At 40.3% G+C, this 144,179-nt stretch overlaps 3 protein-coding genes and 1 pseudogene across 3 annotated transcripts; 1 reads left to right on the plus strand and 3 right to left on the minus strand.

The window, feature by feature from the left end:
* Positions 1–6,862: 6,862 nt before the first annotated feature.
* Positions 6,863–41,744, minus strand: shtn1 (shootin 1). Its single transcript, XM_069659099.1, has 16 exons — positions 41,690–41,744; positions 40,071–40,123; positions 38,809–38,869; positions 31,527–31,621; positions 25,073–25,283; positions 22,244–22,341; positions 21,051–21,132; positions 20,850–20,944; positions 20,601–20,747; positions 18,443–18,596; positions 18,038–18,158; positions 16,528–16,610; positions 13,773–13,876; positions 10,511–10,561; positions 9,991–10,111; positions 6,863–6,939 (listed from the first exon to the last, which is right to left on the minus strand). The coding sequence occupies exons 1-16, from the start codon at positions 41,742–41,744 to the stop codon at positions 6,863–6,865; spliced, it is 1,608 nt and encodes a 535-aa protein (XP_069515200.1).
* A 1,340-nt stretch (positions 41,745–43,084) lies between these two features.
* Positions 43,085–80,003, minus strand: atp6v1ba (ATPase, H+ transporting, lysosomal, V1 subunit B, member a). The gene is made up of 14 exons (XM_069658787.1): positions 79,799–80,003; positions 65,312–65,367; positions 64,991–65,089; positions 63,637–63,730; positions 62,949–63,026; positions 61,724–61,863; positions 55,500–55,601; positions 54,284–54,381; positions 53,999–54,122; positions 50,541–50,691; positions 49,822–49,904; positions 48,646–48,750; positions 48,339–48,468; positions 43,085–43,753 (listed from the first exon to the last, which is right to left on the minus strand). The coding sequence occupies exons 1-14, from the start codon at positions 79,905–79,907 to the stop codon at positions 43,611–43,613; spliced, it is 1,512 nt and encodes a 503-aa protein (XP_069514888.1). The 5' UTR covers positions 79,908–80,003; the 3' UTR covers positions 43,085–43,610.
* A 13,010-nt stretch (positions 80,004–93,013) lies between these two features.
* Positions 93,014–98,937, minus strand: vax1 (ventral anterior homeobox 1). Its single transcript, XM_069659270.1, has 3 exons — positions 98,724–98,937; positions 96,941–97,128; positions 93,014–93,556 (listed from the first exon to the last, which is right to left on the minus strand). The coding sequence occupies exons 1-3, from the start codon at positions 98,935–98,937 to the stop codon at positions 93,014–93,016; spliced, it is 945 nt and encodes a 314-aa protein (XP_069515371.1).
* Positions 98,938–118,524: 19,587 nt separating this feature from the next.
* LOC138588854 (putative nuclease HARBI1) lies at positions 118,525–119,711 on the plus strand (annotated as a pseudogene).
* Positions 119,712–144,179: the final 24,468 nt, after the last annotated feature.

Raw genomic sequence — 144,179 nt, forward strand, 5'->3', positions numbered from 1 at the left:
AAGCCCATACACACATGTTCACACACACATAGACACAGGGAGCAACATGTAACTGTATCTAAGGCTCCAACACAGTTTCACATCCCTCTAACCTTGCTTAACTTAGAAGAATTAATCCTGATCCCCGAGGGAGACAATGAGTTGAACGAGTTCACTTCAGCCACATGTGTTGTCTGTGTTGTTATATGTTCAAACTATGTTTTGCCAACTTCGTCTTGGAGCTGGCAGATGCTATAGACGCGTTCACTGTGCCTTACCATTACTGTTCTTTGTGCACATTCCTTTGCTTGCTTTGTTGTTGCTATGATGTGGTACATTATTGGTAATTGGCCCCGCGGTTTTTCTATATTCTACTTTGACTATAGCGTTAATTGAACCCACTGAACTGTGAACTTCTTCAACAGATCATCACAATGACAACTCGAGTTCCAGAAGATGATGAGAATGATAAACACTTCAACAACAGCCGGGGTGAGGGACATTGCTATTTATTCTCTGTAAGAATAGGAACTGAGTTCACACAGGCTTTATATGAACAGAATGTAAAAGGTTGAGGCAGGATTGAAGGCTTTCTCTGATATGAGACTTTCCTAAAAGACACACAAAAAGGGTGATTTCTCTTCTATTTTCATGGCTCATCTTCAAATTAACTCAGGCATGCAGGCCTGGAGGTATGTTGAAATGCTTATTAAAGCATTCATTGCTTCCCCTATTTACACGTTCCTCCATGTACTGTGTACTGAGTTATCTCCTGCATTGTTCGATGACCCCTAACACTTACATTTGTGCACAGTGGAGAGGTTGAGCAGAACACACTCGTCTGCTAATAATCCTGCAATAACAACCATTTCATTCAATCCTATGAATAAATACTCATGTATTGTCATTCACATTCTGACTCTTTTCAGCATGTATCCAAAGAGAAGGGATGTAAAGAACATTAGAGGTTAATGTATTTATCGTGGTTCGATGTGTTAAAGCACAATACAGAGATGTTGCTGACAAGGTGAACCGTGTCTTTGCTCCAAGGCCACCCAGGCAGCTCTGTGCAACAGTGGAACAACCGAGCAGCCTCTGGATCTGATCACTGAAGCCTGCACTAACTGTGGACTGGCAACGCAGACAGAGATCCATTTAGCAATAAAATGTAGCCCCTGAGCTAATGGACAGTTGTAGTCGCTGGTTTTAAATGACCCAAGGTGTTGGGAGTCCTTGCGTAGGAGTCTTTGTATAAATAATTTCTAAAGGCATACAGCTGAAGAAGTCAGTACACATGCACACACAGTACAGCCACAGCTGATAGACACTATATGCGTAAAAGAGAATTTAATTTGTCTTCTTTCTTCCTTCAGACAATCTCAGGAAAGTATAAATGAGCAGCAGGTGATGGAAAGTAGATAGTGGTGGCCTGCATCAGTTCATTTAGGACAGGTGAGTAAAAAAAAAATCAGCGTTCATCATCATGTCCAATATAATTCAAATATGATGAAGTATACAATGCATATGTGGTACGAGATTATAACAGATAATGACTTACATCCATTAACAAAAAAATAAAATACCCAAATATTCATGGGGAAATGCGAGGCTTTGTTTTGTAAACATGTCCATCAGCCTTCCACAAACTAGAGTCCAGGTGGGGGTATTGTACCAGGCAGGATTACTCAGATGGCAAGGTTACTCCTACAAAACATTCATCCAATGTCATTCATCCAACATCCAATTTTTAGAGAAGTTCTGAAAAATTGGATGTTGAAATTTAATTTTTGTGTTCAAAAAGAGCAAAGAAGCAATGATTAGATAAGAATGAAAGGTGTTCCTTCCTGTTTCCTGCCCAGAACTGCTGGTATGTTATAGGTAACTACACAAAAATGGCACAAAAGTTATTAAACTTCTTCTTTAACTATGCAAATATGTATGTAGTCAAACACTAGCAAGCTACTGCAAAATATAGATAAACTACTGGTTAAAGGGGGGTGTTTCAAGCATCATATTTCACTCTATGATACCTGTGGAGTAGCTTAGCATAATTTACAGTTAATAAAAACTCTCACACTGGTGCTCTGTGCAGGCCCTCATACAGTCTCTGCCTGAAACGACTCAGTCAGTTCTGTCCCTAAACCCCGCCCCTACAGGCCCACTTTCTTCTGATTGGCACTTTCTTCTGATCTTAAGCCTGCTGAGGCTGCACTTTGTGACATCACAAAGTGCAGCGTCTAGAAATAACTGTGTGAAACCTGACGTTTATAAAAACTGGGTCAGAAATAAATATTTGTATTTGTTCATTAGTTGCATTTGCAAAAAACAAAAGGAAAGTCAAGCAAAGGATGTCCTTATAGATGCTGCTGCAAAACAAGTTATTTATTGAAACATTTAACATCAGCAATATTTGGTATCCATTCACCTGTCTTCATCATGTAAAAAATGATGTTGTGCTGTAATGTAATGTAATGAATAAATCTTTTTTGGGGAGCATCGACTCAGTGTGCTTACAGGCCACAAGAATACAGACTAAAAGTTGGCCTTGAACAGATACAGCAGAATTTATGTGATGATCTTTTAGTGTGGAAAAAGGACCAGAGGAAATTTCATCTCTAACATAATCTAACTAATATATCAATAATAATAATAATGTATTTGGAATAATATGAGGGAAGTTGCAAAGTCAAAACAAGGTTTTATATATATATATATATATATGTATATATACACACACACACACACACATTCAGATCATATCAAACAGACTATTCATTCATTCTGTAGATACAAGGTTATAATTGTCTGCAGCTTTGACCTTTCACAGTTCTCCCTCACCTCAGACATGGTGCAGAAAGCTGTCAGCTGATTGCCCCACGTCTGCCAGAGTTTGGATGGAACACTCGATGGTTGCCATGACATTTAAAGAAGCATCTCTTGCCGGACTTTACAGCGAAGTTTAATTTTTTTACCTGACCAAAGGTCTGTGTGAAGTGCTCTGTAGAAGTCGCTGCTCTGTTTTTTTAAAATGTATTTTCTTGTTTTTTGGGTGTCCTTCTTTGGGCAGTGGGTGTGTGGACCAGAGCTGCGTCCATGGATGGATATGGATGAAATTAGCAAAAATATATAGACACAATGACACAATGTAGACACTGATGGGTAATCTTGTCCTGCTAACTGATGAACCATTGTTCAGTCCTGACCTACCCAGCTCACAGTGACATTTGAAATTCGCATTTTTGACTCCAAGGTTTGGTCAGCAATGACGCAACTTCTTCACTAAAGTAAAAGTGAAAATACACTTTGAAATGTTCTGACAATATAAATGTAAATGTAGCTCTTTTACGTTTCTGCTGGATGTTTCCGTGCAAAGCAAACTGAACTTTATGTCATAGCTTTAAATCTAAATTCATTGTATGATGTGCACTGATAGGAGGGCAAATATCCTCTTTTTCAGGTGACATTGTCCCTTTCATTTAGGTTAAAACATGTCTTGCTGTTAGGAAGGTAGAGCGGATTATACAAAATAATATCAATCAATATTTGACCTGAAATGCGTTATGGCTTTAATAACCAGCTTTTGTTTAATGTAAGGACTATAAATTACAGTAATTAGTGTTTAAATGAAGGAACAACAAGTGAAACGTTGTTGAACAAATATATAGGTAGGTAAAGCACAGACATCTTAACACCTTTATATAAGGAACAGTCTCTTTAGGGTGGTTTTATCTTTTAACCAGAATCCTCTATAACAACATCTGTCAATACAAACAGCTTGTGTGGACTTGAACACAGTGTCACCAAAACAGCTGAAACTCTAACTGGTTGACATCAAATAAATTGGGACAATAATGCTCTTGAACTGTTGAGCACAAATCACCGGAATCATCGGACCCAACTACCTGCCCTCAGTTTCATCACATGACCAAAAACAATAATAAACCCCCTCAGTGTTACGACAGAGACAGTGTCCTGGTTTCTGTCCCCCTCCCCTTGGTTGCATCACATACTCTCTGCAGCTCCTCTCCTCCTCCCTCAGGCTGAGGGTCTGGGCCTGGACTCTGTCAAACTGGGAGGTCTGAGCAGCCCTGAGAGGATGACTAAATACAACCGGCTGTTTTCTATAGAGGAAGAACCGGCCCAACAGGGAATCCTGGGTATTTTTCTTTTTTTATACTCATCCCTTGTCTTTTTTTTAAGAGGAAAAAGGAGGCCAGACAAAGCCAGAGAGAGAGAGAGAGAGAGAGAGGTAAGAATGCATGAGAACACATCTCTCTCTCTGTGTTGGATGTGAAAGGAAACTGTGTGTGAGGAATCATACAAATGTGTATTTGTGTGTGTGTGAGTGGAAGAATGGAAACCCGTCCTTTGGATCTGTTAATTGGCCTCCTAATTACACGCAGAGACCGATTCGTTCCCATCTGTCATTTCCTCAAAAAGCCGGCAGGGACACAGGAGGGTTAATGAGAGATGAGTTCATGTCTGTGTGTAATCAATTCCTTTCTTAAAAACTTGATCAAACATGGTTATTGGTAATTTGTGTTGGTGTTGATACGACATGCAGAACCTCATGGTGAAAGGCTCAGCATTGTTTTTTACCCAGTTATCTGAGGCATCTGTGCACCAGCTTTTGTCCACTCACTTCTTTATTTCATTATTTTGTCTCGTCCACAGTCTCCAAGGAGAAGCTCCCCCCTCCACTGTTCACTGAAAAAGCACAGCAGCAGTCCACTAACTGCTGAGCACTCGGCCTGACACGGCCGGCTCGCGGCTCAGAGCTTCTGTTTCTACCAGACACGTCTCCAAATCTGTTTGTGCTGCCACATCATATTTCACATCTGCTGTTGCGTCTCGCTCGCAGGTCGGGCTTTCACTCATGAAACCTGCTGAGTCGAATCTAAACTGAGTGCATTAATCAAGTCTTTCTGTCCTATTTGATTTAAAAACTGAGGTAAAAAATCAATATGAGCCTATTTAGCAAGAGGCTAAGTGGAGAAACATGACCTTCAATAAAACAGTTTATAAAACCCTCAAACGCCTCGTCGCCACTTCAGCTGTAAACATATCATCAGGTGCTGTACACTGCAGCTCCTCCTTACACAAACACAGCTCTGCTTTTAGGTCACAATCAATCATCTGCACACATAGCAGCACTCGTGAGAACCATAACACAAGACACACATTAGCCTTCAGTATCTGCTACAATGGGAACAGATCAACTGGTGGAGGTCTTTATTGCACGTTACAACCGCTATTTAAATCATGTTTTTTATTAACAAAGTCGGGTCCTTCTTTTATTATTATTTCGGGCTTATTTGCCTAAAAAGTCAAGGTGGAAAAACAAAAATAATTTTACACAAAGATTTATTTTGCATCAACATGTTTGCCCTTGGCTTTCTTTGGTTTTACTTTGAAAAGTCGTCTGAAACAACATTGAGTCCATTCATTCAGAGTACTTTTCACTCGACATCCTCTAAAACAAAGCTTCACACCCCTCTGGGACCCCTGGTTGTGAAGGATAAATTAAGTACAAAAGAAAGTCTCAGCTGAGTTAGATAAAAAGTTAGATCATTCATTAACCTTAATATTCACTTCTCTGAAAGGAAACCATCACTCATGAACATCATGAAAGAAAGAAATGATCAAATAGAATCTGAACAGCTGGACGGCTGTGGCTTCATAACATACACCTCAAGGTAAACGCTCAAACAATTCACAAGTAAATTGAGTCAAATATAAAAATTCTAATAAATTACAAAGGGTTGTTGATTGTGTAGATTCTGTTAAATCTCTGCGCTTTAACAAAACTGGATAATAAAAGGCTGTAAGCTGTGGGAGGATAAATGCCAGAGAACACACACACACACACACACACACACAGCTGTGTCAGTGTTGTCCAACAAAGCCTGCCTCCCGTCTCTTCAGGACGTGGTGAGGTAAAGGCCTCTCCGTCACCGGTCAGCCCCCGCACTGACCCCTCTCATGGCTCCTCAGTTCCTGGAGGAAGTGATGCTGTCAGCGTGTAAAGACAGGAGATGAGCGGCTGGAGGAGCATCTCTCCGCCCGGCCCGCAGCTCTAGAAAAAAAAAAAAAAAAAAAAAAGGCTGCTTGTATATAGTGAGACGTGGAGGAGCTTCACAAGTGCTTTGTGTACCAGCCACATACAGCTGCATCAATGGGCCTGTCAAGTGAGTTATCCCTCATTCACCGCTCCTTTCTGTTAAAACACACAGAATGTGGCTGACACGGCCCCGCTGACACTCCTACACAACCCCGCTTCACTTCTTAAAGGCTGTGAATACACATTTAGACTAAAGATGTTAACATGAAACTGACGTCAGTTTCACTTAAATGATACACGTCCTTTAAATGTACATTACCTCTAGACAAAATTATAGTTTTTGTCTGATTTCATGTTCAGTTTATTGGCAAATAAATTAAATATCAAATGTTCTCCAGCTGCTTCTTCTTCAAGTTTCGTTCCTTGTGGCTTCTTGGTTTAGTTGGAGCTCACTCTCAGTGTTGCTGTAAGTGTCGGGGAGTGAAGACAACCTCTAATCAATGAAACGTGCAGGCCGGACACACAGCAGCATCTCAGCCGAGCCTCCCCAGCAGGCAATTACTGTGTTTGGGGAAAATAAATGAAATGACTAACAAAATAGGTCAAATTAAGTGTTTCCCAGACACACTAAAAGAACCTCCCTAATTGCTGGTCCCTGAAGGGAAAAAATACAAAAACAACAAAACATTATATTGTATCGGCCGATGACGAGGGAGAAGACGGAGAGCGGAGAATGGAGGACAGGCTGAGGGGAAGAAAAGGACACAGCATGGTCGGTGTAATTACATGTTTTGCCTCCATCGGCGATGTGTGCACCGTCCGTCAATCAACATCAGCGAGTCCGGCGCTGGAGCAGATGGCGGAGGAAGGAATTGAGCTGGTCATTGACTTTGCTTCTGCTGAAGGAAGGAAGAGGGAGACAACAGATCCAAGACGCTCCTCCTCTGAATCAAAGACTTTATTGTATGTAGGCAAACTATTGAGCTGTGCCAGGGCGGCCTCAACGAGAAGAACCTCGTTAGATATGGAGGATATGAGCAGGCAGAGACATAAATCAATACAAAGGCCTTCTCTCTCTTTCATTTACTCTTACAGTAGAACTCTCACTCTACTCTCCAAGATCCACGTCCTCATACTACTTTGTCATGAGAAAATAGAGGAGAAGGAGCCAAATCTGCTTTCTGCACAGCTGATATTGAATCTCCTCACAGACCACTTCCTGTGTCAGCGCAGCCTCTGTTGAGACTTAATCTGCTGTTAAATAAAATTAGAGTGTGACTTCCTCTGCGACATTTCAGTGCAGCGAGGAGTGAATGAACGTGTGGAAGATGGAGAGGAGTCTTTGAAGCTGCTGCTGATGAATCGGGTTAGAGAGGGGAGACTTTGAGCCATAATGACATTTCCTCCACACTCTGTAAGGGGGGGGGGGATTGGGAGCTGGAAATTGCACCTCAGTGCTAAACGAAGCCTGAGCTTTAATTAACAGCAGCTACACAATAGGTGACGGACATCACCCACAGTTCTCAGCTCTCGTGTTTCAATCCCTCCTCACTCAAGGAAGTGTCTGGGAAATTTGGGCAGGTGTCGAGGGAAAACAAAACAACACGCGAGCAGCCCTCCATTGTGGTGAAATCACCGGCACAGTCATTGTGATGTTTCAAAGGGCACAGGCTGATCCTCCGCTCCATACCTGGCTAACACCACCTCTGACTGAGGCTTAAAGGCAAAATCCACCCTAAGACACTTTAACACTGTTAAAAATCGGACAGGGCTCAAGGGCTTTGCATTTTTGGACTCACTGAAATTCTTGTTTTTTATTCAGTCTCGTCATTTAAAACAAAATATGATGACTAAAAATGTTACATTCAAAATTGTAAAAAGTTTTTTTATTTAATGTGGGTTTATCAGTCACAAAGAGAGATGTATTGTAGGGATGTGAAACATTTCTTTAGTAGGAAGGAGGTCAGAGTGGATGGTGGAAATACACAGTTCAGGACTTGGACAGCAGAGTTGCCTACTTCCTGCCTACCTTTGTAGATAACTATTGTGATATTGTTTTTCTTTAGGCACTGTCTCTTTTGCATTAACCCACAGACTTTATATTTTCACTTACATTTGAGTTGTTTTTTGTATTCCTCCAACTTTGTATTGTATTTTTGGAGCTATCTGGCACTATCATTTACTTCAGGATTAATAAAGTTCTATCTTTTCTGATCTAAACGACAGAAGCCCTGGGAATCAAGTGAGAACAAAAAGTTATGGTGATCCATTTGATTGAGTCTGAAAAAAACCAAAACGTTTTCTATCTTGTCTTTACAAAAAAAACAACAACTAAAACCAAAAAATACAAGACCACGAGTATTTTTTTCACCAATTTTCAAAAATAGAAAAAAGATTGTGGCAAATTCCATTTTTATTTACAGGCTAAAACTTTATCATACGTTTTCACAGATGAAGCAATCTTTCAAGTAACTTATAAAGATTCTGCTGGCACAAACAATTCAGACACAAAAACTGACCAGCAGAGTTTTTCTTTCTTTCGTGGCTCTCAGGGGCTTCTGTCACTTTGTTGTTAAAATTGTAATCTGGGCTGTTTTAAGTTCTTCTTCTAGTCGACTTACTATTGCAAATTCCTGGCATATAAACATAATTAAAAGGAGACAGTGTTGTTGATTCTCAGGAGAAAAAAAGACCAATCAGAAAGTGAAATCATGAGGTATGAAAGTTCTTTCTGTTTTTACGAGCGAGAATGCAAGGCTTAAAAAGGGAAATGAATCATTTCTGTGACTGTTTCACACATTAAGTCCCAGATTGACATAGATTAAAAATAACTATAAAACATATGGCCATGTTCAAACCAACAATACAACTCTCAATTGAAAAAAAAAACAACCAAACATGTTTTGGAAATCATTAAATCCAGAGAATTTATATTCAAACTGGTTTCTCACTGTCTCAACACACCGTCACTAATCCTGCCTTCTTTTTGAAGCTGGTCCGTGTTCGGTCTGAATGTTTACTATAATTAAAGAGCATCAAAAAGTGTCTCCTAAATTGTCCCATACCCTTAACGTGACGTGTCCAAAGGCTAGGAGGCAGTGCCCTGTATAAAATGGTGTCCTGAGAATGAAGGGGGGTGTTAGTGGAGCAGTGGAAACAAAGTGTGCCACAGCGGCCTGTAATTGCTCACTGGGGGGCTACAAGGTTAACGCTGGTTCAGACAGAACAATTCAGAGACATACTTTGCTTTGGCAGAAGCTCAAGGCTGCACAACCCGCTGCACTGTTCCTCGCCGTGCAAACAATAAATTGGGCTTCACCTTCGGTATTATAAAAAGAGCTGAATGAACCCTGAAAAGGCGGTGTGGGATGCATGTCTTTCATTTCACTGAAATTAAATGGCCTCAATATAAACCACTGATACATTCATGCTGTGTAACCTCCGGCTGGATGCACAACCAGGATGTCTGCTCGGGTTTTTCTTTTCCCCTCACATAGGAACCATGTGACAGTGAAATGATTATTAAAATAATGTGTGTAAAATTAATGCTAAATGTTGATTTTGCATCATGTGATCTTCCGTTTGGCCAAATCCAGTCTGAGCAGGTGGAATGTCAGCGTGGTGGCAGCGCTCACGGTGCAGGGGAGAGGACGGGATTACGACCTTAAGAAAAGGACAAACACTTGCTGAGACAAACGATCACTGTTGCCACTTTCTCCTCAAACTACAGCAGCTAAAAGTAAGTCTGCTTAAACCACAATGAAGTGACATGACAGTTACATATCCATCACCCTCTCAAAGGCCAAACATTTGATAAACAAACAGTCCACACGATTATAACTGATGTTTTAAATTTCCTGAGTTACAAGAGATCACTTTAATACTACAGAAAGACTGTGTGGTTGGTTACAGCCCACACAAAGTTTGACATGAAGGAGATTAAAACTTACTGTCGTGTGGGGACTCCAGTTTACCCCGCCGTCTCAGGAGGATCCTCTGCAGCTCCTCATGTTGGCTGTTTTCTGACGGAGACACTGTCTTCGGTTGGGGGGCGGTTCTATTGAAACTCTCCTGGACAGTTTCAACAAAAACACACAAACATTTAGACGGACAGCCTGTTCAGAAGCAACAGAGCTGCAAAGTCACACCACAGCTCAAAATCAGTAACTTTTAAACTATCTGGACTTTACTCATATTAGTGTATAAATGCTAATGTAATCTGCTTTTCTCCATCGTGAACGCCAAGTATGTTCATATTAATGTTAGCTCTTTAAATGCTGCACTCTCTCTTCAGTAAAATACTTTCCAACCTTAGTAGAATTGTATTATATTTTAACATTACATTTCGGTGTGAGCACATCTATATACAGTGTAGAAAACAAAGGCTCTCCCCCCAGTGTAAACACACAGAAAGTTCAACTGGTAAAAGACGGTTTGTAAGGACATTTGATTGTTTTAAAGTCCCATTACCATGATTCCTTTAAGTTCCTGATAGGCAGAATTAGAGGGCAGCCTCTCCATCTGATAAAAGGAAAATAGCAGGAAAGAGATGGCTTTGGTAAATAAACAGCAGTCTGACACATTATACTTATTTTTCCTCATTCAGCACTTAGAGGCTAAACTGCACCTCTTACCACAGAGACGAGACACTGTAGGCAAGCACGCAGACGTATGCTTTCTACAAGAAGCAAATGTGTAAACACACAATCATTTTGAGTCACGTCAATTTTCCCATCCTCATTATTTATAATTACCTCGTAGAGCAGGTCCTAATGCTATCTAATTTGGCTGAGTTGTTGTGGCGGAGGAACACACAGACTAAAAGATGTCTTGGCCATATGTCATGTTTTATCAAAACAAGCAGCTCCCAGATAATCCCACACACTGATGGATTTAAGAGCACTGAACAATACACGCTGACGTCTGCAGCCAGTGGTTTAGTTTGGTGATTTCAACAGAGATGACAACACATTTTCTGTCACAATCACGGCCAAAATCACACACATGCACTTTCTTTAATGACTCCCCAGTTTCATGTTTTCATGCCTTTCACTTTCCTGCTTACTTTCTGCAGGTGGCGCCCTTTATTTTGTCAGTCTGAAGCAGTGAATGTTTTCACGTCTCCCCCTGTGCTCCATGAGCCACACACAGAGGTCCACAACAAAAAGGCCTCTAGTGTCTCAGTGGTGTACACTGTTGGAAAGACCAGCAGCCACATGCGCTTCTGACATCAGGATACTCATCACAGTTAACTCACACAATTTTGCTCACCACTGACATCCATCAGCCTAACAAGACTATATTTACCTCACCAGCTGCTGGCAGACGTCTCACTACATCTTTGTCTTAGTGTTTCACTTCTTTGAGCGGCTTCTTTAAACAACTCCAATTCTGTGTGCATGAAACAAAATGCTTTGATCTAAAATGTGATTTTGCTCAATATATTCCCAGAGATATGTAACCCTAGCCCTAGTTCTTTATGTCACTATTTATGGCCTGCTGTGTGTCTATAATATCTCTTTTACTTTAAAGTGTGGCTAACATAATTCACATACTTTATTATACCCTAATTTCTAATTTCACTAAAATACTTAGCATCAGTGTTGTCACTTCATGGCACAGACGTAGCCAATGTGACGGTTACCTGCTATAGTACTTTATGGACTACTGTTCTGTGGCCTTGAGTTTAGTTATTTTTGGGAGCCATAAGAGACTGTATTTGAACCAGAGGGTCGAGCTGGAGAGTAGAGAGCAGTTACCAATGCTAAGTTATTAGCTAAAGCTAGCGCTGGGTTGGTATTCAAGTTGCATCCATAATAATAAGCATTCACTGTAAGTGTGTTTTCAATTTGGATGCAAACTTTGGTTACAGAAAATCTGTTTTACAAAATGAACATCATGCTGAGATGAACCATGAACTGCTTACTGAGGTAATAAGTACAGTTAGAAGCAAGGTCATTTTTTCATGCTCTGCTTTGAAACTTTGAAACATTTTTAACCCGGTGGAGTCGCCCCCTGCAATGACCAACGATGCAGGTTTATGCCACTTATGGATTGGCTTTGCTTTTCAGACCCCGTGGCTATATACAGTACTGATATACAGTTTATGTGTTGTTGACATTAATCTTAGTTTACATTAATATTGTAACACAATGGGCCTCATCAAAGAAGCGATATACGAACACATTTTCTTATCCTTCTTATTTTGTTGGTACCCATTGATTTAGATTGGATTCAACAATATTTTCTTTTTTTTTTGCTCTTCTCTTAGATAAGAGAAAATTATAATTGGGCTAAAGAGATACTTTTGGTCAATTGATCAAAATTTTGACTATAAAAACCCTTGGATGCGTGTGTGCTTTCTGCTACTGAATGGCTTACATACTGCTGTTAGATGCTTTGGTCATCCAAGCCTTACGCAGAGAGCGCACTGACAGAGATCAATACAATTAAAAAAGATACAAATTAACCTCCGTAAAATATCCTCCAGGCTCTGCTTAGATATCTGTTAATTAGATTGGTGGGGATGTAAGGTCACAGTGACCTTGACCTTTGACCACCATCAGTTCATCCCAAGCGGCAACCTCCGGTGTTGAAAAATGAAGCCAATGCGGAAGTGCAAAAAACTGCAGCTCCTCGAGTGGCCACTTGAGGCTGGCTCCAGAAAACATGAGATAACATTACAGCAGGTGGGAAAATGTTTACAGCAGAAATAAACATGTTTACAGCCTGGTACAAAAAACGGTTTTGTTATAAATAGCTAATTTTATTGTTCAAGATAACTGTACGGGGGGTGAATTTTTTTATAACACACTCTTTAATTATATTAAGCCTTAAATCATAGGGGACGGCTCACTTGATTGACAGGTGGATCCTGCTGGCTGTCTGCTAGACGTCAACACAGACACAGACACTGAGCTTAACTTCACCTGTTTGTGTTGTTGGAGACTTTTGGGGATTTTTTCATTCAAAGTTTGGACAAATAATCTCTGTGTGGGATTTATGGAACTTTATGGCCGTGCAAGAAGTCTGAGCTCCAGCCCTTCAGTGAGTTAAATGCTAATGTTATGTATTGAAATATTTTTAGCACTATGTAAAAGGTATACTGTGCTCGCTTTAGCTGCTTGTTAGCCTGTTCAGTGTTTATCAAACATTTATTTATCCGTCGGCCAGTAAATAGGAGTCAGGAGTTGTTGGCTTTTCCCCGGAGAGATTACAGCGGACTGCAGTGATGAGAAGATCGGTTATTTTAAGTTTCCCGTTACGTGTCGGCTCGCCGAATCTCCTCCTGGCAAAGTCAAACTAGCTCATTCATGATTTATACAGTCTATGGCTTATAACCACTAGCTACGCTGAGGAGCATATAGCCTAGCTTCATAGTCATAGCTGGCTGATTCATGCGGCCCGCCCATAGTCCTCAGCCATAGGCTTTAGCTCGGTCGCGCTCCGCCTCTTTGCCTGCCTCTGGAATAGCCGGATCTGGCATTTCCAATATGGCGACCCCCAGCGCCGGCGCAATTCGGGATTCAAAACGCTTCTTCAGAAACCAATGGGTGACGTCACTGAGACTACGTCCATTATTTATACAGTCTATAGTTCATCCTTGAGTCAAAGTGGATGTTTTGTGGAATCTGCAGATATTCCCTCCATGACAGGGAGAGGACGGATAACCTGATAACCCAATAAAAACACAAACGTTCACGGATACATTTAAGGGGAATATTAAAGTTACCCGTCTCCTGGTCCTGGTGGGAGACTGGCTGACAGGTCGAAGCTGAACGCCTCTTTTGATCCTTTGCATCATTTCGTCCACAGCCTGCTGCCTGACGTCCACGTCTGTGAGAGACACATCAAGCAAAAAGATTTCACCAACAAGCTCGAGGCTTTAATTGTCCTTTTAACAGACACGACACATATTTAGCGGTTTCACAAATTCTAAATGGGAGTCTGCCTGGGAAACAGTGCCAAGAACCAAAGTGAGTTTAAATGATTTTGAGAGGTACCAGGCACTGCGTAATCCACAGGCGTCATTAGCCCTGCACTTGAAATATAGCTCATTTGAATTTAAAAGCCCCCAGGACCAATCAATAAAGTTTAGTTGGAGAAACTCCAGATTTTCCCTCCTAATTATACCAGAAGTATTGACTTGAATTGTATTAATGTCAATCCTGATTTATAACAGGAGCAGCAGAGCTTCAAAGTCACATCCGCGTGTTACCAGAAGAGAACAGTAAAAAGCATTTAGACAGCTGATGCAAACAGAGACGTGCTGAAAATCGGCTTCAGTCATGAAACCATTAATAATCACTGCCATGGCAGCTTATTTTGCGGCATTCAAAGTACACCTCCAGGGTTCAGAGCATTTGAAGAATGTAAGGTCACCAAAGACATTCTGTAATAAATTTGGTCTCTGTGTATAAAAAACACAAACAATATTTAGCAATTTGTCATCCGAAAGTTTTGCGAGGATAAGAGAGTTTCTCAAGTTCACAAGATGGGAACAAATGAATCTAATTCTGCAGTAATGCAGCCCATTGACAAAGAAATGTGAATACTTAATTTTCTAACATAGAACATTCAGCGGACCACACAATGGATCCATTGTCACTAAAATGTCTTTAAAATGTCACACAAAAACTATTCGTGTACAAGAAATAGTGAAATATTTTCCTCCAAAGTGCTTGGAAAGAGACTATTATTCTGGTGTCAGAGTCGAAGATCCTTGGGTGGCACCCATTCAGCACTGTATGTTATTTCAACAAATACCCCGCGCATAGTGCTCAATTCAGGCCTCATATATTCATAAAACTATTTAACAAAATGAGAACTCAGTGTATCCTGCTCAGTCAACACGGACGCCCCACCTGATCCAACAAGTCAAGGCTTCCCTTTTGTTTGCACAAATTGAAGAATTTAACACGTTGGCCGAATAGGCCAACGATAAAGATCGGAGTTTTAATTTCAAATGCACCACTTCCTACATCATTTGTCCTTCTACACAAAAGCAGCTTCCATTTGCAAAAGACAAGGAAAAAGGATTAAATCTGAAAGGCACAAACGAATTCAGAGCCTGATCCCCTGCAGTGACAGGATGAGAAACAGCAGCTTGAAAACAACAAAAACAAGAAAAGACAGGCTTAATGTTTGAATTTTAAGATGGGATGAGTTACAGGATGGGGACATTAATACAGCAGTCCCGTCATTCTCATCACTCAGAAGACAAAAGATAATTTATTCACACAAAGAAGTGAACATGAATATTTGCATACTGAAGCAAGTGGTGTCAGTTCAAACAGTAAAGATTGCAAATCCACCTTCTTTCCATCAAGACAGAAACAACTGCTTTTATCACGTGTTGGAAAAAGCTGATGAAGTCGGTACAGCTGGGACACGTTTTCTTAACAAGGATTTTATGGCCATTTTTAATTTATATGTACTTATTTATTGTAGTGACTCAAATGTTGTGTCACTAACATACTGTGATGCAACATTTGAGTCACTTTTTATTTTGCGTCCCTGAGAAAGAAGAAGTCAATTTAAAATAAGCCAAGATTTTATTTATATACAGCCAAATAATAACAGAAGTTACCCCATGGCACTTCACTTTAAACTGACCAAACAATTGCACCGTGAAAAAGCTCTGTGCAACATTGGCAGGGAAAAACCTCCCTTTGTAGAGACAGAGATACAAAGTGCACACAGATCAGCTTTTAGTTTCTACGCTCCTCTGCTGTGGAACAAGCTACCTGAGGCTTTCTCAATCAGTATTTTATTTACTCCTACATTCACTTAACTTCTCATCTAATTGTACTTAATTATTTTAATTGATATTTAATTGATTTTATGTTTTAATCTATTACCTAATTCTTTTTGCTTGATCAATATTAAATAACTTCCATACAATTTTAAAATGGGGAAGGTTGAATATTATAATAATATAATATATATATATATATATATATATATATATATATATATAATATAAAAAGGCGATTCTAATACTTAATGTGTTAGAAATTGTCCTTGGGGAAGTAAGCATATACAAGTGTAGCGTTCTGACCGGACCTGCACTTATATCTTAATATATTTTGTTATCTATGTTTTGCTTTGTGTCACATTTCTTTTAATGTTCTTAATGCTCTGTTCTTTCATCTGTGTAAAGCACTTTGAATTGCTTTATGTATGAATGGTGCTCTATAGATAATCTTGCCTTGCCTTACAGAGAAAGGACAGAGGGGGATAGATATTCCACTTGTTGCTATACATACAACAGTCACATTTAAACAGGTTGAAAAATAAAACTACAATAAATCTCTTAACTGCTCGCACTGTGTATACTTTCATAATGGTGCATGACTTTAGCACAAAAAATAAAGACCTGCATCAGATGACAAAGTTTACCTTCCAGTCAATCCAAGTGGAAAGTTCTTCCATAACATGATATTAACAGATTAATCAGACTACATGTTTACTACAATGTTTTTTACCTGGTGTCTTGACAGAGTCCTGGTCCACCAGTGGGATGTCAGTAGTGATGTTTCTTCTCTTTCGGATCAACGACAACAGCGAACTACAGGGTAAGAACAAGACGAGATTAGCTGGTCATAATTCAGGCAGCTGCCTCACCTTGACCATCCGACAGTCATGTAAAGGTTTAGAAAAAATAAAGGTTTTAATAATAATTATGCAGAAGCTTTTTCTCGTAATTTGCTTTTAAGTTCTCATCATTGTTTTATACAAAGTTTTATCTCCGGTATTTAAACTTTTTACTGTTTTTATTTTTTGTATTACTTTCTACCGTCCTTGTCTTTTAAAATTGTATTTGTTGTTGTCAATTTCTGTTCTATTTTTCTGTCCGTTTGTTCCTTTGTGAAGCACGTTGGGTTGTATGCTTGTATGTATGAAAGGTAAATAAAGTTGAGTTAAGTTAAGTTGGTATTGCATGCATGGCAAGATGTCATCATTTCAAAGTTTTTTATTTATTTTATATTTTACTTTATCGACCAGATAGCAGCCAGTCACACTACCGCCGATGCCGGAACGACTTCACCCCACCATTCCGCCTCTGTAGGTTTTACATAAAAGACGGAACATAACAGAGGCGTAATAATCCCACCTTGAACTGGCAGTGCAAAAGGGGCTAATGATTACTTGTACTTAGTGAGTGGTAACGGGGACGTTTCCCTTGCGGATTACTGTGATTTTAACATGAGTTTCACGACAAATCTAGTTCACTATGTTTCGTTCTGTATGGGAAAAATGAGGCGAGTCACTGGGATAGATAGTGAGTTTACTGCGTCCTTTTAAATTTTACTGTCTACTTACTTTACTTACTAACGTCACTGGAGTTAGAGAGTCACTGATTTACACACATTTCATCACTGTCTCACAGCAGTCTATGAATTATTCAAGTATTTTTCTTGCCTTCAACACAAACGAGTATGTGTATCATTACGCATGACTGCATTACATGGTCTTAGCGCAAATAACATGCCTTAAGGAAGACCCCTGTTGTGTCCTGTCTGAAACTAAAAATTCATTTTCATGTTTAGCCCCAAACTCTGATCCTTTCCTGAATTTAACCAAGTAGTTTAGATCCCTTAACCTCACAAAAAGCACAGCTTAGTTATGTTTAGTCACCAAAACTACTCGGTTAGAAATGGTTTCTGTTAAAACACAAATCAAGAAAATTATAAAAGACGGAAGTGAAGTCACATAATGATTGTCTGCAGAAATTATAGTATTATTCCACCAACCAAGCGGACTTTGTGCCTCTAAATGGTGCGTCAAGTAAGTAAAGACTTGTCATGCAAGGCAAAAAATATACTTTGATTTGATTGTTTTAAAATCTGTGCTGACTGACATGATAATAAGAGTGAAAAGAGCCATAAGACCAGGTCGCACAATTTCTGTATTCTAGTCTTTGAATTGTAAAAAGTTTCAAGCGAAATTGCAGAAGAGTATAATATCTCTGCGTACTATTGGATGTGATCAAACCTGAGTGGGTTGGAGGGCGGGGGGGCCGGAGCCGGAGGAGGTGGAGGTGGTGGGGGAGGTGGAGGAGCTGGAGCTGGGGGCGGGTTGGTAGCTGCCTGCAGTTTCTTCTGGAGCTCCTCAACTGGCCAATGCAACAAACACAGTTAGAGTACACAAACAGCAACACAACAGAAAGGGAGACTATTGTAGTCCAGACTCTGACAGAACAGCTAATGGACTTCTAGTACAACAAAAGACCTGAAGAGAATCTCATGGTCATTCTTTAAAGCAGATGGGGCCTGTTTGGATTGTTGTAGCCTACACACACAGTGCTCCATCTACAGTGCTGATTCTGCATTGTCCTCTATAGGAAATAGTGTAAAGCCCCACAATGAGTCCAAGAAATATACCTCTAACTGTCTTCACCTGTAAAGCGCAGATCTTTGACCTCCACTTCAGTCTTGGAGCATTTGTCGCGGTAATCCGTCTTCTCCTCCTCCACAAGCTCAAGTTTACGCCTCAGTGCAGTCAGCTCCTTCTGAGTCTCACTGCTCCTCAGCGTCTCCTCCATCTGCTTAATCTGAGGACGAACGAACCAGAACATTCACTCATAGTTTTTACCAAAAAGCGCCTGTACAGTATGGAGCATGAACCTCCTGCTTAGCATGAACAAACTATTAGATTCAGATTATCGATTCAGTTTTATAATATTTACATGTTCCATTAAAAGACATTTCCCTTTTTACACAAGAAAAATGTAAAACTATACAATGATAATATGAATGTTTCGATTCTACTGTCTAGCCGACAAAAAAACGTAGCTCTGCAGCATTTTGTTGGCTGCAGGTCCTGTAGTGATGATCTCACATAAGTAGCATTGGGTAGCTGCCAGGTGACATTCAGTCATCTGCTCCCCAACCCCAGTTCCTTAACCAGTGTTTTAATTGTTCCTCAAATGAAGGGTATGGTTCACCTCCACCCCAGCACCAGCAGAGATCAGTGATCCCACTCAGCTCTAATTGTTTTCCATCAGTGCCCGAGAAGGTGGGAGGGAGCTAGAGGCAACGCTGCTGCTTTTAATTATTAATCTGGCAGGTCACAGCCCGAGGTTTTACGGGCATGACCTGTGATTATTCACCAGGCATTCCCCCTCTATGTAATTAACCACATCAATAATTCTTGTTTTGATGCATATTTATTATAAGCATTGCAGATGCACAGGGATGGGTTACATATGTAACCATTTTTATATTTTTTAGGTTTTTAATGAGTAAATGTGAATTAAAAGTGTCACAGCGTGATGTGTTACATACATGCATGCATGGACTTAAAGTAATAATCTCGAAGGTTTTCATCTAAATAAATGTCTGTTATGTCACTATTTATCGCCAAATGTCACAATTGAGCCTGTGGTCCACTGATGAAAGCCTTTGCATTTGCAGTATCATGGATGGGGTGTCTGTGGCGACTTTGTGGTAAAAATCACAAGCGGCGCCCAGTTAGTGACACGTTTTCTATCAGCCAGCAGTGGTTGGTCTGCCAGAGAGGGTAGGTGGAGCTAAGGGGCTGCTTTTCCAGTCTCTGCAAGTGTTGCGAGTAAACAGTAATCTGCTATGGCTGAACAAACAAAGAACAGATCGATGACTACAGATACAACTTCAAAAATAAGCGAAAATGACGCTCGGATGAAGGCAAACAGTCTAAAAAGGAAGGCGACCGTCAGCGAGGAAAATAAAGAGTTACAACCGGAGCCAAGCGTGGACGTCACACATGCAACACTGTCTGGAAAGTGTGCTCCCGCAATTACAGCTTATTGCCATAGGTGCCACCAAAGAGAACGAAACTAAGACTCGAGATTATAACTTTAATGAGCACATCAGAATTCATCAGTTTGTGTAACTCCGAGTCTCAAAAACCTTTTCACACAAAGATTGAGCTTTTTTTTTTAAACTAAACTCCTTTAACAAAAAACCATGGTTGAGCTGATAAAAGGATCATGGTGGTCATGTTTACTACAGACTGAAGTCTGGCCTTTTACTTAATCTGCAATTACTAACAAAACACTATTATTGTTAGTATCAGTGTTCTAGCATGCTCTCAAATTCTCAGTTCCTTTTCTATTTTAAGTGTTTCTATTTCAAGGTTGTTTCAGGAAACTCATCAGGTATATTTCTTCTCCCAAGACTACAAGAGGGTTATTTCAGATATTATGCCCAGTTCTTGTAACCAGAGGCCTTTCTATGATTGATTACTTCAATAACAATATAGTGATTGGCACTCGTGTAGCAGTTACTGTCCAATAAGTGAGCAGGCTGACATTTTAGCCGATTAAAAAATTGCCTTCAACTTGGGCCGGGTTTTGCCTTTTAAAAGAACTGCACATTGAGAATGATATTAAACGAATAAGAACAAATACCAAGTGCTCATGAGTTATGAATGGGAACACAAACATCTCAGAGGCAGGCTTAACTTTTATATGCGTGCATTCTGTACAGTCTTTACATCCAAAAATGAAAGGTGACCTTCATGTGTGATGCTACAACTATGAATGAATCCAGTTTGTGCATCAGCTGTGTACACAGACCTGCTCCTGGTGCTCCAGCTTCTGAGACTCCAGATCTGTGGTCAGTCTGGTGACCTGGCTGAGGGCTTCATGCAGAGCTTGACTGGGCGAGGAGCTCTGCATCAGGATCTGACTCTGTCTCTTCAGCTGCTTTTGCTCGACGACCATCTGAAGAAATGAACAAGACAAAGAAAATGTAGATTCCAACAAATAGTCAAATCATCACACACAGAACAAAGAGAAATGTAAAGAGCTGCTGTGAAAAGTTACCGATCGGGCAAACTTCTCTGCCTCTGTCCTCAGGTCACGCTCCAGGTTCAAGGTGTCCTGTAAGGCCTCAAATTCCTCCACAGCAAACTGAGACACTGAGACAAGATTTCCACATTAGATTATTTGTGCCTTAAACCTTAAAGAGCAGCACGTGCTTTACAATACATTGGAGACATTGGATTACTTGTGAGCCCCTCATACCTCTGTTATATTTGCCCAGGAGCTTCTTTTGCTTCAATGTCTCAGATATCAAAACTGTGTTATCATGCTTCTCTTTCATCAGCTGCAAATGTAAAAGGAGATGAAGTAGAGAAACATTACAGAGAATACAAAAAAGTTTGTTTTAGGAGTTATATTTCATAGTAAATACTGTCTGTATCAAAATGCAGATGACAAGCCAGCACTTTTTTCAGACCAGATTCCCGTGGCAACTGGACCAAAACAGTGATTTTCTTCATCTTCAGACATCTTTCTAAATGAAAGTGTTGTTCTTCATGCAACAACTGGTTTTTAATGTATTTCACAAGTGAACAACATACTTTTTAAAATCAAAATATACTCTGCACTTAACTTGAAACTTTGATTTAGTTTCTGTCCGCCTCTATTTGTAAACCCACATGAATTAAAATCACCTCTAAGCTTTGAGCCAGGCCAGCCAAGTAGCTTGAGCAACACACAGGCCACACAGCTCGCCCCAGCCTGCTGGGTCCACAGAGGCAGCCTTTCAGCTCCAGTGCTTCTGTATAGCCGCTTCGGGGTTGCTGTTGCCAACCCTCTCTCTTTACATTGAGTTTATAGTGACCATATATAATGTTTCACTTTGCTTCGATATACATTTTTTATCGTTACTTTGTTGAATCAGAAATCTGAAACGGATACAGGAATTTTTTTTGTGGAATATTCTACGTATGCAAATTGAAACTGATTAAAAGGTGAAATCTTTCTGTCATGATGTCACAGTTTTTCTCAATTGCTTTGGCACATTTCTCAAAACGTTTTCAAAGTTCTCAGTACTATAGATTCATTTCCCAAAACAGCTCATACGTGCAGCAAAAGAAGTAAGATATAATGTACATTGAGTGGGTTGTTATAGCGGATTATTACACTGCTGTGTTGAATACTTGATTCTGATTGGTCACTTACAGCATTCTAAGGTCTGCTGTTTCTCTATAGCAGACTGCTGCCATGATGTACAGACTGCTACTACGGACACAGCTCTGATCACTGTCTGGAGAAGTAAACTTGTGTGCAGATTTCATTGTGAGGACAGTTTCACCTCTACTCACCTCGTCTTTGTATCTCATAGCTTTCAACAATTTGGTTTACATGGATGCATGATCATTAAAAATGTGTTTCATGTGGAATCTGAGTGCAAATAAAACAAAGAAACATACTGCTTCTCTGGTTTCCTCCAGTTGCTCTCTCGCTGCCTCTAGATCAGCAACTGCCTGATCTTTCTCCTTTAGTGTGAATTCCAACTTACTTTGAAGCTCTGAAACAAAATCAAAGCAGTGTTTAACTTGAGCACATTTCATACTGAATCTATTTGCATTACAGTTGACACATATAAATCTGCAGTACAACCAAGGTTAGTGTGATCAACCTTAAACAATCGTTGAGGAAATAGTTATATCGCAATTACAGAGTATCAGGGGGTATCAAAACACATCATGTGGTCAAGTTCAAGATTCTGGATTGTTTTTAGATTGTGAATATTCAATAAACGGTGCAGTACAGTGGTGAGAAAACAGGTGAATATACGGTATTAGCAATTCATTTTATATGTGATATATGAGGTAAATATAATGGGTATGAATATTAACAGATGTATTATTGTTATTCAAAGAAGTATTGTCAGCCACCACTTCATGTGTTAATTGCATTAAAATTTAGGAATTCCTGCACCCAGGAAACTTGAAAAAACACTTTTGTTGTGAATTTTTTGAAATTACACAGACATTAAATCTGCTAATAAAAAGCAGCTCACAGCAGGACCACACGGAGACATTTAGGAGGGTACTTAACAGAAAAAGGTCGCTGACATGTAAAATTGTTTCTCTGGTGAGATGGAATGCCCTTTGTTAAGTAGGAGAAGTATTCAGATGGATAAAACTCTCACATAAAATGCTACAAATTTTAAAAAGCAGATAAAGACTTCTGATAATGGCACAACCTTCTCTGACTTTCTGTGATCTAATTCATTGTAAACCTTATTATGTTGTAAATTAAAACATATAGAGTGAAAGTATCAAGCACCACGTGTTCCCCGACAGGAAGGGCTTTGACTAGCTGTCCATTAACATACAATTATGAATTTTCCCCACAATAAGCCCAAAATCTGAGCAAGTCAACTTATTTCAGTATCCAATCATCTTCTGCCTCGGAGCATATCATTTGCAAATGACATGATTATCTCTCCCTTTTAATGCCAACAGTCTTGAACAACATGATGAGAAAAGCATCAGAGAGCATAAATCCATCACTGAGGTATTATCACTGAGCGACTAAAGGAACTGACTGTGACATTTCCCAGGGACAGCTTGAAAACACTAGTACTTCACTGTCTCAGTACTAGAGTAACACACAGCACTTACTGTAGTAGTTACTAGTTTAGCAGTTTAAATATTAATCATTTTTCTGCCCACTGTTGTAGCATATACTTTCACTAAAATAATTACCAGCTAAGGCCACTACATAATAGACCATAGGGACAGTTAAAGTATGGCACTAAATGTAATGTAAATGACCAAATAAATTCCAAAATAACAAAGAATCCATCTAACTGAAGGTCACTGAGACATGTTTACTAAGTATTAGACCTTCATCATAAAACTTTCATCTAAGGCCCATTATTAAAACAAAAACTTAAGTATGTATTGTAAGAGGTTGAGGGGCAATTCATTTCTGCTTTTATAAAATTACAAAAACAGTGTTAACTTCAATCATACAGCCTGATACTGGCACAACTACTGCACTGTCTACGTTGCAACACATGTAGGTAGTCTTCACCACACCACTTTAATTATAATGATATACAATATGTATTTCTATTTTCCTCTGTTTTTTTTCTATTCCATATTTTTCTTATTTGAAATTGTATAGTACTCTCCAGAGTGTTGTAACTTTAAATTAATTTAATGTAAATAAATATAAATAAATAAAATATATATATGGCTGGACAGGTACCAGAAGCACTTTACTACGCATCGTACTATGTATTACTGCATACATGACCAATAAAAAAGAGACATTTTAATGTGTTTTAGTTGCTTGATCTTAGCTTGTTTTAGTTTATTCACCACAACCAAATTTTTCATTGGAAGAAATTTAAAAAAAAATGTTTTTGTGAATGTACACCTCTGTTTTTTGTCCCTCAATTCCTATCATTGATCTAGCTCCAAAAACAACCCTTCGGGACTTAAAAAAGGCCAATGCCAAGGTGCCTAAAAAGATCCAAGTTTGCTGGATGAATGTTTTTAACTGTGGTTTAAATTGCATTTGTTATGTAAACTTTGGGGCATGACCACTTTGAGTAACAAAAGGGTCCCACTAAATGTCTGTGAGGTGTTACCTCAGCTAATTAGCTAGTTTAGCCAATAAATAAACAACTCTAAGCAGCTACCGCCACAGAAAAATATAATTGAGTGGGAAACACTGTCGTTATCTTATTAGTTTATTTTTTGGCAGAGACTGTACGACTGTGAAATGTAGCCAATCCTTGGCTTCTCTCTCCTCTCCATCCTCCAAATTTGGTCAGTGGTAAGTCTTCCAGTTCTATATTGCACCAATAGCATTAGACCATATCTGCATGGTAAATGCCCACATCTTTCTGCATGTGACCACTTTGTTACTCAAGGTTTCTATTACAAATGTGTACTTTCAAGATTCAATTCAATGCATTTTTTTTAATTAAAAGTATACAGTATGTAGCACAAGGCATGATGCAACTGTTCTGTAGTGGCACTCCCTTTTGACATAAAATCTTTGTAACGAGATATTACATTTCCAGTTACCAGTGACTGGAACAGGTAGTAATAAAAGGTAGCAATTATGTTGTAAAACTCGGGCTGTTGCCTTCCAAAACCAGAGCCATCAAGGCATAAGTCGGAAGTGAACAGAGAAGATGCCACCAACAGTTTTGCCATTTCTATATGGCTAACTGCTCACGTGATGGTAATTATATGACATCCCTCACAATTGGACGAGATTGAGATGTCTTGTACCTGAGATGATGTTCTGGCACTGGGGGGAGAGGCAGACATTGCTGGATCCATGTAGCTCTTCACCTTCCTCCTCCTCCTCCTCCTCCTCCTCCTCATCCTCCTCCTCATCCTTCTCCTCATCCTCAAGGCTGATCTTGGTGATTGTCTCTGGGCTGAGGTGGGACAGCAACATCATGCTTTTCCTCTTCAAAGAACGGTTCTGACGGTTCAACTACAGTGAGGAGGCACAGAGAGAAACACATGTACTTGAAAGTGAATGTCAATGGCACTTTAAGTCAATCTATTTAAAGGTGCTGCATGTGATATTTTATATTCAGGAATTAAGTCATTTTTTCAATAAGGGCTGTTATGAACTGTAAATATTACCTGCAAAATAAAAACGTTTAGCAGCTGTGCTAACATTTATTTCTGTGTCAATTTTGGTGGCTCTATTGGTGGTGGATCAAGCAGTACATCTTCTCTAGAGAAAAAAACTCCCCGTTTTCTTGTAAATGGCAAAGCTAAAACTCACTGTGAAACTCTGCAGGGTAAATGTAAACATAGACTCTTTAATCTGCTTGCTGTAAATCGCTCCATGGGAATCCAACCAAGAATAGGGGATCAGGTCATTGGATCAATAATTAGAATACATTTTAGCTTAGAATTTTTCTAGTCCCATTGACAATGTACCCACTTAAAAAAGTAATGGATTCTATTGTTCCATGTGTGTGTCTATTATAAATAAATGGTTGACATCTGGCACCTATAAGACTCTTTTTAGAATATGTGTTTTGTGGTGTTCCCCAAGGTTCTGTCCTGGGCCAAATGTTTTTTGTCTTGCACTCACTCTCAGATTTTAATTCATTTTAAAGGTATGTAATGCCATTGTCTGACAAAAAATAAGTGAATAATTCTGGCCCAGATAGCGATGTCCCAAAGGTGATTAAAAGTCTCTCACCTGTCGTGGCAAGATATCTCTATACCCCTTACATATGAACCACAAAGGTGGATGCCAAGCTTTGGACTAAATCCTCCAATATATCTAATGTAACCTAATCCTGATGTCTTAACACCGGAATGTAGTTTAAGATTTAGTAATCACATTTAGAGGCTAGCACGCAACCAGAGAGAGCCTCTGCAGCCATATCATACAGGTATCTCTGATCAGGGTTAGTTGGTTGTACCTGGTCTCCTCCCAGTTGGACGTGCCCATAAAACCTCCAAAGGGAGGCACCTAGGGGGCATCCTAATCTGATGCCCGAACCACCTCAGCTGGCTCCTTTCGATGTTAAGGAGTAGCAGCTCTGCTCCGAGCTCCCTCCTGATGTCTGAGCTCCTTACCCTATCTCTAAGGCTGAGCCCAGCCGTCTTCAGAGGCAACTAATTTCGGCGGCTTGTATCTGCGATCTAAGTTTTTTTGGTCACTACCCAAAGCTCTTAACCACAGGTGAGGGTTGGAACAATAATTGACTGGTAAATCAAGAGCTTTGCCTTCAGGCTCAATTCCCTCTTCACCACGACAGTTGGGCACAATGCCCGCATTACTGCTGATGCTGCACCAACCTGTCAATCTCACCATCAATTTTACCCTAACTTGTGAACAAGACCCCATGATACTTGAAGTCCTTCACTTGAGGCAGAGACTCACTCCTCCCCCCTGGAGGGAGAAATCCACCGTTTCCCGGCAAAGAACCATGGCTTCAGACTTGGAGTCAATGAGCTTCATCCCAACCGCTTTGCACTCAGCTGGAAAGCCAACAGAACCACATCATCCGCAAAAAGCAGAAATTAATTCTTCTGAATTCCTCCCCCCGGCTGCACCTTGAGATTCTTTACATTAAATCACAAACAGAATTGGTGACAAGGGGTAACCCTGGCCAATACGCACCAGGAATGTGTCTGACTTTGTGCCGAGGATGCAGACACAGCTCTCACTTCAGTTATACAGGGACCGGATGGCTCTTGGCAACTGCCTCAGTATCCCGTATTCCCCCATGACCCCTGAGGGACACAATCGTAGGCCTTCTCCAAGTCCATAAAACACATGCAGACTGTGCAAACTCCCATGCTCCCCCAAGAAGCCCTGCACGAGTAAAGAGTTGGTCCACTGTTCTACGGCCAGGACAGAATCTGCATTGTCCTTTTGTATCCAGGGTTTGACCGTTGGCCAGAGCCTCCTTTCCAGCACTCTGGAATAAGCTCTTCTTAGGAGGCTGAGTTGTGTGATAGCACGATGGTTGGAGCACACCCTCCTGTCCCCCTTTTTGAAAATGGGAACCACTACCCCGGTCTGCCATTCCACAGGCACTGTCTCGGACCTCCAATGTCCAGAGCCTTCAGCATCTCAGGGTGAATCTCATCTACACCTCCTGGCCCTGCCAGGGAGGAGCTTCTTGACTCCCTCAGGGACCTCTGCCAAGGATATAGATAAGGCCACCCCTGGATCTTTACACCCTGCCTTCTCATCAGAGTACGTGTTGGATGGGTTGAGGAGTTTCTCAAAGTGTTCTTTCCATTGCCCGACAACATCTCCAGTCTCAGTCAGCAGTTCTCCACCCCTGCTGAAAACAGCCTGAGCAATTCCCTGCTTCCCCTTCCTGAGTTGTCTAACAGTTTGCCAGAAATTCCTAGAGGCCAACCAAAAGTCCTTCTCAATAGCCTAACTGAACTCTTCCAACACCTGGGTTTTTGCTTCTGAAGCCACGGCCCTCCCAGCCACCCGGTATCCATCTGCTGCTTCAAGAAACCCCTGGGCTAACCTAGCCTGAAAGGCCTCCTTCTTCAGCCTGATAGCTTCCTTCAACACTGGTCTTCACCAACGGGTTGTTAGGTTGCCAACACGACAGGCACCGATGGCCTTCCAGCCACAACTACAACTGCTTCCACAGTGGAGTCTTTTAACATGGCCTACTCTTCTACTAAGTCTACTATTTTATTTTTCAATAAATAGAACATAAAAGTGATTCTATCACTATTTTTAGTTAATTGTATTGACTTTTTTAATTGAATCAGGGACAAAGAAATGAATAGCCAAACTGATTTAAACACAATTATGGGAATGGGAATTGACAACAGGAACTGCAATACCTCTAAGTAATATCTTTTATATTTCAATTTTCAAAAAGTAGACTCCTTTGAATGGAAAAAACTTCAGAATTAATTTAGTACACGTGTTTAAAAATGCAGCCGTGACAATAACACTTAAGTGTAAATTATTTAACTTCAGAAGATAATTAGCATAGCTCAATACCAGAGAACATGACACAGCCACAGAAACAACTTCTGAATGCTCAATTTGAAGCATATTCAGCAAGTATTTCCTAAATAAAGGATATGTATCCCACAAAAACTGACATTGTCTGCATTTTCAGCGCCTTCATTTTTTAAATCAGCAGAGTGACAAGCATGCTTTGTATTAAACGAGTGGAAAAACAGGCAAAGAAATGAGGTAGCAGAGCGACAGACGGGGTGGATGAGATGTTGTTGATTTCCTCTTTTCTTTGGCCCTGCAATCAGTCATAATGGCAGGACGCATGCAAAAGCAATGAAAAGGTGTGAAAAAAGAGAGACATCATTAGAGGAGCACAAGCGGACGAAGTAAAAGGCAGTGAATATCTCTCCTTTTAGATGTAATCACTGTTTTTTGATGTGACATGTATTTGCATCTTGCATTTCTGTGCATCATGTTTTTCTGTGTGATTATCACTTCTAAGCGTATTCTTATGTGCCGTTTTTCTTTGAAATTCTTTGCAAATTCTACATGAAGCACACATGCTAAACGGCCAAAATGGCCAATCTATTTCTAAAAGTTCAATAATCAGAACGGCCATATGTATCAATTAAGGAGGCAGTCACTAAGTAAAACATGAATGAAGCCTATGGGAAGGAGAAGGGTGCCAATTATGCATGGTTCTTCATGTCATCTGAAGGAAGAAAAGTGCCTGGATAGAGGAGAAAAAAAGAGGAAAACTAGAAAAGGCGAGCCATAAAAGAAACATTTATTAATGGCATCCTGGTGGGAGCAGATTGCAGCAATTCCATCTTTTGATGATGCCCTTCAGACTGCATCTTTTTTTTCTGAAATGCAATCAACAATACATAACACACATTCTTCTGATAATAATCTACAATTCATGAGAAATGTACGTAGAAAATGACATACTAAGATAAATCAAGGCTGGCATAGCACCAGGCTGGCACTCTCCGGAGGTCACCATTACAAAGTCTCGGCCCCCTTCATCTTACCTTCGATCAAACATCAACAGAAAAAAAACATGAAAACCTCATTCTGGTTTGACTGGTTTCTGGCTTGTTTTAATTCAAAATGTTAACAGTTAAGGAATTGCTGTGAACTTCAGCTTCTTTCAGAGTGACCTTGGAAAATATTTTGTAAGGAAAATTACCATCATTAAAGACATTCATTCAGAGTTTAATTTGTCCATCCTTCTCTTGTAACACTCCTATATTCTTGGTCTTATTTAAATGTAAATGAGTTGTGACTTTACAACGACATATAATACATTGTTCAAAAGGAAGATGTAAACAACTCACACAGTTCTTACGGCGTAATGATGAACAGGTGAGTTTATTCTAACTGAATTAGATGATGTGTGGATATATTCCCAGAAAATGGCAAATCAATGACTATAGGTCTGCCCTTCAGAGGGGCTGCTTATACACCCAGCAATATTAGAAAGGCAGTCACAGGGAGTGCCTGGTTATGGATAATGTTTTATATCAAGGAGGAGAGGTGGGAAAAGGAAGTGAATAGAAGTGACCAAATACATCAAATGAAGCTAGAAAGAGAAAAGTGACTTAGATTGTCCAAAAGCAGGCTTTTAGCCAGAATATTCGTAAGAAGAAACAGATTAATTCCTGCTGTCAGACCAAAAGCAGGAGAGTTTATTGCTGCTTCTTAGCGGCTCTGTTCAGTGGACATAGCCTGATACATTATCTTTTCTGAAGCCAATTCTTGCGCAGAGTCGGTCGGAATAGAAATGTGACACAAAATAATCTCTCCTGCATTTCAAGGCGATGACAATTCATCACACTTGATTCTGTGTCATCAGTTGCTAAATATTCACTTTGCAAACCCTAAAATTTCAAAACCTGCACATTTGCATTAATGAGTAAATACCAGGAGAAAAATGTCCCGATAATATGGTGGGCTCTGTAAGTCCTTTGTGTTTTCATGTAAAAGGTCTATATATTTTCTTATTTAATGGAGTGTATCTTTATTTTGAAACAGTGGACACAAAAGCCCCTTTAAACCACAAATGCAGCAGGATCTCCTTCACCTGGATCACTCTTTCTTTCTGTTATCATGAATTATGAGGCACAACATTTCTAGTTTTTTTAACTGATTTGTTGATAATCTGTCTTTCTCATATGGCCTGATTTGATTTCTCATTATATAAAGTTAATTTTATTGTAAGGAAAGATGAATACACACAACAATACATCTGCCATGTTATCTAAGGTGTGGCTACCAGTTCACAAACACCTCATATACCTTATAATACAACTTGTCTGTCATAAGTAGTGTCTCTTTATTAAATACACACCATGAGCCTCCGCCTGCATTCTTTCTTATGTTTTTTAGATTTAAAGCAGGTGAGTAGGCTTTTCTCTCAGAGTGCAGAGACTGTGTTTTGTTCTTCAGCCCTAAAGAGAAACTATTATTATAAGCTTTAAGTAGTGGGTATAAATCTCAGCAGCCAAGTTATCTTTCAACCAGAACCATGGCTCAACAAGCCAGTCATGATACCTTTAGGCAGTACAAACCTTACTTGTGAGCCCTGCAGGATGAGGATGAAAAGAAGGGAAAGAAGAGGACTGAAGGCCAAGAATGGTAAAAAAAAAAAAAAAAAAGGCCTAAAAGTCGACCTTCACCGTAATTCTCCCCCAGCCTCCCACTGCCCAAAATGTGGTCCAACCAGGTGGACTCTGAGAGCTTTTGTCCAGAAATTGAATGAGAAATGATTACAGTGATAAGCTCAACACCAGTGGGCTGCAAAATGACTATGTGCCAGGCTCCCCCACTCTCAATCACAACTCACATTTTAGCAAGGACTCCAAAAAAGTGTGCTCTGAATCAAAAGAATCCAATGCAATTTTAGACACTAAGATATGGGGACAGCGGCAGCACTGGAAGCCCACAGAGTGCTTTTGATTGCTGCATAGAAATTGAATGTGTCAAAGTGAGTGTTGACTGAATACACTGATCAGAGAGTAATCTTAAATAGCTGATTTGATGCTGACATATTTATTAAGCCAAACTTGTGCTAAATCAACTATTCTGAATAACGTATTGGTGTCTTACTGTGTTTTAATTTCATGACACAAACTCCTAAGTTGTGTGCTTGTTTTATTGGACTTGGATTCAACTCAAATGCAGGCTTGCTTAGACAATGATAGTAACATAGAAACCACAGATGGTATAACAGGCCACAATTTGTCTGAATAAAAAGGTTACCTTAGAGGCCAAGGCTTCAGCACTTTCCCTGCACGTCCTCTCGATCTCCAGGTTCTCCTGAATGGCATTGACCTCTTCAATGACCATCTGAGAAACTAAAGAAGAAAGACAAAGTAAATGTGAAACCACATTTTCTGTATTTTATGTGAGAAGCACTGAATGTGAATGTGAGGTTCTGACTTTTGTACAATAGACCAATAAGAATTTAAATCTTATTTACTAAAAACTATAGCTGAAAAATAAATGTAGTGAAGTTAAAAGTACAGTTACTTCCCTCTGTAGTGGAGTAGGACTTATACAAATGCATAACATGGAAAAGCTCAAAGTTATAACTCAAGACGTCATTACTACAGTATTTGAGTAAATATGCTTAATATTATATTCAACTTCTAGAAGGTACAAAGAGGGATTAAGTCAACATTTCTAACCATGTAATAAAAAAAGAGCAGACTCTGACAATGGTGAAAAACACAATCAACATGGAAACATTATTTTGCATGCATCATATAGTTTCAGTAACATTACTGGATTTAGCGTGTTATGAACATTTCTTTCCTCGCCTTTAGTCTTGGAATTGGATCTGTTCTGTATTTCCTGGCTTGTAGGCGGCACAGTATTAAAGTATTAAGTACACATATTGATACAGAGGCAGAAACAACCATGTTCACTTTACAATTTGTGTCCCATAGCAGAGAAGCCCACTAATCAGTGGCCTTCATTGATGTGACAATGTTAATAAAATGTGAAAAAACACGTTTTCAAATTAGACTGAATGGCTGCATTCAAGCCAATACAAACTTAAAAAGTCAACTCATGGCCATTCAACCTGATCAAAATGCCATTAAAGAAACAAAGAGCGTGATTAAGATTTTTGAAATGAGTGAGTGCCTGCCTGTGACTTCTCATTTCATTGCGCAGTTAATTGAGATAAGAGTGCCGTCACACTTGACACTGAAGTATATTTCTCCTTGCTATTGTGTCTTCCATCTAAGTAGCCTCAATGATGAGTGACCTATGTGCATCGTTTTGATTTGATTTCAAAAGGAAATGAACTAAATGTTGTAACTGATGTATCTTTTATTCAGATAATTTACCCTACCTTTTTATTTTCACCATCCAGGACCAAGGTGTATTGAGTATTGACTGAATACATCCAAGAAACAACTTTAGAGAATCACAAAATGAATACCAATAATGCCGGAGAAGGTATGTGGGATTTTTGTTAAGAATTATACATATGATGTTGCACTTAACCCAGGGTGAACGGAAGCATTTGCCTTTAAGCCTTTATGTCTTTACTAGACTCCTCTTGTACGTTCAACAACAGGGCTGCACTATAAAGGACTATGATGAGAAGGCCAGGGAACTTTTAATTGATTAAACACTGAAGTACGTTCAATCAAGTGAATGTAGGCACTGAGTTTATATAACTGTATATTTATAAAAATATACAATGTATGTTCATTAAAGAGCCGTCAGCCTGAAAGTTCATCCTAATCTAGTCTTCTGTAAGGATCAGTAAAGTGCATTAAGTCCATGTATGCTTATTAGATATTTCCTTCACAAATTAATGTTAAACTGCATTATTTGATTGTTTAAAGGTCAGATGTGATGGAGCCTTTAACCATGTGTCTTTATTAGTAGTATGAGGATGTTTAAACATTTACAGTTCCATTAAAACCAAGAAAACTGGAAACTGGCTCGCCGAATGCTCGTTCCAAGGGCAGGAACAAACTGCCAACCTCAAATCAAAAGCTCTCTTCAGCTTAATACAAAGCTTAATATTAAACATGTATTAAAATTCTTCAATTAAAATTAAGGTTAATTGAGAGCAGCCTAAGTGTGAAAAGGATATTGAACATGTCCGGCTATGCAGCCACTGAATCATGTCTGCTTTCCATCACCATGCTGCTTTTGATGTTCATCAGGGCCTTTTACAAAAGACAGCGCATAACTATCGTTCAAGCGGGGTGACATGACTTATGAATGTAGGTCCAATATATTTCTTCCATCTCTTTTTTGGTCTCCACCAACTCCTGTGAAAAATATTTGGTTTTAATCTGTTAAATACTCCGCTATGTTGGCCATCTACTTGCTAACTTGCTGTTTGATGTTGAGTTGGGACCAGTGAGTTATCAAAGCAAAAACACAATAATGGATTCAAATAAAAACGCGTCCTAGAGCTGAGGTAAACTGCAGATGAGTGACACCTTACCCAGTCATGTCATTTCATCCATTGTTGATATGAAAAACATTGATTGGTGCAGCTTCAAAAAGGTGGTTAAAAAAATCAGGTATAATTCCAAATCAAAAACTGCGATGTTGTTTAAGCTGCAATCAAACATCAGTACAAAAAGAACGCCCCTGAAAAATGCCCCAACACTTATCTAATTAAACATTGTGGTTGAGCGAGGAAGAAATTAAGCATTAGCGCCATTGCTGCGGGCAATTCCTTCCCCTAGTGACACCTAATTAAGAACCTGACGAACGCCAGCGATGGGCAGTATCCGCGTTCCTGCAGCGCCCTCCACATCAGTCATTCAATAGCACTTAGCTGCCAGTTTTCATCCTCGGCCTCTTCTCCGTTCTTCTCTGCCTGTCTCCATAATGCCGTGGCCACACTCCGCAACCTACGAAAGGACGCCTTGAACTAAATGACATGTTAATTATAATTACTGGTAGCCATGGTAAATAAACAGCAGTGGAAGTGTTGAAAGTGTATGAGCGCGAGTCGACGGGGGGCTCTGACACGTCAGAATTGGCAGTCTTAATTGTAAGTTTCGGCCTCCCCATCATCATCACTCCATCTTTTTTCCCCTCTTTTTTGTGCCTGTCTTTTTTCATCGTCCTCTCAGGAAAGACAGTGATTACCCCTGTGCCGACATGCTGCATAATGGTATCAGCGCCGCCAACGGAGCAGTGAATTAAATTGTATCTGCAGCCGCTGTGAAGCCTTGATGAGGGGGGCAGATGCCTTTGTGGTGTTATCATTATAACACAATGGTCATGTTGTCATCAACCTTGCCATCGGCAATTGAAAAGGCATGATTGTGTGTTGGGGGCTTTTTCTCCCGTCCTCCCTCTACCCCCCTCACCAGCCCTGCCGCCCCATCCCCAGCCGTTTCGCTGTGAATAGGAGCAATTTTCTAAGAGCTATGAAATCACGTAATAGGTCCTAATATGCAGCTGCTTGGCACAGTGAGGCAGCCTCTATTAACGCGGAAGTCAAACACAATATGTGTTTTGGCTGGAGAATCGCTGAATATATGAGCACAGGCCAGATTTATTCAGATGAAAATCCACACAACTGTCACCGTTACAAAGACAAACTATTTGCTCTATCCTTTGACATGTGTTGCCCTATTTCAGATTCGGTCTTCACTCAAGTGGTCACAGCAAAGCATTCGACCTGTAAGGATAATCATTTTGGAGAATTGAATGGTGGGCCAAAACATTTGAAACACCTTTTTCAGTGTTTGGAAACAGAAATGTGATAAAAGCTTGAGCAGCGACAGTCGTTTGTTACAACAGAACACACGTGCTTTTACCAATCATAACATATACATCATGTAGGTATGAGTAGGCAGTCGTATGTATGTTACTAAAGTTCTAGTGCCACTGCATGTTTGGAAATCAAAGGTTGATTTATTCCACATGGAAATGTCCTCTAATAATAGTCATTCGAGCAGGACAGTACAAATGAAGCACTGGCCGAGATGAGAATTTTTTGATAACATGATGTGAATAATGTAAAATGTAATTAGATTATGTGTTATGTATGTGTGTGCTCATTTTATCTTATTTAAGAAGAACCTTAATCTATATCGCAAATACAAGTTTCAGTTTGTTACAAATTACCGTCTGACCTATACATTTCTTGGGGGTAGAGCTGCTCAGGAGGCAGAGCTGAACGTACTTGTTTAGTTTAACCTCAGTGGTTGTTCCCAAAAGCCAAAGTTTGACTGAAACCCCACAAACAGTAACAAAGGAAGCATCTAATACAGATGGGCGACAGAGACAATAAATGCTTGTCCCCGACAGTGAGGGGATCCACTGGCTCTTCTTTAAGGCTGCGGGGGGCCTTTTTTACAGCAATGCTTTTGGTCCACTTGTCCCCTCAGAGGGAAGGGTCACTGCAAATTAGGAATGCAACAGTGAGGAAATGTTCCCACCGGTTAATAAATCACTGACGACAGCAGTGTTATCAGGGTTTTCTCCAGTACAACCTGTCATCGGTTTATACTTTGTAGTCTGTTATTAAACAATAATGATGGCAAGAAATGTGATTTGTGTCAAACTTAACATTGTGAAATAGGGCTGGGCGATTTGGCCAAAATCTTTTTTATACATTTTATAATTTGTTTTGTATCTCGATAACGATATATATATTTTAATTAAACAAATAATTAGTCCATATGAAATAACCACAGGGTAAAGCCTATTTTTGTGAATTAAATACTTGACAAATAAGAGTCCTGAGTCCTTTTATGCACATTGTGTGTCCACCCTCTCCATGTTAATAAACAAAGCCTCCCTCTATGGTTTGCTCCAGGTTCACTCCCACGTGCAAGGATTAGAACGTTAAGTTGTCAAACTGAGGTAAAAATTGCCGTAAAGCAGTTCAGCTGCTGGTTTTGTGACATCACAATAGAGACAATGTAGAAAAACGCCAGACATTTTCATATTGCTTTGATGATATATATCATCATATTGTGCAGCCCTACCGTGAAATATGTGCAGTGCAGCAAGCCTACTGCTATCAATACAAAGTTGTTCTGAGTGATCCCTTTTTTCCCTTTTGAAATATTCATATCCTTATATATCAATTTGGGGTCACTGAATGGATTGAGGGCTATAAGGTGGTGCAGTGGTTAGCGCTGTCGCCTCACAGCTAGAAGGTTCCTAGTTGGAACCGTGGGTCAGATACGTTCCAATGACAGCTGGGATAGGCTCTGGACATCTGCAATGGGAGATTTTTGAACATCATTTCAGACAGCACCACCGTCATCAAAACACCAAATGAGTGAATATCTTTGGTAACAATGGTGTTTCAACCCTCCAGTAAAGATCCAGAATCTTGTAGAGACAGTGCCAAGATGCATTGAGGTTGTTCTGACAGCAAGTGGTGGTTTACTTTATTTAGGAACTTGTCTGTATGTAACCCTTTGATAGAAGTTACTTAGACAATTTCTACCCGCAGCAGGCAAGAGAGGTCAGCATGTCAGCCTCAGTTACAAATTAAGTGTTATAAGACAAAAAGAGTAGAAAACTAATTTAATGACAATTATTAATAACGACTATTAAACTATCAAAGCAAAGAAAATTGTATTAAACCAAATACATGTTTTTGTATTTGTATACAGGATTTGTTTTTTTAATGCAACTGTATTATATATATTTTTAATATATAAGTTATCAAATATAACTTATCGTATAGGTTATGTACTTGGTTACTTTATACTAATGATGTAATAATACACAGTTTATACACCACACATACTGTAAATTAGTGCCTTAGCAGTGCACTTAAATACATGTGTGTACTTAAAGTTGAAATCTTGAAGTTCTCAGTTTCGTTCTATTTGGTGCAACCTTATGCCGATAAATGGCAATTGCGGGATTTCCCAGATAACCAGACGTCTACGGTCGGCTCACTTTGTTACAGTTATTTCTGAAGTTGTATCTGTAGTCATCGATATTTTCTTTGTTTGTTCAGCCATAGTAGATTACTGTTTATTTGGAACACTTGCAGAGACCGGAAAACCAGCCGCTTAGCTCCGCCCTCTCTGGCAGACCAAAGACTGCTGGCTGATGGAAAAGCGTCACTAACACTTGATTTTTTCCGCAAATGTCGCCACAGACACCCAGTCCATAATACTGCAGATGCAAAGGCTTTCATCAGTGGGCCATAGGCTCAATCACCATTGTGTTACCTCATTAGGCAATAGATGGTGACTTAACAGACATTTATTTAAGTTAAAATCTTTGAGATTGTATCTTAAAGACCCCCTCCAGTGAAAATCCAGTGTTCAACCTTGTAAAATCTCCATGTGGTGTTTTTTATGTGCTACAAGGCTTCAGCAACATAAGCAGTCATCTCCATGGCTGGGCCTGTCTGCTTTTAAACTGCAGTGTACTAAAGACAGGCTGAACAACACATTTTCAGATTGGCAGGTTTGAGACGTCACAAACCTAAGGAGCCAATCCTGTTAATAAACGGGGTGACGCTATGCATATCATTACGTGCAACCTATGGCAAACAATTAGGTGATGCACAAGCCAGCCATCATCAAAATGTTTGCAAACTCGCTACTGACTACTAACGTTTACATTACTACTACTAATTACTACATTAAAGAAACATAGTACATGGTGGGCGGGGACTATGCAGATTTGTCCATTCTTAATGAGGGAGAAGGATTTTTACAAGACAGTGAAACATATTTGGCAGAAAAAACCTATCAGACACAATTAATTATTTCAAGCAGAGCATTTTATCTGTCTTAAAACATGACGGGAGCTGGTCTTTAAGACAGTTGTTAATGAATGGTCAGAACAGAAGCAGCAGCAGGGCCCGAGATATCTGGACTGATAGTAAAGAAATTTAAGTATTGTCACAGATCCCAGAAAACACTGACAGATTCAATGTATGAAGTACCCACTTCAACAATAATATCTATAATAAATTGCACATTTCCTGAAGTTAACTCCTTATAATATACTCAATTTAGTACTTTACATTTTCTATTTTTTCGCACACCTGCTACCGAGTCACCTTAAAGGAAAATAAGTATCTCACCACAAGTGCAAAAAGAGTTACAGAGCAGAGTAATAAAAGACAAAAACATCTGAAGTATAAATGTGGATGACAAGGCTAACAGCAGTGAGGTTGTTACTCCTACCATTATAGAGTTACAATAACTACAAGTAAAAGGTGGACTAGTGAATGGCAATATCCTGCATGTTTCATGGCTGCTGAAATTTCAATTTTTCCCAATACGATGAATTCACTCTTTGCATTACGAGGTTAGCTTATTTGTAAAAAAAAGTTCTGTGTCTCTCTTTCTGTCCTTGGCCTTTCCCCTGTTTTGTCCTGAAGACTTTACACTGACATAATATTTTAAATACCTTTTGCTGTGGCAGTCAGTGGAAAGAATGATTTCAGAACTGCAGGGAATCTTTGATGGAAGCTGCTGGCTACGGGAACAAACTGGCAGCTATGTTGAAAAAATGCCTTAATCTCACTTTGTGTGCATGTTCATCACAGGAGAGATAAACTTACCTTGCTGGAACTCGTCGAGTTTCTTGATGGCCTCGTCTCTCTCCTCCTCCAGCCTCTGGCACTAATGCAAAGGAAACAGACAGAAGCTTTAACACAGGGCCATTGCTGTATGGTATGTCGGCCTTACACTTAATGACTTTTCAATGTCACAGACAATTTTTCAAAGATGGATTAAAATCATGAGGTTCAAATAAAATGTAATCATGTTTAATATTATCGCGAGTTTCTGATCTTGCTAACAACCATTGTGTGTGCTCTCTTCGGCACCAAACAGGAAGCATCAAACCAGGAACACAGTGAACATGGACTCAGGCAGGGAGACACCACACACAAGGTGTGAGTCCGTCATGTGTTGTCCTGTGGGTCCTCTTGCCAAAACTGTGCTTACACACAGTTTCGAAGAAAGCACTAATCTACAACATTTATTTCTGCTTTAGCTGCTCTTTCTCCTCCGGGAACTACAGATACCACTGCTGCAAGGCCGACTTAATGTAACTTCTACCACTGTTACAGTTACTTTAGCTAATATAACATTATATTGAATAACATTATATGAACAGAACCAGGAATCAACTCTTTATATATTAGATATTATATATTATGAGACATATTCAATATCCGTCTCTCTCTGGTTGATATTAACCCCGTGATTACAGAGCAGAAGCAGGAGATTGATGTTCTTGTTTAGGTGGATCTTAAATCAAAAACCATAATAGCTAAAACCTTCATTCTGTTTAACGCTGAAAGATAAGGCTTCCTTCTTTTACACCATAACAATGTGCATTCGGTTGTGCAACATTACGTTCTTGCTGGGTAAATCGTGTTGACCACACGTGGGCAGCAGGATGTGGCTGCAATCTGGCCCCAGGAGATCATTGTTTGTTTAAACCTGTTAACCTAGGATGTTGGATTTTAGATCTAGGATCTTAAATAAAAACCATAAAAGCTAGAGTATAATATCTTTTATATTATAAAAAGCGTTTAAGCATGCTCAAAGAAATGACATCAGTATAAGCAAAAATACTAATATAGTTAGTGTAATTATTTTGCTGATGAAAACGTCAAAAAATATAAATTATATTTTATAATTGTGTAATTATGACACATTTCAATACTTTATTCAATTATGTTTAATTGACTTACATATCCCTTTAACCTTTAGCTTAGGTTTGACAAGTCTCTGGGATATGAAGCCTTTCATTAAAATACAGGCACTGTCTGACCATTTTTTTTGCAGAGTTGTAAGGGTTAAAAACACTCACCTCCACGGTTGCAGTCTCATGCTTCCTCTGCAGGCCCTCGTACTCCTGTATGGCTGTAGGGAGCAAAGGATGCCAGTAAGCCATCTCATCAGTAAATTACAATAAAGAAGGGGTCAGTGAAGAGCACAAAAGTCACATCATCCTGTTGAAAAAAAAGGTAGGAACTTCCCCAGCATGTGAGAACTTCTCATTCAGTGAGTAGTGCAGCTCGTGTTCGGGGTCACCTGACTATCATATTGGGGAATGATGAATATGGAAAAAACTCTGATTGTCTGAATGAATGCCTGGGTGTAACTACAATAGTAAGGGGAACTGCTTTCTACGACAAATTTGTATTAATAGAGAAACTGGCTGGACACTGACTTTAACATTACTCCTAATTAATGCCATTTTATGCCAAGTATTTAATTTCACACACTGCTGAAAGAAGTCAGATTTAAGAGGTGTGATGTTAAATTGTCACAATGCATATGTTATAATGCAGTTAGAAAAGACAGTGTACTTTTTCCAACGGAACAACAAGTGTTAATCAGGAACCAAATCCAGCCTCTTTTTGCTCCTCGTGACATTCAGGAATCACAGAACAGGAAGCTGACCAAGGATGCCCTTTTCTGTCAGTGAGGTAAGAATCTATGAATCAGCTTTAAAAAGGAACAGTATGACACTTTTGGGGTATAAGTATAGAGTAAAATATAGCCTGAAGAGTCCAGCAGTGAAATTACCTTAAAGTCTTAAAAGGCATGGTACATTCAAAATCCTCTGCAGTGTGTCATAGAACAGGACATGACCTGCTTGTGTCTGTTTTTCAAAGTTATTCTGTGGTATAACTAAGGCTGCATTAAGAAGTATTCAATATGATATCAGCTGACATGGAAGAAGGGTCGTTTATTGGCTTTATTACTGATTATGATAACAGTTTTTCTTTGTTTCAGTTTTACGGTTTAATAAAACATGTTAAAACTTGTTTTAATTAATTACCACACAGCAGGCTAAAGGAGGAGGTGGGACTCCTTTCTGCCCTTGGCCCTCCAGCAGTTTAACCCGGCCCTAGGTATAAGAAGAACTAAAAACTCAGTCCACTTACTCTACATGGACTTTGGTCATGAAAACACAGCCCATAAAGAAGAGAAAGAAAGCCTCTTTGACACAACTCAGCTAAAGTTGGTGAACAACCACCATGAGTTAAAGACAACACAGTAGCAGCTGTCTCAGTCAGAGTGCAGTGAAGTTTCTCCCTAACAAACAAAAAACTACCATACTAAGAAACAAAGTCATTTAACACATAGCTGTACGCTAACTTCCCCCATTATCCTCCACTAGAGCAAAATATACAACCAGACCCCAACAAACCTTTAACGTAGCCTACATAACAACTGCTTTGTCTATAATGTTCACACATTCATTCAAAGCAGGTGCTTCATGACCTGCGCAGTATTACCAGCTAGCATCCAACGCTAAACTACCCTATATTATTAATTAGGCTAAATACCGACACTTTCTTTTAATTCAAAAGCGAGAGATCATACAGGTGCTAAACGAAGCGACACAGCAACAAAAACTCTCAATGCACATTACTGCCAACAACATTTGAAACTTTCCACAGCTCTAAATAAACTTACCTTTGTTTGACAGCTCTGTAATGACAGCAATTTTATCCAGCTCCTCTGTAGCCATAGCGAGAAAATCTTAAACCGCACTTCAACAGGAAGTGCTTCCACGCGACACACCTGCCAGGTACAGTACATTCCCTCGCACGCGAGCATGCAGTGCAGTGCAAATAAATATACGAAGGACTCATTAGTTGTAAAAGTATTGATTTTCTTTTCTCAGTCCTAAAATTTAAGTATTATGGCACGGTGAAATGACCTGTACGGTTTAAAGTAAAACGTACTCATAACATACTACTGTTATTAAATGGCAAAAATACTTTAATTGCTCTATTTTTGTGGCTTCCTGTCGGCTCTCCGAGACCCCGAAACCGACCTCACTGTGTCGTCTTATGAGATGTCTTATTCCCGGAAATGTATCTTGAGACGAAAGAACAGGTGTAGGCTTCGAGCAAAAAGGTTCATCTTGTATTTACTGAACTTATTAAAGTTTTTCTTATCAATAGACAATGAAGACTGCAGGAAGACTGCAGTTGAAACATGTGAGTGTAAAAAGAAATGAAATTAGTCTATTGATAGGAAAAACATTAACAAGGTGTATCCTTAATGCCAGTCTTTTCAGCATCTATGATGTATTAAAGAGACATGGGGCTTGAAATATTTCAATTATACATAAATACATACATAAATATAAGTTTAGAATATAATTAAGCTTTGAAACGACTCAATCACAGGGGTGTTATTTTGTTAAATGCCTCTTGCCTGATTCACCTTCTAAGATCTTAGGTGGGAGGACACACAAAAAGGGCTTGTGAATGACTGACAAACTGTCTGACCTCAGGAAGATTATCCGTGTTCCTAATGGATTGAATGATAAATATATAGAGAATACACAACAGCATACAGCATATAATTTAATTTATTCATGGACACAAACTCACAAAACCATTATTGTTGCACAACAAAGAATTCATTTCTGCAGACAGATGGGAATGTTTTAATATACTCTTATATACTCGTCTTTCGCAACACAAAACCAACAGCAAAACACAAATCATGTAAACATCAAGTGTATTCTTTCCAGAGCAGATAGAGGAAGCAAGAGGGGCCAAAAAGGGATGAAAAAACTCAAAATGTGTCTGATTACTAAGGATGGTTTCCTCAGCAGGTGGAGAATGGTGATGAGAACATTTGAAGCATGGAAATAATACAGCAGTTGCTTGTTAATAAACAATACATAGGGAGTAGGCAAAAGAAGAGAAATTCACCCTTAGGATCATACCAGTGGTGATATTTATGTTTGGTCTGTGAACCTGCGAGTTTTTGTTGTTCAGCAAATATTCATTCAAAGTTTCAGTTTAGAAAATGACAATCAAGTTGAATCAATATTTCTGACACAATTTCACAATTTGGTATTTTGATAACCTCCCCATGTATACACATCATTGTTCAGATGGATACCTTTTGTTTTCGGCAGGATATGGATATCACATGACATTTATTTTAAAAAAAGAAGAGAGGATCCAGCAGTAACACACCCCAATAAATAAGGACTCATCTATAATTTCAAGGATATGTTCACTTTTTGCAATCAAAGGTAGACATTACAACCACAGACACTTTCCATACACAACGTCTGGACACAGATACGCTACAGTACATCTACAGAGGGGGGAGATTATTGCCCTGTTCTCATTCAGGGAGGGGATGGGGGTGGGTTGGGGTGGGGGTGGGTTGATTCATGAGAAGATGATGACCTGGAGTGGAGAAGGAGGAGGTGAAGTTGGGATGGGTGAGGGCTTGAAAACGTCGGCCTCGGAGCCCCTTGAGGGGCAGGGCTGTAGGGTGAGATGAAAGAAAGGAATAAAAGGGAGAGGAGGATGATGGGTAGAGAGGTGGGTGGGACTAGAACCAGAGCATCCCTCAGTGTGCCTCAGTGACGGGCAGCAGACTCCCTGGGGTAGAACTCAGCCAAGGTGCTCTGAGGAATCCTCTTGAGCATCTCCTTGGGGAAGATTCGCAGCAGCTGCCAGCCGATGTCCAGAGTTTCGTACACCGTCCTGTTGTCGTACGGGCCTGAGGAGACAGAGGGGACACAGCAGCCGGTCAGCAGCCAAATATAATATGAAGAGGGGCTGTCTTTTGCGCTCACCTTCTGTACTGTACATCACGTAAAGCAAAAAACGTATTTAAAGTGGAGGGTAAGGAAGGAGTTTCCAAGGAATTCAGATTTAAATCTACACCAATGGATGTTCTGATGTCTTTTATTCACATATTAGAACATAAAATGGTCATGACAAATGAGCTATTCTGTTCCTCTTTGCACAAGCAGCGTGCACTTATCAACATTTTCATCCCACTGGACCAAAAATTCACTCTAATTTTGCCTCTTTTTTTGTCTCCACTAACTCATGAGAAAAATGTGTGGCTCTTTAGCTGCTGCATTCTACACTATGTTCACAAGCTAGTTGCTAACCTTGTCTGTCTGTTGCTTTGCAAGTAAAGTAAAGCTTTTCTTCTGCTGCTGGATGTGAGGCTAATATTAGCAGATTTCTGCAGCTCATTAAAGCTGAGGGAAAGTGCAGACTTTTTGTTATACTTCGGTACAGCACAGACTCTAAAACTGCCCGTAGATGTGAGTGTGAGCGTGAATGGTTGTCTGTCTCTGTAGCCCTTTTTACACGGCGGTTCCGCCTCAGTGCCGTAACGAAGCTCTGTCCTCATGCCACCTTTGTCATTCTACATTGGACCGTGCAATGCCGGGGTAAAGCCGGCCCAGTGTGTGTTTTTAGATAGCGTTCCAGCATTGCGGAAGCAAAACGTGTGCGAGGTTTAAACAAGCATCAAATACACATACATGGCACTGTTCCGCCCTGCCAGCTCTGCAGTTTACACAGACGGCGTATGGACTCTATTACGCCTCTGTTACTACCTCCGATGCCAGCTCAGAGGCGGAACAACTTCGCCCCACACTTCCGCCTCCGTGCGTTCTACAGAGAAGACGGAACGCAACAGAGGCGTAACAACCCTGCCTTGAACTGGCAGTCTAAAAAGGGCTTGTGTCAGCCCTGTGATGGACTGGGTGTACCCTGCCTCTCGCCCAATGACAGCTGGGATCAGCTCCAGCCCCCTGCGACCCTGTACAGGTTAAGCGGTAAAGATAATGAACAGATGGATGGATTAAAGAACAAGCAGGCCCAAAAATACAAAAACTGAACATTAAACAGTTCAGATTTATCTTAAGAAGTATTATAGGCATTTCTCACTTTTTTGGAGTCATTGTAAAGCCACATTGCCATCTTGCTCATTTTACATTTTGGTGCTTTTATTTCACATTACGATTGTGTACCACATTTTAATTGTTCCTAGATTTGGATTTTATATTTATGCAATACTTTATGGTTAATGCAGAGGTCATTTGTCTGTTTCAGATACCCAGCTGAAAACTAATGAGGACAGAGCATTTGCAGTCAGGGTCCGGTGGCTCAGGAGTTCAGGCCAGCCAAGTCAGAGATCTCTCTTCAGTCCATTCATAAAATAATTAAACTCATGACTTTTTATTGTACTGTATGATTTTTTTTTTACTGTATTGCTACCTGATGTATTTTAAAACTTGATGATTACATGACTTTCATTTTGCTGCCTTTGCAAAGAACGTTGTATCTTGGATGTGGAGAAGTGCTCTATAAATAAAGGTTATTGCAGTCTCTTGGGCTTGTTTTTTACTGTAACGATTTGAGAATGTCTACAACTAAAAAGGAAACAAAAAAATCTACCACACTTATTTTTCACACTGTTTGATTTAATCACTTCTTTTTGGCGAGCTGACATTTTGCTATTTAAACCGGATTTCCTCACAAATGTACTTCAGTATTGCTGGAGGAGTGCGTGATTGCAGTTTCCAACATGTTTTCTTGTGAAAATTTTCAACAATAGGAAAATAACTATTTTTGCTCTGCTGCTTTTTTGTCAGATGTTTGTTAAAGCACAATTTTACCATTTTTAGGAACACTTAATTTCTAATCTAAATCTAAATAAAATCTTATCAGCTAATAGTCTGACGACGACATCGCCTCTGGGGACAACGCTGAACATGTCGGGCGTGTTGTCAGCTGTTCGTGATAAACGACTTCCAGTCAAAGAAACAGTTTTTCTTGTGATTGACTTTGATTAACGGGTCTTTCCTTTGCCGAAATTTCAACTTCATGAAGCAGATTTGTAAAAGTAAAAATGAAGCTTTGTTAGGTCTAGAAAACTATTTTTAAATGCTCGTATGTTGAACGGAGATTGGATCGATCATTTATTGATGCATTCAAGGAAGTCGGGACATCTGAACGGCTTAAGTGATACCGCATCATGAGAATTTATCTCAAGTAGAATTTTGATCTAGAACAGATTGTTAGCTGTTAGCATGCAGATGTCTGTTTATAGAGATTAATAAGAAGGTAAATCGTTGTCAGATAGCCGCTGAAGGGAGCCGGAGCATTGCGCTCCGCCTGCTTTTGCTCTCCACATGGACTGTTTTTCCAGCATACGTCGCAGCCTGCTGATACGTGATTGGTCTATATTAGTCGGATTACAAGCGTACTATAAACGGAAACCAGAACACTTGCCATCCTTAAAATCCACGTCCCTGCCGACAGATTCTTAATTTCTATGTAGAATCTGTAAATGGAGATTATTCCTGGCCTTAAGTCTGGACGCAGTGGGAAACAGCTACCCTAGCTCAGTAAAAGAAATGTTTTCAGTTCAGAATAAAAACTGAAATGTATCATAAGTGTTTATAAGTGACCTTTAGAGGTGTGGGTTGGTGTATTAATATAATGTATTCAAAGCTAGGTTAATCACATGCTAACTCCAACTCCGTACGTATCTCAACTGCAGCTGCTGGACAGAACTTCATCTTGCAGTGAGACATTGTTAGATATCTGTCCTAAAGTCAAACGTGTCCTTGCTGTTGACACGGTTTTATTTTCGCTGGTGGTTGTACTGAAATTGTTCTTTGAATTTAGCTGCTGAAAAAAAAAAAAATATATATTTCTCTCTTCATTTCCCACCTTGTCGTGCCATGATGACTATTTTCCTGTGGAATCCATCAGTGTTCAAAGAGGAAATACAGCTCTGTATATACAGTATTTACCAAGAAGATTAAACCGTCTCAACACTGAGCTTTGTTTAGACACATTCAAGAAAGAGAGACAGAAAAAAAAAAAACAGGTACGCCTCAGCAACAAAGCAGGAAGCTAAACAGATCAATATTTTCCAGGGACAAGAGTAAACTCAGAAATCCAATGAATGCCACTTCAAACAGCATTTTCAAAGCAATGTGCTGTAATAGATGAGCAAAAGAACTCAACAACCTGAAGCACTGTTCTTACTGCTGGTTAATTTTACCACCACTTTACATGTATTCTGATCTTATTTCTATAAGATAATAAGACTTCTGTGGTTTTACTCCGAACACTAACGACAACATTATGAGGCACAACAGGAACTATCTGTCAATTAATCTGTACCTTTAATAGTTAACACTTGAGAGAACTGCAACAGAAGTAAAGAAATGTACAATAGGCGACTGACTCTAAAGGTCATCAAGACAATGCAGGAAAACTGAGTCTTGAAAGCCGACGTGTTCCTCCTCAGAGTCTCAATAACTCAGTTACACTCACAATAGAGTAAAGATTCTTTATGTGGGGTCAGTGATTCATTTCTCCTTGTGAAGCATGTTTGTTTCACCGAGTTAAAATGAAGGTTTACCTGCTACTTTGTGAAAGCAGGGAACAGTCTGATCTGTTCTCGAGGTCTATATGTGGCACAGTGACTAAACCACTAGATATGCTTCAGATCAGAGGTCTCTCGCTCCCACACTGCTGAAATAATACGGCAGAGCTTTTGCTTGAGCTTCTCAATGTTGGACTACCAGCTTGGACAGCATGTGCAGGAGAGCTGGCAGTGTGCATGTAGGTGTCTTAATAAAAACCATACGCTGTGGTGCTCCTGTCGATCTCCTGTGATTGGCAGTTTCACTGTATCAATGAAGGGCTTAAATCTGTTTTACTACAGCGGTGTGAACATAAAGAAAAGCAATATGGCAATGATTTAATTATGAAAAATGTTGAAAGCATGACAAAATAACTACATCCTGATGCAGATTTGTAAAAAAAAATAAAGAAAAAATATAAGTCAAGTATGTCCACAAGATGTCCATTCAGGTAGGCTTTTGCAAATCAATTTAGTCTATTAAATGTTTAAAACATAATAACAGGGCCCATCATAAGTTAGTGCAGCTCAGTCTAATACTTCATTCTAACTGTGGCTGTCTGACCAACAGACTGAAGCCCAAAGGTAGTCCATTTACAACAGTATAAAGAGAAAGACAGCACATCTCATGTTTCAGAAGAAACCAGAGTCTCTCTGATATTTTTTGCTTGATAAATTCCACAATTCATGAATCAATTCAAACATGACAGATGATTTATTTTCTCAAAATTCAATAGTTGGCTAAAAGGCAGGAAGTGAGAAAGGCCTTTGTGATGAGGCAGATAAAACATCAAACATCCCCTATTGTCTATAGCTTGCACTCTCTAAAAAATCTATAATGTGGACATATGACCTCATTAATAATACATAGTTAATAATAGTTAATTTGGTATCTTCTTACCCTGAGCAATAAAGTTCTTCTCAAACTTCTGCAGGAACTCAAGGTAGAGCAGATCATCAGAGGTCAGGGCCTCTTCTCCCACCACAGCCTTCATAGCCTGGACGTCCTTACCGATGGCATAACAGGCATACTGGAGACAAGGAGGGACGTTAATATTATTAATGATAACGGTTCATAAATAAAAGTTTCATCAGTTTCACTGCAACTTGGTTATCAAGAATACTTTTAGACATTATTCTGAAGGGAAAAACAGTAGGTCTAGGTTTCAGGAGGCAGTATTTTGTCAGAATAGGTACAAATTTGTTACCAGCTGGTTAGAAACATCAGCGTGGTCCTTCCTGGTCATCCCCTCACCGATGGCAGACTTCATCAGACGGGACAGTGAGGGCAACACATTGATGGGTGGGTAGATCTGAGAGAAGAGGATCAGATTACAGATGAATACATGACATATACCGATGCAAAATGTGAAATCCAACAGCATTGAGAGGCATTAAAAAAGTAAGGCACCGGGAGCTGCTTTAGCTCAGTCTTTAGAGCAGGTGCCTCATATACAGAGGCTACAGTCCACGGCGCAGCGGGCGCAAGTTAGACTCCACCCTTGGCCCTTTGCTGCACGTCATCCTTCGCTCTCTTCTCCTAATATTTCCTGTCTATCTTCGGCTGCCCTATCGTATATATTGATTTTGCCAGTGAATTGCATCCCACTCTACCAATAATAATGCTGATCCAACTTCAGTAATTGGCAGTGGGACACGTGTGTTTGCCTGGGTCAAGGTCCTTTAGCAGAAGTGAAGTGGTGCATCTGTTAACACCAACATGCCTCTTGTTACATCAGAAGTGATCAGGCCTGATAGCCTGTTGTCTCAAGTTTCATGCTAAGCTTGGCTTGTTTACAGTTTGTTTACACTTCAGTGGCGATTTTAGTATCAGACCTTTAGGGGGGCTCAGCCCACATATTGTCATGTGTATCCATATTCTCTCACACACACACACACACCCAGTCTTAATGTTTATCTGCGTAACAGATTTGATTGGCTGAGTTGAGTCATGTGTGATGCAAATGCTAAAATCACCGCAAAGACAAAAAATCTGTGCAGGTTAAAATATCATACCTTTTGAATAAAGCTTTTTAAACCCGTAATGTTTTATTCTTATGCTGAAGCACCCTTTAAAGGGTCTAAAATCACCGATGCTACACTTGCCTGTTTTTGTGGGTATAGCCTCATAGCCTTGGTCGGTGCCACTCAAACCCTTGCACGAGCTCAAAAGAAATCTAAGAGGAGTGGCCAAACTCAGAACTCAAGGGCAAATAGGGATTCATATCGTGCATGATGTAATTTGAATGAGTGTGCGGGAAATTGTTGATCTATTGGTTAAACATGTGGTACAATAATCTAATGCAGAGAACATATAACTCAGTAAATAGCACCGTCTGTTTATCCCATGTTGTTACTGTTTAAAAGAAATGTCTGATGAGTACCTGTCTGTTGTGCAGCTGTCTGTCCACATACACCTGACCCTCTGTGATGTATCCAGTCAGATCAGGGATTGGATGAGTGATGTCTGGAAGAGGCACAAAAATGTATTTAAAATCACAACATGTCCTATAAATAACCTGCCATTTGTTACATCCTGCAGTAAAGTTAATACATACACTATGCCTCACTTAAGTCTACATTTACAGTGATGTACATCTGAGTCTCTATTCACTTCCCTCTCTGATCAGCAGGCCTTAATATAATGTCAGACGCAGGACGGAAAAAGACAGAATTTCTGTTAGCTTCCCATTTTAAAGACCTTTACTCTAAATCAAGAGGCCGAGAGCCCTTGGGAACACCGGCAGTGTTTAGTAAAAGCCGACACAATCACCTCCCCGTGATGCCGTAATGGGGGACTCCTGTGCGACTAGATACGAGTAGGCTCTTCAGATGCGTTGCTATGGTAACTGCAGGCATCAAAAATGTCTCCATGGTCCATTGGAGATGCCTACTACAGTAATTCAAACAATGACTTGCTGGGGGATTAAGGCGTTTTATGACCAAAGATAGAAATGTATGATTTGCATGACCAACTGAAGAAACCTACAAACATTGTTTTGAATGCTTGAAAAGCATGTTCATGATTCATGTCAGTGTGTCCTTCAAGGCTAAAAGTTGTGAACATTTGAAGCAAAGAAGAAAGTATATCTTCTGCTCTCACCATCGTTGGGCATGGTGAGAATGGGGATCTGGGTGATGGAGCCGTTTCTGCCCTCCACTCGGCCGGCGCGTTCGTAGATGGTGGCCAGATCAGTGTACATGTAGCCGGGGAAGCCTCGACGGCCGGGCACCTCCTCTCGGGCAGCGGAGACCTACAGGTGAGGAGTGGGTGGTGAGTGGGAGGACAACATGAGAGCGGTAAGAAGAATAGGCTAAAGGACAAAGGGTTGTTAACATGAATTTACATTTCATTTCCATCAAATTTGAGACATTTTAAAGCTGCTTTAATCAATTTGGGGGGATCGGCACCTTGTGATGTTACTGCACCATTTTTTTCACCAGGTGGTTACTATCGTTCTCTGTTTGCTGCTTGGTGCTGGACCATAGTTTACAGTGAGCTCTTTTAAATAAAAACAGCTGCCTGCTCCTACAAGTGTGCTAAAAGAAGTTATGAAGCCACGCAGAGCTGATGGGACCGGCTTGTGATATGTGTCCCTCCGCAAAGCCCCTTCACACAAATGTCCAGTTTAGCTGAACAACACTGCAGCAAAGTGTGCTTTTGGCTCTTAGAAAAATAACACCAGGTATAGTAAGAGTTTAGAGGTTGAAAGCAAAAGCACAACAGGGAAAATGTAACAATGCAAAAGCAATGAAAGAAACAGCATGTGTTTTTTTTTGTTTTGTTCTAATGTCAGCCATTAATGTAGCACAACTGGTAAACTGGCCTACGAGATACAGAGGTAACACGCTGTTACTTTCAGTGGAAAGGAGCAGCGTAAAGCCAGCTCACTTTGTACATTTCCTTGAAGTCCAAGCTGATTTATCTTAAGATGAGGTTAACATAAACAGGTTAGTCCTGCTATTACAAAGGTAATAACATTGCATTGTATTATCGTACTCTACCTTAGCTAATTAGCTTTTCCTGCTCATAGAAATCAAGCTATTGACCTTGCTAGCTAGGATGATGTTTTTTATGTTTTTTATTATCAAGGATGCACTTATTTTGTTCATAAAATCACAACTAGCACGACTTTCAAGTCCTAAAGGTTATTGTCTCCAAACCAACCTTCGGGGTTCAGAGGTTATACATTAATTTCATAAAAAAAGAAATACTTTTTCTTTTTTAATAACAAGTAAGGCAAAATATTACAGTGCTATTCTGCAGTAATCTTTGTTGTAAACAAAAACCATAAAGTGTTGGAAGGTCAAGGAGTGATTACTCCTTCTGTATATTTCAGAAGAGGCAGCAGCTGGATGGAAACGTTGCCATTCTTCTTTCTAGCTCTCTACAAAAATGACCAAAAGCAAATCCTTGTTCCTGAAGTCAAGTGACTTCTGAGCAAGAGGGAAATAGAAAATACATCCATTCATCTTCAGATGCAAAGGTTAATGGGCTGGCTAGACACTTGTGAACTGTGGATTCAATGCAAAACTCAACCTTCGCACACGTGAATGCGAACAGAAGTTAAATGTTGATGTCCTCCTGGCTCTTTGTGTGTTCTTAAACAGCCCTCAAGCTGTCTGAGTCTTAGCAGACGACTGGTGCACGAGCATGTGCCAAGGTTATGGACAGCACATACAAGAAGGGAAAACGCATATGCACATGGAACATTTAAAACCCTGCATTGTGCCGCCGGCATATTGAGACAGCAAACTGTACAACATAAAAGGATTATTACAGACACACAACAGAGTGAGTCAAGAGAGTCTGACTCCTCGCCACGAGGAGAAAAGAGGGCCGAGAGGGGGGGGCCGGGAGGGGAAACGTTTCTTACAGGAATGAAGGACACGTTATCTTCTCTTTCAGCAGGGAGCACAAGACTTTACTGAGTCCATCACCTCTGTGCTAATGCTGCAGATAATTTACATCACTGTGTTATGTTGACGCACGGTTTGGTGCTTCAACTGCTGCCTGGGTCAGAGAGGGCTCAGCGTGTACCATACAATTAACACATTTTCTGTATGTTAATATTTTGAAATAATAGAGCAGTGACATAAAAGCAGATGGTTCTTCTTTTAGGTAACATTTTTTCATGATAATTCTGATGACCAAAAAAAGATCAGAAAAATATACAGTCGACCTAAACTGGCCTGCTGTCCCAGATACCCCTTAGAGCTCCAAATAAGGATTCATGTGCCTATAAAACCGTCCCCCGCTCACTATTTCCTCCTGTTTAAGTCACTTTTGTAAAAAAAAAGACAGACCAGCTGCCTAAGAAAATGTATGAACAGCTTTTAAAACTGACACTACAAGGGCACTGATTGCAGGTTCGACTCCCGGTCTGCCGATCATTTGGTGCATGTCATCCCCCACTCTCTACTCCCAACATTTCCTGTCTATCTTCAGCTGTCCTATAAATAAAGCAAAAGGCCAAAAAAAATCATCTTAAAAAAAAAAATTAAACAAACAAAAAAAAAAACTGACACTACATACTGGATGTGTTTTTTTAAGATTCATTAGGAATCAATGGGCTTTGGGCAGAGAGTCACAGAGGGGGTTAGAGCAGTCAGAAAGCATTGAGGGACTTGCACAATATTGGTTTCTGTCTTTTCATGTGATTTGCTGAATAAGGGCCGGACCATTATGGGTTTTTGAGATTTTAGAGGTCAAAACCTCAACTATTCTTCAACTTCAACTATTGCCAATTTTGCGGCCTATCTAGAGAATCTATTAGTTTCTAAGTGGATTGTGCACAGAATATGCATCACTATGGATGTGTAAAGGTACTCAGAAGGCTGCTTTATAAAACATAACTTCATAACAAAATTAACTCAAGTGCCTACCTGCCTACCTGCACGCCCTCATCCAGGTCTACACTCCTTCCCGCCCACTACACTCAGTCAATGAAAGGCGCCTGGTACTCCCATCACAACAGGGCCCTAAGTCGATCACTAGACTTTTCTCCTCTGTAGTCCCCCGGTGGCGGACTGAGTTACCAAACTCTATTTAGTCTGCAGAGTCCCTTTGACCTTTAAGAAGAAGCTAAAGAAGCTCTTTCATGAACACCTCTGACCTTAATGATATTGAAGCTATTGATGATGACGACATTGAGGATGCTGTTGATGATGATTAGGATATTCATGATGATGATGATGATGATGATGAAGAATATATTGACCTTGTTGATGATGATTAAAATAAAATTAATTAAAAAACACCCTGTGGCACCAGTGTCCCATCGCACTTGTAGCTGTTTGTTGGCACTTACTGACTGTGTCCCCTGACAAAAGCATCTGCTAAATGAAACTGTAACATTGTAAGTGCTGACCACCGTGTGCGCAGCTTTGATGCTCTGCTACATATGACTGCAGAGTGTATTGTAAATGAGGGACTTTTCTCTGCTTTGCAAACTATTATGAAGATTGCTTTCTGCATTATATGTTCTGTTAAAAAATATATCTGAAAACATTTACATTAAACATTACAATATGTCTCAGACAGCGGAGTTGTAGCCGTACCTCTCTCAAAGCCTCAGCATAGGAGCTCATGTCAGTCAGGATGACCAGGACGTGCTTCTCACACTGATAGGCCAGGTACTCTGCTGAGGTCAGCGCCAGGCGAGGGGTGATGATACGCTCGATGCTGATTGGTTACACAGAGAAAAGTTATTCTACTGTACACATAACGTGATTTGAGAATAAGAAGCCCATAAACAAAACACCGTGGTTATGATTATATAACAAAATAGAAAAACTGGGACTGTCTTCAGTAATTTGCTGACATTTTTTATGAATGAATCTTACGTGGGGTCGTTGGCCAGGTTGAGGAAAAGGCAGACGTTGTCCATGGAGCCGTTCTCCTCAAAGTCAGACTTGAAGAAACGGGCAGTTTCCATGTTGACCTAAGAGACAAAAGACATGAATGATAATTAACACTAAGGCACACTAAGGCACCTAATGTGAAAGATGCTTAATAAAGGCTTAAACATAAGAATTTCACACATCAAATATAGATCATTACTGGATGGCACATGGAGGAAGTAATGGTTCTTGATTGATGCAATTTAGGTCAAAACAAATACTCCTTCTTGGAAGTCATACCAAGCAGGAGCATGACTTAAATGGGATGGTGGGAAGCAGGGAATCCTTACAACTGATAATATGGAAATTGGGATTTTTGCTTAGAAAAAAAAACTTACCGGCAACTGTTCTATTTCTATTTAAACATTTTTCTTTCTTATCTTATTATTCTTCCAGCTTCTTGACTAAAAAACTGACCAAAAAATTTAGTGTAGTTTTACAAGACTTAAAACAACGTGCAGCTTTTGGGTCAAATCCAGACAAACAATATGAGTAAAACTCGTCTTTTGTTTTCAGGATTAAGACTAAAACTAAAAATATTTTTAAAATGAATCAGGACTCATTTAGTCAAAGCCCTTACACTCTGAGTAGCCAAAGGCTCGTGTTCACGTTATTGTCTTACCATTAAACAGATGCATTGCTTTAACTGTGTGCACGTTGTCCTTTTAAAAATACATGTGTTGACGTGTATAAATCCCTATTCACAGTGCTTTTCCACTCTCCTGCTAGACTTACCACATTCGGGCGTGAATTGGAGAAGTGGAAGACGGAAGGATTAGCATTTAGCAAGTGAAGCAAGTGTGTGTGTGTGTGTGTGTGTGTGTGTGTTATGGAAGAGGTCAACCTGTCACAATCGGGGCATTACAGCAGACAGGAGGCGCAGCTGAGGAGGAGAGAACTTGATACTGCGAGGCTGACAGCTCTAAAGGGGCCTGTTGAATTAGTAACCTGTCTACATGGCTGGGGGATATGCTCAGAGGTGCAGAAGTAACGAGAGGGACTTAAAGGTTAAATCACCTCACACCTGGTGAATAAAAGACAGAGAGCAGTGCGGGAGAGAGGGGACAGGGTGTCACGTCAGGGTTAAGAGGGGGATTAGAGTCACAGATGGGGGGTGGATGAACAAGTGTCCGCTAAACGCTGCAATTTGTCCACTTACTCCCATGGCTGCGAAGACAATGGCAAAGTTCTCAGCACTGTAGTCCATCACATCCTTGGACTTCTGCACAAGGCCGGCCTGGCGACAGATCTGGGCAGCAATCTGGGGAAAAACACACAGGAAGACTTGGTAAAAAAAATGATTGTATAGACCTCATTCTATTGTCAACCCGAGGATGTAAGATGGAGTAGTGAGAGAACTGGAATATTTGATGGTGAAAAAATGAGAAATCTTTGATCTTAGTGTTTTGTCGACCAGTATCTAACATGGAAAAGGCGTTCTTTAAAAGTCATCAAAATCTGAGGTTGTTGACTTGACCTCTGTAGTAATTACCTGAAAATGACAAGCATTCATGCATTCTTGACAGGACTTTCAGGTCATAAGACATTAAAACTAACAAGCCAACCAAATGTTTCCATCTTTCCTACTTTCTGTCTGTTTCTCGGCTACAAGAGCACTACTTTCTCATAAAGAGAAAAATCTTGGGGAAAAAAAAAAAAGTTTCATTTAAGAAAGTTTTGAAAGTTTAATTAAACAGCTGGCCATCGTAGTTTAGAAAACATTGAACAACTTTTGGCAGTGAATGCACAGTTGGTGCTGTTGTGCATATTTGGGGCAGCAGGAGGGTGAATGTGCTATTGAGCTATAACATATATAAATATATAATATATATAGTGTGTATGTTCATGGTAATGACAGAACAGGTCACTCAATGCGTTTATTCATGTGTTTGATTAGTATCTTATTCCTCTGTGCTGTATGAGTCATATTTACAGAAAGTCTGGCCCCTCTCACATTCTAGCCAAGGAGTGTCGATTTTCAGGGATTTTCAGAAACAAACAAAGATGGCTTCCTTGGAATGTTCTAAATCTACTACCACACAAGCGGTAACCTCCAGTGTTGAAAAATGAAGCCAATGCGGAAGTGCAAAAAACTGCAGTTCCTCAAGTGGCCACTTGAGGCTGGCTCCAGAAAACAAGAAATAACAGCAGATGGGAAAATGCCAATTTTTACAGCAGAAATAAACATGTTTACAGCCAAATAGAACGAAACTGACAACTTTGAGACTATAACTTTAAGTTCGCTAAGAATTGGTGAAAATTTTAGATTTGATATGTCATGTGAATGGATGTTGCACAATAGCTCAAAGCATACTGGAAATTTTCAATCAAGTAGCTCCTGCAGTACGTTTCATATGAACGTATGAAAGTTTGTGAGGTCCTACAAAAAAGCTTTTGGAGCCATATCCAAAAACCAAACAGGAAACAATTTTTTATTGATTGAAGAGTCATTGATTATTAAACGTTGTTTAAGATGTGGAATTTCCTCCGATGTCCCTTCCGCGGTGTCACAGAGAATTTTCTATTTTAAGGAAGTTGTTTAAAAAACACATCTCTATGCTTATATTCAGTCTTTATTATGCAAAGTATTGGTAAGAGGATTGGTAAGATGTAATTTAATTCACATGAAACTTACCCTGTGTGGTTTAGACTTGATGTACAGCAACATAAAGAATGTTTCTTTGTTTATGTTCATTAAACACACGGGAACTGACATTCACAAAGTTGTAAGAGCCAGTTCAATGCTGCTTGGAGCTTTGATTAGTAGATCAATTCATTGTTGCTTTTAGTCTTTTTATGGAATAAGTTTAAAATAGAAAATATCACTTTATACTTTAATGTTTTCAGTTAAAAGGCTTCACACAGACAGATTTCTCCACCTTCTGTTCTTTCAATAATTTGTTACACAACAAATCACAACCAATTGCTCTCCTGCAACTGATTAATTGAGCCGAGTGAAGAGTCTTTGTGATAATTTGTGGAATGAAAGAGGAATTTCACGCTTATCACATTATGTCATGGCCACCGTGTTGATCCAGCCTGACCTCTCCATGCACCCCGGGCTCAGGCACCTGGCCCATAGAGGAAACCAGCACATGAGTGACCTCTGTGACATGTGCTTAATGAAACAACAAGCAAAGTTTTCACACCATCCGGATGGCACGACAGGCTGCTCGCCATTAGGCGGACAACACAAGCCACGTTTGTTTGGCCTGTTCTACAGTGGGACCCTTATGATCATGCTTTTTCAAAGTGCGAGGGAGATTTGGAGTTGACTGCTGTATTTGTTCTCACAACATATTAAATGGTGGGAGAAAGTGATGCTATGACAGATCTGCTCAGTAAGAATCAGGAGTTTGTTTCTTTATTATCTGCCTCTGTGAGTGTGGGATGTTTTGTAGAGCTGAGGGGACTTCAGATTCCTAATAATTATTATGTAGTCATTTGAGTTAAAGTTAATAAAAACAACAAAATATGACATTTGAAATTTGACATATTGTTACATCCCTACTCTGTGTGTGTCCTCTTTTTAAAGCACTGAGATCAGCTAATTTAAATAGGAGATTTAACAGTTGTTTCTTGCTTTGGAGAGCAGCCAGGCTGATAATGAAACAAATGCAGTTTGTCTTTCGTTGTTTAAAGTAAATGTAAAGTCATCGGCAACAATAAAACAACTTCTATCTTTCTCTGTTCGTTACTCTTTATCTCCCACTTGAGCAAAAACTTCTTCAAAACCTGATTTCTATAAGTTCATTTTTACATCTTGAATTTCTATTTGGATTTGGGGGGGAAAAACTTGCACAATTGTTCCCTGTGTCAAGGTGCTCCATTTTCTGGCTATAATAAGTTCAAAGTAAGGCATTAGTGGATATCAAAACATCTCTCAAATAGGAGAAGAAATACAATGTTGTTACTGTCTGACAATGATTCGCCTTTGTCAGACTGTAATAGCATTCAATTTTGTCCCTGAGCATTGGCGTGTTAAGGGCTGTATAAGTGAAGAAGAAAACAGGGGTCAACACTGGTTTCTGAATCCTTATTTTAGCTGAAGAGCATCAAAGACAACCAATGGCCTCACTCAAGAAACTTCAATTGTGCCGGGGTACTTTAATGGATTAAATCCATCAATTCTGTTTTCCAAAATACAACAGAGTTTTCCAAGTTGCCATTGTTGATTTAATTTTCATGAATGAATAAATTAACTTTTTTTTGCCTTGGGACTTTTTCCAAAGCGTTCCCACTTAAGCTTAAGTATTGTGACAACAGCCTCCAACTAGCTGGAAATAACAGATCACTTGCCTTCTTTAAATATGACCTGATCTTTGTTGCTTTAATTACCACTCAGATACAATCCAACTGAGTGTATGGCACAGTCTTCAGTCACAATGATAAAACACTTGAAGCAGAGATCAGAGTTCAGTGAATGCTTTTCAAGCACAATGAGTTTGGTTGAAGTTTGGGTTTCTTTACAGACTCAAAACTTTTACTTCACCTGAACTTCTTTTACACAAAGTGTGTCTTCTTCATATACTGATATATTCATACATTTGTCTAACAAATATGTCGGACAGTCTCTTTGTCCGTCGTGAGCGTGAAAAACACTTCCTCAGAGTCACAGGACACTGAACAGTTGGAGTTCTGCTTTCTAGGCAAACAGCTGACACACACAAATGACCTGACTCATCAACTTTAAACGTTTCCATTGTTTGACTCGGACAGAAATAAAAACCAAATTACCCAAAAGCTTTTATATTTGGTGTTTGGCATTCTAGGCGGAAACGATTTTTATCTCATTAAATATTCATTGTAATTCTTGACCTTGGGACCACAAGTACCCACTTAGCTTCAGAAAGAAGAAGCAGAGTTTAAAGCCAGTTTGCCATTTGCAAAGAAATTATCGAAAATAAAATAGGATTAGACAAGTTAATACACTGAGATAGTTGAGTTCTGTTTTAAAGAATATAATATGCATTGTTTTGCATGTTGTTTAACTGACTTGGATACTGTTATTAGAACTATGAACATCCCAGCCGACACTAAATGATGGATCACTGTAGAAAAGCTGTAGACTGTTGAATATTATTGCATAATGACATTTAACAGTAGATTTTTTTCACTTAAACATTCCCTGATTTTTAACCCCACAGTGACTGTGACACTTCACACTACAAGGATCCAAAACAGGGTTTCCATAAAAATACAAATCTGTGCCGGTCCACGTGTCCTGGAAGCTTTCAATGTTCCAGACAAATGGGTGAAATTATGGTCAAATATTATCTGCATTTATTTAGCTTAAAAACAATTGATAGGCAGGCTATATCAAAGGCGTAGAATTGGGTAGGGAAATTATTGAATTGTCCCTAAGATAATTTTGTCCAAAAATTAATATTTGATACACGTAATGTTGCACTTTCAACCTGCAGAGGAGTAGTGCACGAGACAGCGATCACTCCGTCACTGTAAACAAGGACTCCCCTCTACAGCTCACAGGAGCCGGGTACACCAACTGTGTGTTAAAAAAAAAAAAGCACCTGCAGGGCTGTCTGTCCGACGCATGCTGCAGCTGAGGGGAGAGCTCTTTCGAAAACTTTCGATCAACTTACTGTCCGATCACGGATGACTCTCTCTTGTTTTAATGCCCTTTTATTTGCATTATTTGCATATTTGCTGCCATTGTGTTTTTCTTTTAAGTTTTGTGACTGTTACCGTATGTTTTACCGTAGATTTAAGTGTGACTTTCTAAACTTGCTCCATCCTAGGGGTAAAAGATACATCCTGGTGCAACACAAACAGGGCTTAAGTCTAACTGTTGCACAGGGCGTAATTTAAAGTAGTAACTTTCAGCTCCAAGTCGGATGTAATGTAACACCCAGGAGTACGCCCAGTTGGTGTACTTGGCTTCACTAACTTCACTAAACTGAAATTTATACAGCGGAACATGTCTCATGCTCAAATGACCATTTTCTGCGCTGCGTCCGCACTGTCCACGTGCACTCTCTCTCGCTCTCTCTTTCCCTGAGGGAGTGCAGTTCGTTATACATACTAATATTAATGAATATATATGAATCGGGATAGCCTAAAATTCACTGAAATCCCTGATGAGGACTACGCAGGCCGTGTAGAAATTCATGTCATCACAGCGCTGGCATCTCGTGCGCTTGTGGCATCAATGAGAGGGGCTGCTGGTGCTGCAGACACGTCCTCGCCGGTAAGTCCTTTGCCAAAATGACCAATAATGGTTCGGATGGCTGGTTTAGCATATTCCTGAAGCGCTGAGGGGACGAAGTTATAATGAATCTGTGATATTTTTTTGTTAAAAATATATTATTGTCACTGCTCATTATGACCGGTGGATTTTTAATGTCGGACTTCAACAGATTTTACCACTAAAAAAACAGCAATTACCGGATAACAGAAACCCTGATCCAAAGAAACAGAGATAGGCTGCGTTTGAACACCTTTACTTCCTTTTAGAAAAATAAAGTTAGTAAGTCCAATTACAAGTTTTTCAAATGCAGTATGTCAAAAATACCTCCAAGAAAACTATAACTCAACAATAGGGCTGCACGATACATCATTTAACAAACGCAACTGCTATGTGCGCATGTGCAATAGTCACATCGCAGGACGTGCAATAGTGAAGCAAATTAAGTGAAACATGTCAAGCTGCTACTTGTTGCTTTATAGTTGCTCTGTGTGTCACCTGTCACAGATCATGTCGGCGGGATGATCGAGGCAGACGCTCCTTTACGCGAGGTGGCTCATAAGCAAGTGCAGTCCCGTTATCAACGGCACCTCATCTCGGTGCTGGTTCATGCTGTGGCTACATAGACGAACCATTTATGGAGCAGAAGTGCCACGCAGTGATAACTTTTAGCGGTGACACAAAAGTCACCGTCACTGGGCTGATCACGCTCCAGCCCTACTCAACAAGATTCAAATTATATGCTATGGACTGCGACTGATGACTAAGCAAGAGATCATTGTTAAAGGCGCACGACGAGGTAGTGTAATGTAAGCATATTGATTTTATATAAGGGGCAGCTGCAGCAATTACTGTTTTTTAATTACCCACAACTAAATAACTACTGAGAGTTCTGAGGAAAGTCAGGTGTTTAAAGCTAGTAGCAGCTAACGTAGCCTTGAGCCTTTAGCCGGCAGCCGAGGTGAGGAGTGGGCTACAAAGGTCTGACTAGGAAACTCCACTACACCCTTTTCTCATTGTCACTTGAGTCAGCATCAAAGATGAAAGACTATATCACTTGAGGTCATTAGTGACATTTCAATCAGCTCTAGGCAAACACTCAAACAACACTAGGCCTTATACTACTTCTTTCACATTGTTTCTGTCCCTGATGAAATAAACTGGGTTGGTGGTCTCACCTCATTGTGGGGCAGCCCAGCAGCAGAAAAAATGGGGATCTTCTGTCCTCTGGCGATGCTGTTCATGCCATCGATGGCTGATATGCCAGTCTGGATCATCTCCTCGGGGTAGATACGGCACTGAGGATTGATGGGCTGACCTGGAAAACAGACAAACAGCTAGAAACTCCAAGACAAGCAAAGGCACACTTCCCTGTTCATCCCACAGGTGGTAGACACTTGAAAGGAAAGCCCAAACATATTAATGCAAAACAATAATGATGTAATACATCAGCTGTCTATGTTTATGAAGCCAATATTTTTCAGTTGTTGCTGACGGCACTCGTCATCTTATAGTTCCTAATGTAGTCACAAGATCTGTGAGGTCAATGACATTGAATAAAGAAACATAATAAAAGTGAATAACATAAAAAAGGACATTATTATTAGCGGCAGTGTAAATGATGGAGTGGAAAGTGTGATTAGATCATCTATGTGACCAATATGTGGAATAAATATGATGACTTTTTAGAAGTTACAAGTTAACATGTGTCTTTGGGTACCCAGAAAAGCACTCTATTAATGTATAATAATGTATTATTACCTCCATCAAGGAGGACATGTTTTCATAGCCGTTTGTATTTTTTTCAGCAGAATTACAGAAAAACTATTGGTCTGATTTTTAGGAAACTGGGTAGAAGGGTAATGAGCGGGCCAATGTTTTCATTTTGGACTGGATCTAAATTGGACCAAATTATAAAACCAGTCTTTAAATAATAGCAGATTCAAGTCACGAACAACTACAAATTTTGTCCTCTTGAACATGCAGTTAAAAAGGGTAAAAAAATATAAACAGTTTTTAAAACAAGGTCCAATATATACAAATGTACATTTACATATTTTGTTACAAAACTAGCCAAAGTTCTCAAAAACTAAATGTAAACTCTGCCTGATTTAAATGGTCTAAAACTGGCACAAAACAAATAAGTAATGATGTTTAACACTCTGCCCTGTTGCCGCACAGCCATGTAGGAGATTTAACGGTGTAGTAACATGTCTTAATACTTTTTATTGTGCTTTATCGTTATGAAAGAAGTTCACGTGTAAAATGTGTACGATTGCACATTTGTAAGAAGCATTTATGAAACAGCTTTCATAATGTAACATATTTGTAATAGACATCCATTTGGCTGAGAAGATATGGTACAAGAAGATACTTCAGGACAACTGGTTATTGAGGTCGTACCCATGATGTCCAGGTAGTCCTCAGCCAGCACGCTGGGTCCACGGTCGATGGGTTTGCCTGAGCCGTTGAACACGCGCCCTGAAAGAGGAGGATTTGTTAATTTGAAGACAAGAAGAATTTAAGGCTGTGATTTGATAAATAACAACTATTTGGATTATCTGGAAGTTGATTCAAAGATAATTACTAAGAAACAGAGATAAAACGAAATTCATTAGATGACACTTCCAACCACATCTGCTCTATTCTGTTTTGAGTAAGACTCTAAACAGTTAAGAGTGGCTCTGATGGCTCTTGTCGAGTCTACAAGTAACAAGTAGAAGTAATTATAAATTCATGGACGTGATTAATGATACTTCAAAAACAAAAGCAGATTTACTTTCTACTGCTATTCAAATATATGTAACCTTGTGCTGTACTGAGATAATCACACTGATTGAGACATTCAAGAACAGTGAGGAAAAAAGGTTGGATTCAGCGCTGTTCTGCTTTTAACATTGACTGAACAGATTGAAAGTGTAAGTAAAATAAGCACATTTGCAGAATATCAATTTTAAGAGCGATTTTCTCCTCTCTGTGTTAGAATGATAGATGTGATCTGTGGACTAATAGCAGGATTTTTTACTTTATTTAGTGGGCTGTTATACCCAAATGTGCACGCGACAACAGTATGAAATCAGGTTGCACATACCCAGCATGTCCTCTGATACTGGTGTACGCAGGATATCACCAGTGAACTCGCAGGCTGTCTTCTTCGCATCAATACCTGATGTTCCCTCAAACACCTGAACGCACACAGACATGACAAGTTATTAAAAATAAATCTCAAGACAGTGACAGATATTTGCCAAAAACACAAAAGCATTGATAGACTGAAATTTGACCTGTTCATGGTGCTAGATTCAAAGTCGGGAGAATAAAACAGTTCATCTTCTAGGGACCATGAATGTGTGTAGCAAATTTATACCAATCCATACAATAGTTGTTGAGATCGTTCAACAACAAAAAACAGTCTTCTGAAACCATTTATGTCTGTACAGAATTTCATGGTTATATCCTATCCTTATATTATAATATATAGTTTAGGCCAAAGTGTTGGACAGATGGACTCGGGGACTGACAGATAGTGTGACAACAGATGTTACGGAGCATGGGGCAACGGAAGTGCAAATGGATCTGGATATTCCAGAATAAAACCTGGGAAAATCCCAAATAATAAACAAACAAAAACAACACAACATCCACTTAAACGGCACCTTTAACCTTTCCTTTCCTGAAACATGCAATGTCACATCCTGCAAAACCCCACCATCAAAGAGAGTATCATGTTTTTAAAGCATGACTCAAGACTATGTCTTCTTTAAGTACATTCATATGGTTTTCAAAGTGATAATCTTGAAGATTTTCATGTAATTAAATGTCTGTTAAGTCACTATCTATCACCGAATGAGGTAACTCAATGTTGATTGAGCCTATGGCCCACTGTTGAAAGCCATTGCATTTGCAGTATATAGTATAATTATGGACTGGGTGTCTGAGGCGACTTTTACTGAAAAAAAATCACAAGCAGCGCCCAGATAGTGACGCGTTTCCCATCAGCCAGCAGTGGTTGGTCTGCCAGAGAGGGTAGGCGGAGCTAAGGGGCTGCTTTTCCGGTCTCTGCAAGTGTTGCGAGTAAACAGTAATCTACTATGGCTGAACAAACAAAGAAAAGATCGATGACTACAAATACAACTTCAAAAATATGTGAAAATCCAAAGAAAAAGAGACATACTCGACGCTCAGATGAAGGCAAACAGTCTAAAAAGGAATCAAGTGTTACAGCCGGAGCCAACCGTGGACGTCACACATTCAACATTGTCTGGATATCTGGGTCCCACAATTACAGTTTATTGCCATAGGTGACGCCAAAGAGAACAAGACTGAGATACTCGAGATTATTACTTTAAGGGAAAAACGAATTGTTACTCAAAGTAGAATTTGTTAAAAATATAAGCAGCAGTGTTAATGGGTGCCAGTTGGTCGGCGTTGATTCTGTTTCTCACCTGCACAACGGCCTTGCTTCCAATCACCTCCAGGACCTGCCCACTCCTCTTGGTGCCATCCGGCAGAGTCAGGTGAACAATTTCAGCGTACCTTGGGAACTACAAAAAACATTTCATTCAGTTTCACTAGAGTTGTCTGAAAACATAATTTATATTATACATAGAGGGTAAATCTAAAAATACATGTGTTGATTTACATTTGAGAACAAGTCGTTCACAGTTTGACTAGTGGTGATGTTGTTCCAACTTCATTAAAACATTCTAAAAATGTCCACAAAAGAGTAAACATAAATAACAATGCAGTATTACTAATAGTCTTACCTTCACATTATCCAGGATCACCAGAGGTCCATTTACCCCGGACACAGTGGAGTAAGCTGAAAAAGAGGAGAGTCACATAGTTTATTAATTCCATTATGTCCACAGGCTACAGGGCAGGAGAATAACACAATACCGAAAACATTCACGTTCAGTCCCTTGTGCAGCTGAAGCCACAAATAGACATGGGAATAAATACACTTCCTTACAGCCAACACTGTTAATAATCACCAGCTGACCTTTCATGGTGAGTTTTAAACAGCTTTCATGCACTTCCTGGCCTAAATGTCAAAGGCAGGCAAAATGTCAGGGAAAAATGCATGAAATTAACCTGTTCACATAATGTATGGTTGGTATAATAACACAGGCACATATTCAGCTTGGATGAAGTTCAGTGGGAATAGTCTGCGGCCCTCCCCAACATTAAACCGTAATAACTACAGCAAGATGTACTGCAGGAGCCTCATCAAAGTCAATGAAAAATGCACATCATACATGTCACCTTGAGCTGTAACACTGCACAGTCTTATTTCCATGAACGCCAGCAAGCGTGTATCGCCACTGCCAAAGTCTAAACAATGAACGAACTCACCAAAAAGAGGACTCTTGCTTAAGCAGGTTATTGAAACTTAATATGACACAAATCAGAAAAAACTCTGCTACTGTTATAAAGGTTTATTTGCCGTATCATGAAAGTAAATTAAGACGAAACCTCTGTCGACACTGCCGATGTGGGCGCAACTTGTGAGCAAAATGCTAATGACACCGAAACCAATGGAAGCACCATGAGCAACAAAGAAAATGGCTTACTTAACCTACTGTACGTTAGCAGTGTCCTCATCTCTATAAACACTTATCTCTGTACGAATGAAGAATCGGTAAATCCGTAATCTGAAAGTGGGATGTGTTCGAGTTACGCTTTGATGTTTCAGTAGTATTTAACAATCACATTTAAACAGGCTTTGGTTGTATGCAGGAAGGCGGCGAAGCCATCGCCTTTTATTGGACATCTATTCAGCTTTTCATTAATGTCTACAGGCAGCTTACTGCGTATGAATGACATCTGTTGTTAGACATTTTGTCTCAACTCCAACTCCATTTTTTGCATCTTAAAATGCCAGTCAGACTGTAAACAATGAATGACCTTTTGATAGGAGAAGAAGTTTTGGCCTGGATATTCAAGCTATTCAGATATGCGTTGGCTGCAATGGAAGCCCGACAACATTGCCAGATTCCGCCAGATTGCCAAATTGTCAGACAATAGCCGATGGGATCTGAGATTGGCAGAACTGTAAACTGTTGTTTGACCTGTAAAAGCAGCTATAGAGAGAAACTGATATGTCTCAGCTAATCGCGAACATGGCTCCTCTTTCGAATAGGAGAGCTACTTACAAAACAAACCGTCCATATTGGATAAATGGAGCAATAACTGACTGTCAAACATCAGAGATCCTCCAATGAAACAAACAGAAAAGCAAACAGTCTGCATCTAATATGTCCCTTTCTCTAAATGAAGCAATAACGTTCACTCTGCTGACATGGACGCCAGTTTATGTTGAGTTTGCAAGAAATCCATTGACTCCCCCCTTCACCATCGTGCTGTACATCTGCTGAGACGGGGGGTAAAATGCAAAGACATGGGAGCAGGGGAGGGGGACTGAAGGTGGCGGCATTGTTTCCACTGGGTTTTTCTATCGGCCTGGTGTTCCTCTTTATGTGTGAACCGTCAATCTTGGGGCTGATATCAAAGGCGCAAGGAAATTAGAGCAGACTGGTAGGAACATAAAGCACTAAAGCTTAGCGGGGTGCACCCACTATGCCACTAATTAGGCAGGGGCCAACAAAATAACCTGTCAATGCGCTACAGTATTGCAGCCATTTCCCAACACACACCTGCATTTCACCCTCTATTAGCCAGACAGGCAGGGTGTGTGTGTGTGTGTGTGTGTTGAGGGTGCAATGGGAGATGGTGGTGGGAGGGTGGGGCACAGACTATTGAGAGAGCAAGAGAAAAGATGGCTCAAGTGTCACAATAAAAACCAAGGGCACCACAGACACAAAAAAAAATTCTCTTTTTTTCCATTTTCCTCTTCAAAATAAAATGAGTTTTACTCCAAATATCCTTTATCTCAGTTCCTTCCTCAGAGCCCGGATTCAGCTGACTGATTCAAGTTCTCACACACATTTTTCTGTTTGCTCTACAGAACTGTGCTCGGCGGCGTGGCGGCTGGGTGCCGGGAGGTTGGCAGTTTATGAATAACCATTGCTTCCCTCAAATGGTCACTTCAAATCGGAGTAAATCGATGTCGGCTTTTAATATATTGTATTTACAGATGTGCAGCTGCTATCCTGTCTGTAAAATCACTAAATTTAATACACTGCTGAGCACGATACTTATATTCCAGCTTTGCCATTTTGACAATATATTTGTGACAATAGAAAGGACAATGCAGGTGTGTGTGTTGCCACTACTACTATAAAACCAAAGTAATCAAGAGCCATGCCATTTTGATGAAGGCCTACGCTTGTAACATATGTTTCATAACAAAAGATCCGCATGAGAAAAGTTCTGCTACAAAAATCTCTTGGCCGATACTGGCACTGAAATACAAACATAAAACATTATTGAAAATTCTGATTGAAATTAGAGCTCGACTGATATCGTTTGGTCAATTTAATTGGACCAATATGGAATGTGTTTTTTTACAGAAGATGTAAAGCAGTAAACAAACAATGCTTGGGAGGATATGGAAATGGTATCATCACATAGTTTGTCCAGCAGAACACGCTTCAACTTCTTATTTACAACACTCTCAGCACTGTCTGCAGCACATGTATCCCAGCTCAGATGACTGTGTGGTCCGTGTTAGCGGTTGACAGAGTATGATGAAGAAAGCAGCCTTGCGAGTATCATTGCATTGTGGTATCAGTGTAAATTTAAAACACAATCCACTTAGAGAGGGTCTATTTTTATTCAAGTTGGAAAAAACTAATCACTTTGTTGGCAACATTTTGCTTGTGCTCAATTACATATTCCTTGAATTTTACGTAAAGTAATTGCTACCGACATATTGGTATTGGTATTATCACAGATGTATCAGTATCATGTTTTATTCTATTTTGTATGTTCAAAATGTATCTGAAATTAAAATAATAAAATTCCAAATCAGCCCGAGTATGTTTTGGTTATTCCGCTACAGTACTTAACTCCTAATCTTGTGCAATTACATAATAACTGTCACTATTACTGTCAATTTAACTGCCACCATTACTTCCTGCCTACTTTTATAGATGACTATTGTAATATGTTTTTTTCTTTTAGGCACAGTCTCTTTTGCATTAACCCATACACTTTATATTTTATATTCTCACTTATATTTGAGTTATTGTTTGTATTTTGTATCATCTGTATTGTACACTCATCGACATGAGTGAAGACAGCATGGAGCAGTGGAAACATGCGCTTTTTAACCACTACAAAGCTCTTATCCTTAATTGTTGAAATTAAATCCCTGTGGACCGGCTCGCTGTTATTGTAGCGGCTAAACTAGCATGACGCGAGTCAACAATGAGTAAAGAACACTTGTCCTATACGAAACAAAAATCAGCTACAGAATGTCTTCTCCAGCAAAGATCGGACCATGGCTTCCACACTGCTCCAGGAATTAAAGATGATTATTATTACAATGATTGACATCTTCATACTTAACCTTAGACTGCTCCTCTAACCCAAACTTGCCCTTTGGAAAAAAAAACATCCATTTATGAAAATTCCATCAAAACATATGTTTTTACAGCAAACCTTTTTTTCCCCTCAAAAATGGCAGACTGTCTATGTTGGCCTTGTTTATAAAAAAGGACTTAACAGCTACACTTAGCCTACAAATTACCCACACATCCCAAAAGAGATACATATGGCTATTAACTGAAGGCTGATGATAATAATAATCATAATAATGATGATGCAGGGAAAATTGGGCTACATAATTATATAGCACCCTCTTAGAAATCCATAAGTCTACTGCATCTTAATGGTTGATATTTGGCAACACTGACAAAAGGAGGTAAATGTAAATGTAATAGCTTTGCCTTCCTTGACTACCACAACATTACTTCAGAGACATCCAAACAGAGATATAGAGAACATTTTAAAAGGGTCATCAAGAGTTTACTTGACACTTTGCTAATATTTTGTAAGGATCAATGTCGGCATCTCCTGGATTTTCCCCTCAACGACATTGAACATCAGCGCAAAACAGAAGCTCTACAAATTAGCGCGAGTCATCAGAATATATATATGATGCATATTTAAAATGTACTTTGTGATCACAGTATGTGGATGCTTGAACATTGCACCCATCTCATTCCTAACGCATGCGTACAACCCAACATGTGAGGGAAATATTGCCATTGCTGTTAGTCTGTTTCAATTTAATTATAAGCCTTTAAATCTTATGTCAGAATAACAACTTCCTAAAAGTCCTTCAAGTGTTTTTAAGGTTTATTCTTTATATCAAATTTATCAGCTATTCAGTGACACTGAGTCTCAAGTGTGTATATTATTTGAATAAGCAGTTCCAAAGGGAGTAAAGGCCTAACCCTGGCCCCATATGGTAGCCCATCATTATATGAAAGAAAAAGAAAACAGGACAGTTCATGGTACCCTCTTACGTATAACTGTGATGATTAAAAAAAGTGGTTTGCTCTCTCATTTCACAAGATAACGATTACTCAATGGGCTATATGTTCATGAGGTGTGAAGTAGCAACATTTCCCATTAGGTTTGGAAAACTTTCTCCACCCCTCTTTTGCTACTTCAGCTCAAGTGCAGCAGTCCCCTGGCTTGGCATGCAACGGCAGTGTGGGTCACCCTGCAGCCTGTTCAGCTGCCAGAGCCCTTTGTGTACAAAGATGTTAATTGGTCCTAATCCGCCACTAGAAGCTGTTTTGGTAGCCTGACCTCGCACCCTGAAGGACACCTTGGTGTGAAATACTAAAGAGCCCATTCAAGTGCCAGAGAAAAGAGGCACAGAGCATTCCAACACAATTCAATTTCCCAGCTGAAAGAGGGAGGAACTCAAGGGGAGGAGGGGGCTCCGAGCTGGGATGGAGATGGGGCGCATCATCGTTCTGACAATAAATGAGCGCTACAAAGCAGTGGCTGCTGTGATGTGCAGCCTCACAATCATGTCTTAGCCTCTACTTCAAGGGATTCCCACAGCCCCACTGGACATGGGAATGCTAATTGCCTCAAACCTACAACCAGCCCTTACCCCCAGCCCCCCACACACAGACACACACACACACACACAGCAAAAAAACCTGCAACAGTTAGTCAATAAATAGACATAATAAGATTACTTATAATCCCCAGACTCATTCTACAGCCCTTGTTTCTAGTCATTTTTCCATTGACGGTTAATGGTGGAAAGTTGCCGTACACAAAGAGCCCCCTTTTCTGTAAAAACTGGGAAACTGAAAAGGACAAGACAGAGGTGGGACCTTTAGAGAACGTTACACTGTATGTGTGCGCCCAGTCATTTTCCTCTGACATCACGCTAAAGGTATGACTCTGTTATCAAAGGATTAAGAAGAACTGCAGCGTTCCAGGCTGTTAGCCATATGAACGTATGGAATCTGAAGAATCGTATCATTTCACTGCTTCCTCATTGATCAATTTGATAACCCATTAACTACTGTTAGACGCCAGCTGGGAAGGGGCTTTAACCAAGGAAAATACTACTCTTTTAACCCCTCAATCCATACCAACACATGGACTGCACTTCAAGCACTTTTCAAGTCTTCAGCCCACTTTTACACATGTCACATTCACCCTTTCACACACACATCCATCCACACACTGATGGCAGAGGCTGCAATGCAACTAATATCAGGTGTTCAGACTCTTGCTTTAGACATGTAGCCTGTAGGAGCTGGGGATCGAACCGCCAACCATCTGATTGACAGATGACCGACTCCACCACTGAGCCACAGCCACGTCATGAGTCATTTGTTTGACCACCCTTTAAAATGACCAAGAGGAGTACTTCCTAAGTTGGCACCCCTAGTGGTTGCAGGCAACATGCCCTCATGTTGACACCTTACCAGGGTTTCCGTTATCCGGTAATTGCTGGGAGTAATTTACCGGTTAAATCTGCTGAAGTCTGACATTAAATAAAAATGTAGTTAGATATAAATATATAGTTATTATAGTGGAATAGTTTCTTGTAACTTTATGTATATAGGTGACACTACACACAGGAATGAACCCTCAGTTACCTGGGTGAAACTCCCGTGTTTGGTGTTCCTGTTCCTTGTAGGACTATGTTTTGTTAGCTAACAGGTATTATTCTGAATACATGCTCTTCTGTTATAATCATTCTGTCCGTTCTTTCTCAGCGAAACCCTCCAGCTCTGTGAATTACACTTATTTTGTTTACGCTGCACAATACCAAACTTTCAATGTCTACAACTGGCACGTTTTGTGAAACGATAAAAATATTCACAATTCTCTACCTCTTTTCTACCACAGTTCATTGTTACAACAGCTTTACTATCCCAACAATTCTCAGTTAAATGAAACTGAGGTAACCTTCAACAGGAAATAAAACCCCACCAAGGTCACAACAAATACGAGGAAGAACATATCCCTATTCCCCGCAGTGATACAGTAATATCAACCATTATTTCTTTGAGAGTTTGAGACATGACAATCTGTTCTATTTATCACGTATTTTATTTGTGCGGTGAAAAAAAGATAATTGTTATGTTTTTGGATATGAAAGCAGCAAAACACTTTTACGAATAGGTTTTAAACCAGCAGAAAGTCCTTGTGCTTTCAACATTACAAAACACTGTACAACTAACCAAATACGGATGAAGGCCAAGCTTGATGTTTGGTTAAAGACATGTTTTGTCAGACAACTCTTAGAACAAATACAAATATGTTAAAGCTGCTGTGAGGAACTTAGTCTTGATTTTGGCGCCCCCTGTGGACAAAGCCGTACCTCTTTTCTCTTTGCTGATTTTGCCCTGTACATGCTTAAGTGGTGATTTTTAACAGAAAATCTCATCCTGCTTTCTTTAACAGTCACATGTATCACTCACTTTAAATGTTTGCCCTGGAAAATGTAAACAAAGGCAACATGCAGTAAATCGCTTCGTCTGACACCTACCAGCAGTTTCAGACATTAAAAATAACTATATAGAAATAATCAATCCATCGCTGATGGTCTGGTTTGCTTTTGTAGGTCATGTAGAGTGATCAGAATACATTTCAGTCTGTTTCAGAACTATCAGAAAACTCCTCACATGAGCTTAAAATAATTCGGGCCTAAAAAAGCAGCTTGGATAGACACACCTCTTTTCAGCTAATTGCACTAATCTGTGACAGTGGTGCTACATAATGAAACATACTTTTTAAGCTGCAGGTACATAGGTGCTCCATGCAAAAAGGAGTCCCTACCTCACTGCGTTGACTGTGAGGAGATGTAATTGGGCTACAATCAGGAGAAACTTTGTGAGCAATTGGGCCTCTTTTCTGTAGGGCCCTTTTTATTTGCCGTAGTACATCAGACGTAGAGCGGTTTGTTAACACGACATCTCTGTTGCAAAAGTAGCAATATATTGATTTCAAGTATATCACTTAAAAATTACAATACTGGATGAGGTTGACCCAAATACCATGATGTCTTGTCAGTTTTCATGGCAAGGGGACGTCCAAATCAGTATTTGTTTTTTGCCAACTGTATTAAAGCACTTGCTTTGCAGCCCTGCTTTATCAGCCATTTCACAGCGCATATTTATAAAGCTGGCCATCTTTGACTACATGGAACAGACAAAGCGCATGTGCTGTGGAGTGTATCTTTTACTCGCTATACCTGCAGCGCACATGCAGGGATGTGAGTCACAGGCAGGTGGTGAGCTTTCTTTAGGGATTGTGTCTTCAGTTTTTTACAGGACAGTGCTGTTAAACTTTATCTGCACTAGGGATGCACGATATTATCGGCACGTTATCGGTATCGGCCGATATCGGCTTAAAAATGAACTATCGGATAACGGCCAACACGCCGGTATCCGCCGATATAATTAACCGATAAAATAATGGGCTGCTGCATACTTGATTAAATGCCCGACCTCGGCGCAATGTCCCCGGCGCAAAGAAGACCTGGGGCGGTGCAGCGTGATGATGTCACGTGTGTCTACCTGCAGCATGAGAGAGTTAGAAGCCAACATGTCCGTGGTGTGGAAGTCTTTCAAAGTGTCCGAAATAGATCGCAAAACTGCTATTTGCAATGACTGCTCAGCTTCGGTGATGCGAGGAGGAGCCAAGGCAAAGTCTTTCAACACTACAAACTTGATTAACCATCTCAAGACCCGTCACCCCGACCGCTGTAACAAATGTGATGAAAGTATCACCATTATACTGTACGCTGATTCAGATACAGAAGAGAGTTGATGATCTCTGCAATTAGGTGTGCGGGGAGAAAAAAATTCGGTATCGGTAATCAGCAAAATGAGTTGTAAAATATCGGCATATCGGATATCGGCAAAAAATCCAATATCGTGCATCCCTAATCTGCACCCCAAATATTCTCATAGTTTGGTTAAGACTGGGGGCTGGGTGCAAGTGTGATGCTCTCCGTTTACATATAATGGATACAACATTATATTTTTAAAAAATCAATATAAAGAACAAACAAGATGATGTGTGTCGTGGTGCCTCTTTAAAGGCTGAAGAACCGAAAGACTCTTTCCCAACTCTGGACTCGCTGCACAGATTTACTCACCACCACTGTCGGGGAAATCACTTGACTGATATAGTGTCATGGGGAACTTCTTATATTAGACAATATGCACTTACTTCCCTAAATGAGCCAGGAATTGTATGAAGAAGAATGTCACAAAATAAATGAGTGGTCAGCAAACCAAGTGTGCCTTTAATTGGTTTCTGTTCAAAAAACCACAGAAATGGTGTCAAATCCTTAGCCTACATTTTAATGTTCTTTCATGAGAAGAATGGCAAACGCCCACGGGAGTTTCTTTTTTTCTACTGACAAGCTAGCTGCTTAAGCCTAATTAGAATGTGGATTATAGAACTGTTACAGAAATAACATTGATTTTATAGAAATTACTTTCATAGTGACAGATGAGACATTTGTTTATCGTGACTACATTATTACCATTAATTAAATCTTCACAAAGAAGTATAGTGCCTTGCTCCATGTCTTTTCATAGCACTAAATGACAGAATGCACCACTAAAACAAAGACAAGCCATTTCGTGGGCTAATAGCTTTTGTCGCATTTGACATGAGAGAGACAAAGGCCTCTTTAAAGAAAAGACTTGGTCTGATGAGAAATCTTTTTATTTGTTTATTTTCCTGCTTTGTCTCTGAATGCCTTTTCAATAGCGGCCTCTCTTAGAGCCCTGTCAAGTCAATAAGGTGGTGACAAACCATCTCAACATCGTGATCTTATAGACTGTTTGATGGCAACCGGCTATACGGAACAAATTCTCTGACATTTCCGACACCGCAAACAGTCTGTAGGTTGTTAGAAACAGAAACAAGGCCAATTCAGGGGCAAATCTCAATTCTGTGCATGTGAGGGGTGGGCGATATGACCTATAACATATTTAGCTTTTTGCAGTAACAGTATTAGGAAATGAAAAGGGTTACTCTACTCAAAACATGATTCTAGAGCAAAATAGGAATGAAAATTAGCTTAAGGCCTTCATGTTTTTCGGGAGGAGTAGCGTGCCCTGTTTCGAGCTGTGAGTGAACTGTATTGGTGAGTAACCTGGGTCTGAGCAACAAAGAATATTTGGGGAAGTAATCTAAGATGAATTAATATCCTCCCTCAGTCGTCTTTTGTCCTTTTCAGCTTCATGATATCTGAATTTACTAGATGGAGGACCGGCTTCACATGCTGACATATTCTTCCCCTGATAGGGCATCAACTTGCGTTTTTGAATTTTTATCGTTTTCACAGCAGGGGCAGAGCGCAAGGGGAGGATGTTCAGTAGTTAATCAACCGTGGATAGTTAGTCGCCAAATTTACTTGAGCGGCCATCAATACACCTGGTCGGCAAGTGGGAAACACTGCTTTAGTTGCTACGTACTTCATCGGTGTTAGGTGATGTAAATCTCCCTCATGTGTGCACTAAAATCAAAACCAAAACATGTGCGTTTATCCCAGTAATTCCAAAGTCCATGTCGTGGCAGAACTTGGCACCGGTGACGTTATTGAAGCCGGTATACCGCCCATCCCTTGTGCATCAGTTTGGCTCTCTCTCCACACAACTGACAAATGATGTGAATAAGTACAATACGACATACATCATAACAACCACAGAGGATGAGCAATTGGACTTTCACAATGTGGGGTGTAAAAAAGTAAGAGCAAATGGAAACTCCAGGAGGCTAACCAATGCTAAGCTGCGAGCTAGCCTGTTAGTCCTGCTTGTGAAATATCGAGAAAGCGTTTTATTGGTAGCAAAATTCGAATACGAATAATGTGATTATGTTGGAACTATTTCAGAAAGCTACTCGCCTCAATTTGGTCATAACACCACAAGTATCTTCCAATATTGCTGATTTAAGAGAGGCCAAGCCACAAATTTTAAACTACAAGATCAGTTTTCTTGTCATTAAAAGACTACAAGACAGTGGAAACCGTTGCATAAATTTCTTCTGTGGCTCTGGAGGTACTTTCTAAAGTCTGAGGGACACACCTGCTTTGCAGTCAGCCATTGGCAAATGCCAGGCTAGTGATGGGAGTCTGTTGCTCTAGTTTTTGCGGTGTCCCATACTGTACCTATTGGACGATTAAGTATGTTGAATCTGCCACAGAGCCCAACAGCTAAGTGAAATCATTCCGATTGGCTACAAGAGTCATAGAGGCATTTTTATAAACAACCAACGTGGCTACAACAAATATCGAACAATCTAAATTCGCTATCATGTTAGTATTAAAAACAACTGGACTGTAGTTTGGTCTATGTTGCGTAGCACGTCACACCCAATGCCTGTGTATGATGTATGGGCCTTATAAAATGAATGTTGGTAATACTTAACCATTTTAAGAGCCTAGCACTACGTTGCATATTTGTTCCCTTATTTGTTGTATCCACAGGCATTTGGACCCCCCATCCAACATAGGTTCTCCAATGTAAATCTGTTTACTAGATGGTCGGCTAATCTGATTGGACAGTAAAACAGTCTTGCATCTAAATTCTTCCTTGATAAACCAACCGCTAACTTTCCAAGTAGCAAAATGTAAGGATTTGTTGCTTTTGTAATTTTGTGAATGAAAAGTCTTGGGCTTGGAACTGTTGGTTCAAAACAACAAAACTCGCTTGTTGATTCGGTCTTATCAGTCATGACGTGCCCTCTGATTCATCCCAACCCAGTCATGTGATCCTCTTCTGGTGGAAGATGTGGACGTAGCCTGGATCATCTTATCTGACCTAGCTTCTCAAGGGACTTGCTGAGCAAGACAGAACATGGGCTTGGTCAAAAACTGTACCTAAGAAGTGGACGTTGAAACTGTGGTGACACCCATTGCCCACTGCTGGCCATTAGAAAGGTGCAGGTTTAAGGCACTTTCCAATTGGCTTCCCTTTTGAAAACAGAGGTTAAGACATCTACTTATAGTCTATGGTCTGGACGGTCAGCTGTGGCAAACAGGTGTTTGTATGATTATTGGAAGTTATGTTATTTAATAAATTCTGTAAATTCTAGGGTCCTCAATTCTAGGAAACTACACCTGAGGCCTCTGTGAATGCCTCTAAATAAAAGCAGCATTAGCCACTCTAATGTAAGAAATAACAACTACAAAATAAAGAACATTTTCTCTAGCCCCTACATGTCTACAGAAAAGAAAGAAATATTATAAATGCAGCACCTGCAGTAATAGAGGCGCACATCAGACGTTTCTTAACGGTTATAAAATCATCATTTTACTCGCTGCCTTGTCATCGGAATGGACCACTGCTGTAATGCATTTGATAAGAGAAAAAGGGGCTAGCTACTCTGCTATAACAAAATTAGAGCATTTCAGAGGCAGGATAGTTTTTAGGACGAGGTTTTTATCACATGTTGCATCCTCTCTGCTTAGCTCTCAGATGGCTCGAGCTCCATTAAGTCATTTTCTTCTAGTTTGCTAAGAGGCTTTTAGTCCATGCTTGCTTCCCTGACACTTGGAAAAAACATCACCTTGCCAGCTTCACATCTCGCAGGCTATATTCAACAGCTTAATGAAAGTCAAGGTAGAGGCTCAACATCAGGTACACAGAGCAAAGTGCCAAACATCATTGGTCAAGTCAAAACTCCCTGTGCTAGTTCAGGTAATGCAATCAACATGGTCAAAAAAGTAACAATAAGGCCATCACATTAACATAGTGGTCAGTGAGGTAGATAAGGCTAGTTAAATATGCCTTTGTCTGATCTGAAAGAACAATGGAACAATTATTTGCATCTTTTTATTACAAGATACTACTTAACCATTACCAAAACAAGACATTGATCTAAAACTCTGACATCTTTAAAAACCATGTGATTAACTAATCAAACCAACACAGCCATGTGTACATTCTTGAGTGAAACTACCACAGTGTTAATCAGTTAACTTAAAACACTCCCCGTGAAAGTACCATCTCCATTCTCTATAATTCTCTGATTAAATCCTACAGAGTAACGGGATAATTTATAGGTCAGGTCTTCCAGATAGGTTTACTGATTTAATTCCATGTAAGGTTAACTATGGACACATAAAGACTTGATGTTTAAATCCATAAAAGTCAATTAATCAAAATTATAGCTTTATGCAAAATAGATGACACATAGGCTATACATAAATCATGTGGCAGATTTTTTCAGGCAATGTTGATTATAGCCAACCCAATTCCTGAAATGTATTTTCAATGGTTACACATTATAAATCAATCAGTTACAACTATGATAATAAATCAATCTGTTATCTTATACGTTCAATGCCAACCATTCAGTGGTTTCAGATTCTGAAATGTATAGGAGTATTTTACGTCGTGGGATTTTTGACTGTTGGGTTAACTAAAGATTCTATTTGCAGAAGTCAACTTGGACTTGCAATGAGATTTTTTTCACAATTTATTGACCAATCAACTTTTCAAATTACCAAGACACGTATTTACAGCTTTACTAATGATTATAAGATGTTAGTTATATCCTTATAATATATTACATTATTTATCTCCAATAATGTAATACATACAATACCTGATGAATAATATCCAAAAATGTTACTGCATAGCAAGACTGCTTTTAACTTAACACTATAGCACAACGAAATATACATTTAGCACTTTCCCCACAACTTCAACAGCAATTTACCAATTTCAGTTTCACTATGATCAACCATGGACACAGAAATGTTCACTTTTCATTATGAAATATGCCGACTTTTATGGTAAGAATAACAATACTGTTGATTATGAACATAGATACACTGTTAAAGCAACACTTTATAGCAAATGGCCTACTACTGTACACTAACATTCATCTGCATCTATTCACTGCAGGCTTCAGCGCTCATGTGATCGTGTCACATGAGAGATCATCCCATCTGTCACTGCTCTGTGCTTTAACATGCTAAAGCTAACAAAATTTCGATGCAGAATAATAATCATAGCGCTGCAAAGTGTATTCATGACAGAAAATACGCTCTTTAAGCAGTAAAGCTTACATACGTTTTTTTTTATCTCCATCCAAAATATCAAAATCATATTTGTACGCCGCGTCATTCATTCGTGTGGCTCGGAGTCAGCTGACTGTCTGCAGTGTTAGCTAATCCACTGCGCTTGACATTCAGCTGCGTCAAACATTAACCAAGAGACAATTATATTAATGTACTTAAATAAAATTAACGTTCGCATAACATGGTAGATATTCTTACTATACTTACGATTGGCATGGTTAAAAACGCGCAGGACAAATGGTTAACAACGACAAGAGCCTTTCGGCTCTAGCTACAACTAGCATGCTAGTCGGGCTAGTTTACTATTAGACAAAAATGCACAAGCGTAACTAGTTTGACAAATATAGCGTGTCAAGCAAAGGGCAATCACAGAAGACTTCATTTTGAAATCATCCCGCATTTCATTACCCATATAAAAACAGCAAGTTTATTTTTAATCGTGACTCCAAATCTGTACCCTCACCTAGCTTGTTAGCTTTAACGTTACTGCACTTGTGTGGTGCGTTCCCGATCACTGGGAATATCAAGACTAGTGACAGACTGGCCTGTCTGTCCTTGATACAGGTTGATTATTTTCCCATTTAAACAGGGTAAGAATGATATTTTGATGATATTTGTACAGCTTAATCATTTTAATTGTGTATTCTGATAACAAGGTGGATTCCTAGCCATTCGCTTGTCATTGAATGCAGCAACCCCAGTTAGCCAGTAGCTAAAGCTGCAGCTACTTCCACAGCCTGCTAACGTTACATACTCAGCCTGGGTTGAGAGATGTAGTTTCTGGTCACAGCCTGCGTGTGTGTCCTTGCAGCTGCTGCCAATCCGTTGACGTCCATCGCCCTGTTTGCCACCACTGTTGCCATCGTCGGATTAAGAAAAGAAAACCTGAGAAAACTAACGTTGGTCGCTGTGCTTTGCTAACTGGTGCTGAATAACAGAAATGACAGCAGAGTGCTGGTCATATGACACCGAGGAACCGGATGTTTGAAGGAGAGGGGATGGAGCCGATAGAGGGGCGCGCATGCAGTGCACGCGCACGAGCAAAATAGCGCTAAGTAAGGCTTTCCATGTTACTTTTCAATCGTAATACGTTGCCACAGCGTTATGTGTAATACATTTGACAATATAACAATAACAGAAATATAAGCACATACAAGGAGCTCACTCCTACATGAAAAGGTATGAGCTAAATGACCTGCAGTTACTAGCATTTTGCAATCTCTACTACAGAGCCCCATCTACACAGCATCAACAGTTTTGTAGGCCATTTTCACAGCAGACATTAATGACTTACAATAGTAGGATCCCATATCGAAATTCCTTTTCATGAATAAGGCCTGCTGGCACTTTAAAAGTCACCCAATGTGCTGTTATTAGTTACACACACAGCTATTTGTGGTAACCACAAAGTCCAACATAAATAGACGAAATGCACACTTGAAAATGCATTCATTAAATATGAGCTGCAAATCCATTGGGCAACACATAGTATAGAATCTAAAACATTTGCTCCACTGAATTTTTTATTCAAAATCAAACGACTACACAAATGAAGGCTCTGTGTCTTGTTTTTTTTTGTTCCTGGGCAGGGGGACATTTAATTTGAAGGTTGACACTTGTTAGTTGTGTTTTCCTCTCCCATTACCTGAATGCTGCACTGAATAAAACAATTCTCTAAGAATGTTCTAGAGCCAACATACTCAAGTTTACACTCAACAGTCAAGTTATAATTTGGAAGATTTTCAGCTGAATCTATGTTTGATAAATCACTTTTTTTGAGTTAACACAATGGTGAATGAGCCTTTTGGCCACATGTGCCCCTCCCTCTGAAAGGAACAGCCCAGAGAGAGACACTGGAATGAAATACAGAATACTACCATTTTGCTGCAGGCAATGGCTCAGAGTAGTACAGAATCCAAAATATGACTAGAATATACCGGTGGTAGAAAATCTTGAAGTCTGCAGTCTACAATTCAAGCCTGACGATTTTGAGCGAGACATGACATCGGACGCAGCGTCCTACATTGAGGAAGTGTAGTTTAGCAAGCTCCCTGGCCTCCGCCAGACTACGTAAAACGCATCATCTGGCGGTTTTCCAGGGCCCATTGGAGAAGCGGATAGCGTGAAATTGCATTTTTTTCCTACCATAATGGCATTAGCTCCCCATAATAGCATGATAGGACTGAGGTCGAAAATCAGCGAACTGGTTCTTTAATTATATTTTAGAGGTTGTCTTTCCTGGAAAACAAAAAAAAAAAAGTTATTTTGACTATGGTCATCCACCATTACTAGACATTTTGCCACTTAACCCACGAGTGCAGTTCCTACAAGCTAGTTAGCTGGTTTGCTAACTCTCCTGGAGTTTCCATTCCACCAACATAACCACTTCCCCCCACATAATGAAAATTAAAAATCTGCCCACTCACTATATGTATTAGACATCGTACCAACGATGTACTTATTCCACATATCTGTCAGTCATGTCTAAAGACAGAGGGTGAGAGACAAGCTGCTAGGTGGCCTACGTCTCAGCGTTTACACTCTTTGACGGGGGGTTACAGGGCGGTGTGATAACGCACTTGTGCACTATTGGCTGCCAATCAATGACCATGGTGAAGCACAAATTTCCTCCTCTCATCCAGAGCAATTATTGTTGTAACTTTGAAGGCCTGGTACCCAGTCCCCCCTCCCTGAATCCTATGCCCAAGTTTTGGTGTAAAACTAGCAAGTACAACTTAGAGGTCACTGCTGACTTTAAACTCAAACTCTCACTCAGCTGGTGCATCAGGATATACACATTTTTGTTAAGTTTAGTTTAATTGCGAATTTAAACGTTTGTCATGCATTTAACCTTTGTCTATGGCCGCTGATCCTGAGCAGGGTCATGGGAGCTTAGCAACTCCATGATCACATTGGTTCAGAGGCAGAGTACCTACATTTATAGTAAGAAATTACAGTTGAATTAAGTTGAATTTGCATGCTGGCACTACCTTAAAAATTCAAGTCATTTGGAAGATATGGAGTCCAGGCCATTGACATAAACATGAAAACGTGAGCATTAACCACATATGTTCATAAACTCTTACAGTAAATACACTAAGTACACTAATTTCACATTAAAACATAGTAACCAAAGTGCAGTATAATAGCTGTTGTTTTCTTAAGTTTTTAAAACATGAGTTCTACACCCACATGCCATACTGTCCACGCTGTTCTTCTGACTAATTTCTTGAAGGCTTTTAATTTGGAAAATTTGCATAAATTTTGAAATGTACAAACTTTTTTGAGAATTTTGTTTGTAAAGTTGGTATGTCACAACTGATCTTATGAAAATAAGAGTGTAAAAGCCTACATACTGACACCGAGCAAATGTGTTTTATTAACAGCGTATTACGGAGGGAAAACAGGGAGGCTTCTTACTAAATTGTGAAAAAAAGGGTTAAAATGGGAAATAAGAAATAAAGACGAAGATTTATTTGCGGTTGAGGTAAACAAAGGCCCAAGCAACTATTTGGGAACATAAAGTAATGACATTATGTTCATGAGATATTTTAAATCTGATTTAAATGCTTAGTGATTTGTAGCTTAAAGAACTGCATATGTCTGCTTAATCTATGTGCGGTGTGTGTGTGTTTCACACACTCTCTCTCTCTCTCTCTCTCTCTCTCTCACACACACACACACGCGCGCGCACACATATTCACTAACACGATGTCCTGGTGAGGGAACAGTTGAGTGGCAGGTAGAATGACATGATTGCCCACATTTTCCCCTTAAAAACTCTTAGTTTCCTGTTTTCTCATTTTTGAAGCCCTGATCCATTCTCATTTGACGCAGCGTGTTCTGCACAATAGCTTGTAAGCGACTGTTTGAAGATGATTTTGAACCATGCCCCCTGCACAACCAACACACTGGCAGCCACACATCACATACAGGCACGCACAGCTCTCTGATGGTGGAAAAGTACTACAGATTGAAGTGGTAAGCACTGCCATGGTGAGGCTGACGGCAGCCCCTAGAGAGCTCATCCAAACGTTTCAGGCCGCATGCAAAAAATAGCAAATTAATGCAAGTGAAGGGCCTCTGCCTACAGGAGCAGTGCCCTCATTTTAGAAATAGCAGTTTTTTCCCCTTAGTCTTTTATGATGAGTTCAAAGGGATATGATTTCCTGCAAACTCCTCAGAACCACCCATTTGGGCAAATAGATATCATAATATTCATGCAATTATTTTGTCTGCTGCAGAGGTTGCGTTCCACTTTCTTGCAGTCATTTTGACGGACAGGGTCGTAAAAATTCCGTCATAATGTGTTATCACCCATCAATTTAATTTTTATTTTTCCAATGATAATGAGACATGACCTGTTTAATAGCCTTAAATTAAAAATAAAAACTCGATCACACATAGTAACATTATAACTGAAGAAAAATCTTACACATTATGCATTTGTAAGGGCCTGGAGAGACACTGACCCTGTGGTCACTTTTCCCTTCAACATCACACAAAGCATATGATTTATTTTTTCGCAGTGACAGCAGAGCACACTAAAACACCCTGCCCATTATCCCTGAACAAAAATATATGAATAGTGCAATTTACTAATAATATACCATAAATATGAACAAAATCTTTACTAGATATTAATTGAACTGAACTTCATTGACCAGCTGTTGCCTTAACTCAAATCTCCTAAACTCAAGAGTTTTGTATTCAGGAAACATTTGAGTGATCAGAACTCTGAATGTGGGATTTCCCAATCCTGCGAGCACTCGCTTCACAGGGAGGAAATCCTGCAGCATGCAGTCTCGCTGCACCGGAGCGGCAGCTTCAGCCCCCTGTGACCTGTAGCCAGTCCATAGCTCTTCAACGTGTTGTCATGACCCGGATAGTGAGATGAAGATCAGAAGTGTACATACATGTATGTATTATGGAAAAGGTCTGCGCACAATAGCTAACTAATTATGCACACTCCCCACCAACCAGACAGGAAGGTGCACTGTAGGTGGTCTACATGTGGTTTTTGACAGTGCTATGTGAGAGTTACTAAATGGTATGGTGGATCGCCTTAAAGATTCTAATCTGACAAAGTAACGGACAGCCTTCAGATTTTTCCGTCATTGTTCAAAAAATTCTGTCAAAGACGGAAAATATTCGGTTAACGCGACCCCACTGTTGTGAAAGGGCTCACACTGATTATCATTCAACAGTATGTTAAATCCAGACGTGTTATTAAGGAACTAGCCTTGGACCCTCTGTTCCAATTTCCATCAAGACTGGTCCTGGTCAGGACAATCACAACTGTACAGAGAAGTGCCATTGGGGCATTTTCAAAAACAACCAAAATGGCTTCCTCTGAGCAGAAAGAACTGAAATGAATCATGTCGGTATTAAATGCTCTGGACAGCAGCTATTATTTTTATTTGTGAATTGGTCAGGCTACCTAGGAACTACAAAGATATTGGGTGTTTCCGCAGCACACAATACATCCAGGTAGTGTTACCTTCATGTTAAAAACTGAAACTAAGAGTGTGGAGTTTAAGGTGGTGGAAATGATGTCGATATTCGACGTTTACACAGGAGACTGGAGAATATATCCTGCTCTATGGGCAGGTTGCTACTTGTTAATCATGACCAAAATATTTTAATAAGTTTGAAGTCATCGACGGAACAACAACAGAAACTTTCAGTCTTCAGGATAAATAAAGTATTTCTGATTCTGATATTTAATGTAATTTCATTCAATCGTTTCATTGTAACGTAGCTGGCATCGGCCCCCGAGTGATGACGAAGCCAACAGCGTCAGACAACAACGCTACATGCTGTACTCTTCTGCTGGAGAAAGTCTAGTAGGTCTATATGATGAAGAAGGCAAAGCGTTTGAAAGTTTAGGCTCAAATTTAACTCTGCTGCAATTTATGAAAAAAGGTAGTTGAATCTAAGTGGAAAAACACCAGCAACCTCATTAAACACATACAAGTTCAACATCCTACAAATCTGAAGCTGTGCAGCGTGCTGAACTGCATTAGCAAATTTACTGCTAGTACGTCCTCAGTGCAGAGTCCCTGTGGCTCGGAGAGCAATGCTGCAGATGGGATTAATCTAACTAAAAATGCAGGAAAAATGCACGGCTCCTATGTATTATCTTGTAGTGATTCAGTGTAGTTCTGTTTGCACTTCTAAGTTATGTTCCAAATTTTTCATCCATAGACAGCTTCATCTGCAGTGGGTACTGTTAGCAGAAGTCAGTCACCCAAGTTAAACCCATTCTCCACAGCAAAACCGGGGAAAATCACAATGATTGTAAAAGATTTACATCCCTTCACTACAGTGGAGTCCAGTTGGTTTAGGTACACTATTAACTGGTAGCTCGCCTAAGTGTGAATTTTAAGCTGCCATGACAGCCAGAAAACTATTTTTGTATTCTTTTTGATTGTTACTGTTGCTACATTTACTGTTAATGTTCACTGTTGTTACTGTAGGGCGATGACCACAACCCTTAACCCTAGTTTCAACCCCCCTTCCACATTATCAGACACCCTTATAAAGACATGTCTTTATTTTTTGCACCAAATAATGGAGAGAAGTACTGTGATCGATAAGCAGTATCGGTATCAATACCGGTATTGATAAAATCCTAACAATACCCATCCCTACATACAGTACAACTAAAGGACCCAATGATGTATGGGGTTGTGTCCTCCAGTAGTAGCAAATAATGATTCCCTCTAGCTCGCCTTGAACCTCAAGGGGTACTAAAAGTGGTACCAATAAAAGGTGGTCTCACAGGTTGTAACAGTATGACTGGTTGCTTGGGGTGACAGTTAGGATTGTCCTAAACAGGACCAGGCTTGCAGGAAATTGGACCAGAAGCACCTGACCAAATAAAACATGAAAGTGTTTGTGTGGAAAAGACAAAGAAACCGAAATGTCATCCTCACGGGTTTTGCTGGAGTCAAGTCTCCTCAAGCGAGTTCCATCAATCTGTGTGTTCCATCAGGTAATTCGGTTCCGATTCACGGCAGCCGCTTGAACCTCCAATGAGGCTGAAAAGCTCAAATAACTTAATGATCCAGACATTTCTGCAGGAGTTTTAGCGGAATATCTTAAAGGATGGATTGCACACTGCAAACTTTAAATTTCAACAGAAGACTGGCCTGCGCCATCTTGGATTACAGCGTCAATGCCCTTTGAAGAAAAATGAATGTATCTGTGACAGATTGTTTTGTGGTTTATTTTCCAATGATATCAGAGCCTTCAGTGGTTGTGGTATCAAATCCCTGCAAAGGACTATGAAGAACTTTTGCCAGTGGAAAAAGGTGTGTTTTTAACAAGTCCAGTCAGGCCAAGCTGTGCTGTATGATACAGTGAAAATGAGGCATATGGTCTTTGAGTGTTAGCTTACATTTGTAAACTTGAGGTACATGAGTCAATTTAAGTGATGGTTTGTACACACTTCTTTTATGCTTTACCATTAATCATTATCCTTTAACTTTTTCAAGTGGAGACAGTTCTTGTTGGGTAAGAGGAGGTATCTCTTTTGAATTGATTCCTCTAATAAAGTAGCCATGAGTGCAGGCTGGTGGTGTGCTTTCCCACTGTAAGACAAAAAAAAAGGCTGTTTGCTGTACAGAATATGCAGTAATGTGTTTTTTTTCTGTGCAGTCTAGGCCCTTTTGTCACATTTATGTGTAAAGTTGAGACCAATGCCCTCGACCGTTTGAGGAAAGGTGGCTCGACTGGAACATCACTTCCAATTCAATTTTAAATCAGATTTCAAAGCATTCGGGATGATTGTGCTGCACAGACTTGTTAAAAGGAATATGAATTCAACCTGGAGCTGCCATTGTGACTCTCTGGAGAAAAGGGATTTTTCACTTCAAGTTAAAGGTTCAAGGGCCTTTTCTGAATAAGAAAGAGGCTTTCCTATGTGCTGTTTGAGGTGAAACAATGCAATAGTCCCTACAAAGTATTTGCACATTATAACAGGATGGTGGTATGTGGTGCTTTGAAAACCTTGAAGCAGTAGGCTATGACCCCACATATAATAAGACAGGCAGCACAATTCACCCTGTGTTAAATGATTCACAAATGTCTGGTTATGAGGGCCAGGGAATATAAAGGAATATGAAGGCATTCCCCCTTTCTGGAGAATGATGGAATGAGGACGAACAAAATATAACCAGCAATAGCAAAATATAACAAGGACGAAGTAAGAGACATGTAAGGAAGCATCATTAACAGTACGTGCAGACGTTCAGTATAACATTGCATCTGGAGACCGTTAGCAGATGAGCCAAAGTGACCTGGTTACTGTCTCCCATGAAGACTTCATGTGGTTTGGACCATTAAACTAGCTTATTTTTTAAGATGTGTTACTGGGGAAAAAGATGTCATTCTAAAAAGGGGAGTCAGAGTAACAGCAATTTTGGAAGGGGAGTAGTGAATGTGTATTTCTCCTGAACTGTTTGGTACAGGGTGTTTGGTTTGTCAGGAACTTCCTCAGTTTAATATCACCCAAACAATTACTGTCAAAATAGTCTATTTATGCCCACTATGTTAATGCTTGAAACAGAGTGAGCTTTACTTTAAAAGTTAGGTCGTGTTGCCACTTAGAGCTGGAGGTTTATTCTGTGGAACTTGGATCTATTAAGAATTGCCTGGTTAGCTACAGATAAATTATACTCTGTTTTCAACGTTCTAACAAAGTTGTTACCCAAATGTGTTGTTTTGGTGGAAAGAGAGAAAAGAAATGTACAGGAAGGCAAGGGCTTCTCCCAACTGTGTTCGAGAGGCTGTGACTGCAGACTTAAATGGAGCCAAAGCAAAACTAACTCTTTGTTCATACTGCAGATATTTGACCTGACTCTGTCCTAGAAAATACAGGATTCAAGCCTAAAATATGACTTCAAGTGCTTTTTAGTACATCTGTTGTAGACAGTAAAATGGTAAATGGACTGTACTTATATAGTCTTCCGACCACTCAAAGATGCTTTTACACTTCGTGTCACATTCACCTATTCACACACTGATGGCAAAGGCCTAAGTGCCAATCAGATCGATGGCTATGCCACCGGGGGCAATTTGGGGTTCAGTGTCTTGCCCAAGGACACTTCGACATGTGATTTGGCGGTCAGGGATCGAACCCCCAACCTTCTGATTGAGAGACAACCGACTCTACCAGTGAGCCACAGCCACCCTTACTGTTCTGGTCCAGTCTAAATGAGCCCAAGCTGCAGTTGTTAAGGAGTTATCAGGTCTGAGGCACAATGGAGTATTATGATTTTGTATTTTATTTTGTTATTATTGAGCCATTATTATCTGTTGCAGGCTTGAAGCACTATAAGTCTTCTTTGTGTTCTCTTTTTAAGCTCTGTTTTGGTCTCCATCTGACAAGAATATCGTCACAGAGAACAGCTATTGCTCACAACTAGGCTAATGGAAGCTGGGAGGCTCAACAAAGACAGTAAAGTTCAGAACCAAAACAATGAGCTCAAAGAGGCTGAATTGGTCATTAAGAGCAGGTGAAAAATCATCACCACAAACAGCCTCTTTTTTAACAGTGCACATTTGATCCCTTGTTAATAGGAAAATACTGCTTGCGCAGCTCTGCCGGTTTTATCAGTAAATAATCAAACAGAATAGAGACAAGGCTAAATGACAATATCTTTTCTCATTTTACAGTCTTGTACTAATGACAAGCTCCACTGCAAATAATATTTAATTATTGACTGGGGTTTTGTTTCTATGTAGCCATTGATGGCAATAGTGAAATTGTAAAAGCTACTTGAAATTGTCTTGGTATTGCAAACTGCAAACTATGTGCCTGTACAATACAGTCGCAAGGGCACTGCAGTTGTAATTAAACATGGTGGTATTTCAATAAATTTGGAAATTATGGTTATTTCAGGGCCTTATGCAAAGTGTGCAGAATACACAAGTGGAACCCTTGCTTTTGAGGGGTTTCCGCTCCCCTCACTCCTTTGATTACTTAATGGGATTAATTATTCTGTGAGGAAGCAAAGTGACTAAGCTGTGCCGGTTTTTCACCGGCCTGGGATGCCTAGAGGGGAATCCTGCAGATTCGTAGCACTGTGGAGCTTAAAGTTGTTGGATCAGTGTGCTACAGTTGCAGAGGGTTGCTTCTTCGGTCGGACTTGTTAGCGCATTAATCCCCAGATCGACCGTATGGCACAAAAAGAACAAGGCTAAAACACACTGAAAACAAGACAGGATGTAGCCTTTCTTTCACCTCCTAAGACCTGAGCTTAAAGAGCGGACCATGTGATGGGAGAAAATGTGTTGGTGGTCTGCAGCTATGACAGCCCTGCACGTCCATACACACACAGACATACACACACTCCCCCGAAACCCCTCACTTACAAAAACCTCCCTGACCTTCCTTCTAATTGGACTTAGGGTAAAGAGAGAGAATGGGTGGGGGTGGCTGTGGGGGGTAGAGAGGGGGCAGGAGGCGTAAATGTGACCTTTTTTTTTTTCCTCTGCAGAGATTCCCAAGACACAGTGGGGAGGATTGGTTTCTTTGGGTCTGCTCACTAAAAAGCCTCTGTTTTCTCTGTGACTGAACAGTTTCTTCATTTCCACTGTGATCACTCTGGAAGAAGAACTCAAAACCCAGCATTATTACAAACAAGCCGGATTTTGTGGTCGCATCTTTGCAAACTCTCTGCCACAATATACCCATTTACCAAAGTTCATATATGGCTCTGAAGTCCATTTTGTACTTCTACAGCAACAATAAAGATGTAGCTGCTCAAATAAAAGCTCATTTTAACCACTTTAAATACTGCAGGGGAGTTTAATCTTTAACAATACATCATGTTTTATTAGCCGATCATATATTCGAGGTATAAAATTTTAATTTGCAGAATGAAGTATAGTTGTCAGATAATTGTAATGAATAAAAAGCACAATATTTGCCTCTGAAATTGAAGTTAAGTAGAATAAATTGATTGTGAAGTAGCTCAAAATTATGCTTGACTATAGTACTTCCACCACTGGCAGCAGCAGACACACACTGTAGTTCACTGTGGTACACTACTACACCAGCGCTTCTGGTCCATATCCTCAACTACTAATGAGGACTACTTTTGCTCTCATAATTCATCACTCAATTATTAAATTACTCTAGATTCTGGGTTTTAGCGACTTTTTCAGATAAAATGTCTTTAATGTGTGCGTGTCTTTTTAAAAATCCAGAGGAGGTGAACCACGAGAAGCTGTCCCGCTGCACAACTCGGCCACGACTCGCCCGAGCTCACCCAGCACCTCTCGGTTCAGTGAGGATTTTCAAGCTCTGAGTTATGTCCAAGTAAGTGTGCAGATGAAGTTTGCAGAGTAATCTAATGCTTTTGTGTCGAAAGGTGTAGGTTAAAATTCTCAGGGGGAGAAAAGAAACTGAAAAATGTTGTGTATGACAGTTTAGTATTGACCTTGGACATAGAACACTTATCTTTTTTCTAAAGTTTCAACCACATTTGACAGCCTTCATCAGCCAATGGATTGTAATGATTCAGCCCACAATATGTTGTTAACACTCCTGCCGCTCTTGCCTGTATATTAAATTACACCCAGCTAATTAGTTTAATTGAATAGGTTCATTTTTTTGTGGCATTTAGTTTACGTACTGTGATTGAACATATAGATTACAACATCCAGGTAGTTGTTTTTCCCCTCAATGTTGTATTCAAGTTCCTCATAAGGCACATGTACCAAGAACATTTGGGTAGACTGCCTAAGAGGTAAATGTGAGGGAAAAAATTAAGTAGTGGCTCCTGCTCATTATTATTCATCGCTCACTGTAGTTAAAGGCATGCCAGATGAGCATATACACATTGTGGTTGACTCCTCATGTGTCATGTGGATAAAACAGCAGGAAAGAGAGATTTAAGAGCGCATCGGGGAGGAGTAATGGTGTTGTAACTTTGCCTATATGACACATATCTCTTCTTACAGATATACAATTTCAGCAAAATCTCTCAATGAAATCTAGGTGAAACAAATAAGTTGAAATAATAAAATAAATAGCAGATAAAAAGAAAGTAATTTTTGATAGTTAAAAATGCATTTGGATATTTTTTGTTTGTTTTTTGAATGTTCGTAAATTGAATATCTTTGTTGTTTTCGGACTGTTGTGCTGCATGACAAATTAATAATTAGTAATTACTTGCAGTCCAAATTGAATCACTGATCACAATGTCGTGCCTGCTAGCACTCCTGGTATTTCTTTTGAAGCCTCTCATCGCCACATTACCAACAATACAACCAGAGATAGTGGGGGAAAAAAAACGTCGAGGAGCGTACACACCAGGCCGTGATGTATGAGGTATAACAGTCATGAAATTTATCACAACTTGATTCATAGCAACATGTATGAAAGGAAATGAAAAACACACTTGTCTTTGTCTGTAGCCATATACATCATATATATGCACATTTGTACCACACGTTTCACAAATTTCAAGATATTTCACAACAACAGCACCAAAGAGCTTTTGATTGATTCCTCAACCCCGCTAATACATTCATTCATTCATTATTTTCCAGATATACTAATAATCTATTAATTACATAAGTGAATAATTTACAATAAAATAACAATTTTAAGGTACATTTCTCAATTCCAGTACTTTTATACTACAATAATTCCATTCAGTCTCCACATGCATCCGTGTGCCTTGAATCTTTTATGAAGGCTGTGGATGTTTGAAAATGTCACACAGGAGGAAAGCTTATTTTATTGTCTAAATGACTGAAAAACCTGTTACCTTGTAGTGTCCAACAAAGAAAACAGTTTGATAACGCTGAAAAGCTTTTTTTTTTTCACTCCGAACACTCTTCTTTGAGCAGACCCAGTCCTGTGCTTATCTTCGGCATGGAATAGAAACTGTACGACCAAACTCTGAGAGCTCACAGTGGTATTAAAATCACAGACAAAATGAAAGTCAGGTACCGAACCTTGAAGACAAAAATGCCACAAAGTGAAGAGTTTTGTTGTTAAAAATCTTCACCAAACCATAATGAAAACAACACTGAACAATTAAACCATCATACTGTATGACAACACCGTCTGCACCTGGGTTATGTTTCGGTTTGGTCTAAACGTGATACAAAGGGACGTACAAAAGACCTTTCTGTGAGCGCACTTTTTTGTGAGGAATCTGCATAAGCAAATTGCATTCACACGTCAGATGCATTGGGTTCCGTACTGACACTGGCCTTGCAGTGACCTTCAAACAGAGGCACTTTTTTCTCCCCCAATTCAAGTCGAAAAATCGGCCTTGCGTGTCCATTCATAACACTGCATTTAATTTCTTTCTCTTTTTCTGGGCTGGGTTGGGATTGCTGCTGCTCAGGTGTTTGACAACTCGCTCCATTTCTCTGCAGTGATAGACATCTATCTCAAGCTATCATTTAATTAAACACAATCCAGAAAGGTGCCATCACTTCACGCTTTCTCTCATCAATCTTCTCAACCTTCTGCCAAGCACTATGTACCACCTCTCTCGCAGCGATAGAGCCTGTGCTGTATGATTCAGCCATATTATGTGTATATTGTTATTTGGAAAAATCTAACATTTGTTTAATAGAAACCTGAAAGAGCCCAAAATAGTCCTGTTAGTGTGTCTCTCTAGACTCTGTAACTAAATCCTATATGAACGTTTTGTGCAAATTCTTTCCAACCCACCACCCCCACAACAACAACACACACACACACAGGCACACACACGCACGCACACACCCCTGTCTTTGTTAGATGAGCTTGTGTAGGTCTTTGTTTTCTTCCTTGTACAAGGCGCCAGATGTGCAACCAGAATACATGAACTGCTACAGAACATGACACAGACATGATGACAGAGAACGGGCAAAACAGAACAAAGACAGTAAAAGCCAAGAAATGAATCAAAATATGTCCAAAGGAAACAGTTTTTCCATTTATGAAAAAAAGGCATCATTCCAGAATTTTCTTGTCCATGGATTCTTTGCCATTGGTCCGCGAGTAAGGCTCAAAAGCTGAGGAGCTCAGGTAGCGGGCGGAGAGTTCCTGCAGGTTGCCAGCCAGAGAGCCGGCCATGGACAGTGGGTTGGAGGAAATGCGGGTGGCGACGCCGCTGAGTAAGGAGGGCATGGGGAAACTGAAGAGACCGTGAGCCGCCGGTGAGCTCTGCAGGCCGGCCACCGTCCCTGAGCTGGTGACAGCGGGCAGAGGAGGGCTGCCACCCGCCGTGCCAGTGCTGCCGCCGCTGCTGCTGCTGCTACTGCTGCCATTGCTGGCCATAGCCATGGAGGGAGGGCGCAGGGCCGAGCCCAGCGTGCCGCTGCCACAGTGGGGCAGGAGGCCCGGCAGGCCCGGAGGAGTCAGCAGGCGACCCTGCTCCAGCAGTCTGAGGACGCTGCAGGTCGCTGCTGTTTCTGAAACCACAGAACGCAGCTCAGAGTCCTTCCCCTGGTCCTTCTTCTGCTTAGTGCGCCGGTTCTGGAACCAGACCTTCACCTGGAGACGAACACAGAGCAGAGGAAGATTCTTTAGAGACACATGCTAAATATAAAGTGCAATCTCAAGTTCATGTATTATGTATTGCTCTTTGGAGATACAAAACATTTATTTAAATACTCATAACAGCATTACTTTAAAAAACCTTTCTAATGTTGGTGGTATGACAATGAGAAAACTGACCTGCAAGAATTCACATTGATACTTGCTTTAAAAAGGCCTGTGATCACAATGTAGAAATAATCTGATGATCTCAGTACTTGGAGATAATTGCACTGTGAGCCATACGTGTGTCTTCAAAGATTAACTTGATTGCTTTTAGCCAACGCTTTTGTTCACGAATCAAAAGTAGCAAAGCGTCTGTCAATCCCCCAGCCAATCGCTCCTTCCCCTTTAGATACCAACTAATGTATAGTAGCTGTGTATGCAGGAATGCTTACACACACACACACAAACACACACACACACACACACACACACACACTTTGGTCACCAGGTAATGATTGGAGAGTGTGATTGATCAAAAGCTCAGTGATTTCATTCAGCCATGGAAGGCAGGGCTCACTGTGATCCGCTAACAGGCAGGAGGTTAATTCAATCACAACTTGCTCAAAGATGGTCTTTCATATGTAAACCACTGCGTCACTGTCTCAGCCTCCTGCACCACAGAAGATCCAAACAGTGTCATTTTGTCTTTGTTAACCCGACAGAATACTGGCAATATACAGTACAACATACAGAACAACAGTGTCTTGTTCTTGTCTGTATTGGTTATGGATTGGTTTTACTGAGTTATAAAATCATGACATGGTTGATATTTAAAGATGAAACTATCAGTTTAGAGTAACATGAAATTACTCACTGGTCTGATTTATAAGACAGTTAAAGCAAAATATTCAAAACAATTGCTGGAGTCTTCTTCTCAATTTGTCAATGTTTAGGGTTTACATCATGGTAATTTAGATATCTTAGTAGTAGCCCTGGGCTCTAGGAACTGATGAATATTTTTCTTTCACGGATTAAACAATTACTTGTATTATTGGTATCTTAAATTACATTAAAATGATATCAAAAGATCATTAAAGTCATACATTGCAGCCCCAATGTTGTTATTCTACAGTAGATGTTCCACTATAAACTACACATTTTAAATGCATGTCAATCCTGAGGAACTGTTTCCGTATATTTTCATTTTCTCTGCCTACAAATTTATGATGAGCTGTACCGTCTTTTAATAAGCATTATGGGACTTTCCTAGTCCTCAAAATGTAGGATTAGCTTTCCTATCATTTTAGATCAATAAAATAATCCTAAATGTGAATTTGGCCTGTTTTTACAAGTCAAAGATGGTGGCCTTAACTATGTCTGTGAATAAGATAACAGCTGGTTATTATGCAAGTTTCTGTACATTTCTAAATTTACTAATCTGTACCTAATTTGAAAGAAAATGATTTTGATTTTATTGTCGCAAGTCTGCAACGAAAACCAATAGTTTCAGAAATGTTGCAAATGTTTCACACAGCTGAAGGGTGGACTATCAAAATAAAATCCCTAATTTCTCATACTTAAAGACGGTAAAGAGTACGCACTCTTCTTGATAAAATTTAGTGACCTCTAGCAAGAGCAACAACCTGGTAATTTAACATCATTCAATGTCATTAATTTGGCTCAATGGCTCCCTTTAGTTATTCTGACGTGTCAATTACTCATTATTTCTCTTAATCTTATTAAAATTGACGTTAAAATCAAAACAAATACATGGTATTCTCTAATGTACGTAAAGCTCCCCTTCGCCTGATTTACAGCATTTCATATGGAAGAAAACGTGCAGATACCAATCAGCAGCAAGCCTCCAGCTCAATCCACTGCTCGTCCAATCACATTTCAATATTTTTTCCCTTCACTACAGAGGGAGGTTCAACTCTTCACCATCATTTACAATTATTTTACACCAAGAGAAAAAGCCCTGACGCTCAATCCAATATAATCTATTTGTGATGTAAAGACTGCTGAAGATGCAGCTCATTTTACATTTTCATTGCAAAGAAAACAACAAGGAGAAGCTAGAAGCTCAAACAAAGGTAAATGGCCTCACTAGAAATGGAACAGAACAAATGTTAATTTCACCACGTTGTCATTAAAAGGCATCTCGTCACTTAAGAAGCAGACACTGGAAAAACCCTAAAGCCTTTGTTCGGCCTAAATAGGGAGCTAAGGTTGTTTTCTATATCACCTTCATGTGAGCAAAACAACATCATCAGCGATGATTTTTTTTAATTTACGTGAAAAAGAAAATCTGGATTTTTTTCAATCAAAAGAACAAGAGAATATTAAAACATTTCGAATTTAAAAAGTTGAATAAAATAAGTAAAATGTACATGTCTGTTGGTGAGGGGAACAGTGACCTTGTTGTACATCAACAAACTGATGAGAGCTGTCGGTTGTGGTGTCATTTTGTGACCAAAGGTTAACCTTGAGTGGAGGTCTGCGAGAGCACCTCTGAAAAGCCACAACACATTAGCACCAAAGACCAAGCCGATGGGCCGTTAGCCGTGTTGCACATTTTCAAAAATAAGTAAATAGATGAATAAAACACCAAAGCCAACGCCGGAGATAGCTGGGGCTCCCTTAAGTCCAAATGCCACACGGTGACCGGCTGACTGGTTTCTGAATCTGGTGTCAAATACAGGGTGCAAATGTAGTTCACCGACAGCGGACACTGCTGACCCACTGCTCACCCCACACATGACATGAGGAGGAAGTCTGCGCTTTCTAGAACGGCAGCCTTCATTTTAGCAGCCTCTGGCCATAATGTCTAACACTCCATAAGCTGTATCGACACGACACTAGATCTATTAATAAAACAAATTGATTTAAAGGGATACATACAATTCAAACATTTCTGTGAGGAAACGTTAAAGGTACAACCCAAGATCTAAATATAACCCTACGTGCTAATGTTCAAAACGCTAAACTAGAACCTGCTAGCATTCATAACTGAACATGTATTTGTGTAAATGCTATCACTCCACAACAACCACACGTTTTAAATGATTAATGTTGCCATTAAAGGTTTGTTTACATCAATAGTGCTTTGAAAACAGGCCCTTATTTTTTATTGATGATTTCTCCTTTAAAATGAACTGCTTGGTCTGAAACTGACTTAATAACGTATTCGTTTCAGGGCTTGCAAATGAAATGAATTAAATTTGATATATATGGATAAACTACCATCCAATAGATACATGGCATTAAATGCATGCTGTACAATACTGCTACTTTAGTTAAAACAACAGCACCCATGGTGTCTTATGCACACCAGTTTTGACAGATTAAATTCATAACTGTTGAATTTTAGTCAGTGCACGTAGGATGCATACATACCTGTGTTTCAGACAGATTGAGCTGACGGGCCAGCTCTGTCCGCTCCCTCCCCACCACATACTGGCACCTCTGAAACTCCATCTCCAGCCGGTAAAGTTGCTCTGCCGTGAAGGAGGTGCGGGTTCTCTTAGGTCGGTCCAGATCCAAACCCTTCGGCAGGATAATCTCTCGGATAGAGCCTTTGGCATCTGCAACAACACCACTTAAAATTAAGTACGCAAAGGCAAAGAAAATTAACTGTAACAACAGAGAAATGGCATATTTCTAAGCATTTCCTGGCATTACATTGCTAATTACAGTTATCATTAAGATATTGTTGAGGTGCCACAGTCATGGAGAGAACTAACAATACATAATGTGCTGAATAAGAATTGTATGAAATAAATGTAACCTTAATGAGGTACTTCAGACAAAAAAGATACAATTATATATTACATGTATGAGCTTAGAAATTCTGTTTTTCTGTTATGTGGTATAACTTCAGTGAAAACATCTCTGAAATATATTCATATGTACTGAAAGGGTTTACAGATCTGTACACCAAACTGTAAAGGTTCATAAAGAAAACTGAACAGGCATTAACAGAAAGATGTTGCAGTTCCATCTAGTTCACTCATGTAATCCACACCAAATGAGAACAACAACAATGCATGTTGTAGTCATTGTTATACTAAAACATCTCTGCTTAACAGGTATGTGCATTAATTTTTAAACCTGGTATTAAATTGAGCATGCAAATAAAGGTGGTTGCAATGCTGCAAAAAACAATTCACTATTTAATTATTAACATACAAATGTAAATGAAATGATGCTGTCTATTTTAGAATAAAATTTATATCTGTATTTTATGTGTTGAGGCTGCTCTGTCTCATTATGTCTTGCAGAACTAATCCTCTGTTTTTGGTGATCGTATATTTGCACTATGTTTTCATACACTCATACTGTTGTGCCAACACAGCATCAAGGAAATTACATAAATTACTTTCTGGGCAGCTGACACTCATGCACACAATTTGTCTGAGGATTTGTTGACATTAAATATGTGTGAAAACAAACTCTTATCCTGTCTTTTTTTGTGTTTAAATATTTATAATTAGAATATTTATCATGCTCAAAGTGTCATGCAATAAATACAGTAAAACCATGTAGGTGTTTCTCCCTAAATGTATAACCTTGTAAATAATTAAATGAACACAGGAACATTTTGTGTAAGTATGAAATCTGAGGAAAGATTTTAAGGGTTTACTAAAAGAACAAAACATGTAAAAAAGGAATTTCACTGTGGTTATGTGTGGCCTAAAATTACAGATGCAATTAACAGCAATTATTAATTTTAAATAGAAATTTTCCTGACTAATAATTTAGTTATCTGACCTTTTAGTGTTTCTATAATTTTAGTCAAACTAAAAAAGAAAATACTAAAGGTAACCCTCATTATTTTAAATAAACACCATAAATATAAACTAAACAAACTCTCATAACAATATGTTTTTTGTTTAATAGAATATTTTTCTCTTAACTTAAATTTTAAAGTGAAAGCCTCCTCTTGAAAAAATAAAGCAGACGTCTTGTCAGCTTTCTCTCTGCGTGTTAACGACCACTGTCTGCTACAAAGGCTTTATTTTTCCACTTTTGTTCTAGAAGATACTGTCTCTTATATCTGACTGTAAAAAGGATGAAATCTAACAGCAGTTTAGAGCATATTTTGTCAGATGGATCTGTACGCTCTCTGCAGTATGACACTGCAAGTTTCAAAAAATCAAAGAAAGATCTCAAGCCCTACCTCGGACTAGTATTCTCCGACAGTAGTCCGGGTCCCCCGTGCTCCCCCTGTTTTTCTCGCAGTTGTCCACGGTCCCAGAGGGGGAAAAGGAGTCCTGCTGCTCCTTGAGGAAGCTTTTGGACAAGCTGCCCTGGGACTCCTTGTCATCTTTCCCCTTCTTTAGTCCATTCTTCAGCCCCATCGCATCTGTCTCTTGGTTGTACCTGACCTCCATGCTCAGTTTATCCTCTCGGACCTGCAGCTTGTCCGCCTCTTTTTTCCTTTGTCAGGTGAAAAAAAAGGAGATTACGCAGAACACGGCGCACCAGATGGTCTGGACAGTGTGGGTTTTAGTTTCAAAACAGCACCTTTCAGCAAGGCAGAGTCAGCTATCTAATGTTTGTTGAAATACTTCCGTCGCTCGACCAAGGAGCCCTATTATCACTGACCAAACTCCCTTGCCCAATGATCATGGACTTCTCAATGAAACTCAACAGTAATTCAATGCCCCCCTTTCCTCGTTACATAGACATCAGTCTGGTAGATGATCTCCAAATAATCAGAGGCATGGATGCGCACTCGCTGTTTCAATTGATTACGGTAGTTTTGCTGCCTCCACATTTGCGTAACCTCATGAATACACTAAATTGTTTGGGGAAATAGATCAGGTCTTGATAGAGGGTTTTGCTCGTCCCGTCCCCCTCAGTTTGCCTGCTCTCAGCCCAGAGAATCAAGACAAATGATTGGTCTTGTCTTGCAACCAACCCTCCCTGAACCCCACATGAACGCACACAATCACAGGGGTACGACTCTTCCAGACCTGAAAAAAGTTCCCGGGTGCTTCATTCTTCCGTCCACAGAACACGGCCAGACTTTTTTTCCCCGACTTTTCACTGCGAACCTGATTGCCGCAGCATGTCCGCGAACTTTGATCCCGTTTTTCTCTTTGGCTCTCCCTCCCCAATCAATGGAATTCTGCAATGTGCGGATCTCACCACTACGCTATTGTAGGCGAAACACACTGGGAAAGAGCCAGAGAGAGAGAGAGGGGGAGAGAGAGAGACAAGTGAAAAGAATAACGAACAAATCCACGTCGATCAAAATTTATCAAGGCATTGGCCCAGCCAGTTTGAGCGCTGGAACAACGCCACGCTCTGCTTTAATGGGAACTGTGTTAAAGTTCCCTGCCGTCCTGTGTTCCTTCAGAGAGCTACGCGGAGCAACACTGTGTGGTTCTTGCCGCTAACACCACATATTTCACTAGTTAAATGACAGCACCCCAGAAGCCAGCTTTAGCTCTCATAATCTTAACCTGCCCGATAGAAAAAGACAAAAAAGGGGAACAAAACTTGTCATTAGTGCTTAGGCTGCCTACACTCTCGCTCTCACACACACGCATACCTCTGGAATGGCCCCTACCTCCCTCCAGCACTCGCCTTCCAGGCCACTACCCACCCACCAAACCACCAACTCTTAGCTACTTTCATTGTCAGTGCAACAATATCTCTGAACACAGCAGTGGCCAGTAATCCAATAAGACCATTGATTAGGCCACAATGATTCAATTCAAACCAGTGGCCTAGTGCAAGGAGCATTCTCTGGCCCTTCTTGTCACCTTAGCTGGCCAGAAGCCCTCTTCAAGGAGCCCCCCTCCCTGAGTGCCATTCATGCCTTTATGGGAAACAGAGAGGAAAAGGAGTGAAAGATGGCAATTATCTAATTGGACTATTAACAAACAATTCTGCGAGTGTGGCTGCCCGGCAGCAGTCTTGGGGTGGGTTTAAGGGCCGCATGTTGGACTAACTTTATTCACTGAGTGTTTGGGGGGCTTCTGCTTAGAGTGGGGCAGGATCCATTGTTTGAGAAAGGTAAAAAGGAGGCTAAAAAGGGAGCGACTAAAAGGGACCTGTGCTTCTCAAGCTGTGGTGCGGAGCCCCAGCCTGGGAAATAGATTGAGGACGTAGCGTCTTGGCCTCTCAGCTACACACAATGGCCGAGGAGGAGAAAAGACTGATGTGTTCAGTTTCTACATCCCGAAAAATATCACACACATGGTGCAAAGAATACTATTAGAATACTGTGTACACAACCTTTTTTTTTCCAATGGTAAATTACCAACACTGTGTTTTTAAAGGGATTTTCATCAAACCAGTGATGGAAATACAAAAACCGGCAAAATTAAAGAGCCCCGTCTTTGTAAATGATGTACACAAACATGTGTTTTGGAAAATGGGGATATTAAATACTAGAAACAACCAAATTATTTCTCTTACAGGCTTCATACATACAATACTTCCATCTTTATATTTTTACTACAAATAAGTAATAGAGATCTTTGTAGGAATCTGTAGTAGAAAAGGGCTCTTCATTACAAAAAACTTAATACAAGATGTGCTGTGACATACTGAATATAAAACCTACAGCCTTTAGCTGGTGTCAGTCTGCTACACTTGGTTTGTGTGACCTTGTTCATTGTGTTAACCTACAATGGTACTGTAGAAACAAGCACAACACAGATGTCAAGATGTTAGTTATTTAAAATGCAAAAAAAAATGGATACCATTTTTTCTCAGATGAAGATCCTCCGTGTGCAAGACTTTGTTGAATGCATCACAGTCAGAGCAGTATTAAGGTGTGTGTGTGTGGGGGGGGGGGGTATACAATCCTGTGTAGTTATAATTTGCTGTAATATTTTAATACATAAATAGAAAGGGCACGATTGCTATGACTTTGCCATAAAGAAGCAAACAGGCTGTTGGACATGATCGAACCATCACACCAAGGATGTCTGGGGAGACCCCTACTGGTTATGGCACATCAGAAACTCAACACATGGATCTGCAATGGTCAAATCACTACAGGCCAGCGGCAATTCAGCAGCATTATCATCACCAATGCGGTCATTATTTTAACATGACAAGGTTTCCATGACATTCTTTTGAAATGTTGAACAAGGTGCCGTGCCGTAATGTGGCCTTGCTCTTCCCAGTTTACAGGAAATTAGAGCTGTTCCATGAACACATTTAATGTCCCAGGAAATCAAATTCAAACTGCTCCTGCTGGTCAAACAGAATGAGGGGGTAACATTTCAAGTTATTTCAGAGGAGGAAATGGTTGCTTTTGTTACAGGAGCGGCTGAGATGCCAGCATGTTTATTTATAAGTTCTCTTCTGCTATGAATGCAGGATACATACATAAATAGTCAGTTAACACAGTCAAAGCAAACTGGAGAAAGGTCTGTGTGTGTAACGCACAATTAATGCCTCCTGCGATTACTTTAAGTTTGCTCTTTGTGGCTCTGTTATTAGGACCCACAGCTACTTGGCACTTTGTGGCAAAGCCTTTTAGGTTCTCTAATACAAGGTAGGCTGCTGTGGAGAGCGCAGGCCTTGGAGAGCCTTGATGTCTGAACGACAACATAGTAACTCAAGATGAATGGTTACATTCAAAGCCCTGCTTTACGTTGACAAATGTGGTGATTATGTTCCACAGTAAGAGAGCAAGCTGTTCTTGAACCCTCTAAATAAAGAGCTCGCTTTGGTCTATGGTGGAGGGCGACACTGGCAGCTCAGCTGAAAAATTGTTGAGCGCTGGTTTTCACTGCAACTGGAATTTTTATCCAGCATTTTTCCCATTTTTTTCAGAATCCTTGTTGCATTATAAATATCGAGTGCTTAAAGTTACTGATGGGAAAACAAACTATCCTACCAATTAACTTTCATTGGAGCCGTTTGACAACTGATCTATGTAGGATTAATTGTTGTGTGTGTTGGTTTCTGCTGTAGAAACCCTATGTTCCCAGGCTGGTGACAACTTCATTGTTAATGGGCAGTGAGGGCTTCCACCCCCACTCTCACCGGAAATACACTTGAACACCGAATGTGAATTGAGCCTCTAGTGAAAAAAGTATAGCTAGACCGATATATTGGTCAGCTGATATTCTTGGTCGATACAGGCCAATCAAAGATATATCTGTATCTATCTGCATATATGTGTTCTGATATGATATGAACACTTTTTTACAGAACACATAATACAAAAAAACTATGCTTGGTTGGGATTTGAAATCCCCTCAGCACTGTCTGCAGCACATGAATAAGAGCATCATAGCTGAGCAAATGGTTATCCGCATGGTAAAGTTGCAAATTTAAAATTAATATTTTAAGGACGCAGCCTTCTGGGTACCTTTGCAAAGTCATATCGGTGCACAATCTGTGCTCCATCCTTATACACAAGAGCATTTTAATTTCAAGCTAGAAAACTTTATCGGCTGCCATATTGGTTGTTGGTGAATTCACCTCTTCTGGAGCAGGTATCGGTCATGGCCTCCAATATCGGTCAGGAAAGTACTCACCCAATAATGCACTGTTTCCTTTTGTTTGAGTGACGTTTGCTAAACACTGCAATGACCGGCGGCTTTACTAGATTACAGAGGCTTTTTTTGAAACTAAAATAAAAAATCTATTAAATTGGCTCAAGCATTTGTTTTGCCATCCCTCACCTGATGATACTAAAGCAAACTAATTATATTGTTTTCACTCAAGGTGCAGTGCTACTTCACTGCTATTCAGCATTGGACCAATTGCCGAAACTCTTTACTTTTAAGCTCATTCAGCTTTGCTAAGGCTCAACAGGAATTTACTTTGGATAGGTGTCATTTTAAATGAGCTGTCTGCAGGATGATTGACCTGAGCTTTGACACAATTCTGTGAACCGTTTCCTGGACTTGACCCACCAAATCTGTGTTTTTTGCAAATGTTTGCTTTGTTTAATATTCATGTGTTTCACAAGGTTCTGGTTTAAATCTTAAAACAACAGCATATAGGCGGTCTGTACAAGTTTTCTGGAATTTGTCAAGGCAAGCAAGTTTTCTCATTTTACTACATTGTGATTTGGATAAAAGGCATTTTTTTTTAGATTAGAAAAGAGTTATTTAGAGCTCAGAGGTCATTTGTAATAATGTAAGCACGTGTAATTTTGTCATTTTGAAGACAGAAAATGTCACTGCTGTTCTAATCCTAATTCTAATCCACTGTTGACCATACAATATTCTAGGTGTGACATACCAGACAGTCTAAAACCTGCAACAAAGCCGTAGCAGTAATTGATTTTTCTGTACATTCTCCATGAGTAGTTTTAGATAACACTCTTTTGTCCCGCAGGCAGCGCCTTGCTGTAGTAATTGTCACAGGTGTAATTTGAGCAGTTCCTTTGTGTCTCTGCAACAGTTACGTCCCCATTGGCAGTGGTAATGTGCATCGAGACTAAAGCGTGAGGCGAACAATGGAAAGCATCATGAAAGCTTTGAAAATAAATCATGTGTTTTTCTTCCCCTCGCTCACCACTCAGCCCACCATTTGTCAGAACAAAGATGTATTTTTTTTATCAGGGCAAATCTTTTGGGAATGTTTGGAAACACGGCGGGTTTGACTGTGAAGCTGCGCTGCTCTCTGTTTAACCTCATCTTAACTGTATTGGATGATAAAGAATTACCGAAGATTATTCCTGCTGGGAGCTGTAGTGATTAAGTAGCATACAGCTGTTGAACAGTAACCTCGAAGAAAGCATAATGTTGGGAGTAACAAACTATGTATTGGCATTGGGGCCCTCACTCTCCATCTCTCTGTCTCTCTCAAATCATTTCTGTTTTTGTCACCACAACAAGCTCACAGAATGAAACAGCAAAATGGTGTTCTACAAAGGTTCAGTAAAACCTGAGCAGAATTATCTGTACTTTTCCCTTTTTCATAAGTTATGGTAGGCCTTGAGAAATGGAACATGCATTTACAATCAAGGCACAGATTTTATTTATTATTTTATTGTCAACAACTCTCATGAAAAGACCACAAATAAACATGTGCGACCCTAAGACTCAATGCTTTCTGACCTCAGTAAGCTTCCCTACCTCCAAGCCCATTCATCCTATTCCTACTGAAGACATGAATGCTAAACAATTTGGCATGAATTATACTTACATATTTTAAAAGACTTAAAGGTTAAGTTCTATCAATTGATAGAAACTACAGTGTTTATGAAAAATAAACAGGAAGAAATTACGCATTTGCGTGGGACTATTTTCAGCAGCGGATTAATAACCATTTGGCACTTTAGTGAGTTTTGGGGCAGCAGAATGGCGTATGGGGGAATGAGTGTGTTGTTTGTTTGGTTATTAAAATAATACATGTGTACCTTTATCATAAAAAATAAGTGCATGTAATATGTGCATATCTTTGATAACCAGGTTACTAACAGGCGTACAAAATACAACCTGGGACAAGAGGTAACAATGAGATGGGCTGGGAGCTGAGGACTAGCTATGAGATGTGTTAACACTTGAAATTAAGGAATAAGTTTGATCTCCCATTGATTAAATAATCAGATCTCAGGAAAAGATGATGAACTGAATTAAGCATATCCATTAAATTCATCCAGGGAGCCTAACAGCTGATGACCTCCTGGGGTAGTGTGAGGCAAAATTTGCAGTTAAGTTTAATTTATATAGCCCATATCACTATTATTCCTCAAAGTGGCAACTTAATTGAATCTGTACAACAAACAATAATCTCTTTCGTTGCTATTAAAAGATCTGAGGAGATGCACAGAAAATGAAAACATGAAAAAACATGATCATATTTTCACCGTCACACAATTAGTCTCACTTGTGGTCAATTAAAGCAGGAAAATCGATAATAGTGTACAGCTTCACATCGTCTTGAAACAAAACAGAGCAGTCACATACAAGCAGCAGCGAATACCTAGAAGAATAAACGAGGTATGAGAAAATGTTAGCCTCTCATCGCTCCTGTTTTTACATCTCAATTACAGCAACTGCTTTCACAAGTGTTTTAGAGGACGGTTTGCATCAATCAGCGGGACTTTAGAGAAGTATCTTTATGTCAAGTTCTTAGATTCAAGCAATGTCTTACCGAGGGATGAAAAGGAATCATACTTGCAGATTGGGTGGAAGCGGTCACAGTCAATGGTTGTAACCTACTTTGACTGGGGGATGATAAAGATATATCACTTTTATATTCCTTTATGCCTGAGCATCTTTTATCTAAAAGTAAAAGTGTTCACACGTTCTCATACATCCTGAACAAAGGGAAGCGATTCAGTCTGGTAACGTCTCATCTAATCAAAACATCCTTTTCATTTCACTTCTGCCTTATAAAAGATGTCCTTGGTGCTTCATTAACTTTCAGTATTTAATTCTTTTTTATACAGATGTGATAAACCAAAGTTTGTATAAGGTCTAAGTACCTCCATTAGACTCAACTGGTGTAAATACATGTTTCATTCAGATCGGTAAATATTCAGTGTGTATGGGCGAATGTTGTTTAAAGATGTTTATAAAATCTAAATGAAAAATCAAGATTAAAATTTTAATGAGTGTTTTAAAAGTAGAAAAGCACAACATAACTGCAAATGAAAGGGGTTGCCAATTCATCAGTTAGTTGGACAGAAAATTAATCAGGAACAGATCTGGTTATCCATTCATCACGAAAAACATGTATTATTTCCGCTTTCAGCTTCGCAAATGAGAATTTTGCAGCATTTTTGTTTATTATGTAAACGAAAAATAAGTTTGTCTTGGATTTTTGTTGGGACAACACAGTTCATTTGAAGCAGTGACTGGGCCGACGCTTTTTAATTGAATGATGTATTAAAGACAAAAAGATGAATAACAGAAGGATTAATCAATAACGGACCTCACCTTGTCTACCTTAAAGTGACCTTATCTTTAGTATATGTGTAGTTATTACCAAGAAAACATTTTAAAGGCCAACATAAAATGGAAACAGGAAATGATGTCATGCATTCAGTTAAGTTTCAACAGAATCTATCTATCTGGTGATGAGTCACAGGCTCTGTATGTGGGTTGAACAACTCAGCTTTATAAGGATCACGTCAAAATCACAGTTGAAGAGCTTTTCTATGTATTATTTTTTTTACAGTGCAAGTAAACGTTACCCACATAAAGTTCTATAATGTCACACATAGCGTTGAGTTAGTGACGTCAGTAAGACAGACATTGTACAGTGTCACGTGTCAGCCTGTTATTTCATCCTCTTATAATAACCCCTTACCAGGGCCGTAGCCAGGATTTTAGAAGCTCAGCTCATGAATCCAAATCACCTGAAGAAAACATTTTCAACCATTTACAAAAAAACCCCAAACTTAAATAATCAACTCTGTCCCATTTTATTCAACTCCTTTAGTTTAATTTTTCTGTACATTGTATCTCCCTAAATGCTGCATCACCTTCTCTAAATATAAATATGGGGGAGGTACTCTTAATTTTTAACTTATATATTGATAAAACAAAATATTACTTTTTTTAGGAAAGTAATTTTAAGACATTTCATCTAAAGACTATTTCAGAATGAGCCCTGTAATTCTAGGACACAATATTTCTGACGTGAAGTCTGTGCTCTCGATTGAAGCGCCAGGAAAGTTAAAAAATGTGTCGACAAGTTAATACAAAAAGAAATACACAACATTACACGAGTTATAATATTTACTCACCTGAAATAAAAAACCTGTCATTTTGTTTCAGGACTAAACTTTGCCCCCTGCTCGTCTGATGAGCAAACAACGTGTATGATTTACATGCAATCATATTCTGATTTCCTTCTCTCGCAGCCCACAATCAAAAGGCCAATTCTCCGTGTATTATGATGCTGGATTACATGTCAGTCACAGATTTACATATGAAGGCAGGGTTCCTCTGCCAAGGGCCGTTAAATAGATGGTTGTTGGACACAGAATCAGATTTTTAGGCTGCTCTGTAATCTTTCGGTATCAGTCAAGATGCGGGACTATTTAGCCTCTGGGGCCCCCATGTGGTCTGTGAAGGTAATACTCCCCCAGGTTGTTTAGACTTTAGAGCATCAAGAACAAGATTTGTAGGCTGTCGTCTGCAACAGTGTCTCAAAAAAACCCACTATTCAGTTCTGCTGAAGGGTTTTGTTTTATATCTCGATTGTTTGCCAGAAACAGTTTTGGCGTGGGAAGTGGTAAATTCTAGTACCAGTCAGGATGGATAGAAGACTTCCTGAGAAGATTCAGAACCTTTGGTGTGCTGATCACCGAATCAACAGAGTCATACAGACAGCCAATATAATCTTGGGGAGTCCATCAACATCCCAGCCTCCAGGATATTTTTCAGCAAACCCTAACTAAAAAAATCATCTCGGACCCATCTCATGTTACCAACTCCTCTCCTCAGGAAGACGATAAGCAGGCACAACCATGTGAAATATTCATTTGTCCTGTCCATTAAAACCCTAAACACCACCTAGGCTGTAAGGGGTATGTGTGTAGATGTTGTTCATTATTATCTTTATTTTTTTACTAAATGTGAAATGTTATGATGATGTAAATGGACATGTGCTAGTGATCTACAGATATACAGCTGTGTTTTTACTGTATCAGAGCCTGTGAAGTCCAAGGCACGTTTCCCACTGGGACAATAACAGTCTACAACAACGTCAACAATGCTGACAGTATCAAAGTTAACTTACTTAAGTGCTCATACAAACATAAAGGTCATTTGTTCCCCTCTAATAGGACTCGCAGGACAAAAATGAGGAACAAGTGGCTAACATAGTGAAACTGTCGCAGTTCGGGTGCAGGCGCCAGACTACTTGGTAGGGTTTAGGAAAATATATTTTGGATAAAATTAAGTAATTTTAGTTAAGTAATGTACATAACTTACATGATGCAATATTATAAATAAGACTTTTGGTTTAACACAGGACATGACCTCTGGTCTCCTTGCAAAAAATGTTTTGTTATACAGGTGACTTTAGTAACTGGGGAGATCCGCAGATGTCTTGTGGTCTAGGTTTGTGACAACAATCCCGTCTTTTAATACTTTTACTTTCCAACACCGGGGTCTGAAGCAGACTTGAAACTTTTGTCAAAATAATCTCAAGGTGAATCACTGAGTACATGAACTGCTGTGTGCTTTAATCAATTACAACACATGACCCTCGAATCTTCGAAATCATGAGAGGGTTATTCTTAAACATTTTATACTCTGTTGGTCTTAAACATTAGAAGAACCCTTTCTGTGTTTCCCGCTCTATGATATAACTCAGTGTTCGAGGACCCGCTTTGATGGTTTCTCTGAGGACACTTAGAATTACTTTGTGCTGAACTCAAAACAAAATTTATATTTCTCTCTCTTTTTTTCAAATGTGTTTATTCGGTTTTTCCATTTAACAAAGGAGACAAAGAGAAACAACAATTTAAGAACAAAACACTATGCAGCTCAGTAAAAAAGAAAACAGGACAAAAAGGCACGTTTATCAATAACTGCAACATTTTTGAGTCATATAGTACAGTATCACAACAACGACGACGACCGTTGTTGGGTCCTGATGTCTCATAAAACTTCGTATAAAACCTCTGGACAAAATGGCAGACACATTTACATATTCAAGAGACAGCCTCCACATTTTGGTGAAGTCGGCTGTTTTGGAGTGTTTTAGGCAAGTCTGAAAGTCTGGTGGAATGTGCTCCATAATTATCTCTTTTTTTTATGTTTTATTGACATTCAGCATAAAACACATTTCCACATCATTGGTTTCAAGTATCTGTAAAAATAGTCTATTTGTGTTTGTCTGAAATGCCCCGTTTTAAATATGTGACAAACGGAACAATACAAACACAGAACCAATAGGGAGCTATCTGCTCTTTACCACATACATCATACATTTGCATGAAAAAATTCTGGCCTAAAAGGCATAGTTACACAGTTAACCTATTTTCCCTGACTTGATACAGAAAGTTCCAGTTCATGGTTAACGTGATGTCATCTTCTCTCTTTTGTAAATGTCCATCCATGTACTTAAAGTGGGGCTCTCTTGTGGTAACCATTTCTTTGTGAGCTCCTTTTTTACAGCAACCAACAACGTCTTTAATAAATGTTTGTCGTCTCTTTTCAATCATTCTTGCAGTATGAGTCTGAAGAATAAGATACAAAAATATCGTAACGCGCATGATTTATTCCTTTCCAAAAGTCTTGGATGACAAGGCAGTCCCAGAAACTATGGTCATGATTTGCATTTAAATTTTCAGTTTCTCTAGCAAACTGGGGGCTACCATCATAGCACCTCTATATTGTTATCCATTCTTCCTCAGATGAGTGCATCTCTTCTTCCTTTTCCCATTTTGTTTTGAAGTACAAAGCTGACTGTGTTTTTAGATTTAACAGCCTCCCATACAAACATGAAATAATTCTATTAGCAGCATTCTAAAGTTATCTCTCGATTAAAATAAGATGCCTAATTAGATTTCCCCCGAAGACCTTGAACGTTGAAGTCCAGGGGAGTTCCTTCAGAGTGAATAAACAAAGTAGACCAGGCCATTATTAGAATGACCTTCACTAACATGAACGTGTCACACAATAGCGACATGCAGAAACAGTATGGTGCCATCCATTCTTTACTAGATTAGCAGGTCTTTGTCTGGTATCCCTTTTAACAACAAATTATAGCCCTGTCTTCAGGGACACACTTGGATTTAAACATAGGCCTAATATTTTACCACGTTTTTCTATAGTAGATATCACAACTCATTCACATAAAATCTGAAAGCACCTCGAGCCTTAAACCTCAAACCAATCGCACAGCAACTCCACCTTCATAGATATTCCTCATGATATTAACCATGCGTTGGATTGTATATGAACCATAAGCAGTTTATTACAACACCGAACACTGCCAGTAAGTGGAATTCTAGGTTGAAAATATCCCACAACCGTCTGCATACTGACACGAACACATTCACATACACAGCTGTAGCACCTGTTTTACTCTGCTTCTACTCAAGTCTATTCTCATTTTGATGTCCCAGAAACCACCCTGAGTTGTTTAGTCCTGCTCTGCCCTCAGCTGGTGGAGGACTGCTACAACATCCAAGTACCAAAATACTCACTCTTCAGTAAATAAACCATTTTCATTTAGCTGAAAATGAGGCCTTTCCTCTGGCTTCAAGCTTTACCGTGTAGCAGTAGAAGTGGAAAGGATCTGAAAAACTGGACTTGTTCATCCATTTGCGTTATTAATCACAGTCATGGTATGACTGTATTATTTGGGATTCTACTGATAGGACAAACTTAAAAGCCGTCAGACAGTCACACTCTTCTGTGTTCATATTAAGACTCAACTCTGATTCTGTTTACACTAAAACAGGGATTTTTTATGGGACTCAGACTAGGTTCAGATAAGGTGTGATCGTGTAAATAATAAAAAAAGAAACCTAAGATTATTTAAGGGAAGGGTTTCTGAAAGGATTTCTTTTAGGTACCAGAATTGACCCCTATTCATACAACTGACTGGAGCAGACATTTGGAAAATGTCAGCACAGGATCTTTCAATCACTTCATTTGAGACTGGTGACAGAATTGGGTAAATATGGTGAATTGGTAGTTTAAATAAACTGCTCCGTATTTAGATTTTGTCTTTTTTTTCCTCTTTTCTTTACGTTTATTCTGTAATAGTTTATTCTCTCTCTGAAAAAAAAAAAGAACGGGAATTATTGTTTAAATTATAGAACTGTGTCATGTCATGGCTTTACAATTGTTTTTACCTGTTTCGCTGGGCCTTGATTTTTTTTCTTGGATATCTTAATGCCTGAAAAAAAATCCTTCTTTAAGTCTGCTATTGGGTCAACTCCTTCTGTATTACGACCCAACCTGATACTGGCCAACCATGGACCCAGCGGCCTTTGACCAACCTATTCATGACCTCATTTGCATAAAAAATATATGGACAAAGGCTACCTCTGAGTAAATCAGAAATGCAGCCCTGTTCATGGCATGAAGGAAAGTGTCACTCAAGCCATGGCTAATGAGAAAGGCTCTAGTGAAGGCTTTGAATAGTATGGTCCAACTTCCCTAAACATACAAAGCTCAGCTTCGTCTCTGCCATCATGGTGTCCATTCGCCTACACAGATGTGAATGCTGGATCCTGAAGGATCAAGGATGTCTTTATTATCCCAGAGGGGCAATTTGTTTTATAGCCAGCAGTACCACACAACAATCACACCAACAAGAAACGGTTAAATTAGAACACACGAAATGTTAAAAAAAAGGCAATGCATCAATAAATAAACATCACTTTAGGCTATTTAAAAGGCTGATGGCAGTTGGGACAAAAGAGTGTACAATGTAAATGTGGCAAGAAGGAAGCAGCAAGGACTCCTTAAAAAGAGGGTTTCATTCAGGGTTGACTGGGCCTTCTTAAGAGTCCTGATGTTGAACACCTCAGTCAGGTCATTCAACGTGGTGTCTACAATTATGCAGCAGGTCTTGACCATGCCCAGCATCCTGTTTTTATTTTTGAAATTAGGAGATCCGTTAAAGGAGAATATAAGAATGGATTCAATAAAAGAAGAATAAACCTTTTTTGCGAACAGCGTCAACCTGAGGGCTCAAAGGTCAGTTCATCGTCCACAATGGTACTAAGGTATTTATATTGCCTCACAGACTGAACATTTTGACCACTAATGACAGCTGGAGTGATGGCAGTGGGTTTTCTTTCTGAAATCCTCTGCCACCTCCTTGCTTTTTTACACATTCATTTCTAAAAAGGACAATTCACACCAATTAATAAAATCCGCTAAAACAGGGCCATGATCCGGGTCATCATTAAGAAGCAGAGACACAATTACAGAATCATCAGCAAATGTTATGACATGATGCCCTGCATGTTGACTCCGGCATTCATTTGTATATAAAACAAATAAAAGCAGAGAAAGAACGCACCCTTGTGGTGACCCAGTAGAAGAAAAAATAAAAAAAACCGACCCCATTTACCCTCACATGCTGTGATCTGTCAGCTGATCAGGCCAAGATCAATGTTATGGAAGCTCTGTAGTTTTTCGTGAGGCTGGATGCAGTTAAAAGCTGATGAGAAGTCGTACAAACCTTTTTTGCTCCGTCAAGATGAGTTAAAATCATGTTAAAAGGGTTGCAATTGCATCCTCAACCCCCCCTGCCTGACCTGAAGGCAAACTGAAGTGGGTCTACGTTGTCCTGCACAGAGTTCGTAAGACCACCCTTTACAATCTTTTCAAACGACTTCATTACTAGAGAATTCAGCGCAACAGGCCTGTGGTCATTAAGTGACTTGGGAGCACAGCATTTTGGGTACAGGTACAATGATGGAGTCCTTTCAGAGACAAGGAACCCGATGAAGCTGTAGAGAATAGTTAAAAATTAAGCTAAAAATATCTGCAGGCTGTACAGCACAGTTTTGGGAAGACGACCTCCGATGCCATTCGGTCCTGGGCTTTTCTTTTCCTTTATGCCACGGAAAATCTTCTGTGCTCTCGCCTTGTCTACCTGCACAGTGCACTAGTCAGGATTAAAAACAGTGTTCCTCACTAAAATCATGGACATTAAAACGATTTTAAAATATGTTTAGCTCATTAGAGAGGTCAGAGTCTGTCAAACCATGAAAGGAAATGTTGCCTGTCTTGGGCTGCATCCCCATCATGGATTTGACCCCCTCGCATGCAGGGTGTGAGTTACCAGAGCTTAACATGTCTTGCACTTTGTCCTTGTAGTTGCACTTAGCAATTTTAAGATATCTTTTAACTTGTTTTTGTAATTCCCTATATCCAATCACATCACCATTGTTAAAACTGATATTTCGCTGGATGATGGCGCTTTTAAGAGATTTTGAGACCCATGGTTTGTTGTTTGGATAAAGTAAAACAGACTTCTTGGGAATAACTGAATTCTCACAAAAAGTGACCTATGCTGACACAGTTTCTGTCAGTTCATCAAGATCAACACAGGAATTTTTGAAAAAGTCCCAGTCTGTGCAATTAAAACAGTCCTGAAGGCAGTGAATTGACTCCTCCGACCAAACCGGAACCAATCTTCATTCCGGCTTGTTTCTCTTCAGGACTGGTTTGTAGGACGGAACCAAATAGACTGTGTTGTGATCCGACAGCCCAAGTGGAGCTCTCAGAAGAGATTTAAAAGCCCCTTTTATGGATCCGAAACAAAGGTCCAGAGTTTTTCGTAAGTCGTGGTGGACATGTGACATATTGATAAGAGACTTCCCGGGTTTACAGTTGTTAAAATCGGTGCATCGGGTGCAATCCCCTGAAGCCTTTGCACTGTTTTTACCATAGCCTGAGTAGCATTCTCGGTATTAGCCTTCGGGTGAATATATACCAATGTAACAAACGCATGGGAATTCCTGTGGTAAATAAAAAGGCCGTAGAGACACAGACAGAAGTTCACTGTCCGGTGTAATGTTTCCCTAACAACCACTGTGCTACACCATTTTTTGTTGACATAAAGACACAAACCTCCACCGAGTGACTAACCGGTCACCGTGGGGTCTCTGTCAAGATGAAAGGGTTCCCTGAAGCCATCAATTTCCAGGTTGGAATTGCCACCAGTGCCATCTACCCAACAGAAGTCCCTGGATGGATGCTACACCAGAATACTCTGTGTAGTTCTGAACATTATACATGGCTCACATGTTACCATCAAGGTTGAGTGAGAAAATAGCATCCAGGAGGTTGAGGCTGGCCGGTCATTGCCAGAGACACCAGTTCCCAGACAGTAAAGTGGTGCTGTGGTGCCAGATGTGTGAAGGATCAGGATGACTTGAAATGTCTGAGTACGACTGAATGAATGTATGAATGACCTGCGAGGACCACAGACCTTTAAAGTGTAGATTTTAAGCAAATCTACACTGCAGCCTCTAGATTCCAGCTTGCAAGCCTACAGCCATCCTCTCAGCAAATTCTGAATTCTGTAAACCTTGGCTTTTTAAGCCTGCAGCCTTCCCCTCCTGAGCTGGCTAGCCTGCCATCTAACCCACCACCTGCATGTCATGAAATATGTGAGCCTTCTGTGGACAGTCTATGGAGCTAACAATCAATTCTTAAGCATTGTATCCAAACTATAAATTAGTCAGTGGGTTCCGGGATTGTTAAAGAAGCAAAGAAAAAAAGTAAGGCAAGTAATGTACGGCAAATGATAATAATGAATCTCAAGAGAGACGCAGATAAATCTAACAGAGAGCGGGAGATAAGCATATGCTGGGGTTTTACATTGACAGGAAAGTACTAATAGTGTCATGAGTTATTAATGTTTAGCAATGTTGTTGACTTGTATTTCAGGGTTCAGATATTATTTCTTGTTTTACCATGTCACTTTGTCTCCCTGTCATGAGTTCTCATTGTTTAGTTTTGTGTTTAGTGTATTCCATGTTTGGGTCACAATTTAGTCTTGTTAAGTATTTCACTTGTGTCTTTTTGATTAGATCATTTCCTGTTTTACTTTGTCACCTTGTCTCTCCTGTTGGTCCACTTCCTGCCTTTGTGTTTCCCGCTTGTTTGATTATGTGCCCTGCCCTGATTGTTTTCACCTGCCCCTTGATTGTCTCACCTGTGTCTGACTAGCCTCACCTCCTAAGTTTATTTAGACTTTGTGCTCCCCTGTCTTGTTGCCAGTTCATTGTCGTCCATCGTGTGTGAGTCTATGTCCCTGACCTTACTCTGGATTATCTTCCTGCCTCCCCTGATTTCCTCGTTGCTCCTCATGTTCCCTTGGATTACCCTTTTCCCGGTTTTGTTTGTAAGTTTTTTGCTCTGTCTTTTGATTTTTCTTTCTGTCTGTTGTTGGAGTTTAGATTTTGTTTGTGCATTTTTGCCTTTTATTTAATTAAATCCGTATAAGTCTGCTTCTGGGTCCTCACCTTTTTGTTTAACTGTGAAAGAATGAACTGGCACACGTGGACCCAGCAGACTTTGCAGATTTTGATTGTTTTGCTAAAATTTAATTTTTTCAGAACTTTTTGAGAGAGGTGAGAGGAGATGTTGATTTTGAGCAGTGTCCCGGGACTGGGACTCGCTTGGCCATTTTTCCTGGCTCCCGTGGAGGCACCAGGAAAAGACATGGCCATTGTGGCTCTTGTCTTCCTCGCTCCTCTCCCCTGCCCAGAGCCCCAGAGCCTCATTGCCTAGCTCCCCAGTAACTCCTGCCCCTGTGTTCAGGTCGGAGGTCCTGCCGACTCCTTCTCCTGTGTTTCGGTCGGAGGTCCTGCCGACTCCTGTGTTCCGGTCGGAGGCTCTGCCGACTCCTGCTCCTGTGTTCCGGTCGGCTCCGAGGCCGACTCCTGCTCCCCGGGTCCAGGCGGCTCCCCGAGTCCAGCAGGAGGATTCCCATCCTCCTGACTGTTGTCCCACGTTGATGAACACTGTTCACTGTTGTCCCACGTTGATGAACACTTGTCCTGAGTCCCTACTCCGGACCCCCTCCACCCTCCCGGTCCTGGTTCCCCTTCGGCGGCCCGGCCAACACCTGCCCGTCCTCCGGAGAGGCTCCGCCGTTCTGGATGGCCCTCTGCCCGTCCTCCAGAGAGGCTTCGCCCGCCTGGTCAGCCCCCTGGCCGCCCTCCTGAAGGCATTTTCTTGGAATTTGCCCCTCAACAGTCCCTGGCTGTTAACTGAACTTTGTACCCTTGAACTCCTGACCCGGATGATTCAATTAGATTTTCCTTTTTTGTCTTTTGTTGGATTTTGAATTTTGTTTTTTGCCTTTTGTTTATTAAATTATATCTAAGTCTGCATCTGGGTCCTCAACCTTCTTGTTTAAAACCTAAACTCTTGGTCTTGTGTCCGGCCATGTTGTGTGGGTTCTCCTGTTGCCTATTGGGTCTTGTGCTTTGCCTGTTTTTGTGCCTAGCTTGTTTTGTGACTGCTGGTTTTGTGCTTGCTTCTTTTTGTGATTATTTGCTAGTTTTATGATTTGCTTGGTTGTCAAAGCACTTTGTAAACTTTTGTTTTTAAAGGTGCTATATAAATAGTTATTTTATTATTTGGGTTTAAATAACCCAAAATGTTGATGCCATTGGGTTTGGCAACAGGAGGATCAGGAAGCTTAATTCAGATGGAAAAATCTGAAGGCCAAGGAAACAAAGGACCATGCTGAAGCCGCAGGTGTGGTTCTTGACATTATTAGATTTCTGAACTAACAAGCTCTGAATGGGATTCAAGGTGTTGGGCTTATTTCACAGCAGACATTTTTACATCCAACAAGAGGAAAAGCACAGGTGTTAATAATAACTTCAACAATGGTGCGGTTCTATTCAGGTGTCTGAGAAAGCCATGACAGGCAGTGAGCATGCAGACAACCAAGACAATGAAATTGAAGCAGCTAAATGGAACACAGCCATCATTAATGCTACTATAAACACCTGTGCCTTTCCTGCTGTTGGATGTAAAAAATATCCGCTGTGAAAAAGATTGTAGAGGAAATTGAGCTAATTCCTTGTCATTTAAAGGACACACATTCTGGACCTCAGCCCTGATATTTGGAAAGGTGGAGCCTCACTGGTGGAGACAGTAGCTATTGCCACAGTATAATGAACAGCTCCTCGGCTTAAGTTATGTATTTTTTTTCTTGATGTTATTTCATGTCCTGTTTGTCTTCGAAGGTGTGTCTTAATGTCTCTCTCATTTCAGAGCACTCCCTGCCACTGATTGTGTCCACCTGTGCCTAGCTGTGATCACCTCCCCCACAGTATATAGTCTGCATGCTCCCTCCTTCTGTACCAGTCTGTCGTTGTTCCTCTGTGGCAAGCGTTCCAGCCTTTTTTCCGAGTGAGACTTCTTTGTGAATTTGACCATGTTTTGTTCCTGTTGACCCAGCCTTAGCCTAGCCCCGTTGGATGTCTATTTTGCCTGCCTGTGTAACAAACCTTGGACTGATTACCAACAAGACCTTGCCTTTTTACTTTGCCTCTTGAGTCGTGCTTTTGGGTCCAGCTCTTGTGCCACAGTTTGTGTGATACACAGGAGCTCCAAAAAGACACTCGAAGAGGTCTTTGCCAAACAAAGATGATGATGCTCATCACAAGTCACTTGTAGAACAAAGAGCTGGGGCCTCATTTATTAAACTGTCGGGGGAATTCATTAAAGGATTGCACGGCTTTTGCGCCCCCCTCATTCTCAAAGCGCATGCAGAGGGTTGAATGCACCCAATAGTGCGCTGCAGAGCAAACGGCTCCGGTGCCGATGCATCGCACAGATAATAAATAATAATAATGCATTTTATTTATATAGTGCTTTTCATCATACTCAAAGGCACTTTACATTTTAAAACAACTAAAAAGGAAACAATATAAAACAATGAAATAAAATCAGCATCAGAGAGTGAAAATATTGTCTGCAGAGATGTGGTGGTAATTGCAGCACACCTATTATAAGGGCTGTCACGCTCTTAGTTTCCACTGATCATGGCCACAAATACGTGTGATCAAAAAATGTATTTGTCTTTAAAATCAATCTGTTAATATTATGTTGTCATTATTATTATAATCGGGAGACCAATCAGATCAGCTAACACATTTCAAGTCGTGACTTTACAATAAACTGTTAAAAGAGCTGCCCCTCCTCTCCCTGCTCATCATCGACCTGTGCATGGAGTTAAGATCCGTCAGCGTGCGCCACACCACACTTTGCTAAGCCGTGTGCCTGTAACCCTTGTTTTCCAGTTATGTATATTGCTATTTTGTCATTTTAGTTGTACCACATTCCTGTGTTTTACCTATAATGGAATAAACTGCCCTGTACTACATGAAGGTAACAGTTTAATCAGTGTCCTGAGGAACTGCTACCAAAGCCTTCTGTGTGAGGTTTACGTTTCTTAATCATGGGTGCTTAATGTAGTACATTTTGAGTGTCAACAGCTTCACTATCTTGTAGGTGTGTTATTTACTTTGTGATATCACTGAAATGAGGGAAACTGAGTTTTTCTGCAGAAAATTAAATATTCGTCGGGAGATGGTTATCAGACCGCGCATAGATGTTCTAGCATTTCCAGACAATTATCTTTTTGAGCGGTACCGTTTCACGTCACAGTCCATCATCTACTTACACAACCTCATCCGTCCTTACATTTGCAACATTACCAACCGTAGTCATGCTCTCACATCCCAGCAGATATTATGTGTTGCGCTGCGTTTCTTTGCAAATGGGAGTTTTTTGTATAATGTCGGAGATGCAGAGCACCTGAGTAAGGCAACTGTATGCAGGGCAGTCAGAAAAGTGTGCCTCGCCCTGAAACGGCTATTACCCATCTTTGTCGTTTTCCCTGGACATAAACCTGTCAGAGCCATCAAGGAGGAGTTCCACAGGATGCAGGTGAATGATGTAGAGATCCGTTAAATTAATTTTAAATTATATTCTGTTAATGACATTGTGCTGCAACCTCAGACTGGGATTAGTCATTTTAATTTATTTCAGGATTTCCCAGTGTGATTGGCTGCATAGATGGCACACACATCCCCATCACGGCTCCCTCACATAATGAAGCAGATTATGTGAATAGGAAGTCAATTCACAGCATAAATGTGCAGGTACATGTAGATTGACTACTGTTTCAAAATGTTAAAGACCGCATCATAGTTCAACATCTGTCATTCTCTGCACTGTCAAGATCATATGTGATGCTGCATACATAATGTGGAGGCCAAGTGGCCTGGGTCTGTTCATGACTCAAGGATTTATCGCCAGTCTAACCTGAGCAACAGACTGCAACGTGGTAAGCAGCCTCAAGATTTGCACAATATAATTCACTTGTCTCCCTCCTTTAATATACTCTAATGTATCCACTATACATGACAAGAGAGTTTGATGGCCTTCTGCTGGGTGACAGGGGTTACCCATGCCAACCTTGGCTGCTGACCCCTTACCCTGACTCTGAACCAGGCCCCCAACAGAACTTCAACCGGGCTCACTGCAGGACGAGAGCCCGTTTCCAGTGCCTACGTCACCTCAGGGTGACCCCTGAGAGGGCCTGTGATATTATTGTGGCATGTGTCGTTCTTCATAATATTGACACTATTAGAGGAGAGCAACACCCTGCCCTACAAATTGAAGACCCTGATGATGACCCCATCCACCTGCCAGCTATGCAGGACGGCAGAGCAGCCAGAGACACCATATGCCATACTCACTTCAGAGATTAGGTCACCATCATCACCACCACCACAGCAGTCAAATAAAGACATAATACACATTTCATTTGGTCTTGTTTATTTCCTACAAATACAAGAGTTAGTTTAGTTAATGTTCCAATAGTTAACATAATTAACATAATTCACCTGTGACCATGCACCCACCTCTAACTTGTGCTCCAGTATTTCAATTTCTAGACCTGCCCTCCCAATCTGGCGGTCCAAGTATTGCAGTTTGTGCTTTGTGAAACGGACCCCAGGTGAATTGAAGCAAAAGGAGAAGATGCACTGCAAAGTTTAACACCCAGAATTTCAAGAACCCAAATTCAAGCTCTAGGAATTTATTTTAAAAATGTAACACAGAGGTATGAATAACAAATAAATAAACCATAAATACACAAATAAAATGTAAACTTAAAATTAAATTTTAACAATAGACAATTTTCAAAATTGGGCTGTTTATTTTGGGACACGTTCTCCACCAACGGCAACAACTTCTCAGTGTTTCTCTGCATTGCTGAAATTGCTCATCCTCTTTAAAGAATGTGTGACAATCATGTCAATTTTTGTCATCGCCTGTACTGTCACCCCAACAGAGAAACGGGCGAGGAAATATCATGTAAGAGACCGGCTAAGGTGCCCAGGCAGGATTTGTTAAAGATGTGACACTTCAAATTTAGGGGTACGTGCTGGGTGGTCCCGGTGAAGCACTACATTAGGTTACTTGTAGTTTTCATGGGTTGTCATTGTTTGCTTTGTGTTCAGTTTGTGTTCCTGTCATGATTTAGTTAGTTATGCATTTCATTGTGTAGATATAATCTCCAGGTGTTTTACCGTCACAGTCTTGAGTTTGGTTTTAGTGTTTCCAGTTTTATTTTGTAGTTTTCGCGCCATTTAAGTCTTGCTCTGTTTAACTTCCTGCCTATGTGTGTATTTCCCTGCCTGTTTGATTATGTGCCCTGCCCTTATTGTTTTCACCTGCTCCCTTGATTGTCTCACCTGTGGCTGATTAGTCTCACCTCCCCAGTGCATTTAATCTTCGTCTTCCCATGTCCCTGTGCTAGTTCGTTTGTCATCTTTGGTCCTGATATTTTGTCGCTAGTGTTCGCATTGTGGGTTTTCCTTGTGGCTGCTTTATGTTGGACTTATGTTTTTGCCTTTGTTTTGTATTTTTTTGCTATGAAATAATTTCATTGTCTGCATCTATGTCCTCTACCTTTTTGCTTTTATCTTGAACTGTGACAAAACGAGGAAGTTAAACAAGACAAGACATACATGGGGCGAAAACTACAATATAAAACAGGAAACACTAAAACCAAACTCAAGACTGTGACAGTAAAACACCAGGAAATGATATCTAAACTATGAAATACATAACAAAATCATGACAGGAACGCAAACTAAACACAAAACCAAACAATGACAACCCCAGACAGTAGTTTTATTTTACAGTTTAAACCTTGGTATAAAATAGACTAAACGACTAACTAAAGTATTTTAATTATGAACATAAACAAAACAGGCTTTCAAAGGTTTTTATTTCCAAAAATACATTTTTGTGGCCTGCAAATAGGCATAGGCCTACATTACAAAGATTAAGATAAGACAAGACAAGATAAGATAGTACTTTATTTATCTCCAGAGGGGAAGTTTGGGTGTTGCAACAGCACAAATAGCAGGAAGGATAGTACAAATAGAATAGGAATAGATCAAAATAAAATTAAATAAGAGGTATATGCAATTGGTAAACAAGAATGACATAAGTGACAATCTAAAGTGACATATTTGTCAGATCCCTTGCCTACTAACCAGGAAATAAATGTTTTGATAACTATAATCTTTTCACTTTATCTTGAGACAAAACATTCATTTTGGTCTCAAACAGAATACATGAACAATCAGCTTTCGTCATTTGGAAAATAACAGTCATCTGTCCCCATAGAAAAGCAAAATGACGAATGCTGGAGTCGAACTCGGGAACCCCACAATTCACTATTAATATCAGTACTAATATTTTTTAAAGCCACCACACCGAGGACATTGGAGACACGAGAGAATACGATTCCCAGTGCCACAATTTGACTTTTGTCAATGCTTCAATAAAACCATTCTGCATCCAAGGTGAGCGAGTCATAGTGGAGTGAGTGTGTTCCCATGTGCCTTTAGTTGCTCCATTGTCCTCCAAAAGTGAAAAGATATGCAAGTTAGGTCACACCCTCCTGGTCTGACTTCATAATGACTGATGGCCAGAGATTTAGAAAAAATAAAACTTGTTGCCTTCCACACAAAAACCCCACATGATGCTCCTGCTGTTTGGGATGGGCAGTGGTGGAACATGCCCTTTTCCCTATTACAGGACACTTTTTCCTGACGATTGCCTGACACATAGAGTACAGATTAATTAGTTCAATCATGTTCAATAATTCCCAAGGGTGAGTTAGGTTAATGAACAGTGGTTATAATGAAATTTAATTAGCATGCCCTGTGTTGCTCCCTAAATATTTTCCAAAATGCATTGTCTAATAAACACATTCACTCACCTTGTCACATCTTTACAATTCTGGATTTGGTTGCCTCAAATGAGTCAATGTTGACCGACCTCAACTCCTTAAGATCCATATCTATGAAAGAACAAAAAAGTCGACCCCTCATACAACAGACAGTCTCATGTTTGTGCCGATTAATTACAATGAGTGTCCAGTGACCATCATGGCACCTTCAATTGCCGCGTCATATTTCATGAGGTCCAGCTAAAAAAAAACCCAACTAATTATAGACAAAGATAACTGTATTGCAAATGTAAAACTGAAACAAAATTCTACTTACTCCTCTCAAATCCTTGTGTTTTCCCTGCTAGAGGGAAGTAGTGGCGTATGAATCTATCACCAGAGTAACGGTTGTTTCGCATTACAGTGCTCAGCTAGGCGTTCACCATCTATAAAGTACAACAATAACATGTTATCTGCTTTTTCTCCAACAAGCTAAAATAAATATTAGTCCAATAATAATGTCAACAAGAGTAAAATACCGCACTCTCCAACCCCAGGCTCCAAGGTTCTCCGAGTAGACGTTATAAGGCCCAATTTTCGACCACAAGGTCTGTGTCCTCCTCCCTGCCCATATGCCTCGGATTACTGTAAAGATATCAATGTCAGTTATTTGGGAAATGCAAAATTTGGAGTGTACATTTTCAGTCTACTCATATTTCGGCATCAGGATGTTCGGGGTACTTGTAAGGGGTACGTTCAGTCTGATGCCTGTGATGGGCCAGCCAGAGGAGAAGCATCACTTTTTTCAATTTGGCAGGGATCCTCTCCTCTGGCTGAAAATAATGTGTTATAAAATGGTAAATGTTGAACTTTTATGGGGTTTTTTTTTGCCCTTTTCTGAAACCTGGTCTGCACTTTTCCCATCCAGTTTTAGGATCTTGAAGGGACCCAGCACGTCTTCCTCCAGCTTACCGCCTTTGCTTTTTCCTGACACACATTTTGGCTCAAGACCAGATGTCCTCCTGGCCCCTCTCCTCGTTCCTTTTTCGGACCTTGTCTTGTCGCCTTTTCACATTTTTCTTCACCTCAGAGTCCTGAAGTTTTCGGCTTTCACACACCGTATCATTCTGCACCAACGTGCAGACCTTCTCTACCGTTACCTGCCAAAAATCAATCAGAATGTAGAGATCAACAACTAACCAATTTATTCAGGAAAATGGAAAATTGAAGTACAGGCACGATGAGGCAGGAGAAAATTTGGGTTCTCATGTGCAATATAGTAACATTTTAAGAAAGTATAACTACTTGTTTTACTTGTTCAAAGGAAAGGAGCAGGAACTAGAACTCAGTTTATAAAAAAAAACAACGTACCTCTGTATAGTACCATTCAGTTTCTCCACAAGACCATTGGTCTGTGGATGGTATGGTGAGCACAGGCTTCTCTGTATGCCCAGCCTCTCGAACAAGCCGTAGTTCACCTTGAATGTATAAAAACTTACAGTATTTCAGCACAACAGTTTCATATTGGTATTCATAATACACCATTGCTTGACCGTATTGTGAAACTCAGAGCCCTGGTCTGTTAGTAGTCTTCTAGGTGAGCCAAATTTGTAAAGGAAAATAAAAACACAATCTGTCACCTCATCTGCTGTTTTACTCTTTGGTGGGTAGGCATCTGCCCATTTGTTGAAATAATCAACCATGACACATATGTACTGGTTCCCACCATCTGTTTGAGTGAGCTTACCCACCAGATCCATCCCAACTAGTTTGAGAGGCTCTGATACCTGTGAGGACAAAAAACACTTTAAAGAATGTGTGACAACGGTGACAATGCCGGCTCATCCAATCCTGGCTCATGTATCAATTAATACAGATCTGAGGCTGTCACAGTCTAGCTTCATTTATAACGAACTGTATTGATTGATTGGATTGGATATTGGTACATATGTGATGAGCGTTAAAGAGTAGCACCACGTCTCATTTCAGTTTGGCCTTAGCGTCTACACAGGCTACAAATGACTCGTCTTCCGTTGACCTCGTCCTTTGAAGGATGCAGCCCCTGAATTGAGACAAAGCTGTATTGTCAAGCTGCTAATAGCAGAAATGCTCAAATAACACACAGTGGCCCTCACTTATCAAACGAACGTACGGCAGAAAACCGTGCGTTCGACCATTTCCACGCAAGCTTCGGCATTTATCAATTTGGACGTGAGCGGACGCTACGATCAGATCTCACGTCAGGTCTGAGCTCGTGTACGCAAATCTGAGTCCGTGGATTTGCGGTGCAGCACAGCAAAATCTGGCTGAGTCTGAAAATAATTATTAAACAAACCTCAGCTGTCATCTAAGCATAAGCAGCCATATATTCAGAACAGATCAAAACGGATTCTTAAAACGAATAAAACAAAATAAAATGAATTTTAAAAAAAGCCCACGTTTTTACGGATACCACTTTTTTAGCAAAATAAAAAAAATATGATAGGCTAAATAGCCTAAACATGACAACTAATTATTGCACATTAAAATTTTAAATAATAATAAATACAAGCAGAAATCTGTGTTTGCAAATGAACTCCAAATAGCCTATCGCAAAATTGTGTAATTGTTTTTGTTTTTTCCGATGGGTGTGACACAATTAGAACAACAATTAAAAGCATCTGGTAAGATAATCATTTTTGCACTGTGGTTGGTCAGATGTTTACTCACTCCCCTATTTAAACAGATGCTTTGACAGAGATAAAATCCCGACGATGGCAGATTTACTTCTTTTGGAGGAACAATACGCGCATGTCAGACGTGAGCGCGTTTTCGGAGACCGCAGGGATCTCCTCATGGAGAGTGATGCTTGGCTGATTAGTCGCTTTCAACTCCCAAGGCATGTTCTTATTGATTTTTGCAACAATTTAGAGGCTAGTTTGAAGAGGGAAACCAGGCGGTCAAATGCTTTACCTGTACCAGTGCAGGTGCTCGCCACGCTGGGGTTTTTGGCCACCGGACCTTTCAGTGGGAGATCGGGGACAGGGCTGGGATCTCCCAGCCAACCATCAGCAGGATGATGCCAGCAGTGTTGGCTGCAATAAAGTCCCTTTCCGAAAGTACATTCGGTTCCCATACAATGATGCCCAGCAATCTGTGTTTAAAAGGCAATTTTATGAGATTGCTGGGTTTCCAAATGTAGTTGGAGCGATTGATTGCACTTGTGCGTCTGAAGGCACCATCCATGAATGATTACGCGTTCATCAATCGCAAAAACTACCACTCGATAAATGTACAGGTGATTTGTGATGCCAAGCTATCACTTTTTAACGTGTTGGCCAAGTGGCCGGGGGGGGATGCACGGTTCTTTTATATTTCAGAACAGTTGTGTGGGCGCGCGGCTGCAGGAGGGCGCACTGCAGATGCCCAGGGAACCGTGGCCAGCACAGCCTCCACTGGGGGCTATACGGAGGAGACAGGACCTTATCAATCGCTTTTAAAATGTAAAGTATACCTTAAACTTTTGCAAACGCGCTGCAGTATTTAATCAGAAATGTATCCTAGGTGAAATTGGCTAAAGGCATACTAAACACAGACAATGGACAACATTTAGTCATTTAAACATTTTATTAAGTCTTTTTTTGGGTTTTGTTAATTTCTTTTAATGTGTTATTTATTGCTTCAAGTGTGCCGACAACTGAGGCCAATAAACGGCATATTTCTGTTCGTCTCTCCAGGACCTCTGCCATGATGATGTTTGGTCTTGGCAGCGCAGCACGGGGGGCAGAGGGCACGCGCTCGCTCTCGGCAGCCTGACTCAGTGGGACCGCTCTGGGGAGGACACCTGGCCGACATACTGCTGGCGCCTGGCTCTGAGACATTTAAACATACAATAAAAATGTGTACCCTTGTAACATGTGTAAGCCTAATTATTTGTAAGAAATGGTGTACAATCAGAGTTAAATTGATAGATTTTACAATGCAAGCAAAAGGGGGGTTGTTAGTTACCATTCTGCTCTGGCTCTGACGCGAGTGCGTCTGTGTCTCCTCCATCACTTATGCCAGAGATCGACTCGGACCCAATTAACGAGGCAATTCTTTCCTCTGTCCCCGTCAGGATCAGGCTGGAGTCTGAAAAAAACTTTTTCTTGACCTAAATGGAAAGAATTGTCTTGATCAATTAGCAGGCATAAGCTTTTGGGCTGTGGATGAATAAAAGATTCATTTAAATCATCATTAAGCATAGGTTAAGTAAGTTACTGAGAATTTTATTCAAACCTTAGCCGGTGTCCGTTCCTGTACGGCAACGCTGTTGACTGCCTCCGTTATCCTCTTCCACACAGCGTTTTTATGAGCTCCGTTAACTCCGATTTCCATCTCGGAAAAGTTTCTTTTCTTAACAGTGTTTCTTCTCTCCATGTTTGACCTCAGTGGGCTAGGCCTCGGCACCAGGAATATTTAAGGGCGTAACATGTTAATGACGATCGAATTCAGCCGCCGCATTTATCAAGACCCAATCATTCATACGCTGGGATTGGTCAGTTACGAATGTTTCCTAAATCACACGTGTGTCCTGTCGTAAGACCAATTCTGCGCTCAGATCTGCACCCGTTTTCACGCAAGATTGATAAATGAGGGCAACTGTGTTCTGCCAGCTCAGCACCACACATTTAGCAACTAGCTAAATGCTTCCCTATTAGAATTGGTGGAGGCCAAAAACAGAGCCACAAGAAGCTGCCGACAAACAGGACTTGAACATATTGGTAATAATTTCTGCATTGTTTCACGGTATTGTCATGCCATACTTTGTACGATATCTTACGAAAATGTATGCACAATTTTTTGTGGGAAAAAAAACAAAATAACAAAATTGGATACCAATGGATGCCTCTGAAAGCGCCTTTTTCAGCTGGGGGTCGGCTCCTCTGCAGCTCCATGCTCAGTTTAAATATTTTAGTTTCTTTTCCAGCATGAAAACTGTACAACACTATAAAAGGACAAATTAGTTTCATGTTGGTTCAACAGGACGAGCAAAATGTGTTTAATGGTTAGTTAATTATGTGGTATAAAAACGCTTACTTTGTATTTTATGTATTGATTACGAGAAACAGGGGAGAGGTGAGGTTTTTGCTTTTCAAATGATTTACTGCGAAAAGGGAGGAGGCAGAAAATCCACTGTCCGAAAGCATACAGAGTATATCCACCATGAGCTGACAGGAATGCCACCAGAGATGTTGCCTGTGAATTGAATGTTTATTTCTCTGGCACTTTGGAGAGGTGTTCTCTTCACAAGTTGAACCTTTATTGGTGCAAGGAACAAGGTGATTCTCATCATGGGGGAGAATTCACTCTGTGAATTCACTTCACATACACATGTTGGCTGGGTTACCCTCACCTCTTCACACCCAAACAGATATAATTAAGATATAGAAGCACAATGACAAATACACACAGACCACACTGTCACAGACAGACACAACAAACCTGCTACACTAGCCTCTCTCAGCACAGCGTAACCAGCACAACTTCAGCATTCACCTATCTCTCACCGTCTCTCGCTGTCTCACTTACGGTCTCTATCCAAACTCCTCGACATACCCACAAGTTTGTGACATGATGTTCAAGGCTATATACTGTCCTCCCCTGACAATAATTAGCCTATAGTTTCTACACCTGTGTGTTGTCACACGTCAACTTAGGTGATTCTGTCGATGCCTGTTAAAAACGATGCAATATAAGCAACGTATGAAAGAGGTTGAATGAAGCTGAAGATGACTGAAAGTCTGGAGGTGAGGAAGATGACTGAGGAGGTGATGAGGACAATGGGGGAGTTTAAAATGGAAGACCAGCATTGAAAAATGCTTGAGAGAGTGTTCAAATGTCTGTCCTCTGTGTGTGTGTGTGTGTGTGTGTGAGTGTCTCAACTGATCTCCAACTGAACTCAAGTGACCTCCTGCTGAACTCAGCTGTTGCTGTGGCGATGGTTCATGAGTAGAGGCTCTGGTTAATTAGCAGCAGCTGTGTGACTCCTTGGCTGGGCAGTTGATTTTACTGAGATTACAGGTGAAAACACCCTCTCTAACTTCTGTCATTGTGCCAAGACCGTAAATGCTATCAACACAAAAATTAAATGTGACCATCACAAGGGTCTGAGGAAGCGGTTATGTCTCTACTGCCAGAAATGTGGCCAGGGCAGCTAAATACTAAAGATGACCTATCTTACAGAAGCAGCACAAGAATACCTACGATTTGATGCCAAAATTATGTACTGTACGTGGAGTGAACATTGCGTGTGCTGTTGCAATTTGTTTGGAAAGCGTCCAAGTTATTTTTCAGCAGCCGCTCCCCTCTGGCGATGACATCCCCCACTCTGATGTTGAGCATTTTTCACTCGTTTTATGCAACCTTTCGGAGGTTACTCTGAATAAAGTATGAATGACATGAAAAAGCTGAAAGATGTGTGAATATTCTAAAAGTGGAATGGAGTTCCTTTTTTTTTCAGGAAAAATGGGAATAACTCAGAATTTTGAATTGTATGAATACCAAAAGTTATAGCGCACCGATCCCGAATGAGCTGAACGTTTTGATGTTTGTTTGAATCGGTTGAAAAATGTCGAAGGAGGTTTTTTGCCTTCAGCATTTACACCAATTAACTTGACATGAGATTATAAAGACAAGTGATAGTAATATAAGAATGACAACATGAATTGTTTGTAAATAATTTATTGACGTTTGCATAATTTTGAACAGGCATCGACAAAGTCACCGACGTTAGCGTTCCATAGTCTTCCCTCTGAACATAACAAAAGTTAATTCAACACCAATAAGATTTATACCCACAATCTGATACACAGCCATACAATGTTTTTATTTTCATTGTACCGGTGTTGCCAACTTGGCGTCTTTCAAGCTAAATCTGGCAACTTTCCAAATCCTCTTGGCGACTAGCGACAGATCTCGCGACTTTTTCTGGTGTTATTGGAGACTTTTCTGGTGTTTTGGAGACTCTGACGTGAAAGCACGTATCGTTCTGCAGTTACTGTCCTCAACGAGCAGCAGGTGCTGCCGTGAGCCCCTCCCCCATCCCAAAGCACTCACAGGTGGTCAGTCTCACACTAGCCTCGCACAGCACTCCCAGCTGCAGTCAGAGCGGAGAGGAGACCCACGCCACTCCGTGTCCACACTGAAAATGAATAAATGTAAATGACTTTTTTTTTGTGATAGTCTAACATCTAACAATAAAGGACAAAATTAATTTATGTAATGTGGGTCTAGACAAAGCATTAGTCATGAAGTTATTTTGAGAAGTGATGGCCTATTTCAATGGCAAAATAAAAAAATAAAAACCAAGAATCAAAAGAAGAAAGTTCATTTATAGTTGTAAACATATTCAGGGTATTTTTTACTCACTTTCTCCCACGACGTTATTCCTCTCTCCTACAGTGTCCATTACAATTACATGCAAATTAACAATTATGCGAATTAGGCGATGATGCCATTTAGCGACTTCTAACGACTTTTAGGACAGCCAATAGCTACTTTCCGTAATGAGGAGTTGGCAACACTGCATTGTACATCGTACTTTGGATGAGTGACGTGTATCCGACAACATGTTGTGGTACCACACAATTTGTAAGTCTACAGAGGGAGATTATTATTGCAAAGCTTGTGACAAATAAAGTCAAACTGTCACGTTCCTGCCTCTCCCTTCTTTGCGTTTTTGTATTTTCCCTGCCCTCGTTTTCCTGTGATCTCCTTGGCTGCTTCTCATGTCTCTTAAATTGCATCCATGCTTCCTTCACTTGCGTCTTTGACTTGAGTCTTAGTCCCTCCCACCAGAGATGCATGGAGAGATGCGAGGAAACCAAGAAAGGAGAGAGGAAACGAGGAAATGTTTTTTAAGAGACATGAGACGTCCGTCACGTGCTGCGACATCCATTTGTGATGATCGCATCAGCTGATCACCGCTGGATCAGCTGTCAGTCTGCTTTAACAGCTGTTAGTGTGTGCACACGTGCTCTGTATTAATTCTAATAAAACACACAGTAACAGTGTTTTCTCTCTGTAACCTGTTACCTGTTTTACAAACACCTGCACATGAAGGCCAGGCTGCAGTCTGTGTTCCTGCTGCAGAGCCACACGGACATTTCTTACCAGCACTGTGTCTTTATATTATTTGTTCATTATTTACATTTTTGATCACTGATAATCTGACCTGAATTCATTATTTAATAAGCCCAAATACTGTCTGCTCATGAACTATAAACATTATTTATTAGGCTAAAAGTTTCAGGATAAATAGAAATCATGTCACGCTGATCAAACCTGACCTGATGATCACTCTCACACGTAAAAAGTGTTACCTGCTGTCAGAGAGACTCTCCTGCTCCCTCTGAATTCATTCATTCATCCGTAATAAAGGTTAGCAGGGAAATAACTGATCATGATAAGAGGTATTTTTTTAGATTACATTTAATAGAAATGAATCTGTTTTTGCTACTTTTGATTTTTAGACAATTAACTTATTTTTACTCAGATGTTGACTCATAAAACAAATCAAATCTGCAGTTATTCACTGCATTTTATATATTTTACGACAAGTTATGATCAATATTTCGTTCTAAACAATCACAGCTTGTCAAATACCAACTCATCATACCGATGTTGTTTATAGTCGGTTTCAAGGCGCCCTGTAAAGTCTGTTTTAAGGTCCGCTTCTTCCTCTCTGTGGAATGAAACTCCAGTGAAGTTTCACGTAAGTCCGAGCTGCTACAGTGTCCAATCACCAACTGATCTCTAATTAGGGGGCGTGTCGGCCAGTAAAATACTTTCGTGGAGGCTGCTCTCATGTATCCTCACTTATCGCTCCTCTGAATTCCCTCCTCTCTCCTCGATCCTCGCTCCTCCGTGCAGCGCTAAGAGCTTTGAGACGGTTCTCAATATGGCGGCTCCGGAACTACTTCCGGTTTGAGCAAGGATATACACTGAACAAAAATATAAACGCAACACTTTTGTTTTTGCTCCCATTTTTCATGAGCTGAACTCAAAGATCTAAGACTTTTTCTATGTACACAAAAGGCCTATTTCTCTCAAATATTGTTCACAAATTTGTCTAAATCTGTGTTAGTGAGCACTTCTCCTTTGCCGAGATAATCCATCCACTTCACAGGTGTGGCATATCAGGATGCTGATTAGACAGCATGATTATTGCACAGGTGTGCCTTAGGCTGGCCACAATAAAAGGCCTCTCTATAATGTGCAGTTTCATCACACAGCACAATGCCACTGATGTCGCAAGTTTTGAGGGAGCGTGCGATTGGCCTGTGGTGCTACAGCTTTTGCTTATGGGCAGAGGTTGAGATTGCAAATGTTTTAATTCTGTTAATTTTCTGTTTCAATATGTCCTTGATCACCTCTGATGTTGGAGTGAATTTAGGTAGCAAAAGTAAAGTGTTTAAAAACCTTGGTTTTTGTCATGTCACAGCTTTCAATTTAATAAAGATCATTGTCATCATCATGCTTGATTTTATTTTTGATTAAAAAGGTGGACATAAACCAACTGAGGTAGTCAAGCTTTTAAAAACAACACAAAACAGAACAACCAAAAACACTTTACGTCTTCTTTACCAGCTCTTTAAAAAGGTCCAAGAACCTATTAGTATTGTCTTGCATGGCCTGGTGCTGCATATGGAACCGGTCATCCTCCTTGGCAGCTTCCTTCTCCAAAAAATCTCCTATTTCTGCGGGGACGGAGACTGGCAGAGGTGGATGGCTCAACATCCCCATGGCTGTCCGAGCCAGAGTCGGTGGCCTCTTCATCATCCACTGTCTCCTGACTCTGGGCAGCCTTGGTGGATGCTTAGCCACTGCTGGTGGCCACAGCAGCCATGCTTGCAGCAGAGTCAATAACAATCGGCAGCACAATTGATGGCCTGCCGCCGATGGCCTCATGCATGGTCGGAAAGTACGGCCAAGTGGCTGCTGTGGCCTCTCCCCTTTCAGCCCCAGTTGTCGGGCACCTCAACTCCTACAGGAACACAAGCAAGGCTGAAAGTTATCCAACAGTACGCTGAGCAGACATAAAAATGGGTTTCACAGACAAACATGAATCCAATGGAAAACATGAAACATCAGTGAGCATTTAATGCATTTATGCCACCTATTGCTTTAACAATTTCTTCTTGTGACTCCAGCACAGCACGGGTGAGAGACAAGGCCAGTCGGGCAATTGCGGCGACTCCGTTCAAACGGGGTCGGCCTGTCTTCTCCTGTCCCCCCGCCTGTTTTGGCCACACTTTGGCGGTGGGCAGCCATCCTCCGCTTCACATCCACCTTGATGTCGGACCACTTCTTTTTCATTTCTGCTTGTGTGCGCTTCTCGGACCCCACAGCATTGACAGCCTCACACACACTCTCCCACTCACTCCTCTTGCGTTTGTTGCTCATGCCGGAGGACAGCGTGCCAAAGAGCACATTTTTGCGCGCCTCCACTTCAGCGAGTAGCGCCTCCAATTCGCTTTCTGTGAAATTCTATTTTGTTCCCGTCTTACTCATTCTTTTTTAATTTTCTGAGTCATGCAGAGAGGGGAATCTCAGGTGCAGGGCTCATTTAAATATGATTTGCGTATTTAAATGGGGGCGTGGACAGGGAGGCGTACTCCAACATGTGCGCTCAATTCCACGTTGATTGGGACGTAGAAAGGAAATGTGCACAGATTCATACATCTGGATTTTTTTGTGCGTACGTTTTCTGGATTTGAGCGTACGCCATGTTTCAGTAGGAAATCCACGCAAGTCTTTGTACATGAGGCCCCAGGTCACTCATTTTGTCCCGTGAGTATAAAGATAGTGCGTCACGTTTTTACTGCCGGCATTGGACTGGAAACAGTGCTTCATGGTTATGGACTTTAAGAGTTGGAATAAAGGAAGAGATGGCAGAATAGTGTCTTCATTTTGGACACCTCATATATGAATGTTGCAAGGAAAAACCAGCCTGTTTAAGTGCAACTTGGCAGTAATATCAAACAAATAACACACCTACAATGAATTGAAGCTGACACTCAAAATGTACTACATTAAGCACACATGGTTAAGAAAGGTGAACCTCACACAGAATGCTGTGGTAGCAGTTACTCAGGACACGTATTAAAATGTTTCATTCATGTAGTACAGGGCAGTTTATTCCATTATGGTTGTCATTTCAGTATCGTGTACAGGACATAGTTAGACAATCTGCTGGCTGTGAAGGCTTTGAGCCACATGTAAGTATTTATTTTTTTCACCTTTCCAAAGTAATGTTTAAAACACAGGAATGTGGCACAACTAAAATGACAACATAGAAATATACATAACTGAAAAGAAAAGCTTACAGTCACACGTCTTATCATAAAGTGTGGTGTCCCAGGCCTTCTTGTCCCCAAAGTCTACAAATAATCATGGTCCTCTAACTCCACAGGGTGCACAAGTGGAGCAGAGAGCCGCCCTGCCAGTCGGTCTCGCTGGCCATGTCCGCTTCGTACCCCCTCACTGGACGTGGTGGATCCACACCAATGTCCCCAACATCCTCCACAGGCTCGAGGATGTCCCCCGCTGTGAGGCAGATGTTAAGCAGCACTGCACAGGCGGTGATGACTGAGGGGACAAAGGTGTGGTCGACCTCCAGAGCCTTGAAGATCAGCTATCTCCGCTCTATAATACAACGGGCCTCGGCATGATGGTAGTTGAAGCGGCTCTGCACCCTTCCCTGCAGTGGTTCTCTGTATGGGGGGATGATGGCCACAGGTGTCTCAGTGCAGGGGTAGCCACCATCACCCACAATAAAGTACCCTACGGAGAGAAATAAATCAAAATGTAGTATGTTTTTGATTAATACGGGAGTATGAGAAAGATATGACTCTTACCTGGGGGAGGATACAGAGCCTCTCTGTAGATCCTGCTGCTCTTCAAGACTCTGGTGTCATGGACGGAGCCAGGAAACCCCACATACGTGTTAATGAAGAGGCCCTTCCCATCACATACTGCCTGTAGTTGTATGGATGGGAAGAGCTTTCAATTGAGGTAATCCTGGCCACCGGGTCCCGGGGGGGTCTTGATACGGACATGGCAGCCATCAATGGAGCCCACACATCTGGAGAACACAGGACTGTTGGCCAGCCGTCCAAATGCTTGGCCAACCTCATCCAGGTCTCAGGCAGTGGGCAACCTGATGACCTCCTGCGAAGGGCGGCAATCTTCTCTACTCCACTGTGCACCAGTCTGCAGACTGTAGACTTGGGAACATGAAAGGCCCGGGACAGCACACTGTACGATAGGCCGTGTGCCAGCCAGTACACGGTAATCAGGACATGCAGCTCATGTGACCAGCCTTGTGTGTGCTTTGATGGCAGGATCCTCATTAAGGCCTCCACAGACTGCCGGGCAAGCCTGTAGTCAGCCATGAGGTCCTGACCATCAAAGTACACAGCAAGGACTGGCACATGGGGATTCATCATACCGTGTACTGGCTCTCTGTCCATCTACGACAATAAGGATACTGGGTTACTTTCCACACTTTAATGAACACAATTTGTCTGAAGCACCTGGACAATAAAATGTGTTTTGTGTCAAATAGAAACTCTGAGTCTCTGATGTATGCTTCGTTTCCACCTGGCTGAAATGTTCTGTATTTTGTGTGTAGCTTGTGCATGCGCTGTTAAGTTTGGCCAAATGCCATAATGTCTTAATGCACGGGCTACCGATCACATCAATGTGCGTGTTGGATTTGGGTGATGTTTTGGGAAATTAACAAGTGCAATTGCTGACACTTACCTCTTCAAAACACAGGACTGCATGTCACAGTAGCTCCCGTCTGCATCTAGAGTGCTCACACTGCTGTTTTAAAACATCTAGAGTTGCAATAATTATTCCGCTCACACTGGGATCCATATTTACCATCCCTCAAGTAGTTGACAATACTAGTTGAGTATTGCATTAGATGAGCTTTATATAGGCATGGTACCAGACATTCTTAATTAAGTAAATGAGTTGACAGAACTCAGCTGGCATGAAAACACGTTTAGATTCAGCACCTGAAACAATCACAGTGATTGAATAAAATGATTCCCCTCATACCTGTTAGTAAATGGTCGCATGAAGTGTGGCTTTTCACTTTTCTTTCTTTTCCAGTAATGATTAGGGCGCCCATCAGAGTGTAAATAACTAAATTACATCGTATGCAAACACTACTGAACAGGAGCCTACAGAAACGGAGTCACAAATACTTAAGTTGAGGGATAATATTTGCGGCTGTGTGAATAGATCGGTTAAAACACACATAAGCCACTTGACATTGATTCCTAAATGGAAGCAGATATTGTGTGTTGCGCTGCGTTTCTTTGCAAATGGGAGTTTTTTGTACAATGTCGGAGATGCAGAGCACCTGAGTAAGGCAACTGTATGCAGGGCGGTCAGAAAAGTGTGCCTCGCCCTGTAATGGCTATTACCCATCTTTGTCGTTTTCCCTGGACATAAACCTGTCAGAGCCATCAAGGAGGAGTTCCACAGGATTGCAGGTGAATGATGTAGAGATCCGTTAAATGAATTTTAAATTATATTCTGTTAATGACATTGTGCTGCAACCTCAGACTGGGATTAGTCATTTTAATTTCTTTTAGGATTTCCCAGTGTGATTGGCTGCAGAGATGGCACACACATCCCCATCACGGCTCCCTCACATAATGAAGCAGATTATGTGAATAGGAAGTCCATTCACAGCATAAATGTGCAGGTACATGTAGATTGACTACTGTTTCAAAATGTTAAAGACCGCATCATAGTTCAACATCTGTCATTCTCTGCACTGTCAAGATCATACGTGATGCTGCATACATAATGTGGAGGCCAAGTGGCCTGGGTCTGTTCATGACTCAAGGATTTATCGCCAGTCTAACCTGAGCAACAGACTGCAACGTGGTAAGCAGCCTAAAGATTTGCACAATATAATTCACTTGTCTCCCTCCTTTAATATACTCTAATGTATCCACTATACATTACAAGAGAGTTTGATGGCCTTCTGCTGGGTGACAGGGGTTACCCATGCCAACCTAGGCTGCTGACCCCTTACCCTGACCCTGAACCAGGCCCCCAACAGAACTTCAACCGGGCTCACTGCAGGACGAGAGCCCGGGTGGAGATGACCATAGGCCTGCTGAAAGCTTGTTTCCAGTACCTACGTCACCTCAGGGTGACCCCTGAGAGGGCCTGTGATATTATTGTGGCATGTGTGGTTCTTCATAATGTTGCCACTATTAGAGGAGAGCAACACCCTGCCCTACAAATTGACCTTGATGATGACCTCATCCACCTGCCAGCTATGCAGGACGGCAGAGCAGTCAGAGACACCATATGCCATAATCACTTCAGAGATGAAGTCACCATCATCACCACCACCACCACAGCAGTCAAATAAAGACATAATACACATTTCATTTGGTCTTCTTTATGTCCTACAAATACAAGAGCTAGTTTAGTTAATGTTCCAATCGTTAACACAATTAACATAATTCACCTGTGACCATGCACCCACCTCTAACTTGTGCTCCAGTATTTCAATTTCTAGATCTGCCCTCCCAATCTGGCGGTCCAAGTATTGCATTTCTTTGTCGGTTTTGGGGATTTTTTTCAGCAGGGGAATTCTGTAAATCTCTTTTACTGGTTACTGGGAATACATAAGGAGGACATTAAATTCTGGTGTTTACTGAACATACATCTCACTGTATCAATCTGTGCAGTGGAAGTTGAGGGAGAGATGCTGCATTGTGCTGTGTGATAAAACTGCACATTTTAGAGTGGCCTTTTATTGTGGCCAGCCTAAGGCACACCTGTGCAATAATCATGCTGTCTAATCAGCATCTTGATATGCCACACCTGTGAGGTGGATGGATTATCTCAGCAAAGGAGAAGTGCTCACTAACACAGATTTAGACAAATTTGTGAACAATATTTGAGAGAAATAGGCCTTTTGTGTTCATAGAAAAAGTCTTAGATCTTTGAGTTCAGCTCATGAAAAATGGGAGCAAAAACAAAAGTGTTGCGTTTATATTTTTGTTCAGTGTAATACATGAACCATGCACTTTCATAATAGGTTGTACTGTTGATACACTGTACTTTGATGAACACTTTCATGCATTCTGTATAGAGGATGCAAATTGTCCTCTCACCTTGCGGCCGTACAACAGTTCAAAAGACGAGAAACCTGTTGACACTTGTGGACCTCCCTGTAGGCAAACAACAGGTATGGTAGCCACTGGTCCCAATCAGCACCTGTATGAGAGACAAACTTGCGCAGAATATGTTTTAGTGGTAGCGCTCCACCAGCCCGTCCATCTGGGGGATGGTAAGGGGTGGTCTTAATGTCCTTAATTCCTAACACTTGGTAAACTTGCTGCAATAGTTTGGACTGACAATTTGTCCCACAGTCTGTTAGGACCTCTTTTGGTATACCTACTCTGGAAAAGAGCTGTAAGAGGCAATTTGCTACCTGTCTGGCTTTGATTGACCTGAGGGGGAAGGCTTCAGGACAACGGGTGGCATAGTCACTTATAACTAATGTTTACCGGTGGCCTGAGGAGCTTTTCTCCAGTGGACCTACAATATCCATAGCTATTCCCTCAAAAGGTGTGTCTGTGATTGGCAAAGACTTGTGCCCATGCTACTCCCTTTGCTGAGGTAAGTTGGCATGTTTCACAAGAACTTTATTACTGCTTGATGCAAAAGGAAAAATCAATTTTCTGGTTTTTCACAACTTATCTACAGGAAAAGTCAGTCTTTATCATATTAGTGCAGCTCTTCACCAGAGCACACAGAGAACTGATCGCTGTGCAGCAGTCTGAAACTGTAAACAAGCACCCAACACTGCTGCTACTGTCAATGTCGGTTGGACGATTCAGGCTTTCACTTACGCCAGGTGGGTTTTCAGTGAGTGTATTCCCATTATCAGCGACATGCGTCCCGGTGCTGGTTAGCGCTGTGGCTGAGGCGGACGTGCTGCGGAGTGGCCAGTAGGACGGTGAAGCCGAGGGAGAGATATGATTTTTCATATTTCACTGTCTTTGTTTGAACAGCCTTACGTTTACCTGGTCATTTCACAAAATTGGCCATGCTTTGCTAGCAGTGCAGAACTGAATGCACTGTTTTTATTGAGCCTTGCCCGCCCCCCTGTCATTACTCCGGGCCTCCCCAGTTTGGGTGTCACTGGCCTAGCCTATCGGGCCTAAGCCTATCTGTTGATGTAATAAGTCATTAATCTATCATGACACATCATAATAGGCTAATACGTTTTTTTTTTTTCTTTAATTGATGACAAGAACACAAGCACAAGGTAGAATTACAAAAACAGTCCCTTAGCAAGTTTGCTCGTCTGTTGAATCCACTGTTAACAGTTCTCTGTAAAGGTGGACATCAATGACCAGGAAACACTGTCTGTGTTCAGGAGCGGCTTTGGGGGTAATTTTATCAAGCAGCAGAGAGGCTCCAGCTTCACTGCTTCTGATCACCTCCTAAATGTAAAGTACTTAAGTGCCTTCACTCGCTGATTTATTTGAAGAGGAAGTGTAGAACACTCCCCACAGCCTGTAAGTAAGTAAGAATTTGAAGTTTGTTCTGATCATCTTTGCTGCTTCATGAACACCTCAATGTCAAATCACCAATAGGCCTGTTATTTTTACAGGTTGGAGCTGACGATGTGAGTGCTCTATAGAAAAGAAATCTGAAGCTGGATAATATAAAAAATAATCAGAGAGCAACTGGAGAATGAGAAAAAGGTATTGGAGTAAATAATAATTTAAGAAAGATGTTTAGCAACATGTTTGACATGAATTTTTCTTTTCACTCTTCCCAGGCAGACATTTTAATAAATAAATAAATAACAAATTAACATTTTCAGTGACTTAAAAAAAATAACCTCACAATTTGGGCACCTAGATCAACATGATCATTTAAGAATGGTGAAGCCATTTTGCAAGGATTTTTTTCAGTGAAAGTGTGGCGCTTCTTTGCTGCTTATGGAGTCAAACAGAATTTGAGCTTGCAAAATAATGTTAAAAAAATCATTTTACAGTTGTATTTCATGTTTTGTGTGTATGTGGAAAAAATTGCATGCAAGTTTCTACATTTGTGAATGCGTAAAAAAAACTTCGACCTCACACATTAAAGTTTGCAAATTTGTAAATAAGTTTTGCAGGTGTGGAAATATTTTGTGCTCAGAGAAAAGATTTGCAAATGTGTAAAAAGTTTTTGTAGCTGTACTTTGAATTTGTGCCTCAATATTTTTGAGATTTCAGATTTCACAGCCCGAGTTACAGACACTCAAATTTCCTATATAATTTCTTAATTTCCGAACAATATCTTTGATAAATTCCAATCTGGCTTCTGCAACAAACACAGCACTGAGACAGCGTTACTAAGGGTCACTAATGACATTATCATGCATGCAGACAAAGGTGAACACTCCATACTTATCCTTCTGGACCCAACCGCTGCCTTTGACACCATCATGCCATTCTACTTAAAAGATTACATAACTGGCTCTGCATTCTGGCACAGTTTTAAAATGGTTTCCTTCGTGCTTGAGTAACAGATATTTTAAAATCTGAATCAATAACCATGTGTCCTCCTCTGCTCCTCTGTTGTGTGGAGTTCCACAGGGTTCGGTCCTTGGACCAATGCTTTTTTTACTAGACATGCTACCTCTTGGTAACTTGTTTAGCCGATCTCATGATATATATCTTACCACTGTTATGCCGATAATACACAAATCTACTTCTCTGCGAAACCAAATAACCTGAACCAATTGTTGTGTAGCCGTTACAAAGACTGGATGTCTCTAAATTTTCTCTATTTGAATCCTAATAAAACTGAAATATAATTGGACCTGACAACTTCACCTCTGCAGTTGAACAGTTTCTTGGCCCACTTCAATCGAATATCAAACCTACCACTCAGAATCATATTTGACCAGTGTATGTCTTTTGACCATCGCATCACTAAGCTCATCCAGTCCTGTTTTCTGCAGCTAAGAAATGAAAATCAGATCAATACTCTCCTCTTCTGATCTTGAGCTCTTAATCCACAACTTTATTTGTTTGTTTATATATTAGTATAGTGTAGTATTTATATGTATATATATTAGTTGGTCTATCTCTCTCTCTCTCTGTCTCTCCCCCGCTCTCTGTCCAACCACTCAGAGTACACACACGCACGCACAGCATACACCAACATAAAGCCAACATAACACACACCCAGCCCCCCTGTTGTTCTCCATGCTCTCTGTTGTTTCTCCTGTGTTTGTTCTGCTCTTTTTGCTTTTTGTCTTGCAATAAAAAAAGAGGTTAAGATAATTTAATGTTAATGTTAGTGTTTAAGCAATAGTGAAGCTTGTTGTTTTACATGATGCAACATGTTGTAGTGGTTTAGTTTGTGAGCATCTCACTGATAAACCTTGTTTTACGTCTTCCAGGAGCTCAAAATCCACCCAACAGGGGCGGAGACAGACAGGGGGGAGGCCACGGCAGCAACTCGGTTGGCCTCTATTGTGCCGCCAACCCTGATGGACTTGTGTGTGGGGGAAAGCGATTAGCAAGAGGCTGCTGTGGCTTCAGGAGGTGATGGCTCATCATCTCCTGTAGCCACAACTTGTCACCATGACTGTGAGGAGGAGGAAGAGGAGTGTGCACAGCCTCCTTCCAGCGAGCCCTCTGCACACAAGCAAAAGCTTTAACATTAGAGTTAGGCACATGACCCATTGCTGTTAGCAAAATGTTGATAAGGGCAGCTTTAACACTGCAGCCAATCAGGTGATTAGTTTAATTTCACGACGTACACTGTACACATCACAGCTTTGAGCACTGAAGAACACAATGGACAAGTTTCAAATGATTTAAGTGATTTATTTGCATAAGGTTGAAATATATCAAATCATTGTTGATGCATTCACAAATATTAGTTAGTTATTTGCTTTCTGTAACATGACTTTTTGTTATACCAAAATCATATGACTTTACAGGAGTGCATGTGAGACAAAGGGAGAAGTAAAGGCTGTGGATGCGGATGTGAGCAGCAGCGTCACACCATAAACCACTGAGCACATTATCTACTCAGAGAGAATTATGAGGCTCTTGAGGAGTTGACCTCTTCTAACATGTTGAACGGGAGAGAAGTGTCCTTGTAGCTTTGAGCAAGGCTATAAACTACAGCCTTAAAAATACACACCAGTGACTTTTACAGAGTCACTGCTGAGCATTATAACATCAATTATAATGGATGTATTGATGTTCAAATTTCAAGATCTCACTGTCTGACCTAAAGAACAAGAAACAACATGAATTGTCTTTGGTTGTTTTGCCGACACTGAAATACATAATATAGTTTAAGTCACAGCTAAGGTTTCACATAAATTATTCAGGGAAGCAAAAGCATTTATTCCACCGATCCATTATCTATACTGCTTATCCTGTTGAGGATCATGGAGGACTGGAGCCTATCCCAGCTGTCATTTGGGGAGAAGCGTGTTACACCCTGGACTGATCGTCTGTCGATCACAGGGCTGACACATAGAGACAGATAACCAGCCACGCTCACAATCACGACCTCTGAGCATGTCTTTGGATTGTTGGAGATTGTGTCAGAGTACTCGGAGAGAATCCACGCGTGCAAGAAAATGCAAACTCCACACAGAAAGGCCCCTTGGGATTCAAACCAGGAACCTTCAAGCTGTGAGGCAACAGCGCTAACCACTGCAATTGTCGCTTTATCAATATTCATGTCAATTACAACTCAAGTATTGAGCCTAGTCTATTTTTTACACTGCTGCTTCTGTGTGTCAATTGTCAATTCAGTCTGACCTCATATTCCATTTTTTTGTGCTCATTTTATTTTTATGTTAAAACATATTTGGACAGGTGATGTCTACTCGAATTTATTTTAAAGTCTATGACTGACCTTTGCTTATAATCGTCTGTGTTTGTATCCATCAGGGCATAGGCAATACAAACGGTCGGCTAGAGCGCCACGTTCTGAGGGGCGCCTCACAGCCTCAAATGTTTTGAATGTGGCCCTGGATACGATGTTACATGTTAGCCTTCTGCCTAATGAAACTCGCCTTTACCGTCACTCTGCTGCTCTCACTCTCTTACTTGCTTGTCCACTCACTCACTGCACACTTCCCAACCAATGACTGTTCCTGACAAATTTGGCCTTCCTCATTTATCTATTTCGTGTCTCCTCGTTCCTCCTGCCTGTGACCCAGAAATCGTTCTCAGCATGACATAGGACTGGCCAATTATGTAGTCTGCAAATGTCATTCCAAAAGTATATTCCTGTGATGACTACGTTTGAGATCAATTTTACTTTGTCATTTCTAACAGGGACTGATGATGAAACGCTGGCCCTCATCAGGCTGATGGCTGAAAACGATTGCCTGTCTACAGGCAAAAGGCATATAGCAAAAAAACTGAGTTACTGAATTTGTAGTGCACGATACTGTAATCTGTAGGCTAACTTGTTGCTTTCAACATATGCTATTGTTCATTGAAACCTAGAGATGTTTCTACATGTCATGTTGACAGATATTTTTTCTGAATTGTGAAGATGTGATCTGTAGCCGTTATGTATTGGTGCCAACAATCCTGAAACTCGTTAATTCAAAAACAATTGCTAATTACATGTTAGTTGACACCTGTTGTGGCTGTAGACCTTACTACTTGCTGACACATGATTTCGTAACATCTCTTGTATCACTGAAAAACTCACTGATGTTTCATGTTTTTCATTGGATTCATGTTTGTCTTTGAAACCCATTTTTATGTCTGCTCAGCGTACTGTTGGATAACTTTCACCCTTGCTTGTGTTCCTGAAGGAGTTGAGGTGCCCAGCAACTGGGACGGGGACTGACGGAGGAGAGGCCACAGCAGCCACTTGGCCTCTCACCGATGACCTTGTGCGTTGCTGAAAAGTACAGCCATCTATTGACTCTCTGATTGTGACTCTGCGCCAAGCATGGCTGCTGTGGCCTCTGGCGGTGGCTCAACATCCACCGAAGCTGTCCAGAGCCAGGAGACGGTGGAGGATGAAGAGGCCACTGAGTGTGACTCAGTGTTTTTTGTTGTTCTGTTTTTTTGTTGTTTTTTTAAAAGCTTGACTACTTCAGGTGGTTTATGTTCACCTTTTACTCATGAATAACATCAAGCATGCAGCCTTTTTTGACATTCAAGTCCAGACAAAAAAACATGTTTAATGATCTTTATGAAATAGAAAGCTGTGACATGACAAAAACCATATTGAAACTGAAAATCAGCACAAAATCAGTCGCAACCTCAAACAGTTCTGCCCATAAGCAAAAGCTGTAGCCTGCGTACAGTAATGCAACATGACTCAATACCAACACTGACCACAACACTACTTATTACATGAGATGATGTGATAGCACTATTTCAATCCCACAAAATTTGTAAAGACCTGTGGGTCTGTAAAGCCCTTTGGGATTGTAATAATAAGAGGTCTAAATAAACTTGAGCATGGTCAAATGGGGAATTACATGAATGATGGCCATAAATTAACCATCTCATAAATAATCATGCTCATTCAACTCCAGGGTTATGGTCAGGAGCCGAGAGGTGGTCCGCCAGTCTGTCTCGCCGTCCACTTTGTCCCCCCCTCAGTAGACCTGGTGGAGGCATTTCAATGTCCTCAGCATCCACATTGGGCTCAATGATGTCTCCTGCAGTGACACAAATGTTGTGGAGGACAAAGCAAGCAGTGATGACCCAGGGAACAAAAACATGATCCACCTCCAGGGCCTTAAACAGCAAGCACCTCCATCGCACCTTCATCATGCCAAAGGCCTGCTCAATTATGTTGCAGGCTTTGCCATGGTGTTGGTTAAAGCGGTTCTGTACCCTCCTATGCAGTGGCTCCCGATACGGGGTGATGATGGCAATAGGCTGGGTAATGCAAGGGTAGCCACCATCACCCACAATGA

The sequence above is a fragment of the Semicossyphus pulcher genome, unplaced genomic scaffold, assembly GCF_022749685.1.
Source record: "Semicossyphus pulcher isolate SPU_LCO1_2020_fin unplaced genomic scaffold, fSemPul1.0.p SCAF_12, whole genome shotgun sequence".
In the NCBI taxonomy this organism is placed as follows: domain Eukaryota; kingdom Metazoa; phylum Chordata; class Actinopteri; order Labriformes; family Labridae; genus Semicossyphus; species Semicossyphus pulcher.

Bases quoted from the DNA above. Each gene is read 5' to 3' on its own strand.
- shtn1 (XM_069659099.1), bottom strand. From the start codon at position 41,744: ATGGCTACAGAGGAGCTGGATAAAATTGCTGTCATTACAGAGCTGTCA. The intron at 20,945-21,050 runs GTATGAGGGGCT...ATCTTGTCTCAG, and splicing joins CCTGGGCAAATATAACAGAG to TGTCTCAGTTTGCTGTGGAG. The intron at 20,748-20,849 runs GTAACTTTTCAC...TCATTTCTTCAG, and splicing joins CAGAGAAGTTTGCCCGATCG to ATGGTCGTCGAGCAAAAGCA.
- atp6v1ba (XM_069658787.1), bottom strand. From the start codon at position 79,907: ATGGCAACAGTGGTGGCAAACAGGGCGATGGACGTCAACGGATTGGCA. The intron at 63,731-64,990 runs GTGAGAAACAGA...GTGTGCGTTCAG, and splicing joins GAAGCAAGGCCGTTGTGCAG to GTGTTTGAGGGAACATCAGG. The intron at 49,905-50,540 runs GTGAGAGCAGAA...TGCCTCTTCCAG, and splicing joins TCTCACCATGCCCAACGATG to ACATCACTCATCCAATCCCT.
- vax1 (XM_069659270.1), bottom strand. From the start codon at position 98,937: ATGGAGGTCAGGTACAACCAAGAGACAGATGCGATGGGGCTGAAGAAT. The intron at 97,129-98,723 runs GTAGGGCTTGAG...GTGTTGTTGCAG, and splicing joins TCGGAGAATACTAGTCCGAG to ATGCCAAAGGCTCTATCCGA. The intron at 93,557-96,940 runs GTATGTATGCAT...GTTCGTCTCCAG, and splicing joins TCAATCTGTCTGAAACACAG to GTGAAGGTCTGGTTCCAGAA.